The sequence below is a fragment of the Neolamprologus brichardi genome, chromosome 15, assembly GCF_056152115.1.
Source record: "Neolamprologus brichardi isolate AB-2024 chromosome 15, ASM5615211v1, whole genome shotgun sequence".
Taxonomy (NCBI): Eukaryota; Metazoa; Chordata; class Actinopteri; order Cichliformes; family Cichlidae; genus Neolamprologus; species Neolamprologus brichardi.
Window position 1 is genome coordinate 30,432,807 of NC_142118.1, and position 144,179 is coordinate 30,576,985.

The window sequence follows — 144,179 nt, forward strand, 5'->3', positions numbered from 1 at the left end:
CTACATGAATGTACTATTGCTGTGATTTATTACTGTTACTGAAGGTTCGCGGCTCTGAACCGCAGTAAAGGGACCTCTGGCTAATACGACGGGTTCGTGTTGGGCTCGTAGCTGAAAACTAGCTTTACTTTGTTGTCTGGGTCAACTTTGCTAGCGAAAGACAGAGAGAGGCGCTGAAAGGCTGCTCCAACTGAACTTATTGTTTCAGAGGAAAACACGAACACGGTGTACAGTCGAGTCTTAATAGCTTACTTACAACTGGGCTGGTCAGGCACTCTTCTTGGCTGCAGTGGTTATTATTATATTTACATGCTTCCAGCTCCCGTTTCTGCTTGATGACAGCTCGTAGTTTTCCTTTTTCTCCCTCCCTCGCTCACAGATACATAATGGGTATGACAGTCCATTCTCCCTGCAGCACGGACTACACTGCCTATGATGCTACATTCTTTAGAGCTATACCTGTAGCATTCTGCCTATTAGCTTAGCACAACAACAACAGGCGCTCTCTCATCCAGGAAATACTCAGAGAGAGAGAGCGTCACCCTGTTACCATGGCAACCGTAACGCTGCCACCTGGAACTACAGAACGTAGCTGTCAAACAAAACCCAAACAGTCCTGACCCGCCACAATATGAAACAGGGAAGTACCGCCATGTAATCCATTTATTTCAACAAAGTAACTGTATTCTAAATACCACCTTTTTAAACGGTAACTGTAACGGAATACAGTTACTCATATTTTGTATTTTAAATACGTAACGGCGGTACATGTATTCCGTTACTCCCCAACACTGCTGATAGTAGGGATCAGTTCATTAGAAATGGTAGTGTTATTTACTACAATTTATTTTCCAGAAAAAAAATGCACAGAAACATTTAAAGCTGCAGTAAGGCAGATGTTTTATTTCTGTCTTGGTGTAAAGTTGGTATAGTGCAACAAAATTCACTCTACTTTTAGCTCTGTTTGTTTTCACCAATTCTTGAGAAAGTCATCTGACATTTTAAAATAATGAAAAAAAAAAAGATCAAATAAAACTGTTGGACCGCTCCGTGAATTCACTGTTTTAAGCAACATATCATGTATCCACTGGTTGTCTAAAAAGGTTGATTACTGTAGTTTTAAAAATATATAGCGAGGTTAAAATTAGGTAGTGAGTTAATTTAAAACTGTGTATTGGTTCATATTTCCAACATGTAGTCAGATTTTCAGTAAGACTGATTTCAAATGTAGAATGACTACTTTTAGGATGCGTACAGTGTGAGCGCTCTCAGTGGTGCACACATATGTGTGTGTTTGTGTGTGTTGGGGGGGGGCGTGTTGGGCTGAGCTGCAGAGTGCTGGCAACAGCCTGTTATTACAGTCCATGTGACTGACAGTGTGTGGGCGAGAAGGTAATTGCTGGAGTATGCCTGTGGTGACGAGGGCCTTCAGGGGAGCGGATGTTGAGCAGACTGAGGCACACAGAACGCACAGAGAAGGTGCAGGCAGCCCAGAACTGATGACTCATCTCTCACAAACCATTCCCTCTTGTTTGTTTACTCTGCTCTTCTGCAGCCTGAGTAAGAGTGCTGACAGACAGGGGACTGTCACCCAGTGACTGGGCCGTCTTAAAGGATTTCACCTGTTTAGACTTCAGGACAAGCGGCTTATTTAGATCCAGGTCCGCTTCCCGTGTAAACAGCCTCCAGAATTGGCAGACTCTAAGCTTCTATTTACTGCACTGAGAAAGAGAGTCAGTCGTGTCTGCATCTACTAACCGGGCTCCTAAAATAAACTGCCAGATGCTAAGCTTTTTATTCATTGTGGATACTATACTGTTAAAAGTATATGCATTGCTTTCAATTAATGAACTGGCACTGCCATGGACACCCCTAAGAAGTGTCCCCTCATTTTTAATCTATCCTCAATAACGACACTGTTCATAATAAGAACAATAATAATTATCATCATCATCATCTTTTAGCTTCTTCCTTTAGGTTTCACAGTAGATCATCTGCCTCTTCTTTCACACCAACCCTCTATGTCTTTCTTCACTGCATCCATGACCTCCTCTGAGGTCTTCCCGTTTTCCTCTCGGCAGCTTCATCTTCAGCATGTTTTCTCATTGATAGCCACTATCCACATGTCACTGATATGTGCAGAAAAGATACAGTGACATGTCACAGTGTAACATGTCACATGTCAATCTTAACCTTGTCCCTCTAACTTTGTCTTCAAACCACTCAACCTAAGTTGTCTCTCTCCAGGTCAGCATCCTGTTTTTTGTTTGTTTGTTTGTTTGTGTTTTTGCATTATACTATCCTTCTGTCACAAATCACTTCTGGCACTTATCTCCTGCTACTCCACCCTGCCTCCCCTCACTTCTTTACTTGTCTTGTACATGTCCGTTGCTTTGGATGGTTGACACCATGTATTTCAACTCTCTATCTCTGCTATTTGCATGTTCATATTTCCACCTGTCTCCCTCTCATGCACACATAGATATTCTGTCTTGGTTCTAGTGACTTTCCTTCCTTCTCTCCAGGACATACCTCCACCTCTCCAGACTCTTCCACCTGCTCCCCAGTTCAGTTTCAGTTTTTATTTGTCATATGCAAGTTAACACAGGGTCAACATTGCAATGAAATGTATTTGAAGAGCAGAAGACAGTCACTCAGCAGTATAGTAGGGTGACGGAGGGAGGGTGGGGCACGTAAACGAGAATGAACAGCTTGCAGAACTGGGACAACCAGAAGGAGTGTGTTTGGAGGCGTGGTCCTGCTCCTGAAATTCCGATACATAATCTCCAATACTTTTGTCATCTAACACCATCACAAAAAAAGGGAGTCAGAGCCAATCCCTAATATAATCCCACCCCAGTGCAACCCCTTCTGGCTTTCTCTACAGACTGATTCTAATATACAGATCTTTTCTACTCTCCCCGAGTACTCAAAGCACTTAATACATCATACCATATTCACCCACTGACACAAGCACTTTCTTCTATGATTTTAAGTGCTTACTGAGTAACATTCATACAAATTCATACTCCAGTCGGATAAGGTTAACATCTTGCCAAAAGATATTTGGCATGCAGCCTAGGGGAAGCCAGTGATTGAACTACGAACCTTCCGATCAGTAGATGACCTGCTCTACTGACGCTCAATGATCATCACTCTTTTCTCAGTTTAACTTCAGCAGCTGTTTCCTATAGCTTCATAATATGGTTCATCAACTTTGTCCTCCTGTAGTTACTTACCTTCCTGCCCATCCGACCCTCCCTGAGCTTGGTTTTTCGTGAGAAACCTCATGTTAAAAGTGAGTTTTTTCTTCTCATTGTCACAAAGTGCTTGGTCATAGGGGGTTGTCTGATTGTTGGAGTTTTCTTTGTATGGTTAAAGGTTCTTCATATTACAATATAAAGCACCTTAAGGAAACTGTTTGTATCAACAACTCTATATCAGTAAAAAGGAGTAGAATTCTTTAAAATAGATACCAGTTCTCAGTCTCTGGAATTGTGTTATAGAGTCTGGTCAAAAAGTCCACTGTCTTTTCTCCTAAATATCACCTGTGGAGAAAAAAAAACAGGTAATTGATCATGTGCGGAGGAATGATTTATTTGAAGAGTTTCAGTCAGGTTTTAAAGCTAATCACAGTACACAAACAGCTTTAGTGAATGCTGTGAATGATCTCTGTGCTTATGCTGCTACACCACATTGCAACGTTCAATACCACTGACTATAATATTTTATTACAGTGATGAGAGCATGCTGTCCGTATTAAAGATGTTGTTCTATTTACATTATGCATTCTTCCTTTAGGCTTTAGGCATCATTAAAAGGCATAGCATACATTTTTACTGCAACGCAGATGAGACCCAATTATTAAGTATTGTCACAGGAAATTAACCGTCTGCAACAGAACCAATCTGACTGTAGTCGATTGTTTCTCCAAAGCTGTACATTTAAATGCACTTCCCAAGCTTCCCAGCTCCTCATTAACCATGTCTTTCAGCTGTACAGCGTACTATTTTTCTTTGTTTCTGACTTTGTCTCTGAGCAGTTCACCTCTCAAGTTTGAAAGGAGTTTTGCTCTTTTGAGACAAGGTAAGTCTGTCTTCTGGTTTCCACTATCAAACAGCCAAACTGAGAAACTTAACAACCTGGAGTCTGCACTGCAGTGTGTGGTCCAGCTAAACTAGTCCACGTAAACCCGGCTTTAGCTGAGTATACACACTGAATGATCTCTTTAGCCACCGTGTCCCCTGTAGAGGCTCACCTAGGATATCAACCACCTCTGTTTATGACCCAGAAGAGCAAATCGTCATCCAGAATCATAAGCAGTGCTTATAACACAAAAATAAAACAAAATAAAACAGGTGTATAAACCCTCGAATTTATAAGAGAAGGAAAAGTGCTCAGTGCATTATGTGTAGCCCCCAGCAGCCTAAGCCTATTGCAGAATAGCTAAGGGAAGATTCAAGGTCACGAAAATCCAGCTCAAGTGACGCTATGTATGTTTTGGGGGCTATTTTTGCCATTTGGTATTAGTGAAATACGAAAACAAATTCCCCACAACACTTACAAGCATATTTTCCATAGTAAAAACAAAAACATGCCAGAAGACTTTTATTTAAAACACACAGACATGCACACAACTCTGACAAGGTCATATCGTATTTATTCGCCCCTGGATTTTTTATTTACTCCACAACTAACACACAAGGTATTGTTAAGGTTTTTACTTTTAATCTTGATGGATATTCTAAGGTGTTTATGTTCATAATAGCCTGGCAACTGCACTCACTAGCCACGTTAGTAGGTATACCTTGCTAGTACTAGGCTGCACCAGTCTTCTATTGTCCAGTTCTAGTAGTACCCAGAATGGTTCCCAGGGTGGTCTTTTATTGCTGTAGCCCATCTCCTTTCAGGTTCGCTGAGCTTTTCTCTTTTTCATACCTTTGTCTGTAAAGCCTAGAGATGGTTGTGTAGGAAAATCCAGCCGATGAGCAGTTTCTGAAACATGCAGACCAGCCAATCTGGCACAACCAAGTAGCGTTCAAATTGTCCATGTCTACATACTTGCACTGGTTTGCTCCCAAGTTGTTTTTTGATTAGATTCAATTTAGAACCACTCAACAACCTGGGTGTATCTAATAATGTGGCCAGTTAGAATATATGTATTGCTTTACTCCTAGATTTCTAGACAAGTCCAGAAGACATTTATATGTTCCTTTGAATACTGTTGACTCCATTCCAATGAGTTTTGTTTTTATTGTTGTGGCCACAGTACAGTGTTTGTTGACACAGCAGATGAGAAATTAATGTATATGAGATCAAATTTAGGGAGCATTATCAAAAGCCCGACGGAACTTAAATCCCACTATATTTTTACCTGAAGGATGTGATTTCCACCTTGCTAATACACGATTAATGATACTGATTAGCATGCAATATTGATTAATACTGCAAATATGTGACAGAAATAGAAATTGGCAATATGATTTTAAGATAATATATTGTTACTTTTTGCTGGTTGTGATACAAAACTCTGTGGTTTTTGCAGGATGTAGAAGACATATTTAACAGGCGTGCTGTGAACAAGGGTGCAGGCTGCCAACGCACTTCACATGAAAAACATCTGAAAACTTGTAACTTGAATTTGTGACATGATCATGTGCAATTATTATTGTTTGAATTATTTCCTGTGATTTATATTATAAGTTCTTATTTTTGCCAAACCATTAGAAAAGCAGCCAGCAAACAAAGCTGTGCTACAGACTGTTGTACTTCTAGTTTGTAAGCCCATTTTTGATGGTGGGAAACTATAATTGTTGTGTTTATGTGGCAAGAAACTGGCTTCCCACCCATGTGAACTCTCCAGCTCTCCGCCCACATGCATGCATGCATGCAATGCACACTCATAGACAGTGGACAAACACACACTGACAACCTGTCATTGGTGGTGGCTCAGATTTTTACCTTTTAATTTGGGAGAAACTGAGAGACCTGCAAACTGTATCTCAGTGCGTCAGCTACATTATGTGCTATATTGTGCCTTTTGTGTGTTATTGAAGATCTAAATGTGTTTTTAAAAGTTCAGTGTCTACGTATGTCTAAAATGATCCCTAAAGTGTAGATATAGGATTCCATCGACAGAGGCAAGTAAATTTAAGTCAAGGCCTTTGATGTCCTCTTCTTTCATGCTCTTTTGAAACAGAGTCTAGAAAGTCTATTGACACCAGTGCCACCTACAACTCAAAGTTAAGATGCTAACTTGCAACAACATGACTTGTTGGTAGGGCATATATCAGATAACTGCCTTTTAATGAGGAGAGGTCATTTGGAAGAACTGGACATAATTTTCTAAGAAACAAAATTCAATTAATTTATTTTGACTCAATGGAGTTGGGGAAGAAGCAGGTTGCAGATATAAGAGACTGAAAGAAAAAATGATAGGGAAGGCAGTCAAGAAGCATGGATGTAAAGAACAGACTAAACATCCAGTAAAGCAGGCGGATTGGTGATTACAGGTCTTCCTTACTGAACTTAGGCGTATGCTTCATCTCTTGTGCTATAGAATTTGCCAACAGATTTCCTTCAGGAGTATTTAAGTCAGCATCATTTAAGTCAGCATCATAAAGTCTGCAAAGGGGTTTAGTGATATAAACAATAATTCCATTTAAATATATAAAGTCTTAGAGGCAGGTAATACATACTTGATCTGCATAAAACATCATTTCTTTGATGATGGCTGTTTGCAAAACTGTCCTTATCGCTACGCTTTAACTGACCAAAGCTGTAAATAATGTATTCACACCACTGAGGTCAGTTATGATTTACATATTTAAGATGCATTTTGGGAAAAGAATTTGAATTCACGTTACAATGAAAAGAAAAGAAAAATTACCCTTAAAACAAATTTTTTTCAGAACTCGCATGCTTGTGCTAAGTCTATATGCACATTTAACGTGGCAAGGCCAGAAAAAAATCTGCTGTTTTAGAAAGATTTGGATTTGAAGGAGGTACAAGCTGTATAACAGAAGTGTTCTAGTTATGCATATAAACACACATAAATGACATCAGTAGTCAGGTTCTTCAAGGGCCTGTTTGCAGAAAACACCCATGATGACCATACTGTTAAATGAGAACACAAGACAGTTTGGAAAATCTCTGTGTTTTTGTTCAACAAAGTGTTTCGTCCAATACCAGCTATATAGTCGAGGGTTTTTATCTAGTGCAGTTTAGTAAATTTACACTATGAGCAAAACAGGTACATGTACAGTCCTGCATGCACTCAAAGCAATGACTCATAAGAAAAGTGTTCAAAGCAAATCCAAAAGCACATAAAAAAGCCTCTGCTCAGAACGAAAGACATGTCGGTCAAAGAGTCATTACTTCGAGAGCTGGGGTGACTCATTTCTAAGTGATTCATCAGACTTTTGCGGTCACCCAAATACGACCGCCAGCCAAAAAGAACTTCCATGAATTTGCTGGATAAGGAGTGTGGCAAGTCCAGACAGAGGCACAAGGACATAAATGCAGTGCTGTTGTCAGCCAGCAAGCATGCCTTGAAACCAAATGCCTTTGATTACATCAATAGCTGGAAGTCTGAGAGGGACCCAAAGACCCAGCTAACCACCATTCATAACGGGGGCTTCCACAGACCGACCCGTCAGGCTCGTGTTACCTTCAGGTCTGATCCGTATTCTTGTGTTTTAGGAATACGGATCAGGCCTGAGGGTTCCAAAGGTTCCACTAGCATCCCCTCACTACACATCACTGCATGGACCTTCTTTTTTCTGAATGGCATGCTGTTTTTATTAGGTCTAACACTTAGACTTCCTAGATTATTCCTGTGTAGGCTCTGTGTGGTAAGGCTAGTACATTGTAAACATTTGCACTACCACTCCTGCGTTAATCTGCCACGGTTTCCTCCAATTCCCCCACTCGGCCGATTTCAGTCATCTGCCTGTCCTGAACAGATCGGGTCATTGGGTGCAGGAATGGCAGTCTGTCTGTGTGTCTGTGTGTCTGTGTGTCTCTGTGTGTGTGTGTGTGTGTGTGTGTGTGTGTGTGTGTGTGTGTGTGTGTGTGTGTGTGTGAGAGAGAGAGAGAGAGAGAGTGAGTGTGTACTCTATAATTAATACTCTATAATTAAATTCTCTGTATGCATTGGGAGAATGAGCATATGGATGACTGTCAAAAATGCACACTGAGACAAAGACGTGACGCTCATCTCCCAACACCCTTTAGACACAGGGCTGCTCCCACCTCCTGAAGGCCCCCGGCCCGGCTTTGAAGGCCCACAGCTTTGCATATAGGAGCTAAAAATCCTCATATGTCCTGAAGGTTTCTGCAAAGATTCATATGAATATGAATATCTTTACTAATCTGGGGGATTAGCTGCTGCATTGTCAAACAATGTCTTTAGACTCCCAAAATCACCCTTTGACAGACTTCTTTGCTTTTTAGTGTCATTTAGCTCCTTATTTATGGGTGCCCTCGTTTTCCTCTTCCACATTTGACGTTTGAATTATGAGTAATGCATGCTAAAACGTGATTTTCCTCCAAACCTAACAAGGTAGATGTAGTGGCTTTTAGTATGTGGGGTTTTTGTTTAATCGATTAATTATTTGACATTTTATGTTAATTTTATGATTTTTTTCTTTATTTAGTTCAAAAGCCCGAAAAATGTATTTCTTATCTAGGCATTTCAGCTTTGATCATCAGAAGGATGATTTCTTGACATATCCTTTAATTAAGACAGTCCATGTTTCATCTCTGACTGTGTTTCATTATTCTCTACATGTTAATTGCATGTTCAGTGTTCATGATCAGGGCTTACTTATTTACAAATTCTTGTTTATGAGTTATACTAGAAGAAAATTAATAAAATGAACTCACAGTCATGAATTATTATCACCACCTCCCTATTCATAATGTACAAAAGTATAATATCTCCCTGCCTTTTATCTGAACACCTTAAAAACTCCTGGCTTTTTTATTTTGATGTCAGGAACAGCACAATTTCAGATTGTTGGTTTAATGCTATTCTCTGAATGCCACTCAGTGGAATATCCAGTATCCAATATCCAAGTAAATTCTGCCACAAAGAAGGGGCTGTATGTTTTACAATGATAATTCATAATTATATGCAAACTCCCCAGGGGACATTTCCCCCGTTAGAAATTAAAACATCTCCAGTGAGTGTTTACTTGTCCAAAAAGGGTGCGAGTGCCTTCCAGGTATTTAAGCTGAGCAGAGTTCTTCAGCTTACTCCCCTTTCACAACTTCGCTCAGCTCATAAAGCACCATTCATTTGCATTTCCGTTCGCGAGAAAAAACGAAGTGGTTTTTGCACTAATTACAGTCTCCAGGTTTGAGTGTGCACATTACAATATTAGAATATATTCTTTAAAGAGAAATATGAGCACTCATATTCATCACCATCAAGGCAAACTGGCAACAGCCCCACAGGCTGACGCTTTTAGGTTCCTAAGACCTCCTCTGTGTCAGATGTAAGGAGTTGATCGAATTTTTGTAATAAGTTGTGGCCCAACTGACAGTTGACTGCAGTTCAACAAAAGAGCAATCTCTACTTGAATGGTTACATCTGAATTGTTTTTAAAGAACATATGAAATAATACTGTCAGCTGTTTGAGGAGAAAATACAGACATTCTTTTGTCTTCTGTCCGTCCTATTGTACAATCTTTTTTTTAATGCTAATGTGTTACCAGGAAACTAACATGTTCGAAACAAACAGTAGCACTGAGAGTAAACTCAACTATAAAATAATTAACTGTAATTCAGATGTCTTTTTACCACTATGTTTGATCAATCCTAAAAGCAACAATTTTCTGCAGCATTAATCTTTTGTCTTATTTGTAACATCACTGCTTTTTACTGTTGTATGTTCTTTAGAGATTTCCAATCACCATTTTCTCATCGCTATCTGATAATGTCTCTGATTTGAGAAGGCTGTACTAATAAGGGTCATTTTGTGTGAAGAAGAATAAATGGTTAATGGACTGGTCCGCATATACTGCTTTTCTACTCTAGCATTCAAAGTGCTTTTCATTCACCCAATTTTTTCTATGTCAAAGTGTTTTCTCTCGCAGATTCAAACTCCAGGAGCATCAGGAGCAACTCGGGGTTCATTATCTTGCCTAAGGACACTTTGGGTTAGTCAGGGATCAAACCAATAACTTTACAACTAGTAGATGCCCTGCTTCACATGCTGAGCCAAACCTCCTTTGAGTAGGATAGAAAGTTAATAACTTTCTCTTAATTGCTGTGATACCTGTTATCTCCAACTGGAGTTTTAGGTTTTTTCAAGCCAGCTAATGCAAAGAAAGCTTGGCATAGTTGAACTTCATTTGCACAATATCCCTTAGATGCTTATATCTGTTTGTTTATTTATTTATTTAGTAGCTAAGTTATTTAGTAGAGACCCACTTTACACTGCACACAAAACATGTGTGTTATAAACATTAATTAAAATGATTACAAAATAAAAACACTGAATTTCTTAGGTGACAAATTTTTCATTAGTTTTATAATTTCATTTTTGTTTTTTAAGAACTTACACTAGCCAGAGTGCTACAGTGCTGTCAGACTGTTGTCGTGACAGGACATGGAATATAACTTTTAATAAAATTTAAACACTTTATTGAAGTAAAGTTTTAGTGAAGTGCTATTTTACTGTATTTCTGTGATATGATAACATTGCACAGTTGCTGCAGATTTGTTGGCGACACTTTTAAGATGTGAATGTCCTGTTCCATTACATCCCAAATGTCTGTTTGTTCTGACTGTGGTCATAAATGGATGGCTACGGTCGGAAAGAACACTCGGATATGCTGTGGCATTTAAACAATGCTTACTGGGTACTAAAGGCAATGGAAATAGCCAAAAAATATCAACCATGCCATGCCAAAAGACCATCACCAGCGCTGAATATTGCAGTACAATTTAAGACTCGTCATGGCAGGCAGCATTTTTTTCCAATCTTCTGTTAACCAATTTTAGGGAGTCCTTACAAACTGTTGCCTCACTTTTTGTTCTCAGCTGGCATGTGTGGCACCTGGTGTAGTCTTCTGCTGCTGTAGCCCATCTGCTTCAAGGTTTACTGTTGTGTGTGTTCAGAGATACTCTTCTGCATAACAAGTGGTTATTTGAGTTGTCTGACAATTCTCCTCTGATGTCTGACATTAAAAGTGGCATTTTTGCTCAAAGAACTGCTTTCTCATTGAATATCTGCTATTTCTTCACACTGTTCAATAGTTGAATAGAAATAGAAATTCACCGCAGATCAGAACTTTCTGAAATGCTAAGAGTAGGCTCCTTCAACCATATCAGCTTTAGCGTCACTTAAATCACCATTCCCGTCCATTCTAATGGTCAATTTTAACCTCAACAGGTCATCTTGATCTTGCCATGTGATTGGCTGATTAGATATTTACTTTAACAAACAGTAGAACAAGTATCTAATGAAGTGGCCAGTGAGCTTAGTGTTACACAACATTTATTTTCTAAGATTATTCTTACTTATTATTATCCACATTTAAAAATATCAGTCTTCTTAATATAAGTTATAAGAGATAAATGTCTTTGCCAACTGTTGTTGTTGTTTGGCACTGTACAGATAAATTCTAAATGAATTAAAAGTTATCCCATGTATAAGTAATTTAACAACATTATAGCTATGAGTAAATAAATAAATAAATAAATAATTTATAAATAATAGATAAATATGTGATTCTGAAAAGGCTGAATCTGCCTAATGATTATTTTTACTTTGGGTACTTTTAAGTATATTTTCATGCTGATACACTGACGTTTGTATTGTTAATTACGTGGAAGTTGGGAGCTGAAACTATTAATTATTCTTTTTGCAAATGTGTGTCAGGTAATGAGTTCAGTAAAACACATTAATAAATAGAAATGGTAGAGGAGCGTGTGAATAATAAAAACATTAAAGAAAATAGTTCCCACACTTGAAAAGAAGATAGATGGGTTTCAGTGTTCCCTTATCAGGCTTTTAATGTGATCGGAAAATAAGTCAGCTAAACATCCCCTTTAATTGTTCTCACATGCGAAAAAAATGCCTTGTGTCATCATTAATCGTAATTTTCCCGCTGCATTCACGAGAGGGGGGAGGGAGGACCAGGAGAAAGCATGGTGTGCAAGGGAGGGAGGGAGGGAGTCCAGAAAGCCGAGGGGGAGGGATTTGAGCTAGAAAGTCAGAATAGTGCGATTCTCCAAGCTCCTTTGCGCACTTTCGAAGGACTACGCACCCGCTTCCCGCCGGCTTCAACGCAACGCCGCGTCTCGCTAACGATGTTGTGAATGAGAGGATGAGTGACGTCAGCGGGCGAATGTCAACAATGTAGCGACTGAGAGTAGGCGTTCCAGTCGAGTGTAACAAACAGCAGAGAAGGAGCGGCACGCCGTGCAGGATCAACACGCACACACACGCGCGCGCACACGTACACAACAAATCGTAAAATCACAGACACTGTAGCGTGTGTGTCTGTCTGTGTGTGTGTTTTAAATAAACATTCTTGTAAGTGACAAAGAACCGAGTTGCGGCAGCGAGAGAAGTCATCCATCTGCAATCAGGAGGGTTTGAGGAAACGGCAAACCGAGTCATCATGTGAAAGAACTTGTGGGAAACGGACAAAAGGGCTGGAGTACGAGCAGAATAGGACGGAAAAGGTGAGCTGGCGTGCACGTCTTTTTCCTCTCTGACCGCTCTCTCTCTCTCGCTCTCTCTCTCTCTCCTTTTCTCGCTCTCTAGCTGTTCTTTTTGTTAGCTTTCAATCTCGGTCTATTGTTGATGCTCTCATAACCGAGACGCAAACTTGCATAAGTGACGCAGTGGTAGTGGGCTACTACCAACAGAGCCCCCTGCTGAGATGCATAAAAAATCGACTTTATAGGGGAAAAAAGCAGAACCGCACGCATGAATCTTGAAAGCCTGGCGCGTGGTACGAATATTGAAGCCTGTAATGTGATGGGGTGTGAACGCGGGTTCAGGAGTGAAACACAACTCTGTACCGCATCCTGTTATGCTTTGAGTCACCGTTCTCTGTGTGCTCCTCTGTACTGTTGTTTTTTTGTTGTTGTTGTTTTTTTTTTATCCAATATGGTAAAGTAGTCGGTGGTGATCTGTCAGGATGAGCTGCCACATGCAGAGTCATTAAACACCTTCCTCGTTCAATACGTGTGCATCTAGTTCATGTGGAGCTCATTAGAACTGTTACTACCGCTATTCCAGTTTATTTCACTCTGTGTGAAATCATTGTATTACTGTAGGGTCTTTACCTTAAAATATAAAGCCCATTGGGCGTTGTGATTTGATTTATATAAATAAAAATAAGCACACCTTATCATTAATCCACATTATAACAGTCAATCCCTCGTTTGACGTTAAACCCACATTTCATTATTATATATATATTTCTTAGTCTGCCATCATATTCGAGAATATAAAATAGGCATTTTTAAATCAAACTGCACCCTTGTGCGCGGAGCTGCATTGTCATGTGAGGAGATGCTGCAATCGCGTCTTAGTCAATCTTGAGTCAGTAATGTGCTGAGATGCACCTCAGTCGATAAAAAGGGGCATTTTTAAGGTGACTCTTTAAAAAAATGTGATCGTGGATAATATATATATAAACAGTGTAGTCTCACGTGCTGCCATGCATTACGACCTTTAAAAGATTTATGAGAATGTGCTTCGTTTGTGTTTACAGTAAGATTAGTTGGCTTCATATCGGCGGCTGCAGGCACTCGCGTTTGCATTGTTTCCCTCTGTCGTTAAAGAGACGCGTGTGTGCAGACTGTGCAGGCAGGCAGGGCTTTTTCTTAATAGTGTTTGTTTCGTCATGACTATTGTTTGATGGCCATGTGTTTGCCTCGGCAGCGGAGGGGCCTGGAATCATAAGCGAGCGGAGTGATGCTGCTATAAATGCGGTGATGCAGCATTTCGAGGAAGCATACCATCCTCTTTGTCTGATAGTGCTGATGCAAAGCAAACGGCGGAACGATCGCAGCATCATGGATGGATCCTCCATCATCATGATCAAGAACCTTTGTCATGATGCGTCGCGCATTCTTTTGAAACACCCGAAACGCCTTGACTCCACGCAGCCGCCACAGGGATGGATTTAAGCTGTGCCGAGAGCAGGTGCATGGGTAATAGGAGCTAATAGGATCTCACTGGTGGTGTAAAGGCAGCTGACGTGAACTCACATTTTCACAGACAACGCGCTGCTTTGGCGACGCGTGCACGGCAGTGGCACTCATGCGCAGTTTTACGCACGGAACCCTTTGTTCTCTACAGTAGCCCCCTGCCTTTCTTTTCCCAGGCATGGCAGTCCTCTGTGTACTGTGAGGAGGGGAGGGGGTGGAGTCCATACTGTAAACCTCACAGTGACTTTGTCAGCTTACGTCAAGCTTTGGTTTCTTTGCTCATTAGTATAAACAAGACACGCAAATCGCATAAAAATAATACTTTCATAATTGCGTGTCACATTTTATTGTAAGCACGATCAGTTTAATAGATCACCAGTGAGAAATCTCTTTATTACATCACTCAACAATCATTAACAGCAAGAAGATTTTCAGTTCCAGTTGGTCTGTTCTCTGACCAGCGTTTAGTCTCGTGTTCTTACCATGTGGAATGATATGTGTAAACCAGTGACTCTGCATTCAGAAAACACTACAGACTTTATAAGAACCAAAGAATTCAAGATCCTTGAATGAAATCTAGAGGAAAATTTCACAACAGCAGAGATGGTGAAATAGCTTTTTAAAACCTTATGATGGGGCAGGGTTTGCAAAGTTTTAAAGCCAATATTATTATTATTATTATTATTATTATTATTATTATTATTATTATTATTATTATTAATAATTATATTCAGCTTGTGATTCTATATTTGTAGTTTTTAAGTCCCAAAAAACAACTTACATTTAAGTAATGATTCATGGTAACTGCCCAGACGAGTTTTACCACAGCTAATAAGTTACACTGCATAAGCATCAATTTATTTGCAATATATACAAATATACTTACACTAGGTGTCCGTAACAGATCAGAGCAGTAATACAGTCACAATAGACCTGGAAGATTACAATAATGCTTATCAATTATCTGCAACCTTACAAAACCCAACAATAATGAGTGCAATGAAAAACTACCATATCTTGTTTGTTTCTTTATTAAACTCTCTTCTAACTTTGACAGCATCAATACACAAAATTTGAATTGTCTTGTCACACTGTAATTCCCACAGACAACAGTAAAACAGGAATATTGAATTGTTGCACAGTTATTGCATCACATTTTGAATTTCCCTCTCTCTTCTGCCTCCTTAATTACCCCAAAAACCTGCAGCTTGAAAGTAAACCAGTGCACAGGCTGTAGCTTGTAACCGCAAGCCTTGTTTCTACCTATTTTAATGTGCAAGTAATATATAAAATCCATCCATCTTCTTCTGTTTATTCAGGGTTGCTATTATATGATATAATACATCTGTAATAGGAACAAAAAGTACAAACTAGTCATATGTTCAGTAATATGTTTTCTGTAATGTGATGAGATGTAATTTATGATCAATTGTTACTTGTTTTATTGTATTCCTTGTTTCCATCAAATTTTGTATTCAATCCAAAAGGACTGAAAAGAGTCTGTAGAATAAATAGTGGCTAGATGGGGGCTAATGTCATCACAATGCAGTACTTCTTAATTGTTCAGAGAGTGTGATTAAGAGCTGAAAGAACATTGTGAGGACAATGACATCACTGATGATACCTAAACCTAAACCTAATTCTGTGTTTGAGCCCAAAAAAGGAGACACACTTGTGTACAGCCTCTTTAAAAAGTCAACAGCATACAGCCTGATGTTGATAATGCTACATGACATGTAGGTAGATTTCTGACTCACTGAAAAGTTGTGTTCCAGGTATTTCCCACTACTGACAGTGCACAACTACAGTACAGTGTGTAGATGTGGGTTAGTAAAAGCTCTGCATATTACCTATGGACAGTCAGCTCACTACAATGGCAGGCGCCTTGAGGTTAGGATTAGGAATATTCAGATGTCAAAGGGTAAATAGTTTATTTAAATATTAAGATCCCTTCCTTTCCATGGCACTAAATAGGAAATAGGAAATAAATAATAACAAAAACAAATACAAAGGAAACAGAAGGACATTGGTATCATGATGTTAAACCATTGTAAATGTTTAATTGAATAGTTGAATTAGTTTGCCATAACCCCCAAATGGCTAGATTTTTGCATTTTTGTGCTTTGCTTAAAGCTTCCAGATTTATTTTGGACTTTTAAATACTTTCTATTTTTTTTTTTTATCTCTATGTGCATCCAAATGAAGAATGAAGAAGGTCCTTCTGAAATCCGTTTAAAAACACATAGGACCATCTCACTGGTATTATATCAGAACATCTCACTGTGAACAATGCTGTTCTGGGGATCTGCTTGAGTCCCTCAGGATTGTCTTCGACAGCTAAAATTCCGAATAACAACAAGTTCCTGTCATGTGACAATGAAGGGATCCTGAAGACTAAAACATCCAGGGCTAGCTCCTCATTGTTTCTGCTGAGCCACATGTAATCATCCTGCTATTCAGCTAATTAAAAAAAGACTGGAAATAAATGACTGGAGAAGGTGCTTGTGTTCCAAATGAACCAAGTACTGGTGGGTTATTGATTCATGAAATTTCAGCTGAAGTAGGACAACATGAAGTGATCAAATTCACAATATCAGCAGCCTTTTAAGGTCGGTTATTTCTGATTTATGTGAAGAAAAAAGCAGATAGTGTATGCAGCAGGTCCCATCTCTCCTCTCTTCGCATCTTTAAAGGCTTCTTTGCATCACTAAGGGTATCTGAGTACCCCTGATCGGCTCAGTTGAATATCCCAAGTCACTGCCTTGGCTAGGAAAAAAAAAAGATGTTGCTATTGCACTCTCAAAGGCAGGTGATTGGGCATCTGCCAGTGATGGCATAGCTGGAGTAGCACTGCTTGGAGAAATCTCAGATTCTGTACATTACAGCAAAAGCTATTGTTTTCCTTCTCCTTTTCTCCCTGTTGATCCCTTCTTTCCCCGTGTCATGTCAGGGCTGCTCATTCTTCTTCTCTTTTCCCACTTTTCTCAGCAGCGATGTGCACTGGTGTTCTCATCGCTTGTGTGAAATCAGATTGCATTATACACCCAGCCCCAGCTGCCATCAGTCTGCGGCTGCAGAGTCAGAGCCTGTCTGTGTGTGTTTGACTCTTGCCAAGAAGCTAGCAAAACCAAACCACCACAGTCAAATTTCCGATTGTTTTGGTTTGTGTTTGTGCCTTTGTGTGCCTGTTAGAAACGATGGAGACATGTAAATGACCCACCTATTTGATGACCTCTTCCCTGAGTGGAGGACTTCACCTTCTGAGCTCTCAATGAAAACTCAATTCAGTGAAGGGAAAGGAGGGAGGTTTGGTGTTTAGAAGAATGTAAAGTGGCATTCAGTAAACAAAAAGAAATAATTTAGCGTAACCTGTTTATATTAGATTATTGCAGCACTGTTACTGTTGGCACAGTTGACTCATCAGAATGAGGCTGAAAGCTGCTTTAGAGAAAACCTTGAAGTGCTCTGAACAAGGGAGGAAACTTAGCCTCAGTGTAGTAAAATGGTTCTAATATAGTAAAGTTTTCTGATTTCTGTTAAAAGACATTTCCCAACAGAGAAGTCCAAGTACATTTATAATTCATCCGTTAAACAGTACCAGTCAGAAGTTTGGACACAGTCATGCATTCATATCAATGAATGAGTCTTCAGACATTTGACTAGTACTGTATGTGTTATCTGCATTTGTAAGAACTGATTAAAGTGGCATGAGTTCAAATTCTAATCATATTTAAAGTTTAATTTTCACGTTAACCTAATTCTGGAAATCTTAAATCTCAGAAACCAATCTGAGAAAAAAAAAACAAAAAACCTAGATTTAAACCCATTAACCTTTCCTTAAAAGTCTGATTTCACCATTGATCAGTTAAAGAGTTTTGTAAAACTGTAAATTGGAAATTGTTCAATCTTATTTTCTTGTCACAGTTTGACTTTTTCAGCTCTCTCACGTACACGTGTTCCATTATCTGTCACAAGTTTAAACATAAATTGAGAATATGAGACAAAATTGACAGTTACACCCCAGACGCCCATTTACATTATGACTCAGCTCAGAAGCAACAAGAAACTGACATTAGAGTTTCAAGAAGTGTAGTTTTATTCTAAATGACATCATAACTTAGCTAAAACAACTGGTACCCCAAAAAGACAAAACTGGTGTGTGTCTCTGTAGAGTGACCCTCAGTCTTGCCTTTATCCACACCTTACCAAATATGGTTAATTAGCAGTGAAGCCCAGGCAACCTTAAGAGAATACGGGTTGGAGAGGGACGTAACACTTACATAAACTTAGCTTCATTCACATCTTGATTCCTAAAATAATTTAGCAGTTGTTTCAAATATCAAATAGTTTCATAAAATCATTCAAAACCACAAGGATGTGTAGCAAATTCTGGGGGGGAGGGGGGGGGGGAGGAAACAGACATTTTAGTTGCAGGTGTCTTTCAGCTTTTTCTTTTTATATTTAATTGCAATTCTCAAATTTTCTTTGTAGATTTTATTAAATAATATGAATTTTTTCCTTTTCTTGTGGAAAAGAAGTCTCATTTTGTTGCTCTCATGTAGAGACTTCACTTACGAGTGCGCCTATAGTTTGATAAAAATAGCTATGTGTTACAGTTGACGCATTCTCATTTACGCACATGTGAAACACACGCCTCCACATTTAAACAAGCTCTTTGATGAAGCTTTTGCACGCTGTTTTTCAATTCCACTGACTTGTGTGTGGTCTTTGTTTTATTTTTTCCAAGCATCACTAAATGTGAATGACATGTGCGCTACAGTGTTTCTTCCCCTGGGCCAACTGGCAAAATGGCGGCTAGAGAGCCTCATCCAGTGCTTTTGCAGCGTCTGGATATTCACCACGGTGACGATAACAGAGCCTATATCGATGCGTCCAGCTTGGACAGCTCCTCCATATAAGAATGCTGGATTTTCTCAGCATTGCTTGGGTTATTCTTAGTAAGCACTGTTGTCTGTGTGGTCCCCAGAGCCCATCCCCCTGCTGCCACCATAGAAATGCTATGCATACCATATCACATTAGAGCACTTTGTGGTGAAAATGAGGCAGCGTAGACAGAGAATTTCTCTGGGGTTAGGCCCCCTCGTAGTCCTCCCGGGGAACACTGAGGCACAGAAGTAGTCTTCTGGTTGCTCTCTGGAGCTGCTGAGTCACATGTGAAGTGTATATATTCAGTATATATATACGTTGTCTTTGCTGTTTCCTTTTGACTCATCAGGATGTTCTTCATGGCAGATCTGATGATTACACCTTCGCTGTCCCAGCCTATATTTCTGTTTTGTTCCCCTGATATTTATTAGCATACGGATTTTGTTTTTCAATTTGGCAATAAGCTTTAAAATTACGTTTTTAAACCACAAAAGGTCCATAATTTATTTACGATGTGGAGTAAAGATCCAGAATGGCTCTATAAGTACAGAATCAACCAAATAAACTTTTCTTAACATTTCTTACTAATTATTATATCTTGTAAATTCATAAAAATATACTTTTTCAACAGATATTAATGATTCACACAATGAAAACACGTCAAATGGGAGCTTCATTATAAATATATCAGGGAAAGGAAAGCTTTAAATCTTACAAAGGCTCACTTAATTAAGCCTGAAACTATGAAATTTATCATCAGTAAATATTCCACCAAATTAAGATATTGAGCTGAACTGCTAAATAGTTAGCATAGGGGCTAACAAAAAAAACTAGTTAATTATAATTAATTATACTTATTTTATCAATCCAGTAAAATGACCTTGCTTTGCTTTTAGGTATAGTAGAAAAGAATCAGTCTGCACAATGAGAGTTAACTCATTCTTTTTCCAGCTATAAAGGTTCTTCTAAACTCCTGAATCTGATATTGGCTGTTGACCACAAACATTTGTGGTTAGAAATATAAGGATGTCTCAATGAGACGTGTTGGTTTTGGCTGGTTATTCGTGCTCTCGCGTTAGAAGAAGAACGCTGCTGTGTGCTTTTTTCTCTGAAGCCTGAGGTCATTTAGTTCTGTGTAGCACCCTTTTATTCCACATGCTGACATCACAGGTTACACATTGAAAAGCTCGCCAGTGCTGCTGCAACACTGCCTTCTTCCTTCTGCCCAGTTATTGGTGTAACATTAAACTAGTTCCTGATAAATACTCAGGACTGCAATATTAACATGTTATTAAAACATATCTAACACGCATTTGTTAGATGATAAACCAACTAATAGGACCTTAGGCTGTATTCAAGCATGTAAATGATTCCCGTGTTGGCAATATAGTTCAATTCAGTTCAATAATTAATATATATCTTCACGAAAAAGAACAACAATAATATTAATTTGGCACAAAGCACATTGTAAAATAACTGTCATTTCACCTAAATGCAACGATGTAACAACACAGAAAATATCGTTGAAGATTTCTGCCAATATAATGGATATATGGTTAAATGATTATGTATAGTTTAAGGATTCTGTGTTCATTAGTCTAATACTTTATTATAGTGGTCTTGACCTTACAATATAAAGCGACTCAAGGCAACTGTTTTTGTGATTTGGTCCTGTATGAATAAAAGTGAACTGAATTATATCAAAATGTAATTAGAAGAGGCTTCAGCGCCCCCCGCGACCCTGACAAGGATAAGTGGAAGCGAATGGATGGATGTAAATTTAAGAGGAAATCATCAGCACTGCAATTTAATGTAACTGAAAACTGTTGCTAGCAAGTTATGAGTATATATTCCAACCACCGAATTATTTGTATTTGGTTTATGTCACATACAGAGAAGATTAACAGCTGGTAACTGATTAATTAGCATCACAGATTTCCTTATTAATTGCCGTATATGTAAACAATTATTATTAATTTCTTTTGTACAAAAAATATTGTTGATGAACATGGGTATCTTTGAAGCAGACGTCTGTATGGAAAATTCTAGAAGAAGATGAGTTTGGGAGGAGCCCAATCTTTTAACGAATGCTCGCTTGCACTTGGAGACAGTTTACAGTAAACCAAATCTTCATTGATGTTGTTGAAGCAGTGGAGTGTAAAACAACAGAGCACATTCAGTATGTGGTTTGGCAAAGACGTGCAGCTGTAAAGGAGTTTGTGTTGCGGAGGAAAGAAGGCTTTAGGGGTGAGGGGGGGTTCATCCTGTGAGACCAGCACAGGTGGTTAGGAGGGGGGTTGGTGTAATGGAGGGAGGGAATGGGGCTGCTGTGGGCGTGGAAGTGCAGTAATGTGCCCACTTCCTGCATCAAGCCTCTGCGCAGCACTGTAAAAACCATGAGGTTACAACAAGATCAGCACAATTTGCTGCTCTTGGCCTTTTTTTTCTCCAGTTAACAGCAGGCAGTCATGGCTGACTTTTTTCTAATCATAAAAACGAGGCGAAAAAAGGGAAAGATGAAGTTATACAGCGAGAGAAACCTGAAAATTGACACGATGAAACTGAAAACGTGATGTTCACCCTATGGACGCTGCTTCCACTAATAAGAAAGTAATTGAGTTCTTTTACTCCAGTTTATTTATTTATATTTATAGCACAAAATCCAACAAAAGTCACCTCAAGGCACTTTATATTGTAAAGACCCTACAGTAATACAGAGATGCACCAACAATCAGATGACCCCCTATGAGCAAGTGCTTGGCGAGAGTGAGAAGGAAGAATTCCCATTTAACAGGAAATTCCCTCAGAACAGAACCAGGTTCAGGAAAGGGTAGCCATCTGCCGCAGCCGTTTGGGGTCAAGGGAAGGAAGACAGGACAAAAGACACACCATGGAAGAGAGCTAGAAATTACAGTAATAACAACAACAAGTAGAAGATGTAGGTAGTTTTTCATTTTTATGTATTATGCAGACTAATATTTCTCTCTCTCTCTCTCTTTTTTTTACAATATAGTATTTGTCTGACAGCTTTGAGTTACTCGTAGCTTTACAAGTCGAAATGTGTTGATTTTTACCTTTTTCCGATAACCAGAAAGATTAAATGTTTTTGTTATGGGTTCATTTTAGAGATGTGTTCATTTCACAGGGCAGCCAGGCTACAACACATACAAACTTATGATGTTAGTAAGGTTAGGTTTGATTTAGGTTAAACTGGATTGTAAACTTCTTGTTCCTTTCCTAGTGTATCGTCATATACATTCTGTTATAATACTGATTGTTCATTTTAAAAGGCCAACGTTTAAAAATATGGTAAATAAGTCAAAAACTCAGTTTTCAATATTCTTTACCAAGTTTTTAACACATGTGATGTCATAGAGCACCGACATCCCAAAAACAAATCATCTCAGGCACAGCAGCCCCACCCACCTGCTGTTCTGACTTTCTCTTTATGAGTCTCTACAAGCTAGTCTGAAGAACAATTCAACCCAAAATTCTTTGGCTTGAAAGGTTAATTACATTAATATCAGAGGTGGTAAAATAATTTGTTTTAGACTGGGGATGAACTGCAGGGCTGCACCAAAGCCCAGTGTAAGATAAAGGATGATTTACAACTATGAATCATGCAAAGCAAACCTGGTGGAGTCTGAGAAAATAAGAAAACATGCTAAAATTTCTTTTGTTCTGTTCTAATTTTGTAATTTAAAAAAAACCAATGCAAAAAATCATTATCACTCCCTACTTGTGACACAATATAATCCAGGGTAACTAGAGGAAATGACCTCAAAGTAAGCGGATGTCAACATCTGATAGTCTGCCGTTCCTCGTTCTTGAAAAGTTAAAAAAAAAAAAAGTCTAAAAAATAGTCTATGCGACATCCAGAAAAGTGAAATGGCAAATAAAAAAATTTCCACACGAGTATAAGCTCTGGTTAGTCTGTTCTCCAAGCCTCAGCCTCAATGACCCAAATTAATTTTAAACCAGCAAGGGAAACCAGAAGTGGGTATGATTTGAGTTCACGGTCAGTTCAGTGGTTGTCCACTTGTGTCTCCCCATGGTCTACAGTGAGTAAGCAGGCACCAGCTGTATACCTGCAGCAGTCACATGCTCCTGCCTGCAGTCCACCAGCCAGACTCTGTCATTAAGGACAGATGGCAAAAGGTCAGCCAGGCAGAGCTGTTCCACTGTTGAGTCACAACACAACATCGTCTTCATCAGTTCATCAGCATGTCAACACAACACACATACCTGCCATTAAATGCTTCCCCACAGATTAAAAAAATGGATATTATTCTTAATAAGAATATGTTCCTCTGTTTCTGGAAAGAGTTCATTTCGATGGTCAGACGTCACATAAATTTGTTTTGACTGGTTTCTTGCAGTCATGCAGTTTTGAAGCAACCATACCAGCTTGATTGTGTGTGTCTACGTGCCTAGGGCTTTTTGGTGTAAAAATATAATTCACTGTGATTCCTTTTACAGTTAATATCAATATATATAGCAATATGAATCAAATGACTGTTTCTGCGCAGCGCAAATGTTCCTTTTTACCCCTGACACGTGAAAATATGAGTTCAGTATGAGTTCGTTAATAAGGATTTTTTAGTTTTTAATTTATATATTTTTTAGCATTGATTTGTTGAGCACATCAACAGTATATGCTGTTCTCTTTCCATTTGTATTAAATTAATGTAAATGATGATTTTTAAAAACTTTTTTAATTGAGTTGGTCAACACTTTGTGCCATCTTCTAGTTGCACACATTTATGTGAAATGCTGCGTGTTCGTGTGTTACTTAAATTTTTAGTCTAATTTAATATTGACATATTTTCTTTGGTGCTCCTATGTCTTCTCCTGACTAATCCTGGTCAGATGTTCAGTCCTTTTGTCTTTATTGAATATCATTATTTTACGCAATGACTAGAGAATAATAATATCAATTAAACGACATATAGATCCTGGCGGCTTTTCAGTTCTGCTGATGTTTCTTTCCAGCTTTTCAGAGGTTAAGTGAGAGGCAAAACTCAGGGGAGCCCTAATGGAGACAGTGCTGCACGTTTTTAAAGTTACATAGATTTTCCCATGAAAAGCAGAGAAGATGTCTGAGAAACAAAAGTAGAGGACAGAGTAACTGTGGGATAGTGAGAGCAGCTGAATGAAAGGCTGTACAGCAGTTAGCAATTTAGATGGATTATAGTAACAAACTGGCTAATCTCTCGTTCTCTGCTCTGTGCACAATCATTATCATATTTATGTGACAAACACACTTGGCCATGCTAAGAAAAAAGTTTTCTCAATTGATGTGAAAGTGAAAGTGAAAAATTTCACAGGCACGTGCCTTTAACTCTTACAGCCAGGACATTACCATTTAACACAGCCAGTGGGTTTTAGCAGCTGTGTGATGGCAGCAATGTGACTCTGGTTAGTTTGTAATGTGACATTATCAAAGAGTCAGAAATCCTCTTCTTCCCATCAGTTTGCCAGGGTTTGGCACGTTATTCGAAGATCTCAGAACTATTATATGTGATTGCAGCTAATGAGTAGTTTTACTATCAGTACAGTTGTATTATTTTATTAAAATTAAAAAGCAATAGGAATTAGTGTTTGTTAAATGAAATTATATAATATGAAATGTTTAATAGTAAAACCAGATAAAATAATGATATAATGAAGGATGCAATATTAAAATGCTGTGCTGGTGACAAAAAACCACTGCAGTATAAAAACAAACATGTACTGTTTTTAATGATGTGAAGCAAAACAGAAAATTCTGAATCAAGATTTTTTTTTTAAATTTTAAACATTGTAAAACATGTATTGTGGAAATGGGGGTGAACCAATTTTTGCAGTATTTGTCATGCAGATTATTATCTACCTGTTGGCAAAAGGGGTGAAATTTTGCAATTTTACTGAATTTGCGCAGCATGATGAAGAGCTGAAAGACTCTTCTTAAAGATGTTTTTTTTTCCTGGCACAAATGAAAGCACAGCAAGAGCAGAACAAACATAAAACCTGGAGTGATTATTAAATAGCCAAACCAAAGGCTGAAAACCCATACACTTTAATTAATGATTAAATATTTGAGGAAACTGCTTACTTTTTCAAAAAAAAAATCTGTGAGCTGCTATTATTTTCACAACATTAGTAAAATAGGGATTTCATGTAGTTTACGTAACCAAGGTTTTACATCAGTCAGGCAGAAAAAAATAGAAATATATGATTTGTTTGTGTACTTTGCCCTGTGAGACCCAACCCATCAAAAAATAGCCAGAAAATTCAGATTTTGGGGAACTGAGATGTTTATTAACCCTTATAACAAAATCCACAAATTTTTTGCTATATCATGTTGTGTATTATATATTTTTGTTATATATTTATTATATATTTTTTGTATCGCTTTTTTGGCGACATTGACATTGGAAGTTTTTGGCAACTTTTTGTTAACAACAATGTTAATTTTAGACCAAAAAAAGAGTTTTGTCCTTAACATTTTGGAATTATGGCAAGTATTTATCACGTTGATGAGATAGAGGTCTCAGAAATTCATGTATCAAATATGATACAAAGGGGATTACAGGGTTAAGCGCTTTGCCCAAATAGTAATGAAAGGAAAAATCAAAAGTTCCATTTGTTCATCACCTAAAGGTTTTCCTGTTTGTGGTTTAATTTGTAAGAGTACGCTTTCTTTTACTTTGATTTTTGCAATAAATATTGTTTATTATTATAAATCCTGAAAAACTAAACTTGTGCTTAATTAACAGATTTCTTGACTTCTCTTGAATTTTCTCGTATTAAAACAGGGTTTTTTTTTTTTGCAACATTCTAAAAAAAGCTTTCTTGTAAATGTGCCATTGTGTCCAACATTTTGTGAATAGTCTCTGTTTCTGTAATCTTTGTATCTGAAGTGTGTGTGACGTGACAATGGTGCACATGTTTGCGTAGAAAGAAAAAATGAGTAATTGTGGATGATAGGAGGGTCTGTCTTCATGCTGCAGGGACGCCCTCCCCACGCTCCACCAACCTGCCAATCATCTCTCTGACCTCGCACCTTTCTAACTGATAGTGATGTAGATGTGTCCGTCTGCTGCTCGTGGATAAATGATCACTAATCAGCCAAAGAAGATGAAGGACAATTTTGTAAGTAGAACTGTTAACATACACGCTCACCTTTTGTTTTTATATGTCAAAACATGATTTTCTGCTGGCAGGAAGGCTGTTTTTTCCTGTTGTGGTTAAGCTGCTGAAGCCGAGGCAAACATTTGTCATAGTGATACACACAAAAACAAAACTTCAGGCGGAGCTGTTTTGTAGTTGTTTATGTTTACTTCCTACCTTTTTTATATTCAATAGATCATTTAGAGTCTCAAAAGCAAAAAGAAACACAACAAAAACATACGTCTAGCCCTTGAACACAGAGTTTTTGGACTCAAAAACCGAAAACCTTGCTTTAAATCAGACCATTCAGAAAGGCTTACGAACTGCCTTGACGTTCTCAAACAAGAAAACCACACGGTTCAAATCTAATAAATTCTTTACAATGTTCATATTTCCATTTATAACAAACTATTGCAAAGGAAATGCAGCTTCCTTCTCTGACTTCCTTTGCAGGTGGTAGAGTAGCAGCTGTAGAAGATTTAATATTCAGTGATAATTAATCCAACTTTTTCTCCTGTGCTGGAGTCGGTCTTTCAACGATCGTTATGATCACTCCGGTTATAAAATAAGTCAAAGAAACCTCTACTTTAACCTTGTTCTCGCAAATTTGATTTATGTCCAATTTCCCTCTCAATACATACTTGTTAGAAGGGAAACGGTAACTCTGAAGTGACATGTTGCAGCTCTCACGTGCTTTGCGTATGAACATAAAGACGGAACAATTATGCCGGTTTTTCTTCACAATCTTCAAGCAAATGCAAAGGTGTTCTTGGAGTGTCATTGGTTAGTGTAAATGGTGGCATTAAAGCTGCTATAGTAATAGTACAGACTGTCAGAGGGCTCAGCCCAGACCACGTGGAGCTCTGGCATCTGTTTCACACCCTGAGAATACTTTTACTTTTGGCAGCAGTGACATGCTTCCCTGGCCTGGACCTCCTGCTGTAAATCATTTGACGATGAAAATCTAGCTAAAATAAGTGCACTCTGTATCCTTAGTACTGCTTCCTTATGTTTCTATAGCGCAACATACCTAACCCCAAACTACGTCCTATATCGACATACCGCCAAATTGAGTGGTGGTTCACAGCCATCACTCTGTATGACTGGGTGAATGAGGCAATGCTGGATAAATCTTTTTTTTTTTTTTACAAATTCCAGCCACTGAGGCATTATTACCTGCAAGATATGATGCAGTAGTTTGTGCTGTCCTTTGCAGAAAAACACAAGCCACGCCAGGTTTGAACCTCGTTCAAACTCCAGCTTGGGTTGCAGTTCAAAGATATGCATGTCATGAGGTACGCAAAGTACTAGTAAAAACTGAGTGGTTCAAAAGAATAGAAAAGTGCTATACCCTAACCCTCTACTAATGTCATTCTGTACTCTAATGGCTCAAGTCTTAGCATTCAGAAAAGAGAAAGTAAAGATAACTGACAGACATGAAAAACATATTTTCTTAGGATTTTTTCTTTTCTTTTGTTGTGTGTGTGTGTGTGTGTGTGTAACTTTATTTCAGACAGCTTAAGTTATCGTTAGTGATTTTTTAAAGATGGCTGTATATTGTGGTTTTGTTAGTGTGTTTTCCCAATGGTAGCCTGATCTATACCAATTGGAAGGTCGGTGGATTGATCATATTCTTGGGTCAGATACTGAACCCAGAGTCTCTTGCGAGATCCATCCATAAGAGTTTGAGTTTCTATGTGAATACTAGAAAGCACTTAGGCATGGATAAACACACTTTATGTAACTAGCTGAATGAGACGTGCACTATAAAGCAATTCTCAACTGTAAAAGTACCATATATACTTTTGAACCTTACGCTACTCTGTAACAAACAGTGCCGAGGTCACATCTGGATCTAACACAATTAGATTAGCTTCCTTACCCCTCTGCAATGCACTTCTGACTCAGCAGATGTTTCACAGCAGGCATTTTGACTTGTCACAGCAGTTCAAGGCGCAGTTGTGCGTTTACTACTACGCTACATTAAAACTAAAGGTGCTCCTTTCAGCTGGATTTGTTCCAAAGTCCTAAATGTGTGCTACCATTTTCCCTGTAGGTCCAAATGTCTAGCACGCAAAAAGGAGGAAGACTAATACAAACTGAACTGCACAATCTTTGCAAAGGTCAAGTGTCATAAAATGAGCTACAGCTGAAACAGCTTCAAGGATACGTCAGTGCTGTTCCACAGGGTTTTAACTTAATGTAAAATTGGGATGGTGCTTTTTTCTCAACTGCAGCAACACGTTTCCAACCCTAACTCTAAACCTGACCGCCTTACCCCAACCAGAGACCCTTGCAACACTATTTGGAAAATCCATGCACTAAATCTAAAATGCAGTTCATCCTTAATATGGGAAAACATGTCATAACAATTGATATTTTAGCTGCCATAGCCAGTTCTAATCCAGATACAAAGTTTTGTCATGCATGTGTTTTACAAAGCAGTAGTAATCCCAGCTAGTAATTCACACATGACCCATGTCTGGGCTTTAAGTGCCACAACTTGCTGCCCGGGTTTGTGTGAGGCCCCTCTGAAGTATCTGCACTCAACTGTACAGCCCTGTCTGCTTCCAGTGATGCACCTCCCCATCCCCAGCCTGGCACTACGAGTGAAAGAGGCTATTGTTCCTAACACTCTGAGGCATGTAGCATGCACTTATGACACCAAGTGGGAGAAATTGTTCCCATTATACCCCTGGAATGTCTTTGAATCAATCAAGTTTGTATGAATACATGCTGCTCTTTAGCAGTTACAAAGAAATGGTGCCTATTTAAATGGTGAGATTAACAAAAGGCAACTTTTTCTGTGCAAAAACTATTATAAAGAAAACAGTAGTGCAACTTTTGAATCAAAAGCAAAACCCTGTTTAATCTCCCTCTTCGTGGACTATTTTTCATCCATACCCTGACCTGGAGCAAAGACCACATTCAGATATTCTGAATTAAGATGACTAGTAACATTGTACAAGAAAACAATTGATATTTGGGCATTCTTTCTCCTGAATTCCCTCCTTTTCTTACTAAGCTTTAGTGATGTGTATCAAAGCACAGCTGGGAAAATTTGCTGCTCCGCTCATGGATATTTCTGTGAAGATGTAATTGGGTTTTTTTTAGTAGTATGGCTGTGCAGTGGAATTCAAAACAGAAAGTAGAGTTCTCAGTTTTCTCAGCAGATCATTTATTCTCCACATACCATGAGGCTCTAAATCCTCAAAACGGAGCATTCTTGGCTTTGACCTGCGTGAGAACGTTTGATTCTGCTAGTGGTGCAAAAAACAATAAGAACAGCAAAACCATTTCAAAAAAATCTTAGGACACTTCACTACAGTTACTCAAAGGCTACGTTTACACTGCAGGTGAAAGCGCATCAAATCCAACTTTTTTGACCCGATCCCATATTTTCAAATCCGACCCAGGTCACTTTCATATGTGGTACTGAATCCGATACATAGCTGATGTTTTAGAAAGCGACTGCTGTTTAAATGGTCATATCGCATTAAATCAGTCTTTTACGTTACTGACACAAGACAGACCCCAATTATCAGCGCCCGATAAGACATCGTGAACGCTTCCTGGCATCCAGTGAAACTGTTGGGAAGACAACGTTGGAGAAACGTGAACATTTTATTTGTACTGTATAATCTGCAAATTCTCACAGAAATCTGCAACTATCCTTTGAAGCACCGCTCCTCTCTAAAACAGCAATAAGGATAATTATTAGGACATATATAAATAACAAAATAACTTTATAACTTAAAGCAAAATTGGGAAACGTAAAGTCCGAAACAAGTCTTTTTATTAAGGGCCATCAGTCAAACAATACTGTTTGCTCTGGGTCTAAACAGAGGCGTTGTGTGTGACGTCTTCTTTTGCGCATGCGGGCCGCTTTGAGGGTTCACACTAGAGCGCGTTTGCTGTCACATTTTATTTGTAGTGTGAACAAGCAGACAAAAAAAATCGGATTTGATCCAAAAATCTGAATTGAGCATTAAGACCTGCAGTGTGAACGTAGCCAAAGTGTAAACCAAGAGCACTATGCAGGGGTCATGAAATACAGCTCTATTTCCGTCAGCAGGCTATTTTTAACCCTGCTGTATCATGTATCCCTTCTTGCCATTTTGTTCCTTTGTTGAGTTGGGAGGGATAGCATGGCAGGCTAGGTAAGGTAGAACCTCTGTTTGTGTGTGTGTGAGGGAGAGATGTGATCTGTTGCACGGGTTGAAAATGTTCTGTCACTAACTCATTAGCCTGATCTGCCTATGTTGGTTCTTACTGCTTTCACTGCATCTGCATTTGTGGTCTTTGATAGGATCCAGATGTCTGTCTGGAACACAATACAGTCCTTGTACAAGCTTTACATACGGCCATACATATAGCAAATAGAAGAAATACTGAAGAGCAACCCATATAATGTGTCAGTTTAATTCATTTATAAATGCTTCAAAAGTTACCAACTCACTCATGTGCGATGCTGAGTGCATTATTGGTGGCAGTCTAGGCCTATTGTATTGGTAACTCACCGAGGGGTCAGGGTCACCTAATTCAGCCCTACCAGATAAGCCTTATCAAAAAAGAAAGTTTTAATCCTAATCTTAAAAGTAGAGAGGGTGTCTATCTCTCCCATAACCAAACTGGGAGCTGGTTCCACAGAAAAGGGGCCAGAAAGCTGAAGGCTCTGTCTCTACTTCTAAATACCCTAAGAACCAGAAGTTAACCAGCAGTTGGAGAGCATAATGCTCTATTGGCATGATATGGGACTATGAGGTCTTTAAGATAAGATTTATCCAAACTTTAAATTCAGCTCTGAATTTAAAAGAGAGCCAATGAAGAGAAGCTAATATGGGAGAAATATCATCTCTCATAGGGTTCACTGTCAGAGGCCCTAAGAAAATCATCCGTAACCTTCTCTAGTGCTGTTTCTGAATGGTGATAAATTCTGAATCCTGACTAAAACTCTTGAAATAAACCATTTGCAGATCATTTAGCTGTTTTATAACTACTCTTTCAAGAAGGAGGAGGAAGGAAGGTTAAAGACTGGCATATAATTAGCTAAGAAATCCAGTCAGAACTGAGATTATCTGCTTGTTTGTCCTCTAATTAAGGCTTGTCAGATCTAATATAATGATGGTTGTTAATTGCAAACCCACTACAGAGCAAACAGGAACTCCTTGTTGTATCCAACTCTTAATACTCTATTTTTAAATGTTTTCTCTTGATAAAAACAGTCTACAGCACACTGGCAGCATTTGTGAATAGCTGTTCTGTAAATGGTGACATTGCATTGCTGTACAGGGAAAGCACTGAGACAAATAAAAACTGAAAAATGTTGTTAAAGGGTAGTAGTAGTAGTAGTAGTAAGTGATCAGGGCTTCTCCCTGAGTTTAAAGCCTGCAGGCTTGTCTGCTTTGGTTTCAGTTATGATCCTTTCTATCTTCTCCCTTTTTGCTCTGATTTTTCTGCTGTTAAGAATGTGGCAGGGGAATGTGCGTGGGATGGGGTAACAGAGGGGAGCTCAGGAATTCCCACTGACTTGGTTCATCTTGTATTAGCTATGCGTCTTGGGCTGTTGTGTTTGTTTTGTTTGTGAAATCCAGCGCTCTCGCCACCATGCAAACCTTCCTTGTTTTTTAAGCACCACGGACCTGGAGATGTTGCATGATGTGGCTTCTTGGTTAACAGTGCTGCACTATTGAGTTCATTCATCTTGAGGGCCCCTTTCTTTCTTTTATTTTTAGCCAAAATCCATCAGGCCTGACAAGTTGAGGGCAGCACTCCAGGTCTCTTCCACAAACTAAGTCTTCTCCTCCCCTCTTAGGAAAAATGCTCTGGACAGCCCTGCTCCAAGATTGGGCTTTTGTTGAGTCATGTGAGATCGTGTACACAGACACACACAAGAGGTGGGGCTGAACATGGAGGGGGGCTTTGGAGAGTTGAAGCCAGGGGCAGCAGGAGAAGCTAAAATCTGATCACAGGCCACCAGACAGCAGAATATGCTGGAGCTAGCTTTGTATAAGGTAATGTCTAGCGAGTGTGTTGGGGTGGGACAAGTGCACAGATTTATTTTAATACACAGCTGGCCCTGCCAGTGGGGGGAGGGGTGTTGAGTCTGCCAGCTTATCCCAGGACCACTGTCACACTTTGGACAAGACAGGACATTTTAGTAGGCAAACCCACCACTGGCAACAAAAACACAGTGAAAAGAGGCAAGTTTGAGGCAGAGTTTGACCTTTTAATCTGCATGATCAGACTGGATTGCTTTTACCATGTGCCGAATGCTCTTTGCACTTGTTCTTCTCATGCTGTCTTCGCACAGCTAGAATAGCTCCTGTATCAGATGTCATTGTGTTCACTGCACTACAGGAAGGTCTGGATTTGGTGCTAATGTCATTATTGATTGTGCGTATAGTTCAACTTGCTTATCATTTCCCTTTGTCAATTTTCCTGATAATTTTTTGCATGAAAAAAGTATATAGGGTTTATATAAAAGATAAACACATCCATGTCACCCATTTGTTTCTGGAACCTGCATAGTGAAACCATAGTGTTATGTTTTTGGAAACACCATGTTGGTCTGTTGGAGCTAGAAGTTACCATATTTTGACAGGGTAGTGAGCTGGATTAAAAAACTGTACTGTTCCAATGCGCACATATACAGTGGGGGAAATAATCATTGATCCCCTTTTTTTGCTCACTTACACAGAAATAAGCACTCTTTAATTTTTATGTTAAAGTGGAGAGACAGAATATGAAAACAGAAATCCAGAAAAAAAAAGCACATTACATAAAAGGTATACATTAATTTGCATGTCATGTAATATTTGATCTCTACAAACCAGCTAGAATTCCATTTCCACAATTTAGCCATGGACGCACAGATTACAATCAATCAATCAATCAATCAATCAATCAATCACAGCTCTCAAAGGACATCATGCACAATATTATAGACTGCATTCGGCTACAAGAAGCTTGGTATGAATTATAACATGACTATCAATCATCCTCAGTTTAGAGGTCGAGCCGAGAGCCGAGATCTTCTGTTTCGCTGTGTTAATTTCTTTGTTCAGCAGGAGATCAAAAAAAATTATTTCCTTTTCTACAATTCGTGCAAAGGAACAGTCACCAAAACTGAAGCACCACGTTCTTGGGTGCTCTGTACCTCAGACCATGTGATCTGAGTAACAGTGTTCTAGCAAAGCATAAGCAGCTAGTTCCTAAAGTTTGATTCTTTGGTTTTTGATCAGAAACCTACAACACAAATGGGATTCCCATTTCCTAACGGCCTCAGCTTTAAAAAAGGAGTATCGGAGACAAGAATTTAAAGCACCACTTTGTCTCAGAGCTTGCAGAGGTGCTACTGTTGCTCCGGTGTTTTAAACAAGTCAAAAGAACAGGCGTACCTATTATGCAGCAATATTGCATCTAAGGTAATTTTGAAGTTGAATTGTCACTGGATGCTTCTATCAGGTTGACTTAATGTTTGGTAGCTGGGACAGTACATTTATAGATTAACTTCCTTCCTGTGCACTATTACCTTAACAGGAAGAGGCCCTGGCTTTTTACTTAGTAGGTATTATCTGATGTGGATGGATTTAAAGTGTTTAGAGTACATTCGGTGGGTTAATAAAAATCTGCATTGCTCTCACTGGATATAAATCAGCACAGTCTGTCTTTGTATGCCAGAAACAAGGCTGCAATTCATTCCAGCCCACCTTGAGCAACAAAGGTCACTCAAGAGGAGAGTTAATGAGCAAACTCACAGTGCAACTTTAAGGAGTCCTGAGCAAGTGTTTTATTTAAATTCGATTACTGACTGTCTTCTCCTTAAGTTGTCATATGGTGTTTTTTGTGTGTTTTTTTGTTGGGGGGGGGGGGGGTTTGCCTTTGAAAACCCGAGCAAGTTACAAGTGGAGCATTTAGAAACTTGGTGGGCTGTCAATAATTGTTGAATCATTAATATGACTCTGAGGCATAAGCTGCAATTAATGATTAATTTCATAGCTGAATAATTAGTTGTTGTTTTTTAATAGCAAAACCTAACATTTAAGAAGGTGTAGTACATTTATACCTGCATAATAAACTGCATAAACACTTATTTAAATTTGAATATTATAATGGTATGTGGTAGATGATTACATAGTTAGGTATGTACCCACTCATGTCTCTAGAATGGTTTAGTCCCAAAATGTACGGTACGTCACAGTAACAAGTGCAGCAGAGAACAGTAGAGAACTTTAAAAATTTACGAAAATACAAAAAAAGTTTTTCGTATTTTATAGTGCACCCCTGTGCCTGTGATGTCAACCCACGCTGTCAATTCTGTTCATAGAAAATTTAAACAAAGAAGGCATGACCCTAACCCCAACATCAGCGCATGTTCATGCTGATAGACCACCATCTATGGAGCTTTTCTCTTCAGTGTGATTATTTCATTTGCTTTTTCCTCTTTCTGCTGTAGATGCAGCTATGTGAACAAATATCTTTATCAAGGTTCACTGATGAAATTTGTTCATAATAAGTTTATATTGCGCTATAGAGAAGATAAAGCACTGCTTCAAATCAACATTGTAAAATTCCCAGTTATCTAAAATGGAAATCGACTCTCTGAAGGGAAATGGTTCTTCAGAGTTGGGGAAAGAATGTTGTTTTCTTCTAAACTATTGATGCATACAAATCCCAAATTCCAACTGTGTTGTCAAGACTATAGGCTGAGAGGATGGCTCTGGAAGCTTTAGCATGTGTTTGTGCTTTGACCATGGAAATAATGGGAACAAAAGATGGGAAAAAAAGCAGAATTTATTTTCTGTAAAGTAACGTTCACTTACCTTCTGACACAGAATGGAAAACGAGCCCTCTGAAAAATATTCTGTAACGTGGTGAAAGTTGGGGTCATTGTTCTGTCAGTTCATTTCTGTACTGCAGGCCTGGCTCTGAGGACCTATCACCATGGAAACCATTATGTGGGGCAACTGGCAGCAGAGCACTTTACAGATCTCCTTGGAATATATTACTAGATGCAAAGGCCCAACTCTTCTCACCTTCAGCCTCTTGTTATTGTCTCTGAGCTAGTTTACTTCAGGCAATTTTCTCAGGATTTCAGCCCTTGAACTCAAGAATATTCAACCTTTAGACCTTCTCCACACAGAGATACCAAAACAATAACTAAGATGCTCAGGCTGGAAATCTCAGAAAAAACAGACGTGATAATGGTAAGGTTCCAGTGCCCCTGAATTTTCTATTTTAATATAGGAAAAACTTAATTACAATGAGTCATTTTGTTGACTCGTTCAAACCTTACCAGCTTCAATTTCAGCTGTGTTCAGACAAACGATTTGCACCATGGAGCTACAGTTTAGATACAGTCCTCATGGACATGAATGTCATGGTAATCCTGGGCTTTTTGTTTTGTGATTTCTTTTAACTGGGGTTTTTTTTTTTCAGGGCAGAATAACCATACAACGCATATTACTTTAAACAGCAAGAATTGGGTGCACAAGTTTGAATTTATTTTGGATTTTCTCAAATCCAACCAGGGTCAAAGCCCCCAAATGATCCTGACATTCATGCCCATGATGAGTGTATGTAAACAACCCGAACCATATACTGTTCTTTTAGTTATGTGGCAGAAAAACAAACAAATGAGTTCGCATGGAACAATTATGCTGAGACTCATTCATTAGGAAACTGAGGCTCATTCACAATGCAGTATCTCCTTCTTTTCAAACTCATTCCCATTTAGTATTTTAGCATAGGTTTCTCCAAATGGTTTAGCATAATTGTATTCTGTCATTTGGGATCACTGACCATGATACTGCTTTTTCTGTTTATAGGGTTTTTTTTGTTTGTCTTTTAAAGGAGTGCAGAGTTGTGTCTTACTTAAATGGGAAAACAACTTTAACTCATCTGGATGAGATGATGAGTAAAAGCTGAGGCAGATGCTTCCATAGTCAGAATCTGAATTGCTTCGGGGGCATATTAATCTGTACACTTGTAGTCAGAAGTTTACGTACACCCTGACATATATTTATTGGTTTTACTCATTTCTTTGAACTGTTCTTTCTCCAGGATGGAATGATTATAGAGCGTACATCTTTAATGGCAGCAAGAATCGGGAGGACAGATTTGAATTGATTTTTTTCATTTTATATTTTTTTAACAGTTCAAAGAAAGCATTAAAAGCCTCAAATCACCATAACATTCATGTCCATGATGAGTGTACGTAAACTTCTAATCACAACTGACAGCCACGTCTACCTACCAGAGCTGTGGTACACTATCAAATATAAGCTCAAAAGCCAGTCAGCAGCAGCACTACAAGAGCTTTCTGAGAGAACAACCGCGTATGACTGGGACCGTTAAAATGCTTCTGTTAGGGGACAAGAGTTGTGTACCTTCGCGTCTTCATCTGTAAACACACAAAAAGTGAATGAGCTACGCAGCAGCTGCCCCACCCCCTTTCACTGCTGGCAGCAGGGTCTGGAAATGTTGACATACAGAGCAGCCCCAGAAACCCCAGGAATCCCCCCGAGAAGACGCTGGGAAGGAGGGTGAGGTGGAGCCTTGGAATGCAGTTGGAAGAGTCAGTCACTTATTTACTAGCTGAACTCGGTGAACCCTGCCTGAGTCAGCCACTTCCACCCTGGCCAGTCTGTCCCACCTCTCCCTCCTACTTTCTTCTCTGTTTTGTTCGTTAACCTAATGCTCCTGATTTACCCACCCCCCAACAACAACACGCCCCTTAATGACACATGCTTTTGGCTCCTCACTGGGAGTCCTATTTGGAGGTGCTTCAAGCAGCCTAATCATGCCCTCACCTGACCCCTGTCACCCTGTTGCTCTCCCTCAGGCTGCAGAGGTTCAGGTCACAATCCCATGATGAGTAATACAACTAATGTCAGCAGGAGTGTGAGTCAAGCAGTAGTGCGTGGACTACAGCCAGGGTACAGGAAGTACCACTCGCACTTGAGCTCCATGAAAAATATTATTTAGCTTTCAGTGAATCTGACCTCACCCCTTCCTCTAAGTGTTTTCAAACAGGTTCATGAGCACGATAGACTTTTTGGCTAAAAGTCCATATATGTATATATGAATATGTTTTTTTTAATAAAATGAAGTAATCCTTGTCTTTAGACAGAGAAGCATCACATCATAGGAGGAGATGTTATGATTTATTGTTGACCATTGATCTAGTGAGAGAACAATAATTAACAGTATTACAAACAGGATCTGCTTGTAAAATGTAAATTCCTGCAGGAATTCCTGTTTATTATTCCTACTGACAGATAAAATCCCCTTTTAGGTCAGTTTATTTATATAGCACTTTTTGGTGCTTTTCAGACATACAGTCACAAATTGCTGAACAAAAAAGCATGTTTAAAAACAGAATAAAAAACATAACTATAACACACACACACACAGATACACAGGCCCACACAACTTTAGTAATTCATTAAAAAAATTAAAACAAAAACAAAAAACAAGTACGATAGTGGGCACAAAACAAATTTCTCTTTTTAACTGTTTACATAAGATGTAAAAGGCACAGTAAAGATGGTCTATAAAGATAACCAAAGTTAACAGCAATGTAAAGTGAATTTTGCTGGTGTGAAACTTGGGGGCACTCAAACATTAGGAGTTATATTAGAACAAAGGAAAAATGCTGATTGAATACATAATGCATATGCAATAAGTGAGGGACCCATACTATCTCAGAGACTCGTAACTGACCAGCAAATCTTTCACCTGCTGTATAAAACAAATGTTTAGGATTTTTTGAAGTTAGTATTAAAACAGTAAGTGGCTTTAGAAGTTCTCCCACAAATGTTGTCCACTTGAGAAGATTATGTTGGTTTGGACGTCTCAACTTGAAAATATAATATATTAGCTGAGTGTCTGGTCATGGGAAAAAGTGACATTACTTGCCTTCATTATTAATGCTAACATTGCTGTTCTAACATAAAAACACAGAAATATTTCTGGGAGTTATGTCAAGAGGTTAATTTCTGAAGCAATCCATGCCAGGAATTCTGCTGTGTCATTTTTCACAACATCATCTTCATTTTTTTCCATTGTGTGCTTTTTCTGTCTGTCTGGAAGTAGAAGAGTACGAGGAATTCTGAAAAACAAAAAGTATTCAGATTTGATAGACAGATAGATCGGTAGATTGGCCTCTGGCCTCACCGGACCCAGGTGTGTCTGAGCCCAGATGTTTACCACCCCAGAGAAATGGGCTTTAAGCTTGTCCAGCTGTTATCGGTCAGAAAAAGCTTGTGGAGCTGAGCTGATGGGAAAGATATGCACACATGGAATACACTATCCACACAAATGCTATCAAAGTTTACCCAAAGGACCTTCTCCCTAATTCTCAGATAAATGTCATGAGCTGAGGGAATATCTGGATTTCAATCAAGCTGTTTGCTGAGACTTTAGCAGAGCAGTTGATTTTGCATTATATAAAATTTAGCAAGCTAGTTCATTATCTAACACTAGCTTGGATTATAAACAAAGTATGCTGAATATTGTAAAGCAGAAAAACTTTTTACTTCTATAACTTATTCCAAGATGTGATGTTGTATTACTGTACACCAGGTTTTTCTTCTGCTTATGATATCGTGCTGATTTTTGTGGCTACTCAGTACTACGTGTTTCCCCTAAATCATTATTAAACGCTGTGATTTTACTCTGTGGCACAGAGGAGCTAGGAAAGACGCTACCTAAAATGATCAGTCCAAATCATCCTGCAAGCAAGTGAGCCTTTTGTTTCTCTTACTTTTTTGTTTTGACTTTCCACATCCCAGCAGAAAGTAGGTCACAGACGGTCCGAGGTGAAGTATGAGGCAGCAGTTTGCAGGCCGGCGCCTGTCGAGGCAGATCAGGAAGCTTGTTGCAGAGGAGACGTTAAACACACGAGTTCCTGTTTGACATCTGTTTCCATCAAACCTTGTAGACCAGTATTTAAACCCCAACCCCACTTTCAGAGGCCTCTTTTACCTAGCCCCTTCTCTCAAGTAGGTTTGTCAGTTGAACTGCTCTGTGAGCCCTTTCCTACCCTCCCTTCCTCTAAAACCAAAAAGGATTGTGATGACGTGTCTGATGTTGATTCTGTGCCCAGAAAAACGAATTCTTGAGCGATAAAATCATGAAAGACTGGTTCTTACGCAGGCACCCCTACTAGACTGCAGACCTTCAGGGATGTAAATAGTGAGCCAGGTGTATATGGCATTTAAGGAGACGAGACAACACATTCTGACGTTTCAAAATTAAAATTGCTCAAAAAGTGCAGTTTACATGGAAATTGATCTGGAAGAGAAAACTGCTTGGGTAATTCTCCAAACAAGCCAACGTCACAGTAGCAAAGTTTAGGGCTGGAGCTCAGAGATGGCTCCTGTTACTTCTTACATCATGAATAAACTCATTGTGAATTCTCATTGAAGGTTCATGATGAGTGTATTCAAACCTCCCGTCCTTTTCCATGTGTTCCTGCTGCAACACACCTGAATACAATTAGTATGTCATTAGCAAGACTCAATAGAACGTGGCTGCATGCTGGGGACGATCTGATATCCTCGTGTCGGTGTTGTTCCCTCGTCATCATAAATAATGTTGTTCCAGGTTCAACATTGCAAGTGACCAATCACCTTCTCCTGACGTCATCCGCGACCTCGAAAAAAAAACAAACGCCTACTTCACTTGCGAGAAGAGAAACCTCCTCTGTAAGGACAATATGTATAATGCTTAGCGTTTATTAAAGGAAAGTATCCTGAAATGCAAAGAATTCAAGTTCCTGGATTGGTGGACAGAAGCGGTTTCTCTTCTCGCAAGTGAAGTCGATTTTTTTAAGGCGGTATTTTTCAAAGGCAAAAAAGGGGGACGTCACAACAATGTGATTGGTCACTTACAATGTTGAACCTGGAACAACATTTATTATGTTGATGTGGGAACAACACCGACACGAGGATATCTGATCATCCGCATGCTGAGGTGGCAATTCAGCCATTTGATTCATGATACAGCAGCTCATGAATGAATGAACAAGTACTTTTCCAAACACTTACATTTCTTTAAATAGACTCGAGTAGGGTTAGGGTTGCCACCTCAGCATGCAGTCAGGTGTGTTGCAGCAGGGACACATGTTGTAAAAGTTTCAGGATGCTGGCCCTCGAGGACTGCAGTTCGACACCACCGCCCTAGATTGTCTTTGAGTGAGTGACAGAGTCCAGGCAGAGAGCCAGCTGAGTGGAGGAGCTGGGGAATAGTGTTCCCATGTCACAGGTTCTAGAATCTAAGCTCCACAATCAAATGAACATGGCTCTTGATTTGACTTTATGTTACACTACAAAACATCTCTCATGAAATAACATTCCCTCTATGACATTCCCTCTACATGACATTTTGTTCTCCGCTTTCTGGTTAAAATAAAATCCAGAAATTGCCACTAGAAGGACAATTTGCAGAAAACCTTGTTGTCTATCAATACATCCTTTCACCAAATACCATAGAGTTAGATGAAAGCATCATTCTGCCCACATCCCTCCTCAGCACAGACAAATATCCTGCAGTCAGGCATGTGATACAGACTGATTTTTTTTTAAATAGGTTAAACCCCTGTACATTTTCCTGTGTGGAAACAATGATTGGTAGTAGGCGCAGCCTACATTTCCACTGATTTTTTTAGGGGTTGAAGCATCACAGTGGGTGAATCACATTTTCCACTTACTGTAAATTTTCTGGCAACTCACTGTTCTCTGTGAGTAATTTGCAAGCCGTTAGAATGTTTTGCACAAACTTATATTTCTCAAGTCAACATCAAATCTGACAGAAGCAGTAACATGTCAATATTGTTATCAAGGGGTTTACTCTAAAATCCATGATGCAGACTGAGAGAAACTGCTTTCTGAGCTACAAGTTGTGTCTCCTTAATGATTGCTTTGCAGCAAAACCAATTCAGCTAAGCGGGATGAAAAGCTTTTACTTACTCTTTGTGATTGCACACTTTAGAATCTCAGCTCTATCAGTGTGGTGCTGATCAATGTGGGGTGTGAGAAGGGAGGCTGGGTTACAGCATTTTTTGTTTTTTGCAGATTATGTGGGAGTCAGTGGGATGTCAATGGAAAAAAAGAAGAGAAAGAACTGTGTGTTTTGTTGCTTCCCAGCACTCCAGGCTGAGATCAGACTAATCAATAGCAGGGATAATGTTGAGATGAGTAGTATGACATCAATACTTGGTTCAGAGACCTATTGTGCTGCTCTCCAGCCCAGCCTGTGCTGAGTAAACAGTAGCTCCCTGGGGAGAAAGAAACTCATTGATAGGTCCCTTCAGCTGCATGCCAGTGTGCATTGTTGAGCATACCATACCAGTAATTTACTTCTTTCCCCTGAAACTCTATCATAAGGTTCAGGCTTTGGATTTTTGGTAAAATATCTAGAGGAAGATTTGATGGATTGTGGTTATTGGTGATGGATGGGATTAGATGAAGGGCATAGCCGATACCCTGTTAACCCTTTGACATCTAAGTTTTCATCAGCAACGTCCCCAACATAGATACTGTAGACAAATTCACTCACTTTGAACCAATACTCTGAGTATCAGTGCTCAATTTGTTGATCCCTGTGTCTGTGAAAGACCTCTGTTTGACACGGTTTTGCAAATTATCTGCATTATAATAATTTAGGATGTCTCATCTGCTAATGGGCCAGTGTTTTGGCAGCAAACAGAATAGTATGATCAAAGTTCTTACATCTTTGGAAACAAAACATAATTAATTGGTGCTAGAATAATAATAGCAAAATATGCCAGTCAGCAAATGAGACACCAACTATAAAAATAATTGCTCTAGGTGTACCGTGTTAAAATGTAAAGCCAAGGGTCCCATTCAAGCAAATACATGTAACAACTTGAGACTTCAAGCTTTATATTATTGTTAGTATTTTAACACTGCCAATAACAAACATGTTAGCATGTTAACGTTAGCATTTCACTCAATTACAGCCACAAGTTGCTAGCATTGCTTCTCATTCTTATAACTTTTTAATGTTTTATATTCTTTAACATTGTTGTTATCATTACTCAAGAAGTAGCGTATTAAACAATACTCATTGCTTTCTTAAAAGTAATGCATTACTTAATTACTCACCAGAGACAGTTCCTTGGCAGTTCATTACGCATTACATTACGTTCTCCTTGCAATATAAGATGAGCTGAAGCGCATCGTCACATAATTACCAGGTAAAAATATAAACCTGAGGCTACAGTCCCACACGCCAACACAAATCCCTATCCTAATGATCTTTGTTTTTGTTTTTATGCATGAACACAAAACTGACAGCAATAAGAAAAGATTAAACATCAAGGCAGTTGCCATAGTGATCCTACCGGTAGAAACAGAGGCTACAAGCCTGACTTCTCATCGCTGCTTTTGTTACCTGTTGAAGATCAGGGTCTGGCTGCTGGGCCGGGGGTTGGCATGAACTCAGCTTTAAAATCACTCTGGGTTCTTGGCTAGCTTTCTGTTAGCATGCTGTCTATGCAGATGATTGCAAAGAGCCTAAATTCTGGTAGCAGTATAATCTGGTTGTTTCTGTCCTCGATGCAGTTTTCCAGTTTACCGTTGTGCTCTTGTCCATTTGTGCAAAAAAGTCATGTCCTTATCTCCGCTCCTGTACCACACCACCATTTTCGTCCTCTTGTACATGAACTGAAAGCGAGTGCCAAGCTTAGCTGTAGACAACTTTTACCTTTGTAACGTAAGTAAGGACATAATTGTAACCATAATGTAATTACCAATCACATTACTGTGATACTTAAAAGTGTAATGTCACTACAGTAATGCGCTACTTTGTGTTGCCCCCAACAATGCTCTTTAACAAAAATAACAAAACAAACAAAACACATTTTAAACTCGTTTATAAAGCAAAGTTTCTACCACATATAGAGAATATACAAATCTATATCTGGTAAAGCTAATCTTTAAGTATAGAGACGAAAAATAGCTCCTATGCTCTGAATTTTGCTCTGCAATTCAGTTAAAACAGCAAAGGTGTAAGTGATTTTGAAAACTAATCAAACACAAAAGGAATTCTCAAGTGACGTTTCAGTAGGACAGACAGACATGAGTCAAAGCCTGCTTCCATCCCCCTCAAAGCATGCCTCGCCCCTCTCAGCGGAGTGAGGATACCGAATGTACTCGGTGGAGCTTTGAAGTGGGGCTGCTCTGCTAAGCCTCTCAATTCAAGCACTTAGCACTTAACAATGTACATTTCTTTCATCTGCAAAGCCAATTAATTCATGGCATAGAGTAGTATTTCAAAGAGCGGTTGCGCACAGGGCCACATATATTATGCAGATTTTTCACAAGAGAGTGATTTAGGATTAGCATCTTCTTTGTATCTGCAGATTTGCTCAAATAAGCTATAGATGGTTGTAAACTCTCCATTTTTCTATCCCACTGTACAACATGTCTAATTTGTATTTGTCTTTTGTTGCATTATGCAACATTCATTAGTGAAGAATGAAAATGACCAGTCAACAGATTGCAAGTTTTTGTCTCGTCACTGGAGTTATTTATTGTATCTAGAGACAAACAGTCCCTAACAATCATTCATGCAGTTCTGAGATGTACTATTAAGATTGTGGAACATTTTCTGACTCATTCCTGGCTTCCTCCTTCATATTGTGACTCAGAGGCACAGGGTGAAAAAAACGTTTCAGACACTAGAGCATTCTTTGTGCGTGTGTGTGTGCGTGCGTGCGTGTGTGTGTGCGTGCATGCGTGCCTGCGTGTGTGTGTGTGTGTGTGTGTGTTTGTGTGTGTGCATGCGTGCGTGTGTGTTCCGCTATTTGTGTGCACTCTTTTCAGCATTCTGATCCTCAGAATTTCACAAGACATGTAATAGAAGATATAAAATCTGGTTAGTTTACAGAATAATCTAAGTGGCTGAGGAAGTAGTAGTTTCAGCAACTTCATTCTCCCCAAGACATATTTCTGAATGTACCTAATCCCCTTGCTGTAAGAACAAACATAGAGCTCACTTTATATTTAAATACAGCAAATGCATTTAAATCTATGTATGAATGAGGGAACATGTCAGCTGTCTGTCACCTAAAGAAAACAGTGTGAAGCCATTCACATGGCTGGAAATCACCTCAGGTACATTTATAAAGTCATTTATACAATATTAAATATTTGATATAGTCTCCAAATACAGTAAATTGGCTTCATGAGTTAATATGTCAATTTATGTACTGTAGTATTGATACTGTAAACACCCCGATTTTGACATATCCAAATAAATATTTGTTAGTGCTAATGTTAAATGTTTAACACCTGATTAGGCGTTAAACATTAGCACCTAGTGTTAATTTACTATCATAAACACCCACTTAGGCGTTTATGATAGTAAATTGTTCAATGCCATGTAAAATGAAAAGAAACAAAAAGTGATTTTTGTGATATAGTGATATTTTTTTTGTTATGACCTTCTCTTTTGAACTGCATGTGTGTTCCTTATTTTCCTTATAAACCAATTTTATTTTAGGAAATGTACATTTATTTCCCAAAGTTGTTGAACCCAGCTGATTTTCATTGGAAATGGACAAACATTTGACTACACTTGTGTCAGTACAGTACAAGAATGACCTGGAAGGCTTTTTTTCCCCCAGTGACTGAGTTTAATTGATTTGTCAATTTTATCTCTTTCATGCAAACCTAGAGATTTGATTGCACTGGCTGTTCCTGCAGTGCAGTAGGGATGTCTTGCATGGGTGTAGAAATGTCTTCAAACTGCACTGTGCTATTTGTGTGGGAATGGGGAAGTGAAATAAAGTCCAAACGAACTAATCTTCCACTGCCACAGCTTCCACCTCCTTCAGAGCAGTGTGAATGTGTGTTTTGCTGTATGTTAGAATGGGAGGCGATATATGTCATATGGCAACCCTGGTGCTTTGTGAGTTTTATGAGACAACTTTAAGGCCCTCCCCTACCTCCCAGCCCTACCACCTCGCAGTAAAGTGTTTGTTGTGACTTGACACAAAGGACGTGAAAGACTTCAGAATAATCAGATGTAAAATGTATTAAAGTTATAGAGTGAGGAAAGGGGAGTTTGCTCAAGGAAACAGAAACAGAAATGGACATTCTGTCATTTTTATGATAGTTTTATTTTAAAATACAAAGACAAAATATTGACCAAAAGTACAGGAGAAAAAACATTGCGTAAAAGTTATAAATTGATTCACACATCGTTGACTGAAATAAGTATTTGATCCCCTGCAACCCACATGGGCTCTGTACCCATGTGGGTTGCAGATTACAATCAACCAACCAACCAGTCAGAAAAGTCACTCTACAACCAATGACAGTTCTTGAATGGGATACAGCATATAGAATACCTTTTAATTTGGAATTCTTGCTAACAACAGTTAATAAAACATGTTTTAACTGTCATCCTAGACTGAGCAAAAAAGACACTATCAGTGGATTGCCCTATCAAATAGAAGAAAATTCTAGAGTTTTCAGATTTCACTCCAACTATAATTGAGAAAATATGAGTTAAAAATGTTCATATGTTTTTTTCAAGACCTAATCTATCAGCCTTTTCAAGACACACTGCCCTGGAGTGTCTGATAATCCAGGTTAACATTCCAGTTAAAATATACTTTAAAGCATTAAAATGTAAATGTTTTCACGTGTAAACATAATTATAGCAAAACCTAAAAATACAATAGAATATGTATTGTCTATATATATATATATAGATAGATAGATAGATAGATAGATACACACACACTAAGGAATTCCCTGAGCCAAGTATAAACATAATGCAGTGACTGCTATAGGTAGGTAAGCAGGAATCAGGCACAAGTTATCATATTTAATCCAGGAGTATTCATGTTCATGTTGAATTTTTGTAACATCGTGACTTATAAATATATACCAATCAGAAATTGTCATTAATGTTTTTAGCAATGTGAAGTTTTTTGTTAGTGTGTGCTCAAATATGTGTCTTTTCGTGATCTGTAATCTCCCATATTACAGATCTTAATTCATTTTTATGGTAAGAAAGGCCAGGCAAGATTTCAGGCTTGTGTGATGAATATTTTTTAGATATTCATGTTTAAACATTGCCTTAGATTTCAGTCTGCACAGAAATGCTCTCAAAGTGGGTGGAAGTAGCATTTTTTTTAAGTATTTTATATATGAAGCTACAATTTCATGTGTCAAAACTTATAAATAATTTAACTTATATAATATAACATTTTTTGACAAATCTGAGATTTTCAAGCAGAGCATGTTCTAAATATTTGATGATTTAAGATGGAATGTTCCAACTATTGTTGAGGTCACATTAGCACTTCCCTCAAATAACCTGAAGTCAGCGGAGGTCTGTTGAATAGACTCTGAGTCAGTCAGGGCTGTTACTCTGAGAGGTATAGTCTGGAGGGGTGTGAAAAGTTAGGAAGTGAGGAACTGCTAAACTATGTGAGCAGTAAACTTTGCTCACACATTCATCCTTGAAAAACAACAGTACAACACTCGTATCTTTGGAGTTTCATTGTAAGGAAATTTGAAATGGTTCAATTCAGTTCAATTCAATTCAATTTTATTTATATAGCGCCAAATCACAACAAAAGTTGCCTCAAGGCGCTTCATAGATACAGAGAAAAACCCAACAATCATATGACCCCCTATGAACAAGCACTTTGGCGACAGTGGGAAGGAAAAACTCCCTTTTAACAGGAAGAAACCTCCGGCAGAACCAGGCTCAGGGAGGGGCGGCCATCTGCTGCGACCGGTTGGGGTGAGAGAAGGAAGACAGGATGAAAGACATGCTGTGGAGAGAGACAGAGATTAATAACAGATACGATTCAATACAGAGAGGTCTGTTAACACATAGTGAGTGAGAAAGGTGACTGGAAAGGAAAAACTCAATGCATCATGGGAATCCCCCGGCAGCCTACATCTATTGCAGCATAACTAAGGGAGGATTCAGGGTCACCTGGTCCAGCCCTAACTATATGCTTTAGCAAAAAGGAAAGTTTTAAGCCTAATCTTAAAAGTAGAGATAGTGTCTGTCTCCCGAATCCAAACTGGAAGCTGGTTCCACAGAAGAGGGGCCTGAAAACTGAAGGCTCTCCCTCCCATTCTACTTTTAAATACTCTAGGAACAACAAGTAGGCCTGCAGAGCAGGAGCGAAGTGCTCTAATAGGGTGATATGGTACTACAAGGTCATTAAGATAAGATGGGGCCTGATTATTTAAGACCTTGTATGTGAGGAGCAGGATTTTGAATTCAATTCTGGATTTAACAGGAAGCCAATGAAGGGAAGCCAAAACAGGAGAAATATGCTCTCTCTTTCTAGTCCCTGTCAGTACTCTTGCTGCAGCATTTTGGATTAACTGAAGGCTTTTCAGTGAGTTTTTTGGACATCCTGATAATAATGAATTGCAGTAGTCCAGCCTGGAAGTAATAAATGCATGAACTAGTTTTTCAGCGTCACTCTGAGACAGGATATTTCTAATTTTAGAGATGTTGCGCAAATGGAAGAACGCAGTCTTACATATTTGTTTAATATGTGCGTTGAAGGACATATCCTGGTCAAAAATGACTCCAAGGTTCCTCACAGTGTTACTGGAGGCCAAGGTAATGCCATCCAGAGTAAGAATCTGGTTAGATACCATATTTCTAAGCTTTTCAGCGCCGAGTACAATGACCTCAGTTTTATCTGAGTTAAGAAGCAGAAAGTTAGTGGCCATCCAAGTCTTTATGTCTTTAAGACATTCCTGCAGTTTAACTAATTGGTGTGTGTTATCTGGCTTCATGGACAGATAGAGCTGGGTGTCATCTGCATAGCAGTGAAAATGTATGCTATGTCTTCTAATGATGCTGCCTAGGGGAAGCATGTATAATGTAAACAGAATTGGTCCTAGCACTGAACCCTGTGGAACTCCATAATTAACCTCAGTGTGTGAAGAGGACTCTCCATTTACATGCACAAATTGGAGTCTATTAGATAGATATGATACAAACCACTGCAGTGCAATACCTGTAATACCTACAGCATGTTCTAATCGCTCTAATAGGATATTATGGTCAACAGTATCGAATGCTGCACTAAGGTCAAGAAGGACAAGCACAGAGATGAGTCCACTGTCAGAGGCCATAAGAAGATCATTTGTAACCTTCACTAAAGCTGTTTCTGTGCTGTGATGAACTCTGAAACCTGACTGAAACTCTTCAAATAAACCATTCCTCTGCAGATGATCTGTTAGCTGTTTGACAACTACTCTTTCAAGGATTTTTGATATGAAAGGAAGGTTGGAGATTGGCCTATAATTAGCTAAGACTGCTGGGTCTAGAGATGGCTTTTTGAGTAAAGGTTTAACTGCAGCCACCTTGAAGGCCTGTGGTACATAGCCGATTATTAGAGATAGGTTGATCATATATAAGATCGAAGAATTAATCAATGGCAGGACTTCCTTGAGCAGTTTTGTAGGAATTGGGTCTAAAAGACACGTTGATGGTTTGGAGGAAGTAATTATTGAAGTTAACTCAGAAAGATCGACTGGAAAAAAAGAGTCTAACTTAACATCAATGGAACTAAGAGTAGCTGTAGATAATATTACATCTGTGGGATGATTATTGGTAATTTTTTCTCTAATGATAAAAATTTTATTTGTGAAGAAGTTCATGAAGTCATCACTAGTTAACGTTAAAGGGATGGTTGGCTCAAAAGAGCTCTGACTTTTTGTCAGCCTGGCTACAGTGCTGAAGAGAAACCTGGGGTTGTTCTTATTTTCTTCAATCAGTGATGAGTAGTAAGCTGTTCTGGCTTTGCGGAGGGCTTTCTTATAAAGCAACAAACTATTTCTCCAGGCTAAATGATGATCCTCTAAATTTGTGACACGCCATTTCCTCTCCAGATTACGAGTCATCTGCTTTAGGGTACGTGTTTGAGAATTATACCACGGGGTCAGGTACTTCTGATTAGAGACCTTAGTTTTCACCGGAGCTACAGTATCCAGAGTCGTACGTAGTGAGGAGGTGAAATTATTAACAAGATAATCGACCTCTGTTGGGGTAGCGTTCAGATAGCTGCTCTGCTCTGTGTTGGTACAGGGCATTGACGATGATAACAGAGGCTGGATTATATTCTTAAACTTAGTTACAGCGCTTTCAGAAAGACATCTACTTTGATAAAGTCCACTCTCCACTGCTGCGTAATCAATTATTGTAAATGTAAATGTTATCAAGAAATGATCAGACAGGAGAGGGTTTTCAGGAAACACTGTTAAATGTTCAGTTTCTATGCCATATGTTAAAACAAGATCTAGAGTGTGATTAAAGTGGTGGGTGGGTTCTTTTACATTTTGAGAGAAACCAATTGAGTCTAATAACAGATTAAATGCCATGTTGAGGCTGTCATTTTTAGCATCTACATGGATGTTAAAATCACCCACAATAATTATTTTATCTGAGCTCAGAACTAAATTAGATATAAAGTCTGAGAAATCAGACAGAAACTCTGTGTAAGGCCCAGGTGGACGATAGATGATAACAAGTAAGACTGGTTTCTGAGTTTCACAGCTGGGGTGGACAATGCTAAGCATCAGGCTTTCAAATGAATTAAAAGTCTGTCTTGGTCTTTCATTAATTAATAGACTGGTGTGAAAAATTGCAGCCACACCGCCCCCTCGACCTGTGCTTCGAGATTTCTGGTAGTTAGAATGACTCGGGGGTGTTGATTCATTTAAACTAACATAATCATCCTGCTGCAACCAGGTTTCTGTAAGGCAGAGTAAATCAATTTGTTGATCAATTATTAAGTCATGTACTAACAGAGACTTGGAGGAGAGAGACCTAATGTTTAATAATCCACATTTCACTGTTTTACTCTTTGGTTCAGATGTGGATACTGTATTGTTCTTTCTTTGTAAATGTTTAAGTTGTTTGTTGCTGGTATTTAGTTTGTTTTTTGTCTTTTTGGAAGCAGACACAGTCTCTATGGAGATGGGTTTTTGGGGGGGTAGCAGGAGGAGAGAAGCTGCAGAGAGGCGTGTAAGACTGCAACTCTGCTTCCTGGTCCCAACTCTGGATAGTCATGTTTTGAGGGGTTTAATAAATTTGTCGATATTTCTAGAAATGAGAGCTGCTCCATCCAAAGTGGGATGGATGCCATCTCTCCTAACAAGACCAGGTTTCCTCCAGAAGGTTTGCCAATTATCTAAGAAGCCCACATCGTTTCTGGGACACCACTCAGACAGCCAGCAATTTAAGGAGAACATGCGGCTAAACATGTCACTCCTGGTCTGATTGGGGAGGGGACCAGAGAAAACTACAGAGTCCGACATTGTTTTGGCAAAGTTGCACACCGATTCAATATTGATTTTAGTGACCTCCGATTGGCGTAACCGGGTGTCATTACTGCCGACGTGAATTATGATTTTATTGAATTTACGTTTACCCTTAGCCAGCAGTTTTAAATTTCCTTCAATGTCGCCTGCTCTGGCCCCTGGAAGACAATTGACTATGATTGCCGGTGTCTCTAGCTTCACATGTCTGAGAACAGAATCACCAATTACCAGAGTTTGACCCCCAGCGGGTGTGTCACCGAGTGGGGAAAAACGGTTAGACACATGAACGGGTTGGTGGTGTACCTGGGGCTTCTGTTTAGGACTACGCTTCCTCCTCACCGTTACCCAGCCGTCTTTCCCCAGCTGCTTGGGATTTGCCGGGGAACAGCTAGCGGGGCCTACGCTATCTTCGGCTGCACCAGATACAGGGGCCTGGCTAGCTATGGGTGAGAGCAGGGTGCAAAGCCGAGTCTCCAGATCAGTAATCCTGGCCTCCAGAGCTGCAAATATGCTACATTTGTTACAGATATCATTACTGCTAAAGGAGGCCGAGGAGTAACTAAACATCTGACACAATGAGCAAGAAAGTGCAGAAGGGACAGGTGAAGTAGCCATGGTGCTAACGGGTCGGCTACGAGCTAAGCTAGCGAAACAGTACAGAGACAGTGAGTGAATACTTGAATACTTGAATACTATAAATTAGGTAGTGAGTACACAGAAAGTGTGCTTCGGATGAAGCACGTGAAGATTATTATACTGTGAAAAAAGAATGTTGTTAATTAAACTGCTAAGCAAATAAGCTACTCAGAAACACCACTGTGTTTGAGCAGGAACAGGAAGCGATACTATACCACAGAGCGAGCGAACACCAAGTGACAGCGCCACCGACAGGAAATGGTTATGTCCTTTCAGACCATACCCAGCAGATTAATGTTCCTGACAGTGAATGATGACACTGACTAATTAGGGGTAAAACTGGATGCTAATAAATCATAGGTAAATAGTTACAATTACAGAGGATAAAATATGTTTCATATAGTTTCTGCAAAGCAGGGGAGACATTTCTACAAGTTGCACAAGCAAATTAATGACGCCATCAGACACTGGAAGAGTTGGAATCACCGACTGAATGCAGAATCTCTTCAACAAACAGTTTGGTTTTGTCATTTTCAAGTGGCACCTTGCCGTAAAGTGTGCTGCACAAACCAATGAATGACCTCTTTCGAGTTCCAGTGAAACTTGACCTGCCTTCTTTCTTCTGACCTACTCATCCATCCAAAAAAGGGTAGCTCATTAGTGTAGATGTCTGTCTTGGTACTGGCCTGCAGATGCATTAAAGTACTTTTTGGTCTGGACTGGTGTAGGGACTCCTAGGCTGAAAAAGGTTAAAGGGAACACCGGCTATTAAGACATGTTTGCGCTAAAATATGTACTGTGCTTTCAATAACACATATGTGGTATTAAAATACGCCAAATGTTTTCCTTTTAAGCACATTTTATATAAAACCGACCAAACATTCCGTCACACGAGTATGAGAGAGTCAGGGAAAATTACTGTTGTCTATGCGGCTACTGCTTGCCAATGGCAACGGCGACTGAGAAGGTTTGTTGTAAAGCACCAAAACTTTTTGAAGCCGTATGTCTTAATCCAAATGTTCTATGGGCAGCCCTTGTTAGCCTCCATGACCGGCAGTATCCAGTCTTTAAGTGATAACATGATGAATCCTGCTTCTGGGCCCAAAGTGTTCTGCATTTAATAAGACTGTTGTGTTTTTAACATGTTTTAATGCTTTGTATCTTGTTCGATTTAATCTCAACAAGCCCCTAAAAACAGTCAGTGATCACTGTCGGCTTCTCATGGTTTTTATTACCGCTAATAATTTTAAAGCTCAGTTTTTAAACCCTTGTGATGTAACTACAGCCCAGCCCATGCAGCAGTATATTAATGACTAACCTTGTATTGTGGATGGATTATCTCGGTGGTTCTCCTGACTGACGTTTGGTCCGTTTACAGCATCCTGCCATGCGATTGCATTTGCCCCTAACGTGGGGACGCTCACATTAACTTTTAACGAGTGGAAAAAGTCCTCCATTCGTTAGCGTTCGTCCTCCAGCTTATGTTATGCTAACATAGCTTGTCGCACTAGCGATCACGTAGCACATCAGCTAGCCCAACTTCAGTAACCCTACAAACGTCGCTGCTGTTTACTTTCCTGTCGTCATTTATGTTGGAAGTGAGAGCAGAGCTGTACGTTTTAATTTGTTTAATAAATCTCTCAGTCAGAACATGGTATATTATATTTAGATGGAAGCAAGTGAAGTAACTCCCTGCTAACTTCTAACTCAGTTAAATGTCATAAATTCCGTTTTCATGGATGCCTGGATGTTAAACTTAATTGTTACACCTGGCAGAGCAGCCACACTGATCATTTTATTGCAAATGAACACATTTAGACAGTTTTTCAACTCTCAGTAATGCTGCAGTGATCATTTGACTTTTGCAGGGGAGTTTGGGCCCAGACATGGCTAATAACGTCAGACTCAAAGACCGGATAGTACTGGTCTACCAAGTCGTAACCAGGTCACTAATAGGCAAGTTAATTAATACGGTTGCTACACTATAAAAAACAAAACCGGTTATCTGAACGAAAGCACCTATACTGCCGACAACCAATACACGTCATCGTCCCAGAATGCATTGTGTGCGAACAAACATGGCCACTCCCACGGCTCCAAAATAGTTTTAAACAACAAAGATTTAATGAATAACAAAAAAATTGTAGTTATTCTCAAGTATATAGTGGAGATAATTTGTAACATATTTAGAGCAACTTGTCATAATAGTCGGGGTTCCCTTTAAGAGTTGACTGATGACATCACTAGTTTACATTTCAATCATTGTGCCTCAAGGCATCAGTAGTCTGTAGTATTTAAGTTCTTTACTGGATGGTTTCGACTGCCTTCATCTATCACAGATACATTTAAAGTGAGAGAAAATGAAACAGTTGTAAACCTTATACAGTCTGCACTCTCCATTACAAACACTGCTACTCTTCCCAGTTACTTATTGTTCAGAATCATGGTTTATATCCCAGAAATTATCTCGGGTTCCACAATAAGGCTGACATCTGGCAGTTCATAAGTAGGTCTATGTGATGCAAAGGGTCTTTTTCTTAAATAAAAGCATCAGTGCAAAAACGATGACAGGTCAGTTACAAACCCAGTCTACATATTTGTGTTTATTTTTGCTGTTTGGCCAAGCCTGAGTGATTATAAATCTATTGAAGGATTAGGCAGCTAAAAACAGCCTTTACTATAGGGGTCTTAGTGCACAGCTTATCCTATAAACAAATAAATGGCAATTTCTGCACAGCCCTGTCTGCCAGCTTTTTAGGGAGTAATTTGCGGTGTGGAGAGAGGCTGACCTCAGTCAGGAAACAGCAGCAGAATAAAGAAGGGCCATTTAGCCCCATTTGGAGCTTAAGAGTGGCCTTCTCACAGGCCATGGACACTGTGGCTACATGGACACTATGGCTACACAGCCACAGACAGGCTAAAACGATTAAGACGGTCGAGCAGAGATGTGCATCAATCATGCCTTCCAAGAACTGTGTGCCACTAGAAAAGCTAACCTCCTCCCGCAGACTGTGGTCCAACATGTCATTTTAGCCAGCGCTGTCTCTCATCCACAAATAGCAGCAGCTTGCGTCTGCATTTTCTTCCCCAGAGGTTCAACGGGGCTGATCTGGGAGGAAAGCTTTCCTACTCCATCAATCAGTGTAGTGTTTGCTCTGCACTTGACTTGAGGCTGAGTGGGAGTGGCAGCAGAAGGTGACCTTTAAGATGGAGGACAGTACGTTTCAGTATTTCTGAGTGACTACTGAGAAACAGAATAGCCTTAAGAGATTTAAGTGTAAAGCTGGTGGACTTAATGTGTAATGTGTGTCATTTAATGTGAATTTAAATCATGAATCATTTAACCCAGAACTGTCTCAGACTGAAAACGCACCAATATAACAGAATATTGCACAAATCAGCCACAGCACATCTGCACAGAAGCCACAAATGCCAGCTAGCTAGCTTCGTGTGTTTCATATAGGATGTTAGCTTAAAAGCTGCACATTCTAAGGGGGGAAACAACTCCTCCAGTACTGGACACTACATTGAACTGAATATGTTTAGGCCCTTATCTCTTAAAAGAAGACAACAAAAATATGTGAACACACTTGAAATCATCCTCACTATCATTTGTGGCAGTGCACACTGCAATACTTTAAGCACCACAAACACCAGAATTCCTACCAGAGCTCTTTGGTGATGTTTTACAAACCTTATATATTTTGGAAAATAGCACCTCATACACTGGTTGAAAGCATACAAAGCAATGCAGTTCTATGTATTTTTTAGGTAGAATAGTTAATAATGTTGCCATTAAAGGACAACAAATCTCCCAGCAGATGACCGCCCCTCCCTGAGCCTGGTTCTGCCGGAGGTTTCTTTCTATTAAAAGGGAGTTTTTCCTTCCCACTGTCACCAAAGTGCTTGCTCATAGGGGGTCATATAATCGTTGGGTTTTTCTCTGTATGTATTATCGTAGGGTCTACTTTAAAGCACTTCGAGGCGACTGTTGTTGTGATTTAGCGCTGTATAAATAAAACTGAATTGAATTGAAATTGAAATGATTGTTAAAGTTAATTGAAGCTAACTTTAGCTGGCTACCTATTTTAGAGCCATTGGTCGTTAGTTTAGAAACACTATAGTCACCATTCCAACAATGCAAAATGCTATATAGTATGGCATTAATATTATATTTAAATTAATTATATTAATATCAAAGTGAAAGGAATATTTACAGCCAGAAAAGTAAGTGTTTTCTCGTATTAGGAGATATTTCTTTTATTATATGGTTTTGTGTTTGTTTTTATAGGGATGTGTTGACAGGTGGAGATGTGAACTCAAAGCTTGACATGATATTCATCAGTCAGCCTTGCTGCTCTCAGCTATAAAACTAACACTAACAAATGACATAGCACTGGCTTATTTACCCTCACAAGCTGCAGAGTCATTGGGGCTGTATGGGTGCATTATGTTATACTGGAGAACAAAAGTGCATCATATAAATATATATATATATATATATATAAATTACAGCAGAAGATGATCAATGTGTGAAAACACACAGCTCTGCAGTTTCCTCTGGATGTGGTTCTTTCAACAAATTATTGGATTAGTAATTTCAAGCCATGATGGAAAAATCAATCACACTTATTGTGCAACCTATATGCCATCAGCCCCTGTGCTGTGGACAGAGCGTACACTGTTGTAGTGAACTCAAGTGCTGCCCAAGCAATATACCTGCCTGCTTTTGCAGCCAGTGATTCTTCTCCTTGAACTTGTTACAAAGCCCTGTTTAATGAAACAGAAATCCATAGTTATAGAGATTAAAACAGATCTTTGCAGAGCAAAGACTATAACTAAGTTATCTAGCCTGCTGCTGCTTCTATAAGGCCACATACAGTGCATCCCAAAACTAACACATCACTTGTTCCAGGTTTTGTCATTTTACATCCTTATCCCAAAATGGATTAAACAATTCTACACAATACCCCATAATGACAAAGTGAAATCCTTGCAAATTTAGTTTTTTAAAAACTAGAAAATATGACATGTATTTAAGTATTCGCAACCTTTGCCATGAAACTTGAAACTGAGGTCAGACGCTTCCTGTTTCCTTTGTTCATCTGTCAGATATTACAACAACTTGTTGTACACCTGTGGAAAATTCAATGACTTGACACACATCTGTCTTTGTAAGGGCTCAAACAAAGCTTTCAATATGTCATTTCATATAAACAAAATTAGAAACAAAAACTGTGTCAGCTGAAATCACACAGTAGTCTGTTACTTTCTAATAATTTTTGTGGTTCATTAATTCATAATTAATTCATAATTATTTGTGTAGATCGTTTCAGATAATAGATTGTGATTACGTCGACATTTTTTCAATGTCTTATTAAAGATGCTTTTTTTATTGAATGCTATGCGATTGTATGAAAAAGGGCACAGTAGCAGTCAGTTTTCTATACCCACACTGTGTACTAACATAATGTGAAAGTGCACAGCAAATATTATCAGTCAGATTGCTACAGTGTGCTTGAACAGATTGCTCTAATGGCACCATGACACAGCTGGGCCACCTCTGTGCAGATAAATCACAGGTTTGGTACCAACACACTAATTGCTCTGGAACGGGTGGATGACTGAGGCCACTGCTTTACCTCCTGTTTGTTACGAACAATCTGAAATGTGCAAATGTCTCTATCAAACAGACAACATCACAGGCACAACTGCACAAACACGGGCTATGTTTATTTCCATGATTTAGAGATATATCTATAACTCAGTGTTGCCAATATCTCCCTTTTTCATTTCATAACCAAATGATAAAAACCAAATAACACCTCAAACATCACACACACGCACAGTAGGCTGGAGATACAGTTCCTCCAGCCTGTGACTATTTCCACTGTGACTTGTGGTGCTTGGTTGTGCAAAGGGGTCTAATCAATAAGCACTGCTTTCTCTTCTCAGTATGAGTCATCGATACTGCTGCCCAAAAGCCACTAAACCGCACTCTGTGTCACATCTGCGCACACTTCAAACCATAACCTTTCAGTCTGTGCCATAGCATTAGATGTGAGGGAATCGGGACTTGAGTTGGCGTATTTTGACAGTTCTGGCTGAACTATGTTACACCTCTGCACTTGCCTAAATGCATATATATATATATATATATATATATATATATATATATATAAATAGTCTAGATTTTACTTGGTATGCACAGGCTAAAGTAGTACAGTGCTAGATTTTGAGTCATTCTGCAGCAGCATCACTTTTCAGTCATGTTTAGAGATGCCTTAGCTTAACTCGTTCAAATCAGCTGACTAATGATTGCTTTGTGTGAAACCTGCAAAATCTTGCATATGTTTGAGACAGCCAAGCATCACTGATTGCTGTGAAATATGATCAGCGGTTACAGAAACCACAGATACATGCTGCATATGAAGACTGAGAAAAGTATACTTTCGCAGCACTATAGTGGCTGTGAGCGCTACAGTCTGATTGATACTATTATATATTACAATGCATTTGCACTCAGTGCAGTGGCATCAATATCACAGTATGTTTTCTGACAGACTACTATCAGCACATGGTGATTACTCAGACGGAGTCGTGTTAACATTTAAAAGTGAAAACAAAAAGGAAAAGCACTAGTGAGTGCGTCAAGAGTTTCCCACAGAGGTATTTTACACGTATTTTTATCACAGCCAAGTATCCAGTTTTTTTCATTTTCCAGTGTATTATTTTGGAGCCCCGTCTCCTAAAAAGTACATTTCCATACAACAACGCATTATTTTATACATTTTAAGGAAAAAAATTTTTTTTCTTCTAGTTTTTATACTACTCACAAATACATTTGTAATAAATCTTTGCCTTTAAGTTCTTGTTTTCCCACTGCAGCTGCTTTTCAGAGCACCAAGAATATGGGGGAGTTTCTATGCTAAACAATGATCGCATCCTAAACTTAATCAAGTAGTTTAGTGAATCCAGGATCTATCCAAAAGGTACCATTTCCTTTTGTGCAAGAAAATGAATTCCAATTCCATTTTTCATGACTCATGTGATTAAAAAATCTAAAATCAACATCAGAGATGGAAACGCAAAGGTAAAGGAAACGCAATATATCGGTATGCACACAGCCCACTAAAGAAAATTAAATAAGTCAACTTTCAGACGTGCGTCCGTGAACCTATTTATCACCACAAGTATTAGAAAAAGTAGCTAGTTTACCAACCAAGAGTGGTGGTTTGCTGTCCAAGTCAAAATGAACCTCTTGTGTAGACATACTGAGAAAAAAACGAATCTCCTCTAACAACAGAGAAGCTGCGTGTAAGCGCTATTGTGGTAATTTTATTTGTGTGTGTGCACGTGAAGGCGCGTGTGCACACGTGTGTTTGTGCGCATATGTTTTCAGGATAACATCACCTCCCAAATTAGCTCTCCCACACTAAACTGCAGAGGTCATCTAACCTGGTATGGCCAATCGCCGGGTGGGTGTGTGAATGTTATGCAGCCTCCCCCCACACTGACTTTACTGCAGGCAGAGAAAACTGACAGCAGTGGTTGTTCAGCAGATTTGTAGGGATCACCCCAATAACATAGAAGTAGGTGTGTCAAAGGCGTGGAGTAAGCACAAGATAATAAGAATCTCCAGACTATTGTTCTGTCTGAAATGTCACTTTGAATTATGGAAAATGGTTAGAAGACAGTCTGGGGTGTAATGTCTTCATGTGACACAAATATTTCCAAACATATGGAGGCTAGCTGTGTTGGACCTTTTATTGTTTATATAAGTCTTGCTGTACAATGAACTTAGTTTTACTTTCAACTTGGGTTTTGACTTCTGACAATTTTGAACAAGAAGAAAAAAAGACAAACAGTTATTACAAAACTCAAAATTGAGGGCTTCCTGATTGATGTGCACAAGTCCAAAATCTCTGCAGCCTCCTAATGTGGAGAATTCAGACCAGTTAGTCTTAACACCTCAGTTACATCACTGCAGTTATGTGCATCATATTTCTGTTGGCATAAAAACTGGTGACACAAGATCAGATCACTGGAATAAGCAGAATTGTCTTATGGAGCTGCTGGACATCAGAGCAGAGATGCTAAAGGATGGCCTTCATTTTTATTACCTGCTTTAAAGATTGCTTTTGAAACACAGCAATTTATTTCTGCAAGACCCTAAATGGACTGGACTGAAAGAAGTTGGAATTATAATGCGTTTAATTAATGCTCTGGACAAGAATTTGGATGAATACAAAACCTGCAAAATGCATTGTGAAACGAATGAACTGAGTGAATGGATGATCAACAGTTGAGTGGGGACTACTCTCACGCTTACCTGTGGTCTTTTCTGAGTACTCAGAAATTGCAAAAGCAAGATGATGACACAAAGTAGATAATCAAGGAAGAATATGGTGTCCAGCTCCTTTTTAGCAATTTTTAACATTTCTTTGTGCTCACTGAGCAGGATATTAGTGATCAGTCACATGATTAACATGGTGTCTTTCATTTCTTCACCCCTCAGATCTCAGCTGGATATTTGCATTGTATCGCTATAGTTTTGCACATTTTTTCCTGTGCTGAACATTTATAAAGACATCACTTATGTGTATTCTTAAAGCTCGAGATGTCACACATGCGAGAGCAATGTGTGAAAAAATGCTTTTTCTCTGCTATCTCAGCATGCTTGTGCCCTCTAGCCCACTCACACATGTACACACGCCCACATACACATCCACATGCATCCAGCCATGGCTTTTGAAGGTTTTGACGTGGGCGAAGCATCTGTGTCAACTCTTTCCTGTGGGGAGACTTTCCACTTGCTTTTATTTCCATGAGGGTTTTGCGCATGAGTCTTTGTGAACCTGACAGTTGAATTTTTTCTCTTTGTGCACGCATAGAATTTATTGTATCATGTAGCCCGTCCACTTCTGTTCACTCTATCTGTTCTTCTGGGCTCATTTAGTAATACAGAACACAGGCTGGTTCTGGGCAATCACTTTTCCTGACAATCACTGGCATAATTAGTGCATCTGTTCCTTCTCAAAATGTATGTTGGAAAGCTCTGCACATGCTCTAATCCAATCTCTCACAGGCTGCTTTTCTTTTCTGCACTTTTTGGGTGTTTTATTCCATCATCAGTTACTTGCAAGCAGTCTGCAAACTTGTTCCCTTGTTGTTTTTCTCAATTACACAGGAAGAGGTTAAGACAAGCAGATTTTTTGGGTGCGCAGGTGTACCTTGTCATCGTCATAAGACGCAATATTCTTTCTAGATTTAGTGCATATACAGTATATGCTCTGTGGCAACTGTTGTGCTTGTTGTGCAGTCGTCAGATTTAAGGATAAAGCTGTGCCTCTGGAAACCAAAGTGGGTCAGAGTCACACCAAAATACTTGGCAATTGCTCAAAACTAGAATTCTGAAATGTTGACAATAAAATAAAAGATTAGACTTGGGATTAGGTTTGAGACGCAGCAGCTCTGCTTCAGACATTCGAGGCAGTAAGCTGAGTCTATAGATAACCCCAGCGCTGCTATCACATGTGCAGTGTGTTACCATATAAGACAGCAATATGACTCACCCCACTCACTGACCTACTATGTGGGAAGTCATGATTCATGCAAGCTGCATTTAAGCAGGCAGAGTCCAAAAATATTCTAGCATGCCATCACACAAACACATACACAACTGTCACACACACACACACACACTTACGCATAGCTCACTTGCTCAGTCATACTCACCTCCCACAAACATTGATAGGCTCAGATTCTGTTGGTAACACACAGTGAGAGACTTGACAAAGTTGTCAGAGCAAAGAGTGGAATAACAAGATGACTGGATGTATGCTGATGCCTTTCTGAGGTAATGCCAACTGGCACCACTTTATTGTTATGAATATTATCTGTTTTTCTGTCTTTGTGTTGAATGAAAAGATGACAGAAGAAGTAAGTAAACTCTTATGCAAGTGTTTGGTTCAGTGAAAGTTGCTGTGTTTTGGTGAAATGCAGCCATAACTCTGGATAATATTCTCTGTTGCTTTACACGACTTTGTTCAGCAGATTTTTCGAGACCAATTGTAGTGGAATACAACTATAAATAGCTTCTTGATTCTTATGTGATATAAAACCAAAATGTCACAGAGTATTTGAAGACGAGTCTAGAATATGGTTAGAAAACATGTGGCTAACACTGTTAACCATCAGTTTAGATGCCTTTATGCAGCAGACAAATGTTTCAAGCTTTCACTCATAATATTTTCTCGATGTCAGTGCACTTTCTATTTAGATGCTGACCTTCTTATCAGATTCTTCTCATTGTCTTTGATGATTTCCATTCAGCTCGGGCTCCACATTATTGGCCTTTTAAAGGTCTATTTTTTTCAGTGATGTGGCTAAGGTCACTGTCAGGACCTTTTCAAAACTGAGAGATAAGAGTCATGGTGTTAGTGAGGCTGTTTCCAGACTGATGCAGGTTTATGGTCTGTAGTCTATAATCAGTTTCAACAGCAAGCACACTTCAAGAGGACACAGAGCTTGGGTTGGGATGAAGAGCTGTTGAGGACATCTAATGGAAGGATACAAAGTAGGTTCATCCTCAGCCCAGAAAATGAAATCAGATCCAGAGCAGATGTAGTCTAGTTCAGCAGTCCCCAACCCCCGGGCTACTGACTGAGTCGTTTGGTGCCACGGCGCAAGAGTTGATGATCGGGTGTGAAATGTATGGTTTTTGGGGGTTTTATTGTTAACTTGGTTTCCCTGGGTCTTTTCCCGTGTTGTAGTTGTGTGTCTTATTTGAAATAAATATTTACGCGTTACCATAGCGACCAGAGAGCATTTAGGGCAATGTTGTTGGCACATTTCAGGAGGACACTGCTAATAGAGTTACACAATTACACATTATTATTATTTTTGCAAAATACCACAGTTTTTGTCTTGGTTGTATCAATTCATTTCACAAACAACTTTTTGAAACATCTGAGGTGTGCGGAAGCAGGGCAAAGTGTCTTTCTTTCTGATTACGCTTCCACATACCTCAGCATTTGTATGTATCAGCAGAATGTCTCAGACATGGATGTCTTGCATATATTATCTCAGGATCGATATCAGCAGCCTAGTGACCTTATAAAAAGCTGTTCGGTTTATCAGTACCATGGAGAATGAAAAGCCTCAGGCATGGATGTTTGTGAACTTTCTGTGGTAAGAGTGGAAAGCCCCCAAAAAAACAGTTTGGCAAGAATCTCAATTCATAGTCTTAATGGAAGGAATTCACTTCTGGGATGATTTTATGTTGGTGTTCAAATGAAAAATGCAGAGGATGTTCTGTTTAAAATCATCCGTCTTTCTTGAAGGTGTGAAGAAAAATTGGATTTGCATTTAAATGCTCAGTTCCTTCCTGTGTTGCAGTTTGCTTGCAAAGCTATCAACCTTGTGATTTAACAGTGTTGGCTGAATACTGAGAGTGCAATTGAAAATGTTTAGACACTACTGTGAGTACATAAGATAGCATGTTTTGTCTGTGACACCAACAGTTCAAAGACGGAATGAGTAATTATAAATTTGTATTTTTTCTTGAACTATTTCTGGAATTTAATGGCATTCAACAGGTTATGCAACAGGCTTATGAGCCATAGAGGTCAGAGAGTTTTATCAATTCATAGATTAGCCCTACTGAAGTTAGAACATAATAGTAACACAGATCATTGTGATCAAGGGAGCATGTTGAATATGTGTTTTAACTACTACACAAATTGCAGCCTTCAAGTCAGAGTTTTTGGATGGACAAGCACATTGTGATGTCACATAGGGGGAAGCTATCTGCTAAGGCCAAAATAAGTTGGCCTCATGTGGCTCATGTTGGAACTATAGTCTTTACCTAATCATTCAATCCCAGAGATTTGGAATTTGTATGAAAGAGCACGGAGTTTCCTTTCTGGTGCACTTCTTCTTATCTTATTCTTATTTCTCACTTTAAATGTTTATTTCAGGCACTTCCACACAGAAGTCCAGTTGGAGTCTTTTATTTTAGATGATCAATTGCTCTCTCTAACCTCATCATGCGTACTTTTTCATCTATTCATCCATGACCACTTATTTACTTTCATCGCAGGTACACCCTGGACATCGCAGGGCAGACCTGCAACATACTTTGTTGTAGTGAGATCCTAATTAAGCCCCTTTGCTTTCATAAAAAGATTAAAAGTGGAGGAAAATCTCAGCATTTCTGTGGGTTGTGAACAGTGAGATTGTGGCTCGATTTTTTTTAATACATATAAACAACATCTTTTGGGTCATATCCGATTTGGACCTTGGGACCTACTATGTCAGCCGCTTGGTTATAGAGTTCCATGTATGCCCTGCCTGCTACCATCTTGCACCCTGTTGTTATGTGCTAGATTGTCACAGTAGCAGCCTCAGTCCAGCTTTGTCCAGTCATTGGTACGATTTTTCAATATCAGCCACTTCATCTATCTTCTGGTCATACATGCCATGCAGGGGCCTGTCCTTCTATGATGGTTCCTCTTCTTGTTTCTATTCATCATCCAGTTTGTGCTGCCTGAGGTGTTCACTAAGCACATGATTGGTTGTGGCCATCTTCCTGATGTATTCATTGATCTTTTATGTTTCATTCTGGGTAGTGGTTCTGACACTCACCAGCCCTTGGCATGCTTTGTAGTCTAAGGGTCTTGGACTTGAGATGAAACCCACCAGGTGAGGAATTTTCTTGTCTTGATGTCAGTGGCTTTTACCTCCCTATTATCCCAGCAAGGTATCTGATGACTGGCAGGGCATAGGTGTTGTTCTTCCTATTCAGCATTGAATGATCAGCAAAATTGATGTTCACTCCTGGCTTGATGTCATCCATGTAGAGGAGGCAGTATCCATAGCCAGTCATGCTAATGATCTGGCAAAGGGGGTTCAGTAGGAAAAGAGCACTCCTTGATAAATCCTGCACTCGATGGTAACTTGTGCAGCTGGCTTGAAGTTGGCCTCTAGGGTTGTTCTCCTTATCCCCATTGAATTCCCAATGAAGGCTCTTAGGGTTCTGTTGAGCTTGTATAGTTCTAAGTATTTCAGGATCCATGTGTGAGATGTTGAGTCATAGACTTTGTTGTAGTCAATCAAGTGGTGCGCAGGTTGGCCACTCTGGAGCTTGAAAGAGACTAGCCATCTGCCTTGGCCTGAAACTGAGACCCAAACCTAGCTTGTAGTGTTATCCTAGATCCACTCTAACTGCACCTGGTTGGCACTCCATTAACGTGACACCAAAACTAAAACAGATTCTAAAAGCTATATAAAATCTTATATAAAATTTTCCAATGATGATAATAGGACAAAACAGGACAAAAGGTTGGAAACTTTAAACATCTACAGTTTCAGTCAGATAGAGCACGTTTGAAATATAATGTGTGTACAGCCTCCCTGCCCTTTACTTCAATTATTGTGTGTTGTGTTGTGTTACTGTGTTGTATTGTATGATATAGATAGAAATTGAAGTATTTAAAAATCAGATAGATGGATGTGCTCTTCTAAGACAGTGAAACTCTATTGCTCTGAGGGTAAAGAGAAGTAAACTGTTTCATTTAAGGAAGTGAAGCCTTTCTTAAAATAATAACAATAATAATCAGCATGTTGTATTCAACAACATTATATGTGGATGAGTGTTGCGAGTTCCAGGAGAACTGAATGCAATTTTAATTTGTACTTTACTCAGCATGACTATCAAATGACATAGTCATACTCTGGATTAGAAGCTTCTACTTACCTCAACATCATCATCACACTTCTTGCTGACATTTGCCACCTTGAACAGTTCCAGGGGCATCCGTCGCTTTGCCTAATTTGATAATTCCAATTAAAACTGTGTTTATCCTCAGTGTAATTACAGTCATCTGTCTCGAGTGCTCCCTACTAATTGTGTACAATGATACAGCTTTCATGTTAGTTTCCCTCTGAGTGTACTGCCTCAGTAGATAATGTTGTTAGACTGTAGCAGCAGCAGTTGAGACTAATCTTATTTATTACAAGACGCCACAGTGTGCAGACTCACATGGATTCTGACACAGTCATGTTGTTTACATCCTTTGTCACAATTTTTTATAAAAAGAAAGAAAACAACAACTCAATGCCTATTAGACATGATTTTCCTACACTAAGCTGGAGGGAAAGCCTTTCTACTATGCCTCCTTTCAGACTTGTAGCAGGTGTTACTGAACATGCCTGTGGGGCTGATTCCATGTTCTTGACAATTGTTATGATAACTTTGAAGGTAAATTCCAGAAAGGTTTAATACTATAAAAATTGCCCATGCCTTCCTTGTACAGTTTTGGCACCATTACTGACTGAATTTGACATGTTTTTAATTCAATTCAATTCATAATTGTTTTATTTATATAACACCATGTCACAACAACAGTCACCTTTACACAGTCACAATAGTCTTAAGCCTTTTTTGGGAAGATAAAGACTCTACAATCATACAGAGGAAACCTCAACAATCCCATTTTAGCTAGCACTTTGCGACAGTGGGGAAAAAAACTGCCTTTTAACGGGAAGTAACCACCAGCAGAGCCAAGTTTAGGGAGGTTGCATCTGCTACAACCGTTTGGGGTTGATGGGAGAAGATGAGATAAACTGTGGAGGAGAGCTTTAATAATAACTAGTGATTAAATGCAGACTGGTGTATAAACACATAGTGAGTTAAGGAACTTAACCTTAACTATGTGCTTTATCAAAAAAGGATAAAGCACATAGAGCTTATGGTTAGAGCACCCTGTCTACTTCCAAGCCTAATGTTGAAAGTAGACAGGGTGTCTATTTCCCAAATTTAAACTGGGAGCTGGTTGCACAGAAGAAGGGCCTCAAAACTCAAGGCTCGGTCTCCCTAAGAACCCTAAGAACTACTAAGAACTTCAAGTAAGCCAGCAGTCTGAGCGCAAATGACTGAATTTGGGTGATGTGGTAGAATGAGGTGTTTAATTAAGATAAGATGGGGCCTGTGAGAACGTGTGCGGTTTTAGATAGAAAGAAGGCAACAAATCAGAGATGCTTGATTCCCTTGTATAACTAGTGATAACTAGTGATCCTGAACCATGCACTAGTTATGCCTCAATAGGCTTAGGCTTCTCACAATGCAGAGCATTTCTTCTTCACTTACCTCTTTTCACTCTCTGTCTAAATATAGTAGTGGTATATAACAATCATGAGCAATTAATAAACTGGCCCTTCCTCCTATAGTTTGCCTTTTGTCCCATCTCTCTCTGCTCTCTCCTCTTTTCCCTTACTCCTAACCAGTTGTAGCAGATTGCTGCCCCTCCCTGATCCTGATTCTGCTTTCTCTGGAGCTGTCGTCCTGCTAAAATAGAGATCTTACAATATAAAGTCACCTAGGTGACTGTTGTGTTGTTATGAACTGGCATTATATAATGAAATGTAATTGAAATAGAACTGAATTAAATGTTTTAAAACTAGGGCTTAATAGATAATATTTCCCCATCTCCTTCATGGTTTGAGACTCAGCTAAAGAGGAAAGAGGCTAGTTTCACATGAAATGCTGGAGTGCACTGATATCGTAGTGCTCTCTGGAACAGTATGTTTTTTATTATAGGAAAAAACATGCATCTGCCACTAGGGCTCAGTCTAATCATAACTTAGTCCGTCTCCTTCCTTCCACCCACACTGCATGTTAGTTAGTCTGCTGAGACACTGAGAGAAAGGGGAGCACTTTATAGAGCACATTATAGCACACTGTCACACATTACAATCCCACCTTCTTAAATCCCCCAAACCAAAACCTGTCATGTGACACAATCAAGCTGAAGCTGACTCACACATTCTGCTGTTTTTCCCTTTTCACTTCACTGATTTTCTATGCAAATGTGATTTTTCTCTTCAGGGGCTAAAAGTTACTCAACTTAGCTGTGTTTCTCCATAACAATCATGAGACCTACTGAACAGATTACAATTGATGCGTGTGACAGAGGAAAGAATGATGCAGGAAGCCTTAAACAGGCCTTAAAAACCTTTTGGCTAGTAGTATATAAACAGAATAATCATTTGCTAATGTTAGAGAAGAATGCAGTAATACCAGTAATATTATAAAATAGATGTGACTGACACATTTAAGCTAAGTAGAAGGGAAGAAATCTTTTACATCCATCCGTGCATCTAATCAAACTTCTGCCACAAACTGCTATTTTGTGGTGTGTGTGTGTTATGCTGCATCATTGTGTTGTCTTATCATTGCATTTTCCTCTGACTGCAAGTGAATTGAATTCTAGGGTGCAAACATCATGTTCACATGGCCTTGAACCTTGCAGCCACATCTGAAAACATTATTCTTGGAAGACAGCTCATGATCCTGCAAAACTAACTGAGAAGTGTTTAGTAAAAGTATCATAACTATATATCATTTGGACCGGTCTAGACTGACATACTTCAACAACAAGAACAGCTGTCACACCTTACTGTGTGCTTTGACCACCACAGTCAAATCATTATTACAACTCAGTCACAACAAAGGCCACAAACAACCTTAATGCAACGATTTCTTGCAAAGGCAGCTCACAGTTTTCACTTCCCTTATTTGTGGTGTATGCTCAGTATGCATTTGTTTGTATCAGATACTTCTAATAGACTTCAAAAAAGTATAGAATAGATGATTGACAAGTATTTTGTCCTCAGATGTCCCTACTTGCACAAAAGACCAGAACCCCAGGCTGTGATTTCTCATTTTCAAACATGGTTGAAAGCAAAATCAGTTTCTTCATAAACTAGAGGTCAAAAACGGGTCATGCAGTTGCTAACTCATTTGTATAATTGCAATACTTCCTCCGTCAAATTCAACTGGCCAATTTATTGTTGGCTAGTTGGAGAAAGAAGAGGATGAAGATTGTAGTCCCAACTACATATCTGCAGAGGTATGGAGAAGACAGAAGTGAGCGGGGGTTTTTGGAACAGATTGTATAGCACACTCTTGGAGAGTGAGAGGATGTTTTAGAAATGGTACTGTGTACTCGTACCAGTTTTCAAGATCCAGGGTGATATGGAGAGTTGTAGTAACTACAAAACAATACATTCATGAGCCATACCATGAAGCTGTGGGAAAGAGTTATGAAGTGAGGTGATGATATAGGCATAGGCATCGCTGTAGCTCAGGAGGTAGAGTAGGTCTCTTCTATGAATGGGTGAATGAGGCATGTTAGTAAAGTAAAGTGCTTTGAGTGCTCTACCAGAGTAGAAGCGTGCTACATTAGAACCAGTCCATTTACCATTTACCTTTATTGGTTTCAGGCCAAGAAAGAGCAAGCGATAGATATGATGGCTGCTTTGAGAATGTTAATGGAGAAAATAAATAAGGTTAGAAGGAGCTGTTTGTGGAATTCCTCTTCCAGAGAGCGTTTTCATTCAAAAAACTGTAAGTCAATTAGCGTTTTTGTCGGTTTATAGGTTATTTGGTATTTTATGAGTAAGTCATAAAAGTGCTTTCTTGCTAGGTCTAGTAAAGTTAGCTACACCTGCCCACACCTTTCCCACTTTCCGTGAGATAACCCAAAGAATGGGAAGATCCAACAGGATCAGAAAACTGATTTGTGATTGAAGACAAATCATTGTGAAGGTGCTCATCAGCAGATTTTTAATGTTACAGGATGCTAGTTGTGTTTCCTCATTTTCTCCACAAGCGCTTTTTCTCCGCCAGAAAATGTCTTCATATGTAAAACTGTAAGGCACGTAGAGTTTCCTTCTGTGTTTACATGATTATTTGGCCATTTTAACAGGAGTTTGTGTGTTTTCCCATATTTTATACGTATATGTTTTAAAAAAGAAGCAAAAAGTCCAAAGTCCACTGAGTACCCTTTTCTGTAAAAACAAGCCCTGTGGCACATTATCTGTCAGTCAAAAGCATCTCAGTGTATACAGCGTCCAGCACCATGCATTACGCTTTAATTAGTACAGTTCCACATAGAGGCATAAAGGCATTTTTCTCTGTAATCAAATTTTTTAGACATTTGTCTGATAGCTTTTCCCCTTTCCCGCTTTTGTGTGTGTGTGTGTGTGTGTGTGTGTGTGAAGGAAGATACCTCTAGGTCTGTCGTCACTGGGGCGAGTGACCAGAATGGAACGTTTGACATGAAAACGTTTCCACAGGGGCACGTGCTGCGTGTGCATGTTCCCAGAGTTCAACGTCTTGTGGTCTGAATAGGAAATTAGGTGGACTTACTGCCATGACAGTCAGGCACAAAACCTCGAAGGCCATGCCCATTTGATGCTATTTACTTTTACACACCTAAGAATGTAACTGCGTAGGATAGGCCAAAAGACCCACTGTGGAAGACTCTGATTCTGTCTAGCTCTCCTATAGAGCTTTCCTAGTAACTGTCTGTTTCCTGGAATTTCCTCCATACCTTGAGACAGCACACCTTTTGGCAATGGCACATATTGATCTGACATCATGGACGACTGGAACTATTTTTGCAACCTCTGTAGGGTCCAGGTATCACCACCTATGCTATACCTTCTAATGAGTCTGCCTAAAGGAAGCATGTATAATGTAAACAGAATGGGTTCCAGCATAGAACCCTGTGGAACTCCATAATCACAGGACTCCCCTTTTACATGAGCAAACTGGACTCTGTTATGTAGATATAGACGGATATAATTTAAAACACTGCAGCGCAGTACCTTTAACACATATGGCATGCTGTGATGTCTGTAGTATCCCGGCTGTGTCCTTAAGCTTCCCTTATAACTATTCCCGTAAATCCAAGCGTGGATTACCAACCAGGCTCAGTGGATGACTGTCCTGTCCACTTTGCCTCCAGGTTATCTTTGTGTGAATACATTAGTGGTAGTTTGATTAAAGGCAACTAAAACTGTAAGGGTCAGACAGTCAATCCTGTCTTACTGTGTATCCTTGTGTTATTGCATGAAGTCAGGACTTATCTACCCAGTCTGAGCAATGAAGACTGAAAGCACTGGGAAAGAACCAGGATTTTTATTTGAACTGTGTTAAGGTTCACTGATTTGTTTGTTATAGCATTTTATATTAATTAAGAACAATATTCTGCTAATGTTTTAATTTATTTTTTCTCTCCAAGGCGTATAAATTAAGTTTTTTTTAACAGGAGCACCACCAGTAGTGGTAAATAAAATCACTGGACTGTGGGACAACAGACCTGCCCCAATAATGAGTTAACCAACTTTTTTTACTGGGTCGACTTGACCTGATCATTAGCAGTACACTCTCACAAGCGAAAAGGTTTGGGGTTCAAACCTCTTGGACAGTAAGGCTTTTCTGTGTGGAGCTCTTGGCTGTGACTGTGTTGGTTTTCCTCCCCCGGTTACTGTATAGAATAAAGCACTGTGTGAATGTGCCTTGTAGTCAAAAGCATGCAGTCAGTTAAACTAGAAAAGTGTCCTTTTTTTTATTTATTTTGGTGCCAGGTCATTAAAAGCTGATAATAAAACTGCTCCCATTTGCCATAGGAGCTACTCAGTTTGGTCGTACAAATATTAGATGAACGTCTGTTATTTTACTTTTCTCAAGTTTTCTTGGAGTCCACCTGAAAGATGTACACTTAGTTGTGCAGTGTAATGTAAGTCAGTGTCTTCATAAAAAATAGGTATGCATGTGGATGTCCACAGGAAGGGTAATTTCAAACACTCATAGACCTCAAAAGTAAATGCATCAAAGTGTACAGTGTGGTTTTGTTTCCTGGTTATTGACTGGATATGATTTTAATGTGACATGACAAGCAGAAATGTAGGGAATACCTGTGAATTTCAGGTGTATATGCATATTTTGTATTGAAACATGTACAACAACAATCACTGGCTTTTAAATGCTGAACTAGGAGTGAGCACGTGAAACAGCAGTCAGTCATGAGGCTTGGCTACAGCAGACCACTGGGGCTGATGTCAGCCCTGCGGTATGTGCCTGCCGGGCTTGGCTGTAAGCTGACCCCCCCTCTATTTTGCTTCTATTTCCAGGGCGTGAGCGGAATGTCCGTGGATGAGAAGTCTGAAGCCCCCATGTATGTGTATGAGTCAACAGTTCATTGTACCAATATCCTCCTCTGCCTCAACGACCAGCGGAAGCAGGATATCCTGTGTGATGTGACTGTCCTGGTGGAAGGCAAGGAATTCCGAGGACATCGGGCTGTGCTGGCTGCGTGCAGCGAGTATTTCCTCCAGGCGTTGGTGGGCCAGGCAGAGAATGGCTTGGTTGTTAGCCTTCCTGAAGAGGTAAGTGTATCTATCGTATTGTTTCCCCTGACAGGTTTTGGTTGCAAGGGTGCAAAGGGTGCTGCGTTTTAGACAATGCAACAATAAAAACTCCTTGCTGGTGCAAATACAAAAACAATAGCAATAGCTTTTGCACACTTGCAGACAATCTTTGACTATGCCTTCTATCTACTCCCACCTCAAGCTAAAACACACAGCTCTTAACAACTCATGTGTTTTTATCACGTAAAAATCAACAAGGAAGGTTGCCGGTTTAGCTCAGTGCGTTGAGCAGCTGGCCTGGGTTCAAGTCCTGTCTCTCTCTCTCCCTCTGCTTTCCTGTCATCTCTTCACTGTCTCTGTCAATAAAGCTGATAAAAGACAAAGTCTTACATGAGTAATACTGTGATGATTTTCTATGGTTATAATTCAAATATGGCTTATACCTGCACAATAGATCCAAACAAGGAACAAAATATACAACATGGGGGATGGCTCATTAGGAATACCACTGTGTTTCATAGAGGGAGGGGTCATTTATGGCCAGGTGTGATTCTGTTTTCATTCAGTAAACCATTCTTTGATCTTGATGATGTTGTAGTGTGTATATAGTGGATAATTATGCTTATCTAGATCACTTAGAGCTGCTTTGGAGTGCCTCAGACCATGAGGAGGAAGCCGAAAGCTAAATAAATACGCTAAATAAATTCAAACAGGACCCTAGGGTGGGGGCAGATTATCTACGTGTTTAAAACATTTTGTAATATGTCACAGCAGCTATGTAATACATTATATATCATTTTTTTTGTGAACACGAATCTGTCCCAGGACCTCCCCACCCTTCCACATACATACATGGAAAGCATCTAAATACTTTCTGTCACTCCCATGAATGCATCAGGAGCAATTGCCCAAGGACACTTTGGCATGCAAACTGGAGCACCTAGGAATTGAACCACCTGCCTTCTGAATAGTTGATGACCTTCTCTACCTTCTGAGCCACAGCCACCCGAAAGTAAGACTCAGTATGACATATGGAATTGGTGTGGACGTGGCTTGCAAAGTGGCTTGCAGATGTGCAAATGTGCGCTTAAGTAGCACATACTTTGTGAGAGTTGTTACCTATTGAGGAATCAGCTGATGCGGGCTTGCATCAAGATCAGATGAGCTAATCTCATCTTTGTGGCTTGGCTCAGTTGTTGTGCTCAAGAAAAATGCAACTTATTAGGGTCAGGAAACTTTGAGACACTTGAGGTCTGTGACCTTAACGTCTAAATTCAGGTCATTTCAATTGCAACACAAAGTATATGTTTGAAGTATTTGATTATCACAATGCAACATTTGCTATCGCACGTCTAGCACAGTCACGCTACAACAGCTAGCTAATCATACTGTTTCAAGATTTATCAAGGACACAAATGCAAACACAACAAGAAAGTTTACTGAACAAAAGCAAAAAACTTTAGGAAAGCAAAAAGAAAAAAAGGACTGAAGAAATATTCACATGGAAACCTCGAAAGTAAAAAAAAAAGGACACGACTGTATCGATGCAGATAATTACTAAAGGGAGCAAAACAAATGGTCATGCACAAAGAAAGTCACTCCAAAAATAAAACTGCACATAGGCCAACAGTATTAGACCACAGAGAGAGATTCACACGAGACACAGGGTAAAAGGAAAACACTAGGAAACACAATGAAAATACTTCAAACCTGACTCCATGACAGAAACATGTAAAGAAGCTGCACATGTGGACAAATAGCAAAGTAAGGAATATGGAGATCCCTAGTGCAGTTCCAGGAAAAAATGATATTACTCTTTAAGATGTTGCATCTGTGTTTAAATACAGGAAAAAAACAAAGCATTGTTTTATGCCATTTAAAGAAGGAAGTTATTAGGACAGAGCAGAGGTCTGGGGAAGGTTTCTTTTATGTTTTGAGATAAAATAAGAAGTAGTCACTTGATTTGGATTCATCTTGGTCCCTCTCTCTAGGGGCTTGGCCAGCCCTTCGGGTTTCACAGTGGTACTATCAAATATCCCAGAATTTCACCTGAAATCCATCTGCTTCCGTTTTAATAATTTATTACTTCTCGGCCACATGTACTGATTTTCTCTTCAGGTAATTTGTTTGTTTTGCTTGTTTTTTTACTGTATTCTGTTGCTGTAGAACATAGGCAACATAGATATTACTGCGTATTTTTATTTGTTCTCTAAATAACGTCAAAAACATTATTAAACATTCGTTTAGCTTAAATCACTAGAGATTATTAGCTAATTGTAACCTTCTGCTAGGACATCGCTATTTGCCAGCCAAGGAACTGATGTACATTATTATTTTAGTTTGTTAAGAAAAATTCTCTTCCTTTTCTGATCAAATTGGGCTTCAGCATTTGTTTACAGTACAGCTCCAGATCCAGGTGACAGCGAGTCAAAATTATGTTACCTATGTCCAGCAGCAGTCTGCATTCAGCTATAAATTGATATGGATCAGTTAATGTCTTTTATTCACTGTAACATTTAACTTTTGGGTGATGGCACCAAAACGGAGAGAGCAAAAGAAACAGGCGAGAGTGGACACGTAGTCAAAATCACCAGAAATGATAAAGCTTTGGCTTCTGTTTTACCCACAACGATTGTCCAATCCCCGCTTGTGCTTATAATAATTATTGTAAGATTATATTTTTGATATTTTCTAGTTTCTAGTTGAGTGATGAGGATGGAGAAGAAAGGACAGATTATACACAAAATAGTGAAGTCGGGTGGAAAAACAAAAGTTATTTTTCACAAAGTCGTTTTTTTTTATGTATTTCACAGATGCTTTGTGTGTTTTCCAGTAGCACACTGGCCATTCTGAAGAGAACACATTGATATGAATGGGAGCATTTTACAGGATTGACTGCAAACATGGGTGCCACTACATTGCTGTGATGGACTACAAATCTATTCTTCACTTGTGAAATTAGGGTACACGATGCTCTGTGCTGAGTCTGAGTTTGCATGAATTCAAAAGCGTGTTGTGCATGTTTCTCATCTTGTCGGGTTTGCCGCAAATAGTTAATTAACCTCTTTAAAGACTGCGTCTTTGCCTCGCATTTGATAACTAAAGGCTGCACCCTCGAATGGGTGGGATGGGTATTGATAAGATTTTCACGATTCTGATTCCATTTTCGATTCTGTTTAACGATTCGATTCTTTATCAATTCTCTTATTGATTCTTTTTAAAAAAGGAGAACACCAAGGTCGATTAGCTTAGAACTTTGTTTTATATCTTCTCTTTGAACCTAAATGCAAGGCACAGTGATGGCAAGTTTTGTAATAAGGCAGATTGCACACATAATATGCACTGTTAGTTGATTATTTACCTGCCACATTAACGGGAAAGGACGGGCAAACGTTACCGCTGCTGCTGGGTTGAGATTCACGAGTCCGGAGCGGAATTAAAAACACGGCATTCATTTAAGGTTATCGCATGTTTTGTGAGCAAATGCTTTTGCATATTCGTAGTGTTTCCTCCCTTAAATGAAATATCTACTTTGCAAGTATTGCAAGTTGCCCTGTTGTCATCTGTTCTCGTAAAGTATAACCAAACTTTTGAGCTTTTGAGTCGCCATGTTTCCTGCCAGGTAAATGACGCTCCGCAATGTGGTGACGTCATTCGGGGCGACTGGAATCGATAAGGGAATCATTTGCAAAAATGGCAAACAATTCCAAGGAATTGAAACAGTGGGAACCGGTTCTCAACAAGAACTGGGTTTTGATACCCATCCCTGTAGACACTACAATAGGTGATCCAGCTAAATAGGTTTGGTTTTGAAGGTACCATTGTCATGTTGATGACATCTGCAAACAGCCTATGATATTAATATTAATTACAAGGCACTGCATGCATGACATTATGATGGGAGCAGAGCCCCCGTAAACGTTTGAACCTAGAATCACCCCTGCTGTAGGATAAAGATTCAGGGAAAGGTGTACAAAGTGCTGATATTGCCAATTATCACCTGGCAGCTGCTGCTGGCACTGATGCTAGAGGCATGTAGCACTTTGAGGTGAGATCAGTGCCACCTTGGGTTCTGTGCTCATCAGGTTCAGCAACACTTCTCACTCTTCCTCACCTCAGATCTCACACTGTCGCTTTAAACAGAGCTACTTCAGAGCTCTTCAGCCAAACACATGATAAAAGCACCTCGCTGATGTATTGGTGTCACACATTCATATTCCTATAGACATGCGGTGCAGTGAAAACTGGGGCACATCCCACTTGTGCTGCAGCTCCTCACTGGTGCTAGCGTGCATTAATAAAGTAATGCCTGCCAAATGACTTTGTTCCTGCACTTACTGAAAAAGAAAAATGAGCTGTGTTTTTTTTATCTGCTTTACTCAAAGAAAGACTGCAGAGAACAGCTCACGTGTGTTCAAATCAACATCCCTGTAATTAAGTGATTGCATGCTTGAATGATGTACCAGCTGCTTTGTGTTTCAGGTGTGACACAGAGTGTAGAAAGTAATATCTTTCAAATACAGTCTTAAATGTGCCACAAAGAGTGAGTCTCACTGGGAATTTGTTCCTTTTTATTTCATTTGATAACGCATCGTATATTATTGACATTTAATCAACATGGCAGGACAACACATGAATATGAATAATCTTATATATATGAACATTAATTTGTTCTGGAGAATCTATGAATAAGGATATAAACATCAGACAATGTTATAGAATAAAGGTGATCCCCTCGCTGTAGGGTTTCAGATTTTTCTTTTATTTCTCAACTTGTGAACTTGTCTATTTATAGTATTTTTGATATAAGACACACATTTGTAATGTAGAATGGTATACAATAAAAAATCTAAATGTCACTTGTCAGGGGTTTTTTTTGTTCTTTTCATCTATTTTTTTTTTTTTTAATTTTAACAGCTTTCTGTGGTTCTTCTTTAGTATACCTCTCTGACACTGCAGCCATGATGTTCCAGTAATGTAACATCAGGGTTTTTTTGATGTTACATTACTGTTGTTTTACTTTCAGTGACTGAAATCTGCTGAGGCACCTCTGCCTCTAGTTTAACTGCCACATTTTCTCTGTCGCTGGAGTTGCTAGCTCAATCCTCACTGTCTGTGTCAGCTGTAAGCAGCAGCCTTTAGCTTAGCTGCATGTGTTCAACACTTAACTGACACTCAGGTGTATGCAGTCAGGTGTTCCTTCAGCTATAGAAGTCCACCGCCAATGATAGGTGGAGTAGCCAGGTCTCTCATCTATAAATAATGTGACTGTGGGCTTGCACGGGTGACTGTAGTTCATCATAGGGATAAAAAAGCAGAAGCATGGTGGGCCCATAACCCAGAGGTCAATTGATGGAAACCATCCTCTGCTAGAATGGTAGAATCATTTCCTCTGGGATTAATGCAGTATTATAATTCTGAGGGGAAAATAGGTTTTTTTCAATTGCACATTTCCACCTATAGAACACTAGAAAACAGGGCAATGGAGCCTATCCCGGCTACCTTTGGACTGTGGGAGGAAGCCGGGGAACCTGGACAGCACATGCAAACTCCCAAAGAACCACTGGCTAAAATCACATTATGCCACTTGAAATTTAAAATAAAAATAATGTGCAGTACATCATTACATTCTCATTTTCAATACTTAAACCTAACCAGCAAGTCAAGGTAAAAGTAAGGGGAGAGTAAAAACAAAACAAGCAGTATACCAAGTACATTACTGGTTCTGTCATTTTTGAGCCATGAATGAAAGGAATTAGCAGCGTCTGTTTGCTTATAAATGTAGCAATTATAAATTTGTGTAGTTTAAATTTGACTCTGTCTGTGGCTGAGAGAGTTTTGGACGCATCAAAATCCATAGAATATTTCATCCTCTACTGTAGCCTATGGCAAGATGGCATTATAATTATGCCCCAGTATATGATCAGCTAGAAAATTACATTAATGTTTTGTTGTTACAGTATTTTCCCACCTCTAAGATGACACTTGTTCACCTGGTCCTTAAAAGCAACTTCTTGCAGCAATGCGAATAACTGACTGTCTTGGTATGAAAGCAAAGACAGATGTTTTGTGAAATCAGTGTTGTGTGACTATTGGAACAGAAAAGCATTATGTTCCACTGTGATTTGGCTTCTTATGAATAAGACTACAAATAGCTCTTCAGCCATCTTTTTCCAAGCTTTACCAAGCAGTTGTTGTTGCCTACAGTTTTTTTTTTTAAATCACTTACAAAATGTCTTGAGGTACTCCATCCACCAACTCAGCTTGATCAAGGACTCCATCTGCAAAATGCATCTGAAGGTGCCTCACACAGTCTGGCCCCATACCAAGCACCGGCGCTGAACAATCACATATATAGCTTGTTAGACAGATGGTGGTAGTAAGAGCCCAGAGACAGACCCCTGCCTTCCTTAAAGATGGGGATTAGGAGATGAAGAGGCGGCTTTACGGGAATGAGCTTCAGTGGGAGTAGTGCTCACCCAACCCCCTCGATACAGCAGGGAGCCTCTATTTGGGCCCCGTTGTATTCAAATGCCACCAGAGGCATCAACACCCAGACAAATCAATCTAAGCTCGCCATTGTGCCACAGGTAGCCACTGCACTATTGCCCTCAAAAAGAGGTGTCACCATTCACAAATGTTCATCTTTTCAAACTGCTGCAACATCTCACTCTGTATAATCTGTGAATCTCTGAGCTTTGGTAAATGGTAAAATGGCCCGTATTTGTATAGCGCTTTACTAGTCCCTAAGGACCCCAAAGCGCTTTACACATTCAGTCATCCACCCATTCACACACACATTCACACACTGGTCATGGCAGCTACATTGTAGCCACATTGTAGCCACCTGGGGCGCACTGACAGAGGCGAGGCTGCCGGACAATGGCTGCCCTCTGACCACCACCAGTAGGCAACGGGTGAAGTGTCTTGCCCAAGGACACAACGACCGAGACTGTCCGAGCCAGGGCTCGAACTGGCAACCTTCCGATTACAAGATGAACTGCCAACTCTTGAGCCACGATTGCAATTGGTATTGACATATCATTAAAATGCTGGTAAAAATCAACATGTATTCAACCCAGCTACGATAGCAGCAGGACAATGTGTCAAGTTACAAAAATCAAGAGGTGCACAACCGGCAGAAGTAGTCAATATGCCAACAGCTTTGTCCTTTGCCAGGCAGTACGGGACAAAGTGCTAGTGGTAGCAAAGAGTGACGACACCTATTGTTCAGGAGAATACTGCCTAACTGCACCGCAACACGCGCAAAGGGACTAAAGCTACACTGGCACTTTGGGCAATTTCTCTGCCAGGACTAGAAATGATATAGCAAAGACGTATCATTCCTAAGATGCTGTTTTGAGTGTGTCAGGGAGAGTAGAGGAGTATAATCCCCATGTTTATAGTAGAGATGGCACGATACCGATACGTAATATCGGATCGGTCCATCTCTAGTTTATAGTCTTTCTTTTTAACCTCCATAACCAGGCATTCCATCAGTTTGGGCTTAGCAAATATTCTATAGAAGCATGGTGAATAAACAACATTTGCTGAATGTCATGTTCCTAGCATTTTATTTCGGTTTTCTACATTTTTTTTTAGAAAACAACACTATAATCACAATCTTGCTGTGTCTTAAATGGTGGAGGTGAGGTCATGTCCTCCCAGTGTCTGCCCTGTACTATAAGCTGTACTGGCAGCAGATTAGACATACACTATCTGATTTAATCCAGTGTCAGGGGAGGTATACTTCCCCACAGCTCAGCACCAGGAACGTCTGAGCTTCTGTTGCCACTGAGGATGACACTTTCCTTATGCTACCAGTTGTCTCAGAATTACAGAGATGCTGTACTCAGTATCTCTGAGCAGACTATCAGGGGAAGTGGGAAAACAAGACACAGCTGAACTAAATCTCATAATGTGACAAGGGGTAGTGAAACTAAAAGCAAGGTACAAGCATAGTTTTATTGTATTCGTTTATGCTGCAGCTTTGTGCTCCATCTCCATCTCAATTTCCCACTTCTCAGACTTATCTTATGTCATCTCAGCGTACAGTAAAGGGCCTGTTTCATTTCCATTAGGGCTTCTTACTGTTTGTTTGAGCTCCTTCAAAAGCTACTGTCACCAATAGAGATGGAGTGTTTTTCTCTTTTGCAGGGGAAACACTCATTGTGATGCTATGCCATGTCCTCATTAACATGCATGACATGCAGGAATTCACTGGAGGACATTTGCATAAATTATAGGAAAGTAAGAGCAAGTGCAGGGTGAGGGCAGAAGGAGAGAGAGCCGGTGTACTATTGTTTGTTTATGAAAGGATATTTGGCAGGTTTCCTAAAGGTGCCATGTGAATTGTCCGTGTGTGTATGATTTGTCACTGCTTGTAATTTTCTGCCCTGTAATGTATGATCTATCCACTTCTGATGCAAAGCAGGGCTGTTACCCTAAAATGGGCCCAGTCTGTTGCACTGATTAATTTGTTTCTTTGTGTTAAGTTGTACACTTACCATGACTTTCAGCTGCTAGCAGCACCAGTGAGAAGGAAGCTCTCTTCCCTCCCCTACTGTTCTCCCTTTAACAGCTAGTTACCAATAGTAACAGTCTCTCTTTATCTCATTTCTTCTGTGCTAGTTCTATATACCTTCAGTATCTATTCCCTCCCTCCTTCCATCCTTTGTTGCTCCTTTTACACATTCCTTCATTAGGTGGCTGTGCTGGTTGTAACAGTGGAGTAATCACATATGGTGCAGGGCACACATAAAGATGTGCTCCTGCAGGCAGCAGCTGCTGATACTAGCTGAAAATAGATTCCTAGTTCACTCAGCACTTTTCCTCCAGCAACTTTGCTGTTAATGCAGCACGCCGGCCACTCAGCCTCACTTAGGCTGCCACTATCACAGCAGATGTGCAGAGTGTAAAGGTGCAGGACACAAGAGGCAGATTGTTCCAACAAAAAACTGGCCTTTTATTTGGCCAATAGTGAAATCAATCCTGCCACATCCAGAGCAGGCAGCAAGCACAAAAGTGGAGGTACACCAGCATTTTAACAATACATCTATACAGCACTTTATTTTACTTTTTGAGGTTTGAGTAGGGTTCATGGTTTGTTTTTGTTGCCTTGAAGTTTTTACAAGTGTAATTATCTCACTGCAACGGCAGATAAGTTCTTATCGTACAGAATTGTGACTTTAAGATAATAAATCTGTAAAGTAGCCTTATAATGCAGAAATTAACATACTGTCATCAAGATGATTTAAGATGCAACAGGAACGGTAGCAGTGTAAAAGACACACAGTCTGTCATTATTGGAGTTCATTATTGGATAAATACAGAAGTATGTTGTTTATTAGTTGTGCTGTGCTTATTAGCAGATAGTCTAGTCAAAGCCCCTCCCTCCACCCCAATCTGTCACAGTTGAACACACTCACACTTACTCTAGCAGAGGCACACTCACCATCACAGATACAGCATCAGCAGTTTGCTTTTAACAATGACTGATGTCAGTGATTGTGCTCAGAAGTCTGTTGAGCAGGAACCCACTTTAAGACGCATTGCAGCAGAGGCATCTGGAGACTTGATACACAGGGATAGCTTCCAGACGCAGTTGCATTGTATCCTGCAGGTACAGGATATAATCTTAAACTAAGGGTATATACTGACTAATGTGTTCTTGTTTCTTAAAACTATTAAAACAATTACTACATCTACACCAACTGTTTACATTAATCCAGTGTTGAGGACCCTTGAAAGTTCTGTGACAACTCTGGGATTGTGCTGAAGTTTTGATAAGCAGACACCTTTTTTTTTTTTTTGAAAAGGATAAACCATCATTCATTACCTGTCTTAGAAGTCACCAGATAAACTAAAATATTATAGAATTCACACATCTTTTGTATATGTATCTTTCTTTTGATTGTACTTGTGCTTGTTCTCAGTATAGGCTTCCTCGGGTGGATGGAAAATACTCCAGGTGCTGCTTTAATGTGTTACAATACTGACTTTGTGACAGCTGGTCATGTATCTTTAAGAGCTGCAGAGCCGCCAAGTTAAATGATTTGTCCTAATTTTTACCATTGGGGCAGTGGTTTTGTTTCTGCAAAAAACTGTGATAATGTGCACATTAAAAAAAACACCTTAAAAATAAATTACTGGTGTAACCTAAGTAATGGGTATTCATATTCTAAACACTTATATCTATCGATCATAAACAAGACTATTTGTAATCATGTCACAGCAACAGAGAAACTCAGTTAAACTAATTATGCAAGTCAAACTTACATAAATTCTATTCATATAATATTGACATTAACATTGGAACTCTATATAATAGTGTCACACAGGCTGAGTCAGAAACCCAACTGGGATATATTTCTAGTCGTGAAAAGGCAGCTGAAAATTCTGGAGAAGAATGTTGAGCTTTACAGTGTGAAGTCATTTAGTCGTAAGAGAGACTTGTTTTAATTAAGGAAGAGTGATCCATGAAAGATGAAATGTTATTGTTATAATAGTCAAAATTTAACTTCCATAAAATCCCAAATAAGGATTATCTTTTGGAAACCTGTAATAAACTTTAATTGAAAACATACACTACATTAATATATTTAGTGATGAAATAAACATTTTACACTGTATTTCATTTAATTACAATCTCTTTTTAAATATAAAATTTAGTCATCAATCGCAAACCAGTAACAAGCAGTGCAGTATCTGGCTGCTCCAGTCTGCATGCTAAAGTATACTTGGGCAAGGTACTGAACCCCGAGTTGCTCCCCAATGGTTTTATCAGAGTATAAATGTAGATAGAAAGCAAATAGGTGTAGAAAAAAGCACTTGTATACATTGGTATGAATGGATTAATTAGGCATGTGGTCTGATTAATGTGGTCTCAAGTAGAGTAGACAAGTATAAGAACCCATACATTTACCATAAACACAATGCAAAAATGACAAATGGCACCAAAATACAACAGGAAGCAAGAAGCAATAATGAAACAGGAGAACTCAGACACAAAACTAATCTTAGCATAGAGGAATGACGTAGAAGGAAAAGTCAGGAACACTGTGTAAATAAAATAAACACACTGAAACTAAATAAACAAAATTGAAAACACGGAGGGAATACACCAACTTGACCATCTAAGCAATAAGCACAGAAAAGAATCAAACATACAAAACTAAGTCCAGCAAAACATTCGATTTTTTTATTTAGTATGGTTTCTATATTTTCTACAGGTTTGATCACATTTGATTACAATAATACATAAATACATACTTGTGCTGTAATTCATGAGGTAGACTTGCCTTTTCCAGTCTATATGCTAAAGTGTCCTTAGTTAAGAACCTGAAACCTAAAATAGTTACTGATTTATCACTGATGTGTGCCAAAAAAATCACAAATTTTAATTAATTTTAATAAACTATGTGGATGTGAGCAGTGGAAAATTCTAGAAAACTCTAGGAAGTTCTTAAATTGTAAATATGTTGGTCTGTAGTATAACAAGAAATAATCCAAAGCAAGAGTAAGACTCTCTCTGACATTTGTTCTGCTAGCTCGTACTTGTTGGACTGATAAAAACCCCGATACATGGCAGTTTGTATCTTCTTCATTCCATACAACAAGTGAGCTCAAGATATATGTACATGTACATGCTACAGTGCTCCTACTTGGACTACTTTCTGCAGAGTAGCTAACTGAGTAATGGACATAATGAACAACTAAAGTGAAATATTTTTGTTTTATGTGTCTTTTTTCTTTTAGTCTGAAATACACTCAGTTGAGTGGCATTATTTGCTGGTATATTTATATTATATTTATTGTATTATATTATCTATCTATCTAGTTTACATTACAAGTACATTGTCAATTTGATATTCTTACAGTTGTTTGAACTACTTTTTATGAACAGCTTTAGTTGCTTTAGGTTCTTGGGTGATGTAAAGTGCTCTGAAAATGTAAAGTGGATCCATTGAAACACTGAAGCTTACTGTCCCACAGCCTGATAAAAGAGACATGGAAATCACCTCGGTTTGTCGCACATCAAAGTGAAATGAATGTGACTGATTAGGAGGGTTAGGTATTGCTGTATTGTTGTTGCCAGGAGTATGAAAGAGGTAAGTAGAATTAAGTAGAACACAGCATTAATATACCACATTTAGTGCACTTTGTGGTTTTGGTAAAGTGCGACTCAACAACATATTTTTATACTGTTATTTTTTTTTTAAAGAATCATAGAAAATTTGGTTCTTTCAGCTGATTTTAAATCCAAATTCTGAACATGATGGGCTCCTGACAGTTTTAGTTTTTATTTTCTTCTTCATTCATTTGCAGACTGTGTGCTGTTTTAGGGTTTGAGAGTAAAGACTAAATATAAAGTTCCAAATTAGTACAAATTTGATGTGAGGTCAGCAAGTACAGTAGTCATTTTTTTGGATCATAGCGAGCAATAAAATTATTATAAATTTGTTCACCGCCAACAGAATAAAAAAAGAAAAGAAAGAATAAAAATCCATGGGGATCTACCCTTGTAAGAAGTGAATCACATTTGTAGTGCAGAAAACCCAGGGTGAAGTTACCTGGATAAGCCAAAATCCGGAGGGTTGGTGGTTCAAACCTTGGCTGCTCCACTCTGCTAATAAATATCCTTAGATGCTGGATACTGACTCCAATTTGCTCTCTGATGCTTCCATCGGAGTGTGAATGTGTGTGAATATTAGAAAGCATTTAGGCTAAAAAAAAACAAAAAACAGGTGTGTGTTAAAGGCGTGAATGAGCAGTCTTGTATAAAGCCCTTTGAATGCTAGGAAGAGTAGAAAAGTGCCATATAAAAACCAGACCAGTGTGAAGTGTTAAGGCACTGGTAGTCAAAGCAGTTTCCCCAACAGTCCTTATAAAAAACAGATTGTTGCTGCTGCTCTCTGGGGTGTCTGACAGTGACTGCAGGACCTTTGGAAGCTACTGCTATTCTAGCACACTGAATACCATGGGTAATTTAGCTTCTTGCTTCCCCCAGCAAAGACAGCTAAACAACTAAACACTGGGCTTATTAAACCCATATTGTGTTACTCATGCTTTTCATCTACAAGCATCGGCTAAATCCTTTAAGAAAGACTTTACATTAATGGACACTCAAAAGTAGCTTCTATCTCATTCCCTTCACTGTGTTTGTCACCAGTGAAGTAACCTAACCTGTATGTACCTAACCTAACCTGGGATAAACCTGCAGGAATTTGTTGGTAGAGCCAGAGTAAAGAGCTGAACACAACCTAGTGTGAATCTAATGCTGATCTCCATAAAGTATACAAACATGGAACGGAAAGCTTCCCTCTATTAGCCAATGCCACATAGTGACAATGGGAATAGGCGGAAATCATACAAAATGTGAAAGGAAAAGTGCTTCTCATGTATTATTATCCAAAAAGTATTAATTTATTATCAATATTGAAACTTTCGCTATAATCTACTGTTCAGTTTGTGAAGATCATTGCTAATTATTTTAAGAATTACTATCATATAGCTTTGAAGTACAGCTATCTCTTTGTTTTATAGTTCTCATGTCAAGGGTAAAAATAGGCAACTAAACATAAACCACTGCATGTGTTTATACACCTCACTGCAAATAAGAATTTTGCAAATACAGCAGTAGCAGGACTGTAGGCAAAGCCAACTCTATATGACTGTGGAGCAGACGTGTTGATGCTGGAATGTCCCACAGATTGGTATTATGAACACAAAGATGGACACAACGTACCTACGTCCAGTATAGCACCAGATCTTCTTTTACTGCTGTATAGAATGCTCAGTGCTGGCCCAATAAAAAGATTAACCAGTACTTTGCAGTGTTTTTGTATGTCATTGGAGCTGTCAGTTTGTCTCACCACACTCCAAGTGCTCTGAACAATAGCTGCGCTGATAGTAATGCTGGCAATTTCCCTGTTTTTTGCAGGTCACTGCCAGAGGATTCGCCCCATTGTTGCAGTTTGCCTACACTGCTAAGCTGTTACTCAGCAGAGAAAACATTCAGGAGGTCATCCGCTGTGCTGAATTCCTGCGCATGCACAACCTCGAGGACTCATGCTTTCGCTTCCTGGAAGCTCAGCTGCGCAGCGAGGAGGACGGCTTGCTGCTTTGCCACAAGGTGGCAGGAGAAGCAAATAACTTGGAGGATGAGAACATGCAATCAGAAGCAGAAAGGCCCACCTCCCCCATGGCCCGACATTGTGCAGATGCCCTTACTTCGTGTCGAGACCCCGACAACGATCGGCTAACGATGGCTATGCCTGGTAACTTCACAGATAGCCGGCCAGATTTTGATCGCCATGGAGCATCGGATCTGCCGCGTTGCCCCAAGTACCGGAAATACCAGTGGGCTTGCAACAAGCACAATAATGACTCCTCCTCACATACCAGTACCTCAGGTTTTCCAAGCACATTAAAGGAGACCACCATTAGTGGGGCAGTGGGAAATCAGGGCACACTGCCTTTGGCACAGATCAAAGTGGAACCACAGGCAGAGGAAGAGGCCATTCCTTTGTGCCTGTCAGGGGATGAGCAGGACGCCAGGGATACGGATGTCATAACAGCCATGGAGATGGATAACCCTATATCTGTAGAAAGAACCAAGAGACCCAAGTCCCCTTCCTGCCTGCGAGCCTTCTTCAAGAAAGGAGTTGACATCTCCAGTCTGCCCAACACGTCACAGCAGCTATTCGCCAACAGACTTATCTGCCCCCAGGACAAAGGAAACTCTCAGGGAGATCATAAAAAAGACTTAGGCCCTTTCACTGGGGAGGTGGCTCTATCTGTTGCATCCCCAAAAGAGGTGGATGGTTTTCCTGCTAGTTTGTCCCACAAATCAACTTCCTGCGATGGGGTTTGCAAACAGGAAGTTGAAATCGACCGCCGCAGTGTCATATTTTCCTCAGGGGCCTGCAATCGCCTGGGAAACCCAGCGCATTCCTACCCTGTTGGGAACTCTTTGGAGATTGAGCTCTCTGAGCACATGACAAAGGGGCTGTGGGCTGGAGCTAGCCATTCCCTACCCACTTCCCAGTCCTATTGTCCCAGCACCACTTCTTCTGAGCCCCAAGTCCTGTGCCGCCCTAGGCCCAACACCAGCTGCCCAGTGCCAATCAAAGTATGCCCGCGCTCACCGCCTTGTGAGACTCGCACCAGAACTTCCAGCTCCTGCTCCTCATACTCCTACGCAGAGGATGGCAGCGGAGGGTCTCCCTGCAGCCTGCCCCAGTTTGAGTTCTCTTCTTCACCATGCTCTAATGTGGCTCGCTGTCTCAATGTGGACCAGCAGGAGCAAAGTGTAGGAGGGGAGGTTGTTTTTAACCAGGTGAGGCCCAAGATCAAATGTGAGCAGTCCTATGGCACCAACTCTAGTGACGAGTCGGGCTCCTTTTCAGAGGGAGACAGCGAGTCCTGCCACGTGCAGGAGCAAGGATCAGAGGTGAGTATAAAACTTTATTTTTCACATCTAACACAGAGTGTAGCTATTATACTCAAGTCCACCAACACTAATTATATTGCATTTACCTGCTCTCCATTAGCGGTCATTAAATCATTGTGTAGTAAAAGGAATGTTCCAAGCAAGATTTACAGCAGCACAAACTGTCACGGTAGTGGGTCTGTGACCAGTGTTTTGTGTGTTTTTGTTGTATTCTTTGATTATTGTTATTCACGGATTTTGGTTCTGCTTGTGTTATATTTCTCTTCCTGTGCCTTTCTCGTGTTCCTCGTCTTGTCAGTCAGTCATGTCTCTGTCTCAGTGTCTAGTCTGCATCTTTGTCCTTGTCTTGTGTTTGCTATTTTACTTTGAAATTCTGTGCCCTATGTCAGTGTATCTAGTTTTGCTTCCCCTTGTCTCGTTATGTTTGATTAGTCTCAGCTGTGTTTCCCTTCTGCTTCCCATTCCCTCTTTACTCCCTTGTATATTTAAGCCCTGTGTTTTCCCTTGCCCTTTGTTGCATTGTACCTTCACCATGCTGTGTTTTCCTCCTTGCTTCTGGTTCTCTGTTTCCCAGTTTTCTAGTTTGAGCTTCTTGTTTTGAGTTCCTAGTTTAGTTTTCTTGTATTTTATGTTCGAACGTTCTCCAGCAATAAAGCTGCCGCCTTTAGTTAATCATTCGGTCTCTGACCTAGACGTGTTTTGATATTATAGATGCATTTTGTGCATTTTTAGAGATGTGTGTCATGAGTCTAACATTTAGAGCTGTCATTGGAGTGACATCTTTTATAAGTCATTTTTGGACGTCCAATTTTGGTCCACTGAAGGGGTTGTTTTGTAACACCAGGCAAGGTCTTTTTTTCGTTCAACATCTCTTGAAGGTCTAGTGTTGTCGTCTGTATGACCTCTGTGTACGGGCTAAAGTGTGGTTGTGGACATCTTTTCAAAGTCAAACAGACTCATTCTAGACGTCATTTTTGTACTGCTTCTATAGGCTCTGTAGTCCCATGTTTCCAGAGGGTGGAGGGCATATTTTCTGTAAAGAAACAGTTATGTGTAAAGGTGTGATCAACGGACATCTCCAAGATATGGCAGGCTTCTGAGCTAAGAACAAAGTGAGCAGTTCCACAGTGGGTTTCAAATAGAAATCTCCTCAGCTTCTCACAGGCAGCTTGAAAAATGTGTGTATTAACAAAGACTGTTGAGCAGATAGTCCAGTTCATACTGGACTATTAATTAAAATAAACCAGTTAAAGACAAACAGGAAAATGTAAAATAACAACAACAAAGAAACATGGGTACTGAATAATTTAGCAGGCTAACACATAATAAATTGTGTTTGTTTATAAATAATCCATATTCATATGTATCATGTTGATAACAACATTGTTAATATTTGTGAATTAAAAAATATTATATTTACTAATCATGTGAATTCCCTGCATCTATCATGGATGTCCAGATGACGTCCAAAAAAATGGCCTGGTCTAAAGTTCAAATGGTTAACGTCATACTGACGTCAAAGTTGGACGTCATGGTTGGACGTCCAAATTGTGGACCTGGTTTGGATGTTGTACAGATGTCCAGAATTGGTTATAGTCCAACAGAACCAATATATAGACAAGTCCGCACATCTAGCCGACGTCCAATGTCTAGTGAGTAACCACCAGTGGTGCTAACACTGAGGCATATGTGAGGGAGTCCATATTCAAAACTAAAGATATTTTGTTTTACATCTGCTATTAACAAGCACAAGAGCTTCTAAAAGTGCCTGAAAAGCCTTCAGTTGATCCAAAATGCTAGAGTGAGGGTACTGACAGGGACTTGAAAGAGAGAGCTTATTACTCCCATACTCTCTGCATTTGCTCCCTGTTTAATCCAGATTAAATTTAAAAGTGCTTGCTCTCAGGGAGGTCTTCCCATTGTTGGGGATTTCTCTGTATTAATGTCTTTACCTATAAGGGGCCTTGAGCCAGTTGCTATTGTGCATCCCCAAAGGCTATAACTGAATTGTTATTTTGTTATAGTTTCATTTACGTAAGGACAAAATCATTTTTCATAGATCTGTCTGATCTGTAATTTTACCCACTTATATGATATGGTACTGATATGATAACGATAGTGGACAGTAAAGGTTTAGTGAGAGACCATCACCTGGTCCCCTTTGGCCACACTTCTACCAAGCTTTGCATATTGCAAAGTAATTTCAACCACTACTTTACAATGTCCTGTGTCAGTAAATTTTTAATTGTCTGGGGTTGCAGTAAGTTGGAAGTGAGTAGGTGTGACATTCATGATGGAGCCGTAACACAGCTCAACAGTGCTGACAAGCATAACAGCAAATCCTCTAATCACCCCACCCCATCCCTTCACATCCTCCTCCCTCAGTCTACCAGACTCCTAAATGTAGACAACTGTTGCTTACCAGGTAAAGATCATTGATAGACTCTTTAATTCTCAGAAAAAGTCCAGTGTTGGTGTAACATGGAGGAGATTTCCCATCTGAGAGAAAGATAATAAAATCAGTTCTCAGAGAAAAACTTTATGGCCTAAAAATGCTGTTTTTTTACAAGCAAAATTTCCATCTTCGCTTTGAATCTTAGATCCACTGTGTGGTCAGGGCCTTTTCCATGTTCTCCTCGTGTTAGCGTGGCTCTGGGTACAGTCCAAAGCCATGCATGTTACGAGTTAGGTTAATTGGTAATTCCAAATTGCTGTTAGGTGTGAATTTGAGTGCAAATGATTGTCTGTCTGTGTTAAGTGAAAACATTGCATCTCCAAAGTGTCTCTTTCTAAATGTTTTGTTGTATTGTATTTATTTTTTACCTTTGATTAGTAGCTGTTAATAGCACTCAATTGTATATATCTCAAATAAGCTGTGACACACTCCCCAGACAGCTGGATTGTACAGTCTTTTCGCTCCAGTGTTTGAACTTATGACCTTTTGGCTCCAGGAGGCTCCAAAAGAGCACATGTCTTATGATATGACATTCACTGATATTTGCTTGAAGTGTAGGCAGAATTGGTTTTGTTGAACTTGAGAGCAAAAAGAGAGAGAGAGAGATAGTGGAGTGTTGCCATGGTGATTCATTTCAGAGAGCGAGATAGTGCGTTGCAAGGTTTGGAGCTACATGACAGGATTGTGCTTTACTGTGGAAAGAATTTTGTTCTGCTGCACAAACAGAGCTGCGAGATAAAGCAGCTTGGCAGTTATGAGTAGTTATCACATTCACTGCACGATGCATACCAGCCTCTACCATCAGATTTATGGGCCTTTGAAGGGCCTGCTAAATATGCCACTGTAACATGGGATTAATTTATAGCACTGAGCTATAAAACCAGAAGAACAGCCTAAAAATTACATTTCAATTCCAATTGGTAAATTGGAACATACAGCGTATGGCGTTGTTTAAGTCACACTACACAACTAGCCACACAACTAGCCACACACCAGTGGTGCTCTGTCACCATCAGAGTAACCAAAGCAAGCAGTTATTATCTAGTGAAATTGAAAAAAAAATCAACATCAATTAAAAATTGCAAAAGTATAAGATGCATGTCTCTGAAAAATAAAAAATAAAAAAATAAAGTTTAACCAGCAGTTTCGCTGCTACACTGCCATCTTTTTCATTAATAATGTGTCCAGTGTAATAACCACATCACACAGGGCACAGTCCATTTATTTCAACTATGATGTTTGAAATAAATGATCAAGATAATTTTTTAATGTATTTTTAAATCAAGATGTAGGCTTGTGTTTCTGAGCTGATGTCCACATATAAAAGCCGCTACAAGCATATCGTTTAAGAGATATAATGCATTTCTGTAGACTAAACAGAATACAAACTGTTTAAAGTGAGCTCGATCTTAAACATCTATGACAAAATTGTCCCAGCTGCCACAGGGATGAGAGGCAGGGTACTAATGCTGCTTGCAATTGTCCCTGACAGTGTTGCCAGCCTCTCACAGGACCACTCACTTTTTCCAGGATCTGGAGAAAAGCCATACAAACACAGGGAGAACATAGCCAGATTCGTAGCATATTTAATAAATGAAATTGTGTCACTGGTCTTGATTTGAGCTCTTTTGCAGTATGCATGCCAGAACCACGCGACTAGTCACTAGTTGAGTTAATAAAGAGACCTGAGAATTTCGATCACTCAAATCTATAGCTAATGCTGTGTTGGTTGCCACAGTCCTACTTGCTTATGACAGTGCAGGCAAATCTCCACTAGCAGCACTATCTAAGCTGAGCATGTATCATGCATCTGGCGCAAGCAGCATTAGTACCCCAGTTTGTCTCCTTGTAGCTGACAGACCTCCAGCTCTGGCTGTGGTGTGGGCGTAAAGCTCATTCTCGCGTATAGTCTGGCCACAGCAGTGCAAATATTGATCTCAGAGCTAGTGGGAGGAATAAGGAAGTAGTCCTGATACATCAGCACATTGATGTTTTTTTCTGTCAGGCAACACATGAAATAGGACAGGAAATGCACAAACCTTAATATCAGTTCCGCTCCTCTTGCAAAATGCCAAAGAAACTTTACTCTAGTCTAGATATGATGTGGCTGTGGTCTAAATAAAGATTTGCCATTCATAATGTTAGCTTTGGAGCTGTTTTTTAGGCGCATGCAATAGTGATACCAGTACATGAATAAGATGCCACATTAAATTTTTGTAACTGGTGCCTTTGTTACCTTACCATCTCCAGGCAATTGTAGGCAGTACATTAGCATCAACTGAAATAAAGTACTCTTTGGAATTATAGTTTAATGTTGTAATGGAATCAGAAATATGGTGGTAAGAACATCTACGTAGGCAAAAATGGAAGAGCCTTGTTTCAACTAGGAGGATGTTTGTTTATTGCTTTCCAGTCCATGCTTTATAGGGGCAATACATCTAAAAACACAGGGCTGTCTGGGACACAGAAATGACTCCAGTGACTCTCGTCTTTGAGGCTTTGCATAAGTCCTGGAAGCACAGAGACATTTAGCATCCAATGGTAATCTGCAGAATTCTTGCAATGTTGACTTTTTAGCCACTGGCAAACCAGTGTTGTGATGTTTTGTACCCACATTCCCAGTAATAGTTTGTTTTTGGATTTTCTGTGATGAAGTTTGACACACTTTTCTTATTTGCCAACCTATTTCTTTATATCTGTTTCCTCTGCAACTCATTATTTTGACAGTTAAATGTCTGATATTGTTTTTAATTTGCAGTGGCACTGCAGAGTGCTCTGAGTGGGGCAGAACAGTTACCAGTGAATGCCTCAACATTATCATCATCTTCATTAAATGCTGACTAATGGCATGCATGGGAAATTCTACTCTACAATCTAATTTATAAGCATGTGAGATGGGATTAATTAAATGCATGCAGAATTATAAACTGCACATTCCAGTATAAAATCCAATTTTAATTTGGATTACATGAGAGGCAAATATTACACAGACTTATGCCAGAGGTGTCAACTAGAGACAATTTTAGGGAATTGCTTTAGCTTTTAAAGAAACTTCCAAAGCAAATACATTTGTGTGGGTGTAAAGTGAGGGTTGTGGTGGATTCTGCAGGTGGAACGCAGACCACAGTGAACTGTCCCACTGTGGATCATCCATCGAGGTGTCCCACTCAAGCTTGGCTAGCAGGTGTCCTCATGGTACCTGCGTGTTGCTGAAACTAAAGAAATCAAATCAACTTTATCCTATACCTTATGCATTTTTTTAACTTCCTACACACACACAAACGTTGGGGACATTTTTTTGTTGTATAGTATCTTGCCCATTCACATTTTGACCTGCAAAGTGTAACTGAACAAAGCAGGGACCAAACCACTGAGCTCTCGATAAAATCCGACAAATTGCTCTTCCTCCTGAGCCCCAGTCGTGCCCATGTATTTAATACAGATATTATTATTTCAGTCCAGATCACTACAGCCAAAGAGATTTCTGGAAAAATAAACAACTCACACCAATGAAGAATTCTAATTTTACCTATTCTAATTTTACCTACTGATTGCATTTTAGCGTGTGTAATGTTTCACGTTCACCTGTTGAAAGGGATTTTTTTTTTTCCGACTGTGGTCAATTGCTTCATCATAGGAGGTCATCTGAATGTTGGGATTTTCCCACTGATATTGTTTGATCTTTACCCGAAAATATAAAGAACCTCGAGGTGGCAGTTGTAATTTGGCACTATATGAATGAAATTGCATCGAATTGAATCAAATAGCTTAATTGGCAACATCTGTAGTTAGTGGAGACAAAAGGAAATGCAGTTTAATATTACAGGCCAGACAGTAATTGTCTTCTTCTATCATTCTGTCATTGGCACAGAGCTGGTTAACTCTCTAAGAAGTTGGAGGTGTTTATTCAAATGAAGAGCTTCAACAGTGCAACATTAAAAAAGTAAATTACCACATCCTGCTTTACACTGAAGGCACTGGCATGAGGCTGATACTGATCTGCAGCAAATGGAAAAAACAAAACAAAAAAACAACAGCACCTGCTCATTGTTATTTTATTAATTTTTTTTATCTGCCTCATTTCACATCATTAAAAAGACATTGAGTCATGTTCATCTTGCTGTTTTCATGTTCTGGATTGTTCATATTCAGAGAAGCAGACAGAGAGGGTGATGTTGCACTGAAGACAACAGTATAAGCAGTCAGACAAATTTTAGTGCATGGTGTGCAGACGCTCCAAAGTTGTGAGAGAACTTGTCTCTTCTCTAGTCGAAAGCATCACATAAGTAATATTTGTATCCTGAATTTGAGACTGGAACATCAATTATTATTGTTTAACAGCACACGTCGCCCATGCCTGGCACCGCTGCTGCTGATAACAGATGAGCCCTACTTTTCACTCTGTACCCCATTTCCAGCATAATGACCCAGAGAAGTAGACTAAGGGTGGGGAGGAGAGCTGCAAAGAAATGTAAATCCAGAGCAGTTGGCTGTGAATTTATGACCATGGCTGAAGCGTACTCTGTCATCCCGGCTGTGCTGCTGAACTCGTTAGTGCGGTGGAGTGGTTATATTTATCCATCCCCTGTGTACTAGTGAGTAGTCGAGAAAGAAAGTATTACAAGGTCATGGCATGCTTGTTCTTCTTCGCCTGTTTTGGCCAAAGATCCTAGAGTAATCAGCACACGGTCCAAAGACATGAATGTCGGGTTAATTATTGATTCTACATACAAAGAAGAAAGAAAAATTCACTAAATCGTTAAATTAGGCTTGTAGTTTAAATAGCTTGTGTGCCACATATAAATATCAGTCCGTTCCACATTATGGTACATAATCCTTCTAATCACAGACGAGGAGTCATCTTGCCCTTGGCTTTGTGTGAACCTGGCTGCTCCTGATGTTTCATAGGTCTGCCTGTTTTTTCTTTGAGGCTGGAGTTGTCATGCCCTGGAGGAGCACACTGAGCTGAGTGTGGCCTTGAAAGCTTGCGTTATTATTTATTCATGTGTCTGCATGCAGATGTCGAGTCGAGATGAGGGTCCCAGGCAGCTCAGAGGGCTGTACCTCTAATGAGGAAACTCAAACCTTTTCCCTCTCCTAGAGACAGACTGAGATCTAAATTTGCTCTTCAGTGAGAAGTCATTTTGATTCTGTCATGGGTAGGCACAGTGCTTTATCCCCCTGAGTGCAGCACTTGCACCAGGTGATGCCTCAGCCACCACTGTACACAATCTGGTGGAGAAACAGAGGTGAGCTGCCTCTGCCGTACCTCTGTCTGTAGTCATCTAAGTGTCCAAAGGTCTCAAGGGAGCTGCCGAGCTCCAGCGGCCAAGTATAGTAGAAGCATGGAGCTGCATCTCTCTCTCTAGTCTCTTTCTCCTTTGTTTGACTTTATTCTTCCCGTGCTCCACTGAGGAAGCCACGGAGAGAGAAAGGGAAGGGGAGAGGAGAAAGGGAGAGCTGCAACTCCTCTCATCCCTGCCAAGCTCTCTGGCTGTCTTCCTCTGGCTCTTTGTTATGCCTCTTCTCTTTCACTCACTGCCTAAAGCTACAGCTCTCTGGTGCAGACAGATACCACTGGGGTGGATCTGCCTGTGATATGCTTATTGTAAGGTCTGCCATCACCTAAGAGAGAGAGGCTGCCTTATTGTTGCTCTCCAGACTGAGAGAAAGAGAATAAACAGATACAAGCTTGATTTCTTGTCATATCAGGGACCAAGCTTCTGGTGGCTTTCTGGATTTGATTCTCCTGGCCTATTTAAAGATCTATTTAGCACATTAATTCTTTTGTTCAGCAGCATAAGAGGACGGCTGCTAAGTAGTGCAGATACTCATGCACCCACAGTTCACCTGATACTGATTTAGATCAGGTTGACAAGTCACTGCCCCTCTCAATCTGTCAAACTGGCACACTTCCAGGTACTAGGGGACAGATGGAGGGGGACTCTTTTCTTGGATCACCTTTGCCCCATCTGCTGAGGATGTGCTGTGTGTTAAATATGAGGCACAGAGAGCTGAAATCTCACCAAGTCGCTTGTTCTCAGGCGTGTGGAGTGGGGCTTTTTTGCCATCTTGTGGTCAGATTTAGAAACTGGCCGACAGCAAGCAAACCCAGAGAGAGAATCGTTTACCTGGTAGATTAATTTCAAAATTACTAGTAAATTAAAATGTAATCCTTCATTAATCTCGTGATGTGTAACAAAAAACAAGTTTTAAGATATTAATAGAGATTTTATTGTTAACTGTTGTGGGGTTTAAATTACGTTCAATTTTAAAATTTTGAAACTGTTTTTTTTTAATCATTAAAGAAAATAAACAGTGCAAATTTAGGAACTACACGATATATATTATTTTATAGTTCTAACATAAGTAAACATTAAAGGCATTCTTCTGCATTTTTGTATTGTTTTTACTTTATTTTTATAAACTTTTTCAAAGAGAAAGTAAATGTCAATCACATCAGTCAAATAACTATACAGAAGGTTTACGGTTCATTTGTGTCCACCTTTGGTTTATTTATTTATTGTTCATTAGTTTTTTGTTTGTTTGTTTGTTTGTTTTTGATATTCAGAGGGTTCTCATAAGTCATATCAAAAGACAAGTCTCTCAAGAGGGAAAGGCAATTTTCTTATCCAGAAACTCATTGTCAGCCCCTAAGTAGAACGAGATGGTGATAGTATTCATAATGAACAAACAAGCGGAAGTTAGTTTTTTAAGTATTCTGTCCCAGACTGGTATGATATCCAAGTATTTTCACTTACTTGCAGTCTTAAGTCTCCTGAGGAAACAGTCAGGTGTTCCATGTTAACCTTAAACTATGTAATACTATACATTTAGGTGAAGAAATACTCATCGATCCATTTTTACTGGTAAAGTGTGTCAAATGCCACCCAGTGGAATTATCATGCTTTTCTTTCAGCTTTTAAGTTATTGGATTCTTTCTACTAGATGCCTGAAGATGTTGCAGTGTAGATAGATAAGTTCTTGGAAGCTTTTATTTCCAGTCCCAATAAAGACTGGAAAGGTATATTTATTTATCTTTGATCTAAACGCTTCACAATTAGGGTTACACCAGTGAGTCAAAATGCACAGCTGTGCTTCTCTGTGCTAATCCTCTGTGCAGAGCACAGACATCCCCCCTTTATCCGTATGTAGTCGTAATGCCTGAAATTTAATCCTTGATTCTTGCTCTCCCCAAATGAATGTTGAAAACAGCAGTCGCCTCAAGATGCTTAATATTCAAGGTAAAGACCCTACAATAACAGAAAGGACGCAATTGTCATTTCTCCTTTAATTATTGCTGATAAACAGTTTATTAGCTAATCATGATTAAAAAAAGAAATATTAGTGTAGGCAATGTATTCATTTTTACCTCACAGCCATAAAAGGCTAATGAGTTATTGTTGTCACCCTGCTGGGCGGACAGCGTGGGCACCTAATTCTGTGAATGCAATGACCTGAGAACAACGTAACATCATCTATTATAGGTGCATCTACAAAAAAATCTTACACAAGTTCAAAACTAAATAAATAAGAGTCAAAGGTCAGAGGTCAGGTTTTTTGAAAATCTTATGATTGTAATAACTCAACTTCAAATTGATATCATAGGTGCATTTACTAAAACTCCTGACATGTTCAAATCTCAGTGATCTTGACCTCAAGGTCAGGGTAACTTTCCAAAAACCTTGTGAGTGTGATAACTTGAGAACAAGGTGACATAGAATTCTGAAATTAATACCATAGATATGGCTAATAGGAGGCTGAGGAGTAGCACTGACAGTTGCTAGTATTTTTTTTACAGTGGTTATGCATGTTTGTTGGTAGCGTTATTGTTCAGTCCCTTTAATGTCAACTGTTAGGTCAGTATAACTGTATTCATAAAAGATGACAAATTCTTCAAGTATTTGAATTGAAGGATTTGTTATTGTTGCCTTTATAATTACAGCTTCCTTTTTTTGATGGTGACAATTTTGAGTATTATGTATATTTACTTCCATGTAGGATCCACATAGATCTGAGTAGACTTCTATCCAAATAGTACATTAGAACTAATACATTTGGTAGTTTTATTAAGTTTAGTAATAGTGGGAAAAAATGTCATCACCACATAAAAAGGTTTAAAAGACTAGATGATGAGAAAGGTTAATCATTCTCATCATCTAGTCTAACAACCACTAACTTTTGTCTCTGAGCAATAACAATCAGAACAGTGTATATTAAAAAACAACTGTTGGTTCCATCCATGTGGTCTATGAAACCATGGGAAGTGCAGCAGAAAATGTTGGCTATTCTCGTTCTTTCTTTGTGATCATGTTCTTTGACATTACATTACAATCTTCAAACCTTCTTGATTGGTGTGTCAGTTAGACACAGGGAACACTCACTTAGTGTCTTTGTTTCTTTGAAATCCCCGTAACTTCTACTTGATGTGGCTCTATCAGCACTGGCGTGATGTCAAACCTGCTGTTTCCCAGGAGTGATATCTTAGTTTCCCTGTAGTTGTAGTTTACACGTTGCTCTTAACGCCTAGACAATCTGAAGGTACTCCCCTCTTTTTCATTTTTTCCTCCATTGGCTCAGGTGTGCCAATGTAAATGAAAAAAAACACTCTGAGCCCTAGCATCTGGGAACTGAGTCCGTTTTCTTTAAGTGGTTTTTTTTGGTGGTATGAGTCTTTCTTTTCATGAGATTTGGTCAGGTACTCTTGATCCACAAACTTTCTTCTCCCATTTTGTAGAGTCTTGTCTTTTTTGCTATTCTTTGGTTTTATATTCCAGGAAATAGGCACAGACAGACACTGGTTTGGAGCCTTAGGGTGGTTTGGGTCCCAGTGACTGGCGTCAGGACTGAACACCAAGTATCATGACTTCTAGTCTATCCAGTAAATCCAGGTCCAGCTTTTATTACACCTACACATTTTTGTTTACCCAGCCTTATATTATCACATCAAACTACAGTAAGATCCACCATAGCACAGATACTGATCTTAGTATATCACAAGAAAACATAACATGCAAATGTTATGTGTATGTGTTGCTTTCAGTGATTTATAGATCAAGGACTTATTTACTTGTATTACATATCTTGTTAGGGCTTGATGTGTCCGGGTCCAGGTAGACGAGCATTGCTGGAGCTCCTGTACCCAGATATGCGCTCCAGCATGTAGTTTTGTCAAAGATTTGGTATCTTTGTTGTACTGAAACCTCTGGCATCATTGGCATGCCACTTTCTTTGCTTGCAGTTTGTTCTAGGGGTCACTCTGGGATTGTAGGTATTTCACTGTTGTTGGCAAGACGCAGTCTGCTGCTCATGAAGGATGATGATTTGGGCTGGCAACTTCAGTCCATTGACAGTAGTATTCTTGTACTGTAGGTTGAAATAGGGGTCTTTGTTGTCCTCTCTGGGTTTTGTGCAGATCCAATTTGTAGTTTAAACTGTCTTTTTAGCTGAAGCATTGGTCTGGGGGCTTTGAGGACTTGCTGTGACATGCTGAAAATCCAATGACTCTGCAAACTTCTCATGAGCTGTAGCGTGCCCCGTTGTCACTTCAAACTGTTTTTGGGAGGTCATGTCTGCCAAATACTCCCTTTATTTTGTGGACGAGAGCAGCTACGGCGATGTCATCTTTGGATTTTTCGACACCCAACATCCAGAAAAATATTATAAACAAATAAAGCTTAATGCTGAACATTGAGGATTCTGATTGTTTCTTTGGTTAAAGAAGCAATTGTTATTGCAACTAGATGAGGTCATGACCAACAATGACCAAGCTAAGAGTAGGAAACACTGCTGATGGCTAACTAACCGGACATAGTGATAGTGGACAAGCAGAGGACCAGTGACAGATCTAACTATACCAAGTGATAGCAACATCAAGTTGCTCTAGTTTGGATCCCTGGATCTCTTTAACATTGTCAGGGAAATGTGGATGTACTAATTTGGTGATTAAGAAAATGTCTAAAATTTTGTTTTCTTGATTCTAATCTGTTGGAAAGTCCCTTTTACTCTGCCGAAGCTGCGGTTCCCAAACCCAGAAGACAGCAAGAACACTTTGATCTGGGACAATCAAGCAAGCAATTTCCACAGTGACATTAATAGGCTAGTTAAATGTTTCAATGGATCCATTTTAAAGTTTCAGAGCTTTTCTAAGTCATATTTCTAAGCCATCACCTTAGAAACAAACAGCAGCACAGAGGGCGCCCTTATTATTGATATAATTAACTAGAAATAAAATGTTATTGTAAGACCCTACAATAATACATACAGAGAAAAACCCAACAATCATGTGACCCCCTATGAGCAAGCACTTTGGCAACAGCAGGAAGGAAAAACTCCCTTTTAACAGGAAGAAACCATCAGCAGAACCAGGCTCAGGGAGGGGCGGCCATCTGCTGCGAACAGTTGGGGTGAGAGAAGGATGACAGGATAAAAGACTGTGGAAGAGAGCCAGAGATTAATAACAAGTATTATTCAGTGAGGAAGCAAAAAGCAAAAAGTTTTAAACCTAATCATAAAAGTAGAGATAGTGTCTGTCTCCAGAATCCAAACTGGAAGCTGGATTCATAGAAGAGCGGCCTGAAAACTGAAGGTTCTGCCACCCATTCTACTTTTAAATACGCTATGAACAACATGTAAGCCTGCAGTGTGAGAGCGAAGTGCTCTAATGGGGTGATATGGTACTATCAGGTCATTTAGATAAGATGAGGCCTGATTATTTAAGACCTTGTATGTGAGGAGCAGGATTTTGAATTCAATTCTGGATTTAACAGGAAGCCAATGAAGGGAAGCCAATATAGGAGAAATATGCTCTCTCTTTCTAGTCTCTGTCAGCACTCTTGCTGCGGCCTTTTGGATTAACTGAAGGCTTTTCAGGGAGTTTTTAGGACATCCTAATAATAATGCCCAGATGGACGATAGATGATCACAAATAGGACTGGTTTTTGAGTTTTCCAGCTGGGCTGGACAAAGCTAAGCATCAGGCTTTCCAGTGAATTAAAAGTCTGTTTTGGTCTTTGGTTGATTAATTAGCTGGTGTGGAAAATTGCTGCCACACCGCCCCCTCGACCTGTGCTTCGAGGTTTCTGATAGTTGGTATGACTCGGGGGGTGTTGATTCATTTAAGCTAATAATCACCCTGCTGTAACCAGGTTTCTGTAAGGCAGAATAAATTGATTTGTTGATCAATTGTTAAGTCATGTACTAACAGAGACTCTAACAGAGGAAGAGAGACACCTAATGTTTAATAATCCACATTTCACTGTTTTACTCTGTGGTGCAGATGTGGATACTGTATTGTTCTTTCTTTGTGATTTTTTTTTCTTTAAGGGGATGGGGTTTGGGGGGGTAACAGGAGGAGAGAAGCTGCAGAGAGGCGTGTAAGACTGCAACTCTGCTTCCTGGTCCCAACTCTGGATAGTCACGTTTTGGTTGTTTAATAAATTTGGCCAGATTTCTAGAAATAAGAGCTGCTCCATCCAAAGTGATGGATGAATGCCGTCTCTCCTAACAAGACCAGGTTTCCTCCAGAAAGTTTCCCAATTATCTATAAAGCCCACATCGCTTTTTGGACACCGCTCAGACAGACAGCGATTTGCTAGAGCACTCATTTCTTCTCCTTTTTACAACAGTGTTGCATGTTTCTGTAACACTTTTTATGTTGTTTATATATAATGTCTCTGTAGTAGATGGCACTCATTAGGTTGGCTGCATAATATTCTTTCACAATTAGTTTGTTTCAAATTAACATTGCCCATATCCATTCATTTTAGTCTTTAATCTTAGTTATTTGTTTAATTGTGTAGTCATTAACATGTTTGCTTAACAAGCAAAGGTTGCTGATATGATTCCAGCCAGCGAGATAAATCCCCTTTGGAGTTTTATCAGTAATGGCATCCCGGTGTAAAAACTCTCAAATCAAACATCTGTCGCAATGAAGCAGCTGAAAGTAGCTTTTTTGTGCTTTTTCTTCTATTTTGGTTATTTGTTTAAAATTAGTTAATTAAAGTCTTAAAGTATTCAGTCAGTTTATGATAGTTTAAAATAAAACTGAATGTAGAACTAATGTTAAATAATTAATTTGGTACATATCAGACTCCATACAACAGTAGGAAAGTCTTTGGTCTTAAAGCTAAAAAAAAATGCTTATCCCTTTTGTTTTTATTTTCCTTATTTTGCCAGGTCAAGCTTCCTTTTCCTGTAGATCAAATCACAAATCTTCCAAGGAATGACTTCCAAATGCTGGTGAAAATGCACAAACTGACTTCAGAGCAACTTGAGTTTATTCATGACATCAGGCGGCGGAGTAAGAACCGCATCGCAGCACAGCGTTGTCGCAAGAGGAAGCTCGACTGCATCCTCAACTTGGAGTGCGAGATCAGAAAGCTGGTGAGTGGATTGATTGTTCTAACACACTGTCATTAGCTGTCACCCAGTGAGAAGCTGCTCTCTTCTTTGGACACGGACTCACCTTAGTCATAACCATTTCATTATAATCAGTAACATTTTATTCTCCTCAGCACTTTCAAACCATTACATTGCTCTCCAATGACTGTTCACTGGAGCCCTAACCCTGCTGTACTCTCTCTGTGCAGTCAGATTGCGGTGGTCCCCCGTTTTCTTTCTGTGTTTATTTATTCTGATGCTTAAACTGAGCTGATCCTGTTCTTCTGCAAGGGATCCCTCTTCTACAGAAGCCATCCGTCTGGGTGTCACTTCTAACGACAATGTTTGTTGTGTTGACTTACTAACTAGACAACCTCCCCACCCCACTCCCCGAAAAAAGATGTTCCTAGGCACCCTCTTTTATACTTTTTTGTCCATTTGTCTCCCTTTCTCTTTCCTCCTCTTTGGACATCCAATCAGGCTGTTTACATATAATCACCTGATGTCCAGCCACACCTTATTATCTTCACCCACTTTTAACTAGGGCAAAGGTTACTTCATGAAAACCACTTTATCATATTTTTATCTTTTCTATGTTATTCTCAAATTTAAAGATTCCATTACATATGAGCATTCAGTCACATATCAATATAGTTCATGTTTCACTCAGTTTATGCAATCTTACTTAGATTTCATTAGCTAATTCTTACATTGATTTTTACATATTCTCTTTTGATTCAAATACATTGTTCTCTTCAAAACTCCTTGTTTGCTGTTCACAATGTACTCAGTACAGTTTCTTTTATTAAATCATACATTTAGGTCAGACATTCTTTTGGATCAGTGGCTCTTTGGAATGAAGTATAATTAACTATCAGCAAAATCACAGATGAATTATGGTTCTGTATTCATCTATTACAACACATAATACCATTTCTTGTGTTCAAAATCATGTAATGTAGCCGCACACAAACAGATAGGATATCTATCTCCTGACATTGGACTCATCTCTGTGCTTGTCCTGCTAGACCTCAGTGCAGCCTTTGATACTATTGACCATAATATCCTATTAGAGTGATTAGAGCATGCTGGTATTAAAGGTACCAGACTGCAATGTTTTAAATCATACTTATCTAACAGACTTTTTCATAGAAATAGAGCGTTATATTTACACACTAAAATTAATAATAGACTTCCACAGGGTTCCGTTAATGCTTCTCTTAAACTCTATCATTAGAAGGCATAGCATACATTTTCTCTGCTGTGCAGAGTATCTATCAACAAAGCCAGATAACGCACACGACCATCAACATAATGACCTTTAATTTCCTGCATCTAAATTCAGATAAAACTGAGGATATTGTACCTAAATATCTAACCAGATGCTTAATCTGGATGGCAGTACCTTGGCCTCCAGGAACACCATGAGGAATCTTGGATTTGTTTGAGGATCAAAATAAAGAAATAAAAAAAGAAGACTTTGAGGGGACCATATGGATATGTCCGTCAGTGTGCATATTAAACAAATATGTAGGACTGCTTTCTTCTATTTTGGCAATATCTCTAAAATTAGAAACATCCTGTCTCAGAGTGTGTATTTGTTCTTCACTCTTTCTGTGTTATCAGAATCAGAATCAGAATCAGAATCAGAATACTTTATTAATCCCGAAGGAAATTAGGGACACTAATCTGCGTTAAATCAGTGTTAACATTCCCAAGCCTGACTGGAGCAGCCCAAAAGCAATGGTGAGTTGTGGTTGACTTAAGACACAGTCTTTCATTGCTGTAGTTGTAGGTTTAAGTGACTGACTTTGACTGAGATTGTCATCTATTTGCCTTACTGAAACAGAAATCCTAAGAGAAGTGCTGGGCAAAAATGCACAGAAGAGAAAAAAGTAGTTTGTAAAAAGCGAGAGAATGAATGGAAAGTTCAACAGGCAATGAGTGGAAAGCTTTTTTGTAGTGCTGTACTCTTGTGCACAGACTTATTGATTGCATCTTGAAATGAGTCATAACCTATGTATGTGTGTCTGTGTGTAGGTGTGTGAGAAGGAGAAGTTGCTGACTGAGAGGAACCAGCTAAAGGCATGTATGGGTGAGTTGTGGGAGAACTTCTCCTGCCTGTCACAGGAGGTGTGCAGGGATGTTCAGCTCAGCCCCGAGCAGGTCCAGTCGTTACACCACTACTGTCCCATGCTGCGCCCCGCCATCTCCACTGCCAGCAACAACACTGCCCACGAGCCCAAGGCCTCCCTCAGCACCAACACCACCACCAGCATTGACCTTACCACCCACTCGGGCTCAGCCACACCAGAACCAACCTTTCACGGTTCACCCGGGCCATCGGAGAGCGACCCTGACGTGGCTGTCAGAAACAGGGCAGACAAAGATACAAACGGCCAAGACGCCACCAGCTTGTATACAAAGTCAGGGCCACCGGTGGAAAAATCCAACCAGACGGTAACGGTGGATTTTTGCCAGGAAATGACTGACAAATGTACAACTGACGAGCAGCCGAGGAAGGACTGTACTCAGTAGTGGTCGTTCTCTGTTTTGTTTTCTTTTTCATTATTTAATTTTGCTCTTCTGACAAACCCTCTCTCAGGGTTGTTGAGACAGTCAGCATCTGCCAGTGTTCAGTGAAAAACAAGCTTTGTTTGTATTTATATCTTTTTTGACGGTCGACACTAAAGTTGTCTTAACAACAGCAATACTGTTCTCCAGGAATTCTCCTATTACCGTGACAGAGTGGAACTTCTCACCAAACCCTTACGATGGTGCTATACTTGCCCCGGCAGCAACCTCTACAGTGGAGACTTTGTTCTTCATGTGTCACACATCACAACTCAAAGTCAAACCTCATTGGACCTAAACTGCAGCTCGCTTTGTCTCTCTGCATACCAGCAGTATGTCAGTTCCTGCCTTTGTCTTTTCCTCTTCTCTCCTTGCCACTCTGTCTCTCTCAATCTCTTCTACCTCTTTCTGTCTCACTCTGCATCTCTCTCTCTGTCTGTTTCTTCTTTCACTATATCTGAGTGACACTTTTGGTCACAGCAATTCAAACTCAGGAAGAAAAAAATCCTCTGAATGTTCAACCTAATTCATGAAAAATGAGAAAACGGCTTCTGTACACACAGAAGTTGCAAACTGTAAAATGTTCATATGCAAAAATGTCTTCAAACGTCTCTCATTTGTATTGCTGTACAGAAGAAATTTGTACAGATTGTAACCGAAAACATTCCTCCTATGCCTTCCACGTGGAATTGAAAGGAGAAAAAAAAGGCTTTTGCAGGCAGTTAAATGGCTATTTTTATTTCCCACTCATCAGCAATACCATTGTATTTGGATGTTGTACTGGTGACTTTCAAGTGCTTGTTTGGCAGAAGTGTATATAGCATGATGACTGTAACAGTGATTTTGTACAGCTAGACGCCTAGATGTTTCTTTTTCACCGGGGTTATAACAAGGGAAAAATTGTTGCTTTGCTGTTTCCTGTCCTGCCTAATGAACGAGGGGAGCGTTCTTATACTCAGGAGATCAGCTCGATACACATTTAGACACAGTACACACAGGCACGCACACATCGACACACACATTTTGAGCCCCTTGCATGTATAATTGAAGATGTGTTTTTGAGAGCGTGGCTCAGGCTGGCTCTTCTAAATCTTCGACACCTCTTTAAATGTGAAAAAAAAATCCTTGTTTTCTTTTCGTTTTTTAAGGAAACGTATTTGTTCCCAGAACTTTAATATATCCTATTTGTTTATACACAATGTTGTCATTTGATGATAGGAGACAGCAAAAAGCCTCTCCGATTTTTTTTTTTTTTTTAATTTATGTTGATTACGATAAAATTGACTAATGAAAAAATGAAAAAGCATACAAACATAAATCACGCACTTTTTTCCTGGCCCCCTTACGCCCCAAGTGAGGGTCTTTACTTCAGACTGCTTAAAAGTCAGAGACTGGAGCACTTAAATTGGCAAGAAATATCTATGAAGAATATAAAAATATGCCGAAGGAAGCTAATATTTCATCTTACATTTTTATTTCTTTAGAAATTGAATAAGCTAATTCAGTTCCTTTGACGTGAAAGCAGTGTGTGTGTTGTTCAGATGATTGAGTAGCAATCATATAAGATAGTAAAGTGTTTAACCTACTTGTGCATTTGTTTTAAACACCCTACTTTGTAATGTGCATGCATGCTACCTAATAGCTATAAACCTAGTTAGTTGGTTTAGCTTTTTTTTTTTTTTTTGCTTTGTGCATTCTCTCTGGAACATTCTGCTATAAAAATGCATTTTCACATTTCTATATATAAAGAATCTGAAATATGTCAACCCTTGCTAGAGGCAGAAGTAGCAGAGCTCCACACTCCAGTGCAAAGGTTGAATGAAAATGTTCATTGCACTTTAAAGCTCCAATCCAAATTAGCACTCCCTATTAGCCTAACAGGGCTGTGGTTCATGTTTTTACTGTAGTTTCTTTCGAATGTTTCCTATAAAAAAGCTATGCTTATGTTAAAACAGATGAGTATCTAATACAGTACTTTGAAAATGAAATCCCTTAAAAGCTAAATTTAATGTTAAACTCATTTATTAGCATAGTTGAAAAGCTGCTCTGTTGTCACAAGGGGTCACCATAGCAGGTAGCGCCGCACACAACCTCAAAGAGGATCCATGTCTCCGGCCAGCGACCTTTCACGCAAATGTACAATCAGTAATTATGGAGACACACAAGCTTATTTGCATTTAAAAGCTTACTTGAACAAAATATACTCGTTTGAATTTTTTATGAGCCACTGATGTTTTCACGTTTTCAAGTTTTTTCTGTTGTCTAAACAATATTGCCCTATTTTACTGCTTCCAGGCTAGCTGAAAGCCACTCAGCTGGCTTTGTGATACTAGAAACCTAATTTCCTCCATGCATGTGTGAAAATGCAATAGTTATGTAAGAAGTAAATTAAGTCATTTTAAAACTTTACTTTACAGCTTTACATTTTTATTAATAAAACGTGTTTCTGTTTGTTTGTTTTCCAAATAACATGTAATACAAGATGCTAAAGAAATAGATTATAATTTTACTTAATAAAAATATGTTCCAGGTTTTAAGAATCTATAGCTAATTTGCCATCCATAAACATTTCCTCATTAGGTTATCAAAAATTAAATAAATATTAGTGTCCATTTTATATGATCATTTGAACCTATTTAAGTGGGCCAGTAGCTTTTGATAGTGCTGTAAAAGGTATATGAAATGTATTTTATCAGGTTATACAGTGGTGCCCTCTTCCTGATTTCCTTTTTTTTTTAAATATTTTTGTCACAATTACACGTTTCAGATCATCAAACAAATTTAAATATTAGACAAAGATAACACAAGATGAGATTTTTGTCCAGTCTCTTTCTTCTTATTGAATCATGAACATGTGATGGACATGTTTAATGTTGTTCTGGGTTCTTCTGTTACCTCCTGGATGAGTGCTGGGAGGTCACAGATCTGCTCTTGGAGTCATACTGCTAGGCCGGTCACTCCAGTTAATCACTGTTCCATGTTTTCTCAATTTGTGTATGATGGCTTTCACCGTAGTTACAAAGACTTCAAAATAGCTTTGTAACCCTTAACAGACTGACAGACGTCAGTTACTTTGTTTTTCAGCATTTTCTTTAGATCTTGACAGTCTTTTAGCCAGCTTCACATTGTCAGACAGGTCTGTCAGTAATCAGGCCTGAGTGTGTTTAAACTGAATTCAGCTTTTCAAAAAAATGTGGTTAATCACTTTTAATTCATGATTTAAAAAGAGGGGCAATTATTTTGGATAACTTTTCTACCTCTATCAATGAAATCATCATTTAGCTTACTCAGGTTATCTGAGCTTACTCAGGTTGTCTTTATCTAATATTTAAAAAAAAAATTGATGATCTGAAACAAGTGTGACAAATATGTAAAACACTAGAAAATCAGGAAGGCTTCAACGTGTTTCTAACGTTTTGTTTCAATTGTTCTCCCTGTGGCTCCGTATGTTTTCTTGAGGTATTCTAGATTCCTCCTCAGTTAAACTGTGGGCATGAACTGTGAAAGCCCTTAAAGACTGGAGACCTTTTCAGGGTGTACATCACCACTCACCCTCTGACAGCTAAGATGGGCTCCAGCCATGCTGCAATAATGAATGGGCTAACCAGTTGAGAGAATGGATAGATATTCAAGTTATCAACATAAAATAAAAACACAGAAAGGGGAAGAGTAAACTGTAATAATATATAATTTGACATCAAGAAAAGTAAATAATATTAATAATTGAATTGACTAAAACATGTCATTTAAATTTGTACAACTAAAGTGATTTATTCATTTTCATAACCTTTTTTTATTTTAGAGGTGACAGGAAATAGTCATCTAATTACACATGCAGGACAAATAGAGGTTTAAAACAAAATATTGGTTGTTAAAGTTCGGGCCATTCTCAACATCTTTTAAGGTAATGTTGACCCTCTGTTACAAACAAACAGACCCTGAGTAGTATGAAATGTTTATCACTCTAAATATGTAATTTTTCAAAAGCAAAAAGTTTGTTTTCAGTAGTTGCAAACTTGTAAACACTGCCTACGTTAGCTACCTGCTAATAATTTCAATGCTGTCTTCGCCCTGTTTTGGTTGTACAATCAAGTTTTAATCACAATTCATTTAATCGCAAAAGTAATTTCTAATGTCACTTTAGTTTACTTTAGTGAACAGAATTTTAGCATGGCATTTGGGGGATGTTAATATACCGAGCATAGCAATTAGCCATACTAGCCTTTTTGCTGATTTTGAGGGGTTTTTTATTGTTTTATATCCAAATGTTTCGAGGATTGGGGCTTTAAAGTTTGCATGACATTTTTTGGAGTTCTCCCCATGACCTTTACTGATGTAAATCCTAGATGTAGTTTGAATGATGACCTTGTTTGTAAGATAATTTCTGTTTCACAGCCAGACAGAGAAAGTGTAACTGTAGTTTAAAAACCTGTTTTAAAATTGTTCAATCGTCCCTGTTTTGTACAAAGACCCACACATGCACACATATGATCACATACACGTACACGTATTGGCACAGAATGAGTGTGGAGCAATAGTGACTCCTCTACAACTGAGCTTGTTTCTTGTTTGTTGAACTGTTTATTTCTAATTTGTTCTTTTATTTGCGTGCACATATTTACTAAAGCAGAGCAGTATTTTCCCATGTTAGCATTCTGTCACATTCAAACAAGAGAACTAAAGTGAAATAATCGACATATTGACATTTTCTACAAACATTATGCAACTCTTTTTCTAATTCTTTTGATTTGTTTAGAAACTGAGGAAACCTCTTTATATTGCTGTTTGCACACAACGAATTCAAACAGCTGTCTCATGGGAGACGATTAATTCCAATATTATCACAGAATTTCTCTGTGTTATTAATTTAACTTGACATTCCCATAGAGGGAAAATGAACGAGGACACAACACTCCCTGTGCATGGTCCAAATTATGGGAATCCTCAGCAAAAATGGTGAGATAATTTAAACATCTTTATTTAACATTAACGCAGCACAGTTTGTACCATTGCTATCGCTAACACTGCTGTTTAAAATGCCACAACAACAAAAAAAATGCTGTCTTGCCTCTAGTGGTATCAACCCACACAGATGGTTTTGGTTTAATTTTGTCCAGATTTTAGTGCATGTGCTTTTCCCTGCACTCAACTATAATGGAAACAAAATTTCAGTCATTCATTGCATGATAATAATGCGATGGTAAACTCTCAAACACTGACATGTCAAACCAAAGCTATCTGTAGAATTGGGAAATGTTTTATTGTTATTTGGGTGAACCATCCCTTTAATATCTCAGGGTGCCAAGCATTTACACCTGCTCTCTGCATTGTACTGAAGCAGACTTTTTTTTTCTTTGTTTGTTTTTACCTGCTTTGTTTGTGCATCAAACTAAAATTTCCTTCAAGCGGTTTTGATATCATTTAACCTTCAGTGCTAATTGAAACCCACACCACTCTGCCCCGCCACCTCCACAATTTAAAAACTCACACACACTTACACACACACATAGCCACTCTCTTTGATGCGCCATTGTCCAGCTAGTGGCCAACAGTCTATTTCAGCCCTCTGTGGCTAATAGCACACAATGAATTAAACTATGCAGAACAAAGGCAGATGCACAGTCGATCATTCTCTGCGTGTTCACAAAAAATATGAATTAGTGCAGCTTTAAAGTGATTGAACACAAGTAAAATGAATTATGAATCTGATATTTTGCTAAATGAACTTTTCCTGTATATTTTTTACAGTCAAACAATGTGTTTATGGCCATTACATCAGTTTTTAATTATGTGCACAATTTTGCTGTTGTTGTAGCTCTTTTTGGTTGTTTTTTAATTTTGGATTTGTTTTGTTTTGGGGGTTTGTTGTCATTGCTTCTCTGAAACAAACACTGGCTTTTTAACTCCAAAGGTTGTTCTATTGAAGAATACGAACAAAAACATGCCTTTCTCACAGATTGTTCAACTTTCTTGAAAAAAAAAAGAAAAAAAATCTGGTTTCCTGGTCGAGTGCACAGGTTGAGATCACTGAGTAGAGTATAAATATAGAATATGTTTACAAATAGGTGTCATGTCACATTTGATCAATTTTTGCCATGTAAAACTTGCTCGGTTCAGTTGAACCGATTCTTGGTGTTGTGGAAGAGACAGAATGAGTTTCCTCACCTTGTCTTTAATCCAACTATTGGGATGGGTCAGCATTACATGGATACAAGTGCACCTCCAATATTTGCCTTAGAACTTGCAGAGGCCATAGTTCACATTTAAGTGAAGCGAGTGTATGCAAGGGCCTGAGCCCCCATCCCTTAGTCACCAGTGCGGACTTTCTCACACTTATCTACCTGTGAAATCCTTCATACCTCTCATAACTGGTCAATGACTGTATCAGCAAACTGCATCAGGTGTTTTTTCTACATGCTTTTTACACAGATTATATGGATTATTGTATTAGTAGGTGCATCATTTTTAATGTAATAGCTCTTAAGCTTGTAGGTGTTGTTTTTTCTCTCATTTTTCTAAATGACTGTTTTGTGTTAATATTGTCAATTTGAAATTACTGTCATTTGCTTATTCTCTACTAAGAGTTCTTACCTAATTTTAAATGCTACATGACCCTAATTAATTAAATGACTTAATAACCATTGTAAATACGGTATTGTGAGAACCCCATTTTCATTCATTTCTATTGCTAGTGTTATATAAATGATTTTTTTTTTGTCTAGACACCATTTCTCTTTAAGAAATAAAGAAACATGCATATCATGTGTTGTGTGTTGTTTTTCTCTGTTTTTGGTCAACATTTGAGGTAAATGTCTCCTTACCTTTAATTATTCCACTCAACAATCTTTGTGTTTAAACCTTTTCACTTAAAAAACACATTTAAATTACTTTAGCTGATAGTATGCATACATCTACATCTTTATACATCTACTGCTAACATTTTCATATGCTACTTTAACACCAGCAGATTTGAGCATTGATCGAAAAAAATAAAAAGGTAAATCTGCATGCTGTGGCGACTGTAACTGAATTTTAAATTCAGTTTTAGCTAAACAGTGCCTGAGTGTGTGTGTGTGTGTGTGTGTGTGTGTGTGTCTGTGTGTGTCTGTGTGTGTGTGTGTAAATTCCCCACTCGTCCTGTGGACAGTCTTCATCCTTCAAGCTCAGGTCCTCTATTGTGTAGTATCCTTTCTGTTCCCAGGACTGCATTCTTCTGGACAGAGATCTCAGATATCATTTGTGGCATCTGCTGTAGCTGCTCACCCAGATTGGTGCTTAAAGCCCTGACTGCAATCATTACCATGGGAACTATTGTTGCCTTCGACTTCCACACCTTATTTAGCACTTTTCTCGGGCCTTTGTATTTTGCTAATGTCTTGTGTTACTTTGTTCTAATGTTGCTATCACTTGTTATATCTACATCTGTCACTGTGCCCATATCCCTCTGTTTGTCCATAACTACTATGTCCAGTTGGTTAGCCATCACCAGTTTGTCTGTCTGTATCTGGAGGTCCCACAGGATCTTAGCTTCATCATTCTCAACCACCCTAGAGAGCGTATCTTATTTTGACCTTGGGACTTCCAGGCACAGATGTTCCTGTATACTATGATAGACAGCTTTTTATGGTGCTCCATGTATGCCCTGCCTGCTAGCATTGCACTTGCACTCAGCTGTTATATGCTTGATTGTCGCAGAAGCATCTTTATACATCCAGTACTGCCATGATTAGTGTCACAAGGATCTTTCTTGTTTCATTCTGGATAGTCGTTCTGACACTCACAAGTACTGTACTGTAAGCCTCCTTCCTTCCACTTACAGTACAGTCTCAGGATACTGGTATAGGAGTGAAACCCTCCATAGTAAGGAGCTTCCTTCTCTTGATGTCAGTGGTTTCTATCTCCTCCTTTTGCCATCCCAGCAGGGTATCTGATTATTATTAATCAGATTCAATTATTAGGCCCCTCTACTATGGGAGGTGTATACATGAGTATGTAAAAACAATAATCAAAATACACATTCCATGGATTCAAAAAATGATATGTAGCCAGCTAGCTAACTAGACAACTAGTAGTTTATTATAACATTTTTTAAAATGTGTGGTTTGCATTCACAAGGAGATATGGGAACCTAAACAACACAAAGTTCAAAGAATGTATTTTTCTCTCGCAGATGGTAGTGGTACCACGTGATACTATATCTTCAACAGTGACAGGCAATATTTTAGCTTCACTTTTGCTTTGTACACATTTATATAATACTAATAATAAGCCATAAACGCCAATTTCAAGAATTCTTTCTCTTTTTTGCAGTTTCAGATTTCCCTACTATTTCCTGTTTATTCTAACAAATATCTTCGAAGACTTTTAAACTGATTTGATAAACACATGCTTTGACACAAATAGCATTTGAATTCATGCCTGAATTCTCCAAATTCTCCAAAACTACCCACAAAGTAGCTCGCAATTTATAGACAGAGCAAATAAAATAAGTACTGAATATGTCATTAATTTTCTAAATAATTGTATCTCTAAAGGTACTATTGATATGAAATTCCTACTAGATGGCAGTAACAACCCATCAATTCCACACATGCAAAGAACTCAGACCACATGTTGATAAATTAGTGGTAATAATGAGAAATGATGCTGTGAAAATGTATTGAACACGCAACTGAAATGAATTTAATACCTCTTACAAAAGCTGTTGGTGGTGATGACAGCTTCAAAATGCCTCCTGTATGGAGCAACTAGTTGCATGTATTGCTCAGGTGTGATTCTGGTCCATTTGTCCACACAGTCTTCAAATCCTAAACCAGACCGTTTGAAATAATGATACCTGCTGTTTCAAGTAGTCCTTGGACAACTTTTTTGATCATTCTTTTCATTCTTCTGGTAAATGGATTGGTTCTTATATAGCGCTTTTTCTACACTATCTGAGAACTCAAAGGGCTTTACACAACTTGCTTAATTCATGCATTCACACCAGCACTTTTTTCTATGCCCTTTTTGTCAAGAACAACTTGGGGTTAGTATCTTGCATTTTTCCCAAGGATATTTGGCATGCAAACTGGAGGGATCAAACCACTAACCATCCGATTAGCAGATTACACAGCAGATGGCCGCCCCTCCCTGAGCCTGGTTCTGCCGGAGGTTTCTTCCTGTTAAAAAGGAGTTTTTCCTTCCCACTGTCGCAAAAGTGCTTGCTCATAGGGGGTCACATGATTGATGGGTTTTTCTCTGTATGTACTATTGTAGGATCTACCTTACAATATAAAGCGCCTTGAGGCAACTGTTGTGATTTGGCGCTGTATAAATAAAACTGAATTTAATTGAGTTCAGATGACTTGGTTTACCGTCTGAGCTACATTCACCTTCTGTCTGAAATCTTGAGGGAAGCACTTGGTAGCGGCCGGTTTGTGGTGACATTTGTTCTTTCCTCTTTGCCCCCAACAGTGCTCACTGGAACCTTCAGTAGTTTAGTAGTTTCTTTAGTAATTTCTTCTGTAACCAGTGTCATCAGTATCATCAGTTACCCATCATGAGATGCTTGTGACATCTTGGTAATGAGACACCTTTTTTTAGGCCATTAGTTGGAACTGAAGTGGCAGGATTGCTTTCAGCTGGTGCCATGACTCTCCATGCCTTTTTGCTTTCTTCATGCATTCAGTACTTTCTCCCAATACCATTTTTCATTTTCACACATAGCTTAATTTCTGGACATCTATGATTTGATTTCTCGCATGAGTGGATTGGATGGGTAGTTACCGACATCTGGTGATGTCAACAAACCTTTTGAAATAGATTTACTTAGAAAACTGTGACGTTTTCAATACTTCTTTTATCTGGTGTAAACTTATAATCAAACAGTTGATAGGAATAGCAATCACACATTACATAAAGCAAATTAAGTGTCTCTTGGATGTGGAAAATAACTAAATTATTCATGCAGAAAACATACTGTATAAGCACACTGTGAACATATAATGTTGCTGCAGAGAAACAGGATAAGACTCTGTTTGAAATCAGGCTCCTTTGGCTAATTTAGAACTCCCATTGGCACTCGTTTGGTCCCAGAACTGTAGTTTATAGTTTACTTTTTCATGATTGAAGACAGCTCCAGAATCATGCTCTGAAAAGGGGAAAAAAAAATAGGTACAATGTATAGTTATTATTCTTGTCATAGTCATGATGACACGTTTATGTTTTGCTTTCTAACCTCAAGTAGTATATAGTAAATAGTAATGTTTGACTTTCTGCTAATATCTCAAGACTATCTTGTCTTGAACAGTATTAGAAAAATATATGATAGTGAGAAAATGTCTGTAAACATTGACCTTTGTTGTGGTTGACACTGACAGGTTACTTATTTATTTTATTTTATGTTACTCAATTCATAATGATCACTGGAATTGATGAAATAAAAAGGGTTTTCAACTGAGTTTATTCACGTAAAGTTGATTGCTATCACTGACAACAGATATCACCAAGGAAGGGAGGAACTGAGAATGATGATTAAGAAGCAGGAAATGTAAAGTAGTTGTGGGCCAGCTAATGAGATTTTCCAACTGGATATGTAGAAGGGTATGAACTGGACTGGAACTGAGATCATTTGATCAGCTGAGCTTTACATTGTAGATGTAGCTGCATTTGATTTTCAATATTTATGTTCACTTTTTGACAGAAAATTTTTTAAATATATCTATGCGACTGGGTGTGGTTTGTGGCTCAGCTGCAGGAGAGGGGTGGAGCGATGGGTTCGGGGTGTGGTGTCAGGCTGACCCACACAGCGTCCCCGGGTTGCCGTGACCTGACGGGTGTGTGGTGTGAATCAACAAAGGTAGCTGGAAGGCTGCTCTAATAAAGGCAATGGAAAATGCGGCTTGACTTGCAACGCTGTGTACTTCGGGAACTTCTCATTACAATCTATAGTAAATTTTTCCTCTGGTCATAACTCCATCTTACAACATTATTTGGACTAATTACACTTGAATTGACAAAAATAAGTGGAGTTGGAGGGAATTTAAGGTAGCTTGACTTGATCAGACAACAAACAAACAGTGTAGCTATAACCAAATCTTTCAACAAACAAGTACATGTTAAATCACACATATGAGACTATAAGCCTTTATTAATAGCCAAAAAGAGGCATTAGCTTACCATGGACATCCTCCTCCCTCCAGCTGGAGGTGGTGGAGACACCACTGGACTCTCCCCCTCGCTAAGATGCTGGGATGCATTGTCCGTTCCACTCTGACAGTCTCCACTGTCAGACGGACTGGCCAGCTTGCCCTCCGACAGTCCTCTGGACATAAAACTGCATTTTCTGGCTGTGGGATAGTGTTCACTCTCCAGAGAATCACTCATATCGCTGAGCTCCTTACATACACTCACTCTGCTCTGCTTCCTCTGTGGGTTTCTCAGGGCTGCTGGGATTTCCATGTGGCCGGCCGTCAGCGTAGGTCGAGGCCCCGCATAGTGTGGTTTACCAGAACCATGGGGTCCATTTGAATCATCGCTGCTGCATGACGGTTTGCGATTTTCCAGAGAGTAACATCGTTCCATGGTACCCAGCTGGTGCAGACCTTGGATTTCAGCTTGGCTGGGGCGGCAGGAGATGTTGTGACCTTTGATAGTCTGAGGGGCCACTAAGGCCAAATTCAAAGGCTGACTCTCCCCGTGAGTTTCAGGCACAGCAGAGCAGGTCATCTGCGTGAGCTGGATTAATCTCTGTGGTGAGGAATTTGAGAGCACACAAATCTGCTGCACCATGGAGTTCTTCTTTGACCTGCACATACTCTCATCATCCCCATATTTATATCCATACAAGATTTGTTTAATCTTCTTCACCCCCAAATGGGAAATCTCTAGGAGATTGAGGAATAAAGAAACTCCGGCAATAACCAACATGAAAACCATGAAAATGTTCTTTTCTGTCGGTCGTGACACAAAACAATCAACGCTGTTAGGGCAAGGCATCCTTTCACATTTGTAGAGTGCAGACAGTCCAATCCCATACAGAGCAAACTGTCCTATAATGAAACCCACCTCCACTACAGATCTGGTCAAAATATGGAAAACATATGTACGCAGCAAAGAGCCCCTGAGAGGAGCTTTCCTTACTTTCTTCTGTTCATCTAATTTCCTGAGCTCTTTCTCAATTCTTTTATGGTCCTCCAGGACGGGATCTGTACCTTCCAGCTCAGCTTTCAGACACGCTTTCTTCCTGTGTCTCTCCTTCTCAAGGGTCCTCAAACGATACAAGGCGTGACCCATGTAGACCAGAGAGGGTGAGGATACAAAGATAATTTGCAGGACCCAGTAGCGGATGAGAGAGATGGGAAAAGCTTGGTCGTAACAGACAGTCTTGCAGCCAGGTTGCTCTGTGTTACAAACAAACTCACTCTGTTCATCATCCCAGACATCCTCAGCTGCGACGCCGAGCACAAGCATCCGGAAAATGAAGAGGATTGTGAGCCATATCTTCCCAACGATGGTGGAATGAATGTGGACCTCTTCTAAAATACTCCCTAATAGATTCCAGTCCCCCATCTTCTGTCATATTAATATCAGCTGTGAACAAAAGAAAACTTTGTAGTTTGCAGGTCTTTCTACAAATTTAAATGATGCAGCAAAATGTACTTTACTTACATATTTTCTAGAGTCCTCGTCCCTGTGTGTTTTGACATAAGGCCATTAATCAAATTGTAGATTCGAGTGTGGTGTGATATTTTAATCCCTTGGAGACAGACAACACCCTACTGTGCAGTCTGACTGACACTATTTTAAAGCTGGAAAGTAGGTCGGTTTGAAGCTATTGATCCATCAGTACCATGACCTCATAATGCCCTGAGGTTAGGTTCATCCTGCCACTTTTGTCAGGACACTAAACTGGAAATAGCACCAACTCAGATGCCAATACACAGCTCTGGACAATGTTTTCAGACTCATTACTTCTAATCTTCATGCAACCTTTTTCTTTACAAGTGTGCTAGCTAAGGAGCTAGCACACTATCACTTACACTATCACACCTTTTCACACAGGGCTCTGCGGTTTTCATAATAAACACTCTCATTTAGAAGCTGCATTTTTTTGTGTTGTATTATCTTTGTCTAACATTTAGATTTGTTTGATGATCTGAAACATTTACGCGTGGAAAACATACAAAAAAATAGGAAATGTGGAAAGGCAAAAGCACTTTTTCAAACCACTGTAACGCGATGTGGAATTTTATTTTTATTACTCAAAAGGACAAGATTGCAGTGGTAAAGTGGACAGAACAGAAATAACATAGTGCTAACAGAACTATCATCTGCATAGATAACATGTTAACACAAATCTAGACTAGAATCCAGAAGAGTCTTTGTTTGTATTCAGAAGGATAGGGATTTGTGTTGGTATGTGCCCAACGTTTATATTGTTAACTGGTAATTATGGGAGAGTGCGCTATTTTAGGAGTAACGAGAAAGTAAGTAGCAGTAACACAAATTACTTTCTCTTGCGAGTAATTAAGTAATGTATTGCATTACTTTACAAGTACACTACTGAAGTGGAGCTCATCAATACTGAGAGGTTGCTGTTGTTGAGAGTTCATATTATTCCATAGGCCTGTGCAACCAGTGACACTAAAACGCTGAATGTGTAAATGTAGTTTCATTCGAGTCTTACCAGATACAGAAATGGTAATTAAATATTTTGGAGTTCAGCGTGTCAAAATCAATGAATTATTAAATATTTTATGACTACATTTTAAAACTTTGCTTTCTGTTTTTCTCATAAATTCTCCCCAATAGAACAAAACTGATGTCTTGAGTTGAGCTGGTCAAATTCCTTTAGAAACATCATGTTTTACTGGGGAAATGCAAAAAAAAAGTTTGTCTGGCAGCACAAATGAACCAGCTGCTAACAGATGAGACAGTCTCAGGATCAGTTAGCTATTACAGGTCTGTTTTACTCTCGTGACTGAAACGTTTCTTCCACTGAAAACGCTACCCCCAGATGAACAGAATCAACCTGGTTGATTAAGCATGCACCATGACATCTGCATTCAGTTTTCCCCAAAGTCACCTAACATAAGGGTACAATGGTGATGAACGTTTTTTTGTGTCTGCAGCGATGGAGAGCCATCACACATTTGGGGAAAAACACACATTTCTCACCAAACGGGTATCCCACGTCCAAAAGCAGAGAGGACACCCAGTGCTCAAAATGCAGCATCCTCAACAGTCTCTAGGATGATAGTGATTACTGAGGCCAACAGCCCACTCAAGTGCAAACAAGCTCTAAATGTGACTGTTTACCTTGGGAAACAGAGCAAAGTACTAGTGAAATTTTTCCAATTTTGTGACAGAAAAACCAAAAGTTTATTACCCAAATATTCTATTCTGTGAGTGAGAGACAGCGCACTCTTGTTGATGATGAAATCTAAACTAAATAGGCTGCATATCAGAACCTGGATATTTTTCTCCACTTTCTTTCTCCTAGAAGCGCATGCAATCAAATCAGCTAAACATGTGAACACTCTATTATAAAGGGGGTCAGGGGACCCTGTGTCCTTGAAATGATTGATCGGTCTTAGACCAATGTGGTGGAAGTGGAGCTTTGATGATTGAGTGCACCAGAAGGCACCCCCATAGTGAGGTCTGAAAGAGAACCAGGGCTTAAAATGAGATTTGGCAGGTTGGTGAACAATAAATGCTGGTGTAGCAGAGAAGCAAAGTAAATGACTCAATAAGAAAGATGCTGTACTGTGATTTCTACACAAAATATCCAGCTAGTTCTTTATGATTTCTCCACACATGTTTTAAAATGCATGTATCACCATTTTCTCTTTTATAAAACAATTGAAAATGTGCAGCGTGATGGCAAAACATGGGGTGACATTGTTTTCTCTGCAGTATCACCAGGGGTCTGTTTCAGAAAGCGGGTTTAGAAAACTCAGAGTTAAAAATGATACTCAGGGTTGAGTAACCCCGAACTGTCCAACTCGGAATATTCGGTTTCAGAAAGGCTGATAACAATTAATTCAATCATCGCGGAGTTGCTTTAACCCCAAGTTAAGCGCGCGCACGAGGATACATAAAGCCCTGATTAGTGGAGCACAGATTAAGCGAGTCACCATGGAGACGGAGGGAAAGAAGGCGTGGTCAATGTATTTTACAGCGCTTGAGGCCGAAATTCTGATGGCAGCATATGCCGATAACATGCAAATTTTGCGGAAAAAAGTAACACAGCCTCAGCTGCAAAAGAAAGGGAGCATGCATGGCAAAACATAGCCGACAGAGTCAATGCGTGAGTGTTAATTTAAACATTGATCTAGGGATTTCCACCCATTTAACACATTATTTTATTATATTTTATTTTATTTTTTATTTTATACATTTCATTTTGTGATGTGATGTGAGCGCAGGTGCAACCCAACAGGCCCCAAACGTTCCTGGCAGCAAGTAAAAATGAAATATAAAAATATAGTCCAAACAGGTAAGGTGTAATTGTATTATGAGCCATAGTGCTTGGTCTGTTTGTCCTATGTAAATCAATTGCAGTTAGAGGCTACATTAATTTTCTTTCTGTAAGCACTTATTGAAATTATCTGAGCACATTACAAGTACATATTTGCTTACTCTGTATGCTCAAATGTGACCTGTTATAGCCAACAGAAAAAAGCGGAGGCCCGAAAAACAGGTGGGGGTCCTCCACCACCACCACTCACAGAGGCTGAGCAGTTGGCCCTCAGCCAAAACAGTGGGCGCCATGTGGCTGAAGGCATCTCTGCGGGGACATCCTCTGAGTCAATAACCCCGCAAGACACAAGTGCCTACATAAGAGGTAAATTCAAAATAATACATGATGTGCATACATCCTTTCTTCACAGTCACCTTTGCAGTGCTACTCATTCATTTGATAAACTCCTTACCATAATGAATTATTTTGTAGTGAAGTTATTTTCCTACTGATTTTGCCTTCCCTCAGTCTTGGTTGTCTTTGAGAGCATACTGACAATGAAGTGTAAGGTGATTGGTAGATGTTTGTTAATTGCCATTTGGTCCCTTGTAAGTTATAAGTGACCTGTATAAACCTCATAGTTGATGTCATCAGTCATCAGTTGATGGTGATGGTGTACTGCATCTGGTGCAGCCTCCTGTTGAGCCAGACCAACATGCAGTTGTGAGTACTCTTAATACTCCACAGATTATATGAGTTTACAGTAGAACAGCAATGTTGTTAATTTCTTTACTACAGGAAAATAATGAAGAAACATTGACAGCTGTTACAGAGGAGGAAGCAACAGAGACACTTAATGAGGTTTACATCTTACAATGGAAAATATAACAATTGAATAAAATGTGGTACTATAATAAAACCATGGACTTTCTATGTCTCTAACAGAGTGATGATGGAAATGAAGAGGAAGAAGGTCCAGCCACTTCTCCAACAAACCTTTCCTCAGTAAGATGTTCAGCACTGATTTACAACCAACCTAAGTAGGCATGTACTATGAATGTCAATGCTATTTTCTGTGTTTCAATAGCTCCCTGTAAAGCAGCTGTACAAGACCTATTTGATCAAGAAAATAAAAAAATGCGACTTGGAAATGGAACACTTCAAGCAGCAGATCCAAAAGACCAAGATTGAGATTTTACTGCTGGAACATCAGTTAAGGGTGGGTGAAGTGGTCAGAGATGGACGAATTATTTCAGTGTTTGAACAACATAATAATATACTTATTAATACTTTGTGTACAGGAAATACAGGCGACCAATAAAGCCAGTTGAACAAAAAATCTGTTTATTCTTCTTTCAACATGTTGAGGTGATGGGTCAAAGGAAATGATTGTGACATATGGTGTCTCTGACTGCTCTTCCATCTTGTATGTCCATGGGAGGGTCAGGATGTTCATGGTTTGGATCACTGCTGATGTTTGGTTCAGAAGGACAGTGTTCTCCTCTAATTGTAGCAATGTTGTGAAGAATCACACATGCCACAATACTGTTACATGCCCTTTCTGGGGTGACCCTGAGTCTTTGAAGGCACTGGAACCGGGCCTTAAGCATTCCGATAGTCATTTCAACTCTGGCTCTTGTCCTGCAATGAGCCAGATTATATCGCTGCTGTGGGCCCGGTTCAGGGTCAGGGTAAGGGGTAAGCAAATAGGGTAAACATGGATACCCCCTATCACCAAGCAAGTAGCCAGTGAACTCTCCTAAGACAGAAGGATACACTTCAGTTCAAATGTCCCTGTAGCAATTGGTCTTTATATATTTTAAAATATTTTCAACTCACCATGTCCAAATTTTGTGGCCAGTGTACATTCACGAAAAATTTGTGAGTCATGAACAGAGCCTGGCCACTTGGCTTCCACATTTGTGATAATGTTGGCAGCATCACATATGATCTTCACAGTGCAGAGAACACAAATTAGCATCCATTACTATAATGAAATAATTTGTTAGTTTGAAATGCTACAGGGAACTATGTACCTGTACATTAATGCTGTGGAAAGACTTCCTGTTCACATAGTCTCCTTCATTTACTGAAGGAGCAATGATTGGAATGTGAGTGCCATCTATACAGCCAATCACGCCTGGGAACCCTGAAAATAAATGTAAAATTTAAGTAGTAGTTCAAGTATCACCACATCATGAATTAAGTTTTGTTCATCCTGATACCTGCAATTTTGTGGAATCCCTCTTTGATAAATCTTGTGGGTCTATTGACCGGGGAACACCACAAACGAGTACAGGAGACGTTTCAGTGCAACTGTAACATTCCTGACTGCCCGACAGACGGTAGCCTTGGAAACGTGCTCAGCGTCACCAATATTATACAGAAAGCTCCCGTTTGCAAAAAAAACGAAGTGCAATACAAATAATATGTACAGAACTGAGAGAATGTCCGCGATGTGTCACATGAGCAATATTAGGCCTGAGGATGTTATTCAAATAAATTATAGATTGTGCTGAAAAATGGTAACGTTCACACAGAAAATCATCAGGAAATGATAAAATGTCCAAACACGCTCTAATCACTCTCTCCCGGCGGAGAGCTCCGCAGAGAATTTGGGCTTCAACATCTACTGGCTCTTCAAGGAAGGGGCACGCCATGTCTGACACTTCCTACAGTCAGGTTTCCGACAAAGAGGCGGAGAAAGTCAGGGTTAGTTGAAGTAAATCTGCTAGGGGGCAGGTTAGCTTCACGGAGTGTGTCGTCATAGTAACTCACTCAGAATTAATCTAAACTCGCTTTGTGAAACCGAAAACCCAGAGTTTTCGTTAACTCAGGGTATACTTACTCAGAGTTTGCACTAAACCGGCTTTCTGAAACAGGGCCCTGGAAGCAGAACAGAGGATCAAACATTTGGTGACATCACTGCAAAACATATTAATCATTCAAGAAAACAAATGAGATGATTACTGCATAGTTTTGACGCATCGTAACCCCTGCACGTAATGACATAAAATCCATATTGTTGATTTTATAAATCTTCAAAAATTAGCAAGTTTAATGTGGCTTGTTGTGGTTCAGGAGTTTTAATGAAATGAGAAATGAACCCTCCTTCATTTTCAGTCTGTAACCAAGATGCTGAACCCACAGTTGGATCATTGCACCCATCAGATTTAAAAAGCACATAGTAATAGGAAAAAAAGCACTTGAACAACTGTATTTGATTGGATGAATCCAGCTTGTATGTAGAAAAGTGTGGCACCAGTCCATTAAATAAATAAAACTTTTATTTTCAGTAAAGAATTATTTACAATATGTCATTACATAGTTTTTGTTAGTAACAAGCAAACTTGTCACTGCAGCTCACAGATACGAGGGTTCATTCATTCATTCTCTCACACACACACGCTCACAAATTAAGAAATGAATGTACTGATGGCCTTTACTTGAAGTGAACATGTAAACAAATGTATGACGCACTCCCTTCCCACACACAAACACATCTATTAAAACAAGATCCAACATTTAACACAAAATTTAACACTGACTCCAAGTCAAAAGACTAAAACTATGAGCCCTGTAGATCAAGGTTTAATGGCAGGTCATGTGTTAACCTCTAAACTAAGAATCTGACTCAATATGTAAAATATAGTGAGCATACTTGTTTTGGAACCTGAAATCTTCCCATTACGAGGGTAGTTTCCCCCAAATGCTTGGAGAAAAACTAATTTACGGACGTGGGAACTAATATCATGACTCGTTAACTTTTTTGAGATCTGCAATGTCTGCAAAAGTTGAGATAGGAAGGTAAAAAAGGTGGAATCCTGTGGCCCACATCACGTCCTTCTGTGATGATCCTGTGTGGCTTGCTAAAAACCCAAACGTCTTTTGAATTCCTTTCTCAACAGCATGAGCAGGTACAATTCTGCATCTGTAACACAATATCCTTAGAGACAGTTATGAATTCCCAGCCTTTGACTCAAACCAAGCTCCAGATTTTGACAGATACAGCACTCTGTGTGGTGATCAAATCACCATATCACCTTAATTATTGGCACATGTATGAATATGCTCCAAAATAAGAACCATATACACAAATATTCAGAGGCATCAGGTGTCCATCTTCTTAAAAAGCTTCATGAGCTGATAAAATCTGTGAGCAATCTGGGGAGAACAAACAGTTAACAGTTACTGGATGCTTACACTAAAAAAAGTAAAGAAAAAGAAAGAAACAAGATTTATCTACCTGGCCTGAAGGCTTGTTAAGTTTCTCTGACAAAGCAGAGAAAGTCTCGCGTGAAGCGCCTTTGGTCTTCATGTCCATGAGAATAGCTCGATCTTCATCTCTGATGAAGGAGATGAAAGATACTGAGTAGTCTATTTAATTAGCTTAACTTCTTACACAGTAACAATACAAATAATCATTAGTGGCAGCCCTATAATGTAGAATGAAACATTAAAAATACATTCAGTGAGACTGTTCTGATTAGATGAGCATAAACTACCAGATCAAAATCTCTTCTTTGATAACAAGGCTGAATTTTGGCAACTAGTAAATCGAAACACTTATACAAGGTACACAGACACTATACATTCAGATAACTGCAAATTTGCCACTACAATGAGTTAAACAACCCAAAAATGTAATATTTATTCATGTCCACAGGTTCTAGCCCTCAGATAGTTATTGATCCCAAGGAGCCTTATCTGTGTATTAAAATTACTTTGATTATTATATTGTTAGTTTCATCAATTAATTTTGAACTTCTAAACATGGGGGACAGTGTGCAAAATTAGTTTCAACTCCCCCCAAAATACAGACATATTTAACAAAGCTCTTGTAGTGAATGGACCAGCACTCATACAGAGTCCTTTGAATCTTAGCACTCAAAGGACTTCCTATGTTTATACTAGAGCTGTAACCTCAGCTGGTTCGTTGACGTGCTCATTCAAGGAGAGAAAAAATGTTTCATCAATAGGCTGCAAGTGTTAGAGCCAACTTATTTAATGTTTAGATGGAGTTGACTTCAAACCAGCTGACACCATTTCAGTGTGGCTTTATTTTGTCTAACATTTAGTTTGGCTTCCACAGCTTAACAACCAGCGAGCCATATTAATCTATATCAGCTTTGTTAGAAAGATGACGTTAGACCAGTATGGCCAAGGATTACAGATATGCAGTGTCTATGAGTTGCAATGTTGCGTTAATCTGCGAGGAGGCCAACAGGTCCATTACAAGTCAACTTCTATTTGACATTTTCTGCTGAAATATTGTGAAACCAATACTGAGTATATGTAACTAGTATTCATTCTTCTATTCAGACACTCCTTGGAAAGAGAGAACATGATGCACTTCACTACTGACCTAGTCCAGGCCATCACCACCTCGCCCTTCTTCCTGATGACATTCTTGGCAGACAGACTGCTGGGAGACAGACAGCCCATAGATGATTTGGAATCTTCATCTGCTTCCTTGGAAGGAAGCACGACTTCTGGACTCTTTTTTTCCTTCCTCAACCTCTTCGCTTTTGATTTGTCCTGGTGCTTCTTTCGTTTTCTGCCTTTGTCGGGTGAACTGCTCGTGTCCTCTGCTATCACGAGGCTTCTCTCTGACTCAGATATGTCCACATCATTGTTCTTTGAGTCTGACACGTGTGAAGACAATTTTCGGCTCCTCTGATTTGTATAAGAGCTTTCAGTAGTTTGACAGTTATTTGACACAGCACATTTAGAGGGAATGAGTTTATTCTGAGACTTGTTTGAGACAGTTTTTGAAGGGCTAATGTTTTCTTCCCTAGAATGCGTCTTACTACCACTCCCATTAACAACTGTGTTTTCAGAAACGTTGTTCAAACTCTTATCTGAAAGAGAACCGTCAGACCGATTTTTCAGGGTCTCTTTGGAAAAAGTGTGTTGAGTTAGCATATCATCTGGCTGATTGTTTAATAGTGTTAAGTCTTTACCTTCAGTGAGACAGACACTGGATTCAGTACCAGCTGGACACAAAACAGAGCTTTCAGCAACGTTAGAGAAACTGCCCGCCAAAGAGACAGCTTTCTCCAACTTTTCTGCAACACCAGCTTCACTATCCTGAGCTGCAGTGTTATCTTCTATGTGCTGCTCCTCTGTTAGTGTTTCACTTAAGCTCTCATTAGCAGTTAGAGTTCTATCTGCTTCTGGATTCGCCTGCCGAATCTTCACAATGAAATGATCGTTGGACTTTTCCATCACTAGCGCCTGCATTGCCATGTCGGGCTTAAACACAAAAGACGTGGCAGGCGTTTCTGAGGCCAAACTGCTGCTAGAGCCACAGCTGGAATTATCAGTGTCAAGAGCCAGGTGTATGTCGTGCTCTGTGGCGTCCTCCCCGTCCAGTAGAGCATCCTCGCATATGTGGGCGCTGATGACGTTCTCTGGCGTGGACGTGACATGCATACTTGAGGTGGATGGCTGTAGGAAGCTGAGGTGGCTGTCAGATTTCAGAGGTGATGGAATGGTGAGGGACACGGCCAAATCTTCAGCTAGAAGTGAATATGACTTCTGTGAGGCCAAGTTGGCCTGCAACAGTGCTCGATTTTGCGATGGAACTTCTAACAGACAATTTTCATCAAGTAAAGCCGGGTTCAGTGTGGTCTGATCTTTTGAGCAAGGGGAGGATATTTTGCGAGGTGAAATACTAGACCAGGTAGCAAAAAGTTTAGAAGGGGTATCAAATTTAGCTGGGGAAAGCAGCTTAGATGGATAATCAAATTTTGATGGTGTGATGATGCTTATGTTTCTTTCTCCATCTTTCCTTGGAGTACTGAGGGACCAGGCAGTGTTTTCTACAGCGATACCACTGCTTTCTAACAAGTCAGAACCTTGCAGAAGACACTTGAAAATTTCACCCATTTGAGAGTCTCTGACCAGATTGAATGTTAAACTGGAAGCTTGTTGCTCAGTGAGTAGCTCAAAGTCAGTTCTGTCAAGCAAAGAGCCATTCTGAGTGACCACCAAAGAAGGTATATTATTTTTTTCAGGAGTTGCAGGTGGATTTTTAGGAAGAAGGAACTCTGCTTGTGTATTTGGGGAGTTCAGTGGATGCGACTCAGACCCGTGTGTGATTCTGATGTCCTTGCCTCTGCTTCCAAGGCCTTTTTTGTAAGGCACCACAGCACAGGATTTGGCCTGATTCAGGCTGGTGGAAGCCGGCTGTGCTTGGTTCGACTCATATGATGTCTTTCTCACAGGAGGCTGTTGAGATACATTTTCACCATCACTGTCCTCTGGCAGAGGTCTTGAGGCTTTGCAAAAGCTCTTCAGCGTTGTGTGAATGTCCACAAACAAGTAGTCAACTTGGACATTTACAAAGTCCCACAGCTTTTGCTTCAGATCCACTGCTTGTTGTTCAAATATTCGTTTCACAATGCCATTATTTGACACTTTGCCAAACACAGATTCAATGAGTTTCTTCAGTCTGGACTTGAGCTCCCCTGGTTGATCACATATCTTACCAAAATGAGCACCATCCACAAACTCTAAAAAAGACCTTTGGAAATTATCCATCATTCCATAGAAACTCTTCCTGGGAAAAGTTTTGTGAAGCTTCATGTACTTTTTTCGGATCTCGGCGCGAACTAACTTAAATGTCTCCATTATTTCTTCGATGGTACAAAAAGAAGCTTTACTTGCTGCGGGACAAACTGTTTTAAAACGACTTTTTGGACTTTGTGTCGTTACGCCTGAAATTTCACGACTTTCTTCAGAAGCAGCCCGTCTCTCTGCAAGCTTCTTCTTTAAAACAGAGTTAGGACTTGACTTATTTCTGACTGGCTGTGCTAGTTTTGCCTTCTTTGTTGCAGTAGTGGGTGAACTTGCCGCCGTCTCATCACTTTCACTTAAAATTTCTCCTTCCTCCAGATCTGTGTCTGAACGACTTGAATTCAAGTCAGACACTTTATCCACCGAGTTTACTGCGTCTCGCTTTGCAGGAGAACCTGGATATTTGTTCTCCTTATTTACATCCAACTTCTCCGAGTTGGCATCAACAGCTGTACTGGAAAAATCTGCACAGGAAAGAAATAGATAACAGTCAGATAGAAGAGTCAAACAAATGTATAAGATGGTACATTTTTGTATTTTTTTTAGAGCTAATTTTAAACCCAACCCAGAACAGTAACAAAGATCCACTGTGGATGCCAAAAGACCTACTGTAACGTAACAGGTAATGCTAATTAAGGTAAAGTCCAGAGATGTATTTTATAAAGGTGAAATGAGCTGTTCAATTTCTTAAAATACATGGTGCTGATGCAGCTGTGACAGAGGACAGGCACAGAAAAGACACAGTGAGATGAGAAATGAGATTAAATTAGCAGTTAGTAAAGAGAAGGCTTATAGTAAAGCTTGTAAGCAGTATCCTTGGCAAGATGGAAAGCATTCAATGGAAAACTTGCCAGTTTTGAAATATAGATTACTAGACTTGAAAGGAGGATAACTACCTTTTTGAAGGCTCTTTACATGACCAGGCTTGCTATGCACATGGAGAAGACATCTCTTGATTACCCGTACTGGACTCCTCAAAGGACTGATGGCATCTGGGATTCTCTTCAGATTATTCAGTGTGCGCATCATAGAGTCCTCATCATGTAGTAATAGCACGGAGCTTGAAGGCTTCAAATGGTTTTCCTGTCCATTTCTAGGGCTGAAGCTCTTGCTGGGTGTGGTGGTCATGTCACTGTAAATTTTTAGTAGGGTCTTCTCCTCTGTTGTGCTGCTAACTTTGGACACTCCGATACAGTTAGTCGAAGAGCTCGGCTCAATAGCGCTAGCGCTACTGTCTCCGGTGTCTTCATTTGTCTGTGTTAAAACGTAAATAGCCTCTTTCAAACTCAATCCTTCTTGTGGAAGGGACTCCAGGCTGATTGTGCTGGACACTGTATCTGCATCTTTACGCCAGTCTTGCTTTTCACAATTCCCTTTCAGATGAATTGGAGTAGAAGAAGCAGGAGAACCTTGCTGACAGACCGGAGACTTGATAGCCGGAGCAGTCTGACACACAGGATTAGTTTTGTCAGTCATATCTGTTTTCTTTGGCTGTGATGAATCGGCATCTTCTGCACGTGATTCCAAAGAGGCATTCTGCTGTACTGCAGCTTCAAGATGCTCCACAGTGGACTCCACAGTAATCTCAGCACATGAATCAGCAGTATTTTCGCAGTAAGCTTTTTGTCGGTCATAGCTTGGAATCTGTTTAGAAATCCTTCCTGACTTGTCAACAAGATTTATGGGGTCTCTGGCCCCCGCCATTCCACATTCAGCTGCCTTGCTGTCTGAGACTAGCTTCATATTTTCTTCATTATTTTTTGACACGTCTGGTGCTTTTGCATAACTATTCTCTGGTGATTTTGCCGCAAGGTGTGCATTCACTTGCTTTGCTGTAATATCCAAGGGTTGGCTGTTAGTTGAGGTAGTTTGAACTGAATTGTCAGCTACGGCAGTTTTATTACAGACTGTGTCTTTTTCCTTAATACCTTCCACATCTGATGCCTCAAGTGTCTTCTCACAACTCAAAACGTTGTGGTTCTTCAGAGACTGCTCTGTAATATCTCTCAACTCTCCTTCTAATTCAATGTTTTCTATGTCATCAATGACACACATGTCTTCCATGTTAGGCTGCAAATTCTCTTCCTCTGATCCATTTTCAACATCCTTGCCCACTGGTACAGGATCTTTCAGGCTCCCACCAAAAGGTAATACTGGCTTCTTAATTGGTGAAAGGGTTAAATTCAATGTTTCCATAAAGCACAGTTTCCTGTTTGGACTAGTTTCCTCAGAGTTTTTCTTGCTTATATTGGTTTCTTCAGGTGATGTTTTAAACACCATGTGAGTCTTTGCGCATCTGTCCTTGTCACTTTTACTTGATTCTTTGGTTCTCAGCTTCTCACATTTTCTGCTTGTGTGGGACTGACTGTCATTGATATGATTTTTTCTTACTTCATCTTTATATTGCCTTTCCCCTTTCCACTGATGATCTCTCTGTCTAGCCCCTTCCCTCTCTTTGGAGGAATCTCTGTATCGTATAACATGTTGATTTACAGAAGACTTTTTCCAGTCCTTTGAGTTGTAACTTCTGGAAGAGCTGCAAGTAGTCTTGATTTTTTCAAGCTCTCGGCTGTAGCTCTCTTTTGAGCTGTGAGACGCACTGTGTTTAGGGCCCGATGCAGCCGTTTTAGCTTTATCGTGTCTCCTGCCATCTTTTTTGTCATCCGAAGCTGTAGTTTCCAAAATCGTGGGTGAGGATTTAACCTCATCTGATCTGCGGTGCCCATCGTGTGAGTAGCTTTTTCTTTGATATGACTTTGAATCACACCTTTGTACCAAGTCTTTGTCTGCTCTGTGAAATCTGTCATTGTTAGCATCTGAAGCACTTCTATGTCTCCTATGTATTGATTCAGACTGTTGACTGGGATGTCTGTGCTCTCTGTGACTGGATTTGTGTTTATCTGACTCCGTCTGTTTGTCAGTTATTTCACTGTCTCGTTTTGAATGGCTATGACAAGATGCTTTTGATGCTCTGGGCAAACTATGACTTTCTTTCCTCATGGACTGACGTGCATCTCTTGGAGGCTGGTCTACGCTGGGAGGTGGAAAATTACTGGATGGCGGTAGTGGTGGAGAAGGAGGCGGACGGGATGGTGGAGAAACCAGCCTACTGGTGGAGCTGTGACTGGAGAGATTTGGATCCCGCACATTTTGTATGGAAGATGGATAATGATGATACTGCCCTCTCTCAGACCTGCAAAACCCAACAATTAAAACATTGCTGTTTCAGTATAGCCAATAATTGATGTCACACCTTGCTACGTGTCTTATGATATTGCCCTTATGCATAACATTAACCAGTATTCAGTGTAACCTAACGGAGAAGGACGAAAAAGAACCAACGTACCTCTGACTCAGCCTCTGAATCTCTGTGTCTTTTCGTATCACCTCCTTTCTAGCAGTTTGTAAAAGTGTAGAGATGTTTTTTTTGAGAGAGTAGTTCTCCTTTCTCAAACCTGTATTCTATATTCAAACAGAAGGCACACAAAATGTTAGTGGTAAAATAAATTCGTATAACCAAACAATGCAGTTCAATAATGTAGACCCATTCCACCTACAGAAAACACAGTCTTTCTTAAAACAAAACGGTCTTAGTGAAGATAGTAGTGTTTATGGTAACCCCCCCCCCCAAAAAACAAAACAAAACAAAAAAAAACCACACCTGTAATTCCAACTGCTCCAGTCTCCTGCGTAACTCTTTAATATGGTTTTGGGCTGTCCTGAACCCAGACTTCAGCTGCAGAGACACAAAAACAAAAGGCCTATGAAACAGCTGGCATGATGATTTCTGGCATACTTTCAACGTCCTGTGATATCCAAGTGTTATTCTCTGCTTACACAAAAGTGGCAATCATGATCCCAAATACTGAGCAAGGGTCACCTTTGCTGAAATATGAAGCGTCACAGCTTATCTACTTGTAATCAACTCAATCATTAAGCAGTCCATCAGTTCACTTCACTGATTCTTTTTGGAATTTGCTTGATTTATACAGAAATAATCAGATCTAGAGTACTAATTTAATATTTATTGTAACTGACAAAGGACTTATTTTTAGCAATGTGGTTCTAATTTCATAGACTAACCCATATTCACCTACCAATAACAAGGCTTCTACACCTTGTAGAACATAATGATAATATAAAGACTAGAGATGGACCGATCCAATATACAGCACCAGTACTGGTCCGATCCTGACCTAAATTACTGGTTCAGATATCGGCAGAAATAAAAAATGTAATTCGATCTATTAAATATCACAAAAGCACCTCAAAAAAACTTGCGACATGGCATAATCCAGCTCATGACCTTAGCATGAGAGGGAAACACAAAGATGAAACCAGGAGATGTCCTTACTGAATCATCAGAGCTGAACAGGTGATGGAGAAACAGGTTTACCTTTTAGGTGACATGAATGAGTTGAAGGGAAGTTATGAACTGTTTCTGAGAGACAAATAACACCAGGATCCTTTTCTATTGAGCTAACAGCTGGTAACTGTGCAGGGGCGGGCCTAGCAAAGTTTTGCCAGGGGGCCAGGTAGGGCATTAACAGGGAAAGGGGGCACAAAGAAATACATTTCTTTCTTATTCTCGTTTAAAATGTCTCGCTTTCAATAAATAATTATCTGAATCTTACAACCAAAGTGGTTATCTTATGTGCAATGTATAGAAATCATACATATATACCAACAAGACAGTGTACATCACTCTCACAACAGCGTTTGTTTTCATTCAAAGGCTTTATGGCTTTTTCTATAATACCTGGTGGGCTGGTCTCTTGTCCCAGTCCAGCCCTGATCTTGATAAAAGATGAGTATCATGAAACCGTGTTTGCATTTATTTGCACTGCTTTCCACTCTTTTTATGTTAAGCTTTAAGTATAAAATTGTCCATTATACAACTTGGAGGATTTTTTTTAAGTTGTTGAATATAAACATCATTTTGTGCTGATATTGCACTTCTTTTTTTCAGAACCAAAGAGTTTTTGAAATCTGCATAAACCTGCATTTTAAAATACTTTTTGAATATTACTTAAATATTTAGATTTAAAGTTTGGCTAAAAGTTTAAATAAAAAGATCAGTATTGCTGAACTGCAAAATATTTTGGGTGAAGTGTATTTTTTTGCATACAAATATAATAGAATAGCTTTAGTGTTTTGTTTTTTTAAAACTTGAGCATAAACTTATACAAAATGCAGCAAGACATTTAAAAAACAGTTTTATTGATTATAAAAAACTATCAGATTCACATTGGTATTGGCAAATATCCAAATTTATATCCGTAAAGGACATTAAAAAGTGGTATCATGCCATCTCTAATAAAGACTGAAACACAGCAGCAGAGTCAAGCTCACTCCCCCCCCAAAAAAAACAACAGCTTATCAGTGCCTCACAGCTAATTATCAGTACAAAAAATCCCCATGTTAAAAAAATAAATAATTCCCAAATGAGCAATTGCTTACCTCAGCGTATGATGACTCTCTGTTCTGCTGTTCCTCTGTCACAATTTCTTCATACAAATCCATTGACTCTTTCAACTGAGAACCAACAAAAGGTGGCTCCTCTGTAAAAAAGAAAAAAAGTGCTCAGACTACGACAGCAAGAGTAGATGCATCCGATCAAAGTGAAACCATTTCAGAAAGGGCTTTTACCTGCACTTCTGTTAAAACCGATGTCCAGACCATCGTATATATCCACAGACTCCTCGCTTACTTCAGATACCAAGACTGTAGATGTTATACATATATATCAGTATACATCAGTAGTTAAAGAGCTTCTACACAAAAGTCTTAAGTCATGATTATGGTAGCATCCAAAAATCTTACATTCATGTAAATTATGTTTTCTAAGGAATGTTTTTATGTACATACATAAATAAAACAGTGGATAATAAGCAAACTGGTTTTATTTAAATTATAAACTTTCAAACTGAAACAGATTAAGAGCCATGAGAAAGTAGTAGAATTACGTGTCCAACTAATGAGACAAATGAAGTACAAGAACTTAACTCAAATAATCATTTTGTTTTACTTTACATTTTAAAACAACCAAGAGCATCTGGTTTTTGTGTGACTGGCTGGTATGTAAAATTGTAGCAGTCTGGCAAGTAATGATGAACTTGTCCATTTAAGACTTCTACAAACTTTGAAACACTCTAAAGTCTGAGTATTGTTGCCACATTTGGTGCTTCCACTTAAAAGGCAAGCTGCAGTATTGCAAGCATGCAATGAAAGTCATAGTAAAGTGAACATGTAACACTTCATGTATAAAGGCTAATTTACATCACGGAGGCCTCCTCTTAAAAACTGGCATAGATGTAGCTCTGTCTGTGAAGCTGGATTTAAGAAATAAGTGCTAAGAGTTCTACGTTTTTAGAAGATGTTTAGTGCCAGCTTGTGCCAGTACAGAATTTGATATCACCGGGTTGGTTGGTTGGTTGTGGTCAATAGACTCACATGGTTGGGTGGCTCTGTACAGCCAACCTGTTGAGAAAAAAACTGACATGTCAGACTCCTTGTTGGTCTAGTGACTCAAGTAGGCTCTCCTCCACATGGTTCCTCATGTATAAAGTGCTTAACAAACCCTAAAATTACAGCTAACAGGTGGACTTTCCCGTTTCAGTGCAGCTAAAAAAATACAACAAAGAACCACTGAATGCTTAAGAGATAGACAGGGAAACATAACAGTATATCCTTTGTTTTGACATAAACACACTGTTGTAGCCAGAAGCAGCACAAAAGTGACCGCCTTAAACTGAGTTTTAGTCTTAGTGTTGTTTTCTTCTGAGTTATTGGGTCTGGTATTAGTTAGCTAACATAAACTAATGTAAGTCTATTGACTGCAGCCAACCAAACACCAGTCCAAGAAGAATAAAAGCATGAAATTAATAACTAAAAGCATGCATGTTTACAACCTGAACTTTCAACTAATGTTTTTAATGCCGAGCACTGACAGTGTATGGAGGCCCAAACAATAATTAAAGGTTATGGAAGATAGGACATTCAGCTTTTAAGGTCTGTTATTTATTTATGTCAACAAAAATCAGTCTTAATCAATTTTAATAGAGTATCTACAAATGAGGGATTTAATTCGTTTTCATTCAATTTTGGTGAGTAATTCCAAGTTCTTAAGTAGCAATGTATACTTACGACCAGATGCATGGCTGGTGTCAACGTTCTCCATCCTGTCAAAGATCCCTGTGGCACAGTTTCTTAAGGACTACCTGATGTCAAAGCCAAAGGGAAATTGATGGTTGTTATTGTCCAAGCCAAACAAATCAATCAAACAAAAAGATTGATGCAAAAGTTGATTTAAGAAAATCTTAAAAGTCTGCTCCACAAGTTTCCATAAATTACTGTTACTTTGGGCAAAAATATCCAGTAATAGTAATAGGCCCTTTTACTCAATCAACATTTGCAGGAGAGCAATACTGTTTATTTTGGTAAGATGATTATTTTTAACAACACCTTTTCATTGCTCAAATATTTCTTATAAAGCTACTTTTATGAATAATAACATATATGCAGATCCACATCAGAAATGGGTGAAGTGCTGGGCAAAAAACAGGTCGCCAATTAAAGATCGATAGACAACTAGATAAATAACTAGATACACAGTTGAATTTTGCCAGAGATCGACTGTGACATACAACTAATGGTATACACAATTCCAAAGATAATGTAGGTTGACAGACGGTTGATGTATTGGACAAATGTGGACTAATGGCGGTAACATGTTGCGCTAGCTAGAGCCTGTCCTACTGCTCAAAGACACCAAAGAACAAAGCAAAGCAGAATGATAATCTCATAACCTTCCAGGTTAAAACAAACGATCGAACTGTGGGCCCGAGTTAATTTCGTTGAATAAATATAACACTGTCTTTTTGACTCTTTTGTTCCTAGCCTTGTTACCTTTGACCCGAATTAAACTAACAGAAACACAACAGACAAGGATGGCAAACAAACATCCCCTTTCACAACGTTTTTTTTTTTAAATCTTGTCAGACATTTCACGACACATTTTACCTCTTAAAGCCAACTGATGGACTGCTTATTTATTTTGTTTTTTACATTTCTGGACATTACTTCAAACAAATAAAGCGACTTAGAACTGTCCTGCTTAACTAACCCGGAGGAAACAAGAAAGTTGGTCAGCAAAAGAAGTGACTTAAATTAGCCTGCAGAACATTAGAGTAACGTGGCTGTGATTTAGTCGTCTTACTAACTTACTTGCGTATTGTTGTGTCCTCCTGTTGTTTACAGCTGTAATGCCGCGCCAAGACTTCTTTGCACAGGAAGTACCATTTTCCCGCGGTCTGTGACTGCAGCCTGCGCACTCCTCCTCTCCGCTTGCAAAAATATTCTTCAACACTTAGGTAGATTTGCGACACTGTCGCTCACTACCTTCGCGAGCAACTAACATTCTCCTGCCGCCGAGTCAGAAAGAAAATGAAATGCGTTAAAGACAGAATTAACGCTCCACTCAAGCCCAAATTGTTGCTTCACTCCCGGAAAAATGGACAGCCAGGCCAGGGTCGTGTCATCACCACGCGACGTAAGGACAGAAAACGGAAGCAGTGTGGGAGGGAGAGGTAACGAAGTTGACCCGGAAGGAGTCTGGCTTCACTCACATGTGGATGGCATTTTAACGCCAGAGAACGTGTTTGTGTATTGAGATATACACGCGAGTGATGAACCTCTCAGTTTTCTTCAGTAGCAGGGAAACATTATCGCCAACACATCCCAGAGGCTGCTGTTTGCTGTAGCCCTCCACGAAAAGACATTTGAGAAGATGGAGAATTTAGTACTGAGTCTGTCATCACTAGGCACCATAGCGAGACATGTTGACAAATGTCACAGCCAGCTGAGCCAGTACCTAGCAAAGCAGGTAAGATTTGTTATTTCCTGAGCATATTATGATGGAATTAATGTGTTTATGTTCACATTGAGACTCGGCATCGTTAACCTTTGCTTTACGTGTTAGTGATCACGACCCTGTAGATTCCGTTCAGGCTCGGTAACCCACAGGATTTAATTATTTTGGGTTGATAGTAAAACGTGTGGTCCACGTGATGTCTCCTCAGATATGGAGTCAGCAGGACAGGCAGTGTATTCTGGATTGTTTGGCTCAGCTGCTGCTAGAAAAGGATTATACTCTACTGATTGCACGGCACTTGCGTCCTCTGACACTGGACCTGTTGGAGCGCAATGCTGAGAGGGTGAAAGCTGGAGGCAGCATCAACCATGACCTCCATGAGCGCCTGTGTGTGGCCCTCAGCAAGCTTCTCAGCATCAGTCCTGACGCACAAACGTAAGTGTTCTGAGAAAACTACTGGTGCTGACGTTTGTCTTATTAAATCCTGTGCTCATCAACCCAGTGCAGACCTAAAGACTCTTGATCTTCATTTGTGTAGTGACACTCTTACACAGTAAAGTAAACAGTGTATCCTGACTAACTCTCAGCACCTCTCCTCAAGGTTTGGTGCAAGGTACTTCGACAATGCCCCTCCGGTGTTTCAGAGGCTCTTCTTCACCAGTGAAGAGTCATCAGCTGTGCAGTATGGCCCCAGAAGGATGAAGCTGCGTGACCTAATGGGTGCCACTTTGCGTTTCCTCCAGAGTGATTGTGCCAAGTTCCGAATGCTCTGGGACTGGAGCCCCTGCATGTCCCTTCTGCTCACCAGTGATGTCATGGTGCGATGGTATGTGCCTGCGTCATGTTTAGACCTAGACATCATTAGATATAGATATTGGATTTTCAATATGGGGAAAAGCGTCCTGGAAAAAAACAAAAACGGGAAGCTTTTTTTTAAGGAAATAAAGGTGGAGCCTTCTCCTGTCAGGACTGACTCGGCTGCACGCTCAGGTTGGTGGAGAAGAGCACTCTTTAGCTGGCTACTCCATCTGGCTTAGTTGTTTCAAAAGCGTTTGCTACAACGCAAAGTCATTAATAAATCATAATAAACAAAATCAACTAGTTGCAATACTTGCACATATTTAGTCACAGCTAGTGTTAAGTTCAAAAAGTTGACTTCAGATGTGTTAAATTGATTTGAGTGCATAATGCTAAAGCATGGAGCCTGTCTTGATATAAGATATAAGTCATTTCACTCTCAATCCAAAATCCTGAGCCAATATTCCAAATGAAAGCATTACTGGACGGACAAAAGATGCAAAACGAGAGAAAGAATGTTACCTTCTACATGTTAGCGTTTACCAAAAATATTATATTTGGATAGAAGCCCTTTGTAATCATCACAAATTGGTTAGTAACTATAATTTAATTGCATATTTTGTCATAGCAACTAACTTAGGATTATATTTACTTGAAGATTTAATCACAAAATGCTGTTGGACAAAGCCAAAAGTATGCTATCAGCACATTAGTGTTGATATTCGAATTGCTTTCTGGTTTAACTGCTCAAAATATTAACCAGTAATTTATAGCTAATGCTATTATATTTAACATTCACCTTTTTTTTTTTTTGTTCTTGACCTGCAAATTACAGTTAATGTCACTTGTCACTCTAACAGGTACACCGCCCACTGTTTAGCATTGGTCTCTCATATGACTGATAACCAGAAAACCATCTTCCTGAGGAAGGTGCTGACGAGTGATGAGATCCTACACATGAAAATGAAGTATGTACCGTGTGTTTGGTGTTGAAACTTGACCCAGCCATTCGCATTCGCAATCTAAATGTGTTATTGTAATGGGATGCTACTGTTACATACATACAAACAAATATACTAAATACATTTCACAATAAACAAAAATATAGGACACAGCCTTATAGTGTTATTGCTGTTATTTGTTTATTTTTTCCACATATTTATGCACATGTCTGAACTTATTTTATCAACAACAGTCATGAATTGTAAATCTGATTGCGGCGCTACATGCCTTTACCATTGATGCTTCTTTAGGGGTTTGGAAGAAACTCAGCAGCTGGAGTTTGAGAAGGCCCTGGTTTTAGCCAATCAGGGCTATGTGACGTGGTGCCAAGAGAAGGCCAACAAGTTTACAAGAGGCCAGGTGGTGTCAGACGACTTGTCGCAGAATGTAGTGGCAGTCTGTGGTGTTGTGCTACCCAGGATAGTTCCTAGGCAGCCTGGACAGGTATGTAATCTTTGCGATATATCTGTCTCTGCTTTTTTTTTTTTTTTTTTTTTTTTCCTAATATTGGTTTCTACTTGTAGATTAATCTAAAGGATCTGGTGTTGGTTGACTCAACCTGCCGCAATCTGAGACGACTGGCATTGGCCGTGGCCTCCCAGAAACCTGTACTGCTCGAGGGTCCTATTGGATGCGGTAAAACTGCTTTGGTAGAGTTTATGGCTGCTGTCACCGGACATGCCAAAACTACGGAGATCCTCAAGGTACAGCTTGGGGATCAAACTGACAGCAAGGTGAGAGACATAAAAGGAAAAAACATGTTGTTTCTTATGGTTCTATAGGAAGTGATGAAGCATTATATTTGACATTTAATATATAAAACAAACATTTTACAAACTGTCAGAATTGTAGGATTTGCAGGTTTGCACCCATATGTACTCAAATCAGAACGTCCTGGCCACTGTTGATGTAATATTCACAGTATTTTGTTGATGTTTGTTTTGTTTTGTTTTTTTGATGATATTTTGTTGAAGCACCTTGTTGTTGTGATTTGGCTCTGTATAAATAAAATTGAATTGAAGGTGTTTCTTCTAGTGAGTTTTCTAATAACTCATTTAGTCTGAAGGCTGAACATTTCAAAATGTCCTTGTTTTATATCACAGGTGCTCCTGGGAATGTACCGTTGCACTGATATACCAGGGAAGTTTATATGGCAGCCTGGAACACTAACACAAGCCGTGTCTTCAGGCCAGTGGATCCTCTTGGAGGACATTGACCATGCTCCTCTGGATGTGGTTAGTAAATATCCTACCTTTTTAAATATGAATAAATTGAAAACCATGGACTAGTATTTATAAAGCATCCAAACAAAGTTCTCAAGATTACAAGTCCCATTTTACATTGGTCTTGTGTTGTATTCTGGCCCAGCATCCATGGGCAGTTGAGGATCACCTATTAACCTAACAAGCATGTCTTTGGATTATGGGAGGAAGCTAGAGTACTCAGAGAAAAGCCACGCAGGAAAACATGCAAACTCTACATAGAAATTGTCCAGTCGGGGGTTTGAGCCATCAAGATGTTGCTGTCAAGATGACACTGCTAACCCTTACACCACTGAGTTGTCACTGGCAAGGAAAGAAAACTAGCCCTAAAAAGTTCTTTTTCTCTCTCTCTCAGATATCTGCACTCCTCCCTTTGATGGAGAATAAAAAGCTGATGATTCCGGGACGAGAGGACTGCATTGATGTTGCGCCTGGATTCCAATTTTTTGCAACCAGAAGGTCAGACTACAGCGCTTTGTTAAAGGATATGAAATTCTGATATGACTACTGAACCTGTCACATGTGTTTTGTGACGCTGGGATGTGTAATCCTATGTACGGTTAATCATTTCAAACTATATGTACAATTGAGATGTACTAAGGAGTAATGCATGTTTCAATGAACACTGGCCTGTCAGATTTTAGTAGCAAGTAACTTATGTCTTGTGGACTGTAGGATGTATTGTAGTGGTGGAAGCTGGCACAGACCCCAGAACTCCCATGCAGTGCTGTTGGACAAGTACTGGACGAAGCTGCAAATGGGCAACATGACACGAGAAGAGCTGAAGAAGGTGATTGGGAGGGTTTTCATGTTTAACTTCACTGTGGTTTCAACAGTAGATTCCCTTTTTTTGCAAAAGTATGTGCCTGTATTCTAAAACAAGACATTAGCTTTAGTGTTACAATTAGTGTTTTATTTAACCAGTAAGGGAACTGCTCCTCTCCTTGTATAATGGTCCATCCCTTGGTATCTCCCTCACGCTCATGAAACCGTACTTGTTCTTGAAAGGACTTGCTGTGTCTAGAAGATGCACACAACTTTTTTTTGATTGGATAAAGGGATGTCTTTAAAAATGCTTCATTAAAAAACACATTTAGCACCTTACCAAGGAGGAATTCAAGCAAGTTAAATCAGGCAGCAGCAAGCATCGTTTTTTTCCTTTTACTTATGGAGTTGCATGATATTCGGACACATGGAAGTCATAGGAGTCAAAGCCTGTATATTTTCATTGATTTGGATACTTAGAAACTTTGAGATGATCTTTTCTGCTGCACTTGGGGACAAACTTAAGATTTCTGGTCAGCAAGTCAAAAATGATGTTTTTGCTACAGGGTTTTAATCCGTTTTTTTGCAGTATAAAAATCCTAAATCTCTTTTTTTTTTCTCCATCGTGCATTCCTGCTATAAGTTCTGTTGTATTTGTTTCAAGCTGATCCTATCCCTCATGTATGTAGGTGCTCATTAGTAGATATCCAAGGCTGTCTGTGGTGTCAGACCATCTCCTGGAAATCTTCTGCCAGCTGACTGGGGAGAGACACTCTGAGCTGGACACAGACAGCCTTCCAATGCCTGACAACAGCCAGCAGCACAACTCTGATGACAAAAGCACACAGCTGAGGGCGCTTTCACTGAGGTGAGCCCCAGCTCGCTGCTCTCTCTTCTCCTTTTTCCTTTGTCTAACATTTAAATTCTAATCAACACAGCAAATTGTGGCACTGAAAACATCAAATTCCACTGAATTTGATCCACTGGTGACTAAGGCTGCCAGTTTTAATACCATCTATTATTAATTAAAGTACACCGGTTGTTTAACATACTTAAAGGTACACAAGCCAACTCGCCCCAACCCGACAGCTGAAACAAAAAACTAGATGTTTCAATGATTGCAGCGCATCAAAACTGATTCTGGAACAGACAAAGCAGGCTAACATTAAGGTTCTGCAGTGGACTTCCCAAAGAATTTGGAATTTCTGGTCTTAAATCTATCACATTATCCCCTCCATCCAGTCTGCAGTTCAGTATTCATGTGATGAACTGGTTTTCAATAAACTCTTTGCTGCGATCCATAGTTTACTGATTAAAATGTCCCTATAGCAGGAAACTGGAATCACAGATTCATCAGGTCACATCAGTGCATTTAAGTAAAAGCGGACTCACTAAAGTGCTGATTGAAATTTGTGTTCTTTCCACGTTCTTTTAGTTTGGTAGATGGGTGAAAATTTGTGATCCCGTGTCTGTAGTGACAACCAATATCAGGCTAGAAAGATAAGAAGTCTAAAAAGTATGTTCTGGATACTTCTCCATTATCACTCTACAGGGACCTGCTGAAATGGTGTGAGCGAATCAGCGTCAACTTTGACTGCACCTCATCAGCTACAGCACAACATGTCTTCCTAGAGGTCAGTGAATTCAATTTATGAAATCACATATGGATGTTTCATTCATACACATGCCAGACGATATTACCATAGAAACCAATACACGGTTGTAACCTCCAAGACTGATGATCCACGTATTCCAGAGCCAGCCTTGAAACACTTTTTTTTTTTTTTTTTTTTTTTTTTTTTTTTTTTATTTAATATGCAGTGACTATGAAAATGAGAATATATCATTGCATCATTACTGTGTAGTAACTGAATCGTTGTTCGCAATAGACATTTTGGATAGTTTTGGCATGAAAGGGACAGATGAGATGAACAAGATTACTGGTGATCTTCCTACTTTGGCAGGACAAAATTGTCCCTGTTCCATAGCTATGTAGTTAGAGAAACAACTAACTACTTGGCTAAAATCATAGGAACACAGTTAACTAGATCGCTAACTACATGCGACATACAGTGGTGTGAAAACGTATTTGCCCACTTCCTAATTTCCTCTTTCTTTTTTTTCTTTTTTTATGTTTGTCACACTGAGATGTTTTAGATCACGAAACAAATTTTGATATTAGAAAAAGATAAGGCAAGTAAATTTCTAAATGAGGGTGTTTTATCATTAAGGGGAAAAAAAGAAAAGAAAGAAACCCGTGTGGCCCTGTGTGAAAAAGGATTGCACCACCTTGTTTAATAATGAATTGGCTGTGATTAACCACATTTTTTATAAAGCACTACTCCTGTGAATTGAGTCATTTTCTGGTCTTTGTCTCCCTCAGGCTCTCGACTGCTTCACAGCCATGCTGCCTCATCCTGAAAGTAGACTGCGAATGGCTGAGATCATTGGAAGCAAACTGAACATCTCCAGAGAGAAGGTATTTGAGTGAACAGTTTTATGGTAAATAAAAGCAGTTTGAAGTATATGTTTCGGATTTGGATAGAGGACCATTCTGATGCCACTGTAATCTTGGTTTTTAATTTGTGGCATCTGCTTTTTTCCAGGCCCAGCACTTCTGTCAGATGTATCAGCCTGGCATCTTGCTAACTGAGCTGGAGGCCTCAGTGGGCAGAGTGACTCTGATTCGGAAACAGACTGAAGCAGTTCAGCTGAGTGTGTAAGTGGGACATCTTACTCGGGCAACTCCTTTCTATGTTTCCACGATATAAAGTAGGGCTGGGTATCGTCACTGATTTCTAGAATCGATTCAATTCCGATTCACAAGGTCCCGAATCGATTTGATCCACGATTCGATTCAATTCGATTTGAATATGGGAAATTTTGACAGTCAGAAATATTATAATTCAGATCAGTACATTTACATATTTTTGTATCTATACAAAGGAAGCTGACACACGCAAGACTTTATCAAAGGTGTGAGCATCACAGCAGATGCCTTTGTGTCAAAGTAGCTAAAGACAAAACACAAAAAAACATGAAGGTGGTTTTCCTGGCCTGGGCTTTTATAAAAATATTCTGCAGTACATCAAAAACAAAAGAAAACCATTAATCAACATATGAACGTTACCTCTGACGTTACAGCGGTTTCATTAGAGATACAGCTAAGCGTTTTGCATTTTGCATAATTTTAGAAAGTTTAAATTTGTTCAGTATTGAACAGCAGAAATTAGGTTTTCTTTTCGGAAGTATGTAAAACGGAAAAAAAAACAGCGACCGAGAGCGCTGTAAACAACGGTAGACTTGTGCGTAACAAGCAAGCGAATAATGCAGAAAACAGATACAGATTTAGACGGGAAACTGTTTTTGAAGAGAGAGAGAGACAGACAGAGAGAGCTGTGCATGAAGTGTGATTTTTTTTTTTTTTTTTTTTTTTTTTTTTTTTTTTTTTATTGTGGTGGAAGCAAAGCAGCAAAAGTCAGAGTGAATTCATGACGATGTTTATGTGAAGCGCAGTTTGGGTCTTCTTTTGCTGCTGGTTTGGTCAATATTGTTTGATGTCGAGGAGTAGCAGCTCTACTCTGAGCCCCTCCCGGATGGCTGAGCTTCTCACCCTCAAAACTCAAAATTTCCACCGCTTGTATCACAGTGTTTTGGTTGCTACCCAGAGCTTAAGATCATAGGTGAAGGCAGGAACATAGATCGACCGGTAAATTGAGAGCTTTGATTTTGATTTTTTTTTTTAAAAACTCACCTCTCTTTTCACCATGATGGACCGGTACAGGGTCCACATCACTGCAACCGCTGCATCAATCCATCTTACAATCTCCCGCTCCCCTCACTCGTAAACAAGACCGAGAGATACTTAAACTCCACTGCATCAAGTGGAGGGGAGTTTAATTCGTCCCTGATCCAGAGTGGGTGCTGCACCCTTTTCTGGCTGAGGACCATGGCCTCAGACTTGGAAGTGCTAATTCACATTTCTGCCACTTCACACTCAAGCTGGAGGCCAGCACCTCGAAGCCAGCACAACCACATCATCTGCGAAAAGTAGACACCCAAGTCGGCAATGCAAATCAGGCTCTTGCAACAGTTATATAAGGGCCGAATGCAAAAGTGTAATATTTTTGCATCCACGTGTTTATGTGGGTGAACATTAAATTCAATGTTGA

At 39.4% G+C, this 144,179-nt stretch overlaps 5 protein-coding genes across 8 annotated transcripts in view; 3 read left to right on the top strand and 2 right to left on the bottom strand.

The window, feature by feature from the left end:
- Positions 1–12,413: 12,413 nt before the first annotated feature.
- bach2b (BACH transcriptional regulator 2b) lies at positions 12,414–111,045 on the top strand. Of its 4 annotated transcripts, XM_006796252.3 has the most exons (6): positions 12,414–12,700; positions 26,059–26,200; positions 71,185–71,439; positions 85,364–86,875; positions 101,508–101,714; positions 103,752–111,045. In XM_006796252.3, the coding sequence occupies exons 2-6, from the start codon at positions 26,162–26,164 to the stop codon at positions 104,247–104,249; spliced, it is 2,511 nt and encodes an 836-aa protein (XP_006796315.2). In that variant the 5' UTR covers positions 12,414–12,700; positions 26,059–26,161; the 3' UTR covers positions 104,250–111,045. The 4 variants fall into 4 exon arrangements, with proteins under 4 accessions (XP_006796315.2, XP_006796317.2, XP_006796316.2 ...); XM_006796254.3 differs by lacking the exon at positions 26,059–26,200; XM_006796253.3 differs by lacking the exons at positions 12,414–12,700; positions 26,059–26,200 and adding an exon at positions 60,985–61,060.
- Positions 111,046–114,278: 3,233 nt separating this feature from the next.
- On the bottom strand, positions 114,279–117,051 carry gja10b (gap junction protein alpha 10 b). The gene is made up of 3 exons (XM_006796295.3): positions 116,934–117,051; positions 115,443–116,855; positions 114,279–114,414 (listed from the first exon to the last, which is right to left on the bottom strand). The coding sequence occupies exons 2-3, from the start codon at positions 116,832–116,834 to the stop codon at positions 114,376–114,378; spliced, it is 1,431 nt and encodes a 476-aa protein (XP_006796358.3). The 5' UTR covers positions 116,835–116,855; positions 116,934–117,051; the 3' UTR covers positions 114,279–114,375.
- Positions 117,052–119,402: 2,351 nt separating this feature from the next.
- LOC148098572 (uncharacterized) lies at positions 119,403–121,097 on the top strand. The gene is made up of 6 exons (XM_087852873.1): positions 119,403–119,434; positions 119,936–120,111; positions 120,389–120,450; positions 120,526–120,588; positions 120,673–120,732; positions 120,815–121,097. Exons 1-6 carry the CDS (start codon positions 119,403–119,405, stop codon positions 121,046–121,048), a joined length of 627 nt encoding a protein of 208 aa, XP_087708999.1. The 3' UTR covers positions 121,049–121,097.
- Positions 121,098–122,996: 1,899 nt separating this feature from the next.
- On the bottom strand, positions 122,997–135,844 carry casp8ap2 (caspase 8 associated protein 2). Its single transcript, XM_006796255.3, has 10 exons — positions 135,535–135,844; positions 134,455–134,528; positions 132,958–133,032; positions 132,769–132,869; positions 130,970–131,044; positions 130,655–130,770; positions 128,205–130,501; positions 125,093–127,772; positions 123,974–124,073; positions 122,997–123,891 (listed from the first exon to the last, which is right to left on the bottom strand). Exons 2-10 carry the CDS (start codon positions 134,486–134,488, stop codon positions 123,838–123,840), a joined length of 5,532 nt encoding a protein of 1,843 aa, XP_006796318.1. The 5' UTR covers positions 134,489–134,528; positions 135,535–135,844; the 3' UTR covers positions 122,997–123,837.
- An 83-nt stretch (positions 135,845–135,927) lies between these two features.
- Positions 135,928–144,179, top strand: part of mdn1 (midasin AAA ATPase 1) — a 62,468-nt gene continuing 54,216 nt past the window's right edge. The window contains exons 1-13 of the mRNA XM_087852653.1: positions 135,928–136,192; positions 136,389–136,615; positions 136,782–137,006; positions 137,839–137,946; positions 138,232–138,424; positions 138,505–138,714; positions 139,084–139,215; positions 139,598–139,701; positions 139,918–140,032; positions 140,697–140,875; positions 141,560–141,641; positions 142,391–142,486; positions 142,614–142,726. Coding sequence (XP_087708779.1) covers positions 136,097–136,192; positions 136,389–136,615; positions 136,782–137,006; positions 137,839–137,946; positions 138,232–138,424; positions 138,505–138,714; positions 139,084–139,215; positions 139,598–139,701; positions 139,918–140,032; positions 140,697–140,875; positions 141,560–141,641; positions 142,391–142,486; positions 142,614–142,726 — 1,880 coding nt within the window. The 5' untranslated portion in view covers positions 135,928–136,096. The remainder of the gene's footprint in view (positions 136,193–136,388; positions 136,616–136,781; positions 137,007–137,838; positions 137,947–138,231; positions 138,425–138,504; positions 138,715–139,083; positions 139,216–139,597; positions 139,702–139,917; positions 140,033–140,696; positions 140,876–141,559; positions 141,642–142,390; positions 142,487–142,613; positions 142,727–144,179) is intronic.

Excerpts from the sequence above, each read along its gene's own strand:
- LOC148098572 (XM_087852873.1), top strand. The coding sequence starts at position 119,403 with ATGGAGACGGAGGGAAAGAAGGCGTGGTCAAT. Across the intron at positions 120,451-120,525 it reads AGCCAGACCAACATGCAGTT|GAAAATAATGAAGAAACATT; the intron begins GTGAGTACTCTT and ends TCTTTACTACAG. Across the intron at positions 120,589-120,672 it reads CAACAGAGACACTTAATGAG|AGTGATGATGGAAATGAAGA; the intron begins GTTTACATCTTA and ends TGTCTCTAACAG.
- casp8ap2 (XM_006796255.3), bottom strand. The coding sequence starts at position 134,488 with ATGGAGAACGTTGACACCAGCCATGCATCTGGTC. Across the intron at positions 131,045-132,768 it reads GAGAGTCATCATACGCTGAG|CTGAAGTCTGGGTTCAGGAC; the intron begins GTAAGCAATTGC and ends GTGTCTCTGCAG. Across the intron at positions 127,773-128,204 it reads TGTAAAGAGCCTTCAAAAAG|ATTTTTCCAGTACAGCTGTT; the intron begins GTAGTTATCCTC and ends TTTCCTGTGCAG.
- bach2b (XM_087852652.1), top strand. The coding sequence starts at position 71,110 with ATGTCAGCCCTGCGGTATGTGCCTGCCGGGCTTGGCTGTAAGCTGACC. Across the intron at positions 71,440-85,363 it reads TTGTTAGCCTTCCTGAAGAG|GTCACTGCCAGAGGATTCGC; the intron begins GTAAGTGTATCT and ends TGTTTTTTGCAG. Across the intron at positions 101,715-103,751 it reads AGTGCGAGATCAGAAAGCTG|GTGTGTGAGAAGGAGAAGTT; the intron begins GTGAGTGGATTG and ends GTCTGTGTGTAG.
- gja10b (XM_006796295.3), bottom strand. The coding sequence starts at position 116,834 with ATGGGGGACTGGAATCTATTAGGGAGTATTTTAGAAGAGGTCCACATT. Across the intron at positions 114,415-115,442 it reads GAGGGAGGAGGATGTCCATG|AGCATGATTCTGGAGCTGTC; the intron begins GTAAGCTAATGC and ends TCCCCTTTTCAG.